Below are 144,179 nucleotides of genomic sequence, written 5' to 3'. Positions count from 1 at the left end.
CTAATATGTTCCTAGCAGCTACAGGTACAAGCTCTGTGATCAAGTTTTGATTTTGCTCTGTAACAGTTTTGATATTTTTACCTAATTCACTAATAGCATCAATTACAGGCTGTTCTGTTTGTTTGTGTTTTTCATAAATTCCTCGGTTCTCTGATTTCCATCCCTTAAATCTTTTTACAAGATAATCTCTTAATTTAAGATCATCAATGATTGGCCTTTTCATGTTTATTTATATATGTTTCAATGTCTAGAAAATTGTTGATTTTATTTCTGTATTTGCCACTATTGGGTGTTCTTGTCATATCAATTGTGACAAACCCATAACTGTCCTGGTTCCAGCACCTACTGCAAAACTTGGAAAAATCATTGTAGCTCAAGTCCCCACCTACATATTCATCATGTATGTGTTTGAGGTTGGTATGGTCTTGATGAAACACACATATAAAATTGCTGTTGTCTCGGATCAGCTGCTTTGGTATTTTTGAAAAAGTCTGTGCCAGGTAGAAGCAATCAATGTTTTTGTGTCGGCCCTGTGTAAAAAAATTTCTAATCTTGTTTTGATTATCCAGTATAATGTCAACAAACACAACAACAGAATTATCGAGACATTCATGAAGTGGCTTAACATCTGGTTCAAAAGTGGCAATATCCAATCCATCATATAGCTTCATCAGCTGCTGATATTTTAATTGTTCCAAGCTCTTAGAGAAGATATACAAGTGCCTGTTTTTCCAGTCTAACCAGTTGGGTGCCAATAAAAAATTATCAACCATTAGTGTAGTTTTACCACAAGCAGATGGCCCAACAATAAGACACCTAATATTATCAGGCAGCAATTTGCCATTTCTCTTATTCTGCTGTTCAGGTTCTGGCAGTCTCTTTATAACATCCCAGGTGTTTATATTATTATTTTGTTTGCATCGATCCAGCTGTTTTCCGGATGACCTAGCCATTTGACAAATAACTTGTTGCCTTTTCTGCGGATGATTTTTTCTATGAGATATGAGTCAGGCTATTTAGTTTTGCTGAGCTCTTCTTCATAGAACCTGCCTTTGAGAATTTCTCCTCGGTGGTCTTTTATTATATATGTGTTAAGGGTCCCAGGTTTAACTTGAACCACTGTAAATAATTCAGTGCTCCAGTTTCTTGTAAAGCCTCTTTTGAATAAGTGCTTATATTTGCTGATTCTTACTTGATCCCCCACCTTGTATTTGGCCTTTCTTGTTGTTGGCTGGTATTTAGGATAATAAACAGTGCTGATCAATTTTTGCTCATCAGATGAAGTTACTTCAGAGGGTTTCATGTTGATTGTGGAATGGACCGAGTTGTTATATTTATGTAGAAGTTCTGGAAGAATATTAATCCATTTATAATTACCTTGAAGTGTAAATTGTTTATACATAAGATTTTTTAGAGTTTTGTTGAATCTCTCTACAATTGAGGCCTTGAGATCACTGTAACTCGAATAATGTTTTATTGACTGGCTTTTAATAAATTGTTGGAACACAGAATTATAAAATTCTTTGCCATTATCTGTTTGCAAATAGCGCGGTTATCTTCCACTCTGATTGATGAATGTCCTGATGGCTTCTGTAACACATGCCCCAGTCTTGGATTTGAGTGGCACAGCCCAGGCAAATTTTGAAAATGTGTCTATTACAGTGAGTAGATACTTGTAGCCCTTGTTGATTTTGTCTAAGTTTTTCAGCTGTCCACTTGCCATTTCAATCAAGTCGCTCTGCCATAAATCATCTATGCCTTTTGTGACTACTGGCAGTCTCTTAAAATTATGTCTGGCTTGTCTGTGTAATTCATCAACAATAATTTGTCTAGACATAATATGTAAACAAGAATATTGCAACTATAGGGTGTTCAGCAGCTGATACTGCAGGATTTTCTAAATATAATTTGTCCCCTATTTGTATTTTAAATTCCAAAGAGCCATCATCTTCAACATAAGATGTTTCTAATGTATTGGGATCTGTAAAATCCTCTAATTCTACACTGGTGATTTTTACTTTGTTATCAGCATTTGTTATTGATAAGGTAGGGTAGTGGTGTGCCTGTGGTTGAAGCCAATATTTGATCTTGATTGGTCTCAATGTGCCCCCAACAAAAAATTGGTAATAAAATTGTGCAGGGGACAGCATATATATTTTGCCACCTGGTGTAAATGGAGAATCATATTCTTTGTTGGGGATGCTGTACAATTCAAGAATTACTGTATGTTTAGGATTTTCAATTATGCCTGTTATTTCTTTTTCTGCTGTGAGCAATCTGCTTGTTACAGATTCAAGATGCTCATTGATAGTCCTAACAACATCATCATGGCCTGGCTTGATTTTTATGTCCACAACAAGTTTCTTGTATTGTTGCACAATTTCTTGAAGCTGGGTGGCAAAAACAGACAGAGCATTTGTTTGATTGGATTCCATGGTCCCTAGCTGTTGCTTGATATTAGCTACAATTTGTTGCAAATTTTCAACAACTGCCAATTTTGAATTTTGAGCAGTAAGATCATGGACCTGTCTTCTGATATCCTCAAACAGGGCATGCAGTTCATTAATATGTTGATTGGTTGGAAGAGTGGCAACTGTCTGAGTGAGATGTTTGATCTCTGCCTGGATATTCTTGATATCTTCTGATTTCAATATGCGATTCACTGCCCTCTTTATATTTTTAAGTTCCTGTGATGTAGGCAGATTTGACACAGTATTTTGTAAAAATTCAAGTGCCAATTTCACATTGTTTAATTCAGAAGCATCAGCCACATTTTGCATAGCATTTTGGAGCAGGGCTATATCTGCCTGAGAGGGTGTTGATTGTTGTAAAATTTCAAGTTTTGTTTGGATATCATCGATCAAGTGATGAAAATGAGATAGCTCAGATTCAGTGTTGAGGTTTTCAAGCTTTGTGATTTGTTGCTGGACACTAACAAGGGTATCTACAATCCCAGGCAATCGGGATTCTAGTACATTTGCCAAATCACTTTGCACTGCTGCTATTGTACCTTCAAGATGGGTTATGGAACTTTGAATTTTTCCAAAATCTTCATATGTTTCAAGTTGCAGCTTAATATTTGCTACACTCCGAGTTATTGCACTCAAAGCATCAGAAGATGGCAAGTTGTTCATAAAATTTTCAAGTGTCTCAATTTTTTCTTTAACCTCGGCTATGGCATTGTTCAAGGGGTCCAGATTAGGTATCTGTAATGATTGAATCTGTTCCTTTAGAGTGGAAATCACTAGATCAAAATCTTCTTGTGATTTTATGCTTTTGACAATTGTTTGGAGCTGTGCCTGGACATTATTTATCTGCTCTTCCAATTGATGTTTAAATTGCTCAGAATTGGTGGCCTGGGTCTTAAATTTGGCTTGAAGAGCTGCTACAGCTTCTTCTAAACTTTGAAAATTATCTAATGTGGCCAAGTCAGTATATTTCTGAAGCAGCAATTTGAGTTCAGAATCAATTTTAAGAAGAGGGTCCATGCATTGTGATTGCAAATTTGTAATTTCTAATTGAAGACTGGCATTGAGTGTAGCTTGTAAATCACTTCTTAATTTCTTGACTCTGACATCAAGCATCAGAATCTCATCACTGTGATCTTCATGTCTTGTATGGCCAAAAATATCATTAGGCATTTTTGATTTAGTGGTTATTTATTATAGAGTATCTGATTCTTAATTCTATAAAAAAGGGTATAAGCTTGTCATAGGATCCAGGGACCTCAATATATAAGCAGTCACCAGCAGAAACAGTATAAACAGTGCCAGAAATCATGTTTGAGTGCTTAATTCTATAAATATTTCTCCCTACTGAAATTTTAACATCACCCTCAGGAGTTGTAATAAATTGTAATTTCCCACCTACAGGTAATTGGTAATAATTTAAATTATTGTTAAATATGTAGAATGTTTTGCCTGTTTCATCATCAACATCTGTAAGTATGCTGTTCAGATGAATAATTAACAAAGCACTTAGCTTAGATATTATATCAGAAGAGGGTTGTGGTGTTGGCAGCTCCATAACAGCCCGTTTTTTGAACCCAAATAAGTTCATAGGCATGTTTATTTATTTCAAATCATGCTCTGTGTTTGGGCATTGATTCCCACTTTTCAAATCACAATGACCCCATGGTAGAGTATGTATGCCACATGATAAAATACATCTCTTATCATCATGTGGGTCCAGAGCCACTTTTCTTACAATATTGATAGTCAATAAGTGATCCACACTCTGAATTCTGGATTCTGATGTTCTGATTGTGCTACATGATTTGAGGCAATTTTTGTAATCCTCAAATTCAAGCTCTTTGTCAACAGTCACTCTGCCAATGCCCTTGGCTTTTTTGGCAACAACACTACTACATGTTTCAAAACTGTACATCTTGGCTCTTAACCCAGCAAATGCCACAATAACATCACCAAGTGTCTCATCTTTTAACTTGCCAGGCACCTTTTTGTTGTGGGGTTGAATTCTTGTATGTTCACTGGTATCAAAATATTCAAGCAATTCAGGCTGTGACATATCTTTATAAACATCTTCTGTTTGAATATCAAGAACAAAACTATCTGTATCCATGTACATCAGTTTTACACTATCACCATAAAAAGGTTTCAGCACATCATAATACAATTTTAACATGTGTAATTTGGCCAATTCCAATATCACAGCCCCTACATAAATAGGTTTATCAAACTTAATCTTTGTTTTTTTCATGTTGAAAAGAGCCATATTTTCATCATAAATTCTTCTATAATTGAAATTAGGCTTTGCAACCAATTTTTTGCTCAGGCTGGGGTCAGTAATTATTTTAACATCGGTATGTTTTCTGACATTTTCAATAGTTTTGCCATACACAGAATTGACCATTAATTTAAACAAGGCCTTATCAAATTGGCTTTTTGCAGATGTTCGAAGCTTTGTATTTGTATCAATATATGGCTTCAACCATTTTAAGTGCCTGAACCTCAAAACTTTGCCAACTTTGCTCACTTGAACACCATGTTTCATCAGGAACTGGAGGTTTTTGTAATATATGACATAACCCTGTTTTGGCTCCAGAGTCATCATCAATTTCTTCTGTTTAGAGCCAGGTGAGCACTTAACCTCAGGAATTGGGGGCAGATCAGAAAATTTGTTGTGTAAATTATCTGGAATTGTCAGATCAACCTCTAAGAACAGGCCATAGTTACTGTCATCAAAATCCTTAAGATCTTCAATATTGAAATCTTCAACCCATTCAAGCCCTGCATGTGGCAATTTTTTCATCATGGCATAACCATACAGGCTGTTTGCATCCACATACAGTATATAATTTGATTTCAGTGCTGGATCATAATCAGGAATATATTTGTTATTTGCTCTGGCATATCTCTGAGAGCATTGCACCATGCCTCCTCTTATACATTGCTCCATAAACAGATACATGTCCTGATCCTGGATCAGATCCAAATGTATTTTAGTGTTCAAAAACATTGAAGACCATGCTAGGCCCGGGGCACTGTAAAAATATATTGGATCCAGTCTATAATTTTGCATAGAAGATTTTCTGAATGCCTGCAATATATCAGCTAAGAGGGTCACATCAAGTTTTAAATAAGCCATGTGATAATCACCAAATGTCTGGCATTTTAAATTGTTCCACATCAACTGGGCATGGTGATAATCATCATCAGTGATTCCAGATCCTCTGATTTTGCTGTAAAACTGTTGTTTTGGTGGCAGAGCACACTCATCAAATTTAGAAAAATCTGTAACATAATCATATGGATATACCCCCTTCCGCCTAATTAATTTCAGGTCCTGATTTGGAAACAAAGCACATGTGATTTTGAATTGATCATGAGATAATTGAGTGGCCAGTGTAGCCAGGCTAGCCGATAAAATTCTGTAAGAATCAAGAAATCTTATGTGAATAGGAACACCATTAACTTTAATTAATTTGCTAATAGCAATATATTTCTCATCATTTTCAGCTAAAATATTTAAATTCTGCTTGTCAAACCCCTCATATCTGATCAGATGATGAAAATCATAATTGGATGCTCCATGGCAAAATATAGGGACAAATTTTGGTCTCTGGATCTTAATATTACAGCTATTACACAGGGCCATTTTGAATTTACCATCTGTATGAGAATGGTGTTTCACCTTGATTTTTGTATCTGAAAATTCAGAATCACATACCGGGCATTTTTCTGCATTGTTGAAATCTTCAATCTGTTTCTCTGTTAAAAGCAACATGGGTTTTGATTTTAATAAGACATTAGATGCTATGTCACGGCACTCATTTTCTATTCTATGTGCAAATTTTTTGATGGCATCTGCTCCCATGTATGAATCTTTTTTACTAACTACACCATCCCGTACAATCACATAATAAAAGCTGGAAGGTTTATGTAGCTGGTATGGTGTAATTGAAGATTCTTCAGGATCTGGGCTACAGAATGCAAAAGGTTTGAGATTTGATTCAAAATCACAGACTATATATACTGGGTGTTCCAACAAGGCTTCAAACTTATTGAATTTTGCATTTTCACTTGGCATTGGCATCACCATATGAACAGGTTTATAGTTGCCACAGTATTTCAGATGCTCAATTAACTTGTTTTTGGCAATTTCTGCATTCTCTTCCCGAACCCCATTCACCATTTTTTGACCATAAAATACAGTTAAACATCTTCTGCACAACTTGAATATTGTATTGGATTTGTCTAGTTGTGTTCTAACTAAAGCTTCAAGATTATGTATCAGAGTGTAATGATATGTGCCATCCCCTTCAATTAAGAGCAGATCAATCGGAACAGCAGAATCATCATCAAATGTACTGATTCTGAGAGGTGCTATCAAGCAATTGCCACGGCCAGTAGAACAAGTAAATACATTAATAGATAATTGTTTATCATTGATATTCCTGGCCTTTTTTTCAAATTTATCAATATTCTGAACGGACATTGGATATTCTAAACCCTCCATTGCCTCATCAAAATCGTGCTCATGTTGTTTGTAATAAGTTATTCTCTGAGGATTCCTTGAAACTGGAAACAAAGCAGCTAAAATACACCACAAAAAGCATTTATCATCATTATTTTCAATATTAACCACGGCTCTTTTGTTTTTAATATTGGCAGGTAATGGCAAATATGTAGATCCTTGTAATGGGCTGAATTCAGAAATATTAACATATAACTTGTGTGGAGATCCGCATAGGCTCCATCCAGACTCTTTTGCTGCAAATTCAGAGTGTTTAATATTCAATTGATCTATCAAACTGCTTATTATTTTGTCTGAATTTGCATTTGAATATACAGGTATAGTTTCTGTTATGTGGGGCTGTGTAAATTTTGTGCCATTTGGTTTCTTATATTGTGTAAACAATTTGAGGGACAGCTTATAAGAGCCATTTTGTGCATTTAGAATTGCCTGCACATCAGGATTTACACTGTTCAAAAAATTCTTAATGTCACATCTTGGCTCTGATACAAACCGGTAATCTCTTAATTGGCTATTAAAACTGCTATGGATGGGTTCATAGCATGGCTGCTTTGCTGCTCTAGCATTAACAGGTGTTTCATGCTTCCTTTTCAGACCAGATGTAGATGGTTGTGAGGGCAATGTTGATGACTGTACAGTGCAAGTACCTTTATGTTTATATGTGAAATATTCCATGCTATATTTTCTATTGCATTTAGGACATATTTTAATGGGAGTTCTGCATTTGTCTGGGTTACAATTCCTTTGGTGTCTGGCCCAATTGGGGCTGGATATATTCTTATTACACTGATTGCAATATTTTTGATTCAGCATTTTTGTTGTTGTTTATTATATACAATTTCTTGGGGTTCAAATCAAAATTTTATACTTAATAAAAATATCAGTTGGGTTCAGCTGTGTGCTTTGTATATTTCTTGTGTATATTTAATATGTTAATATTATTAATTTTTATCCTCGGTTTATTATATAAAATTTTTTGGGTTTTAAATCAAAACTCTATGCTTATTTTATGACAGGTTGTAAAGCCAATAGCCTACAAGTGGAAAAAAAGAATAAATATTGATCTAAACTGACCTTCCACAAATACCTGCACGGACATGCATGTCTAGAATGGCAATAACCTAGCACTGTGTTATGTATTGATTTTTTGTATAACAGGCTGGGACAGATATAAGCCTGACTCTAAATAAGAGTGGATTACAACAAACAAGCTGGATGTAACAAATATCGGATTTTTTATTGTTCAATATATCTGAAATATATTTAATATGAATAATTATATATTAAACCAAACAGGCCTGTAAGTATGAGAAGCACTGTAACAACACATCTGTTCTCCTCAGCCACTCTCACAATACTGGCTGATGCAATTTTGTTTGCACGCAAAGCTTCAATACTCGGAAATTTCTGTAAGCACTGACGCAGAGGAGAATCACTTGAAACATGCAAAGCAAAAATTCAATACTACTGTGTCGGGAATTGTGCACATTAATCACTTTGATCTAAACAAACACTAACACAGAGGAGAATCACTTGAAACATGCAAAGCAAAAGTTCAATACTACCGTGTCGGGAATTGTGCATATTAATCACTTTGATCTAAACAAACACTAACACAGAGGAGAATCACTTGAAACATGCAAACATATGATGTAAGAAATAAGAGGGTCACAGAGCAATTCTAGAAGAATTGCATTGTTTTAATATTAGATAAACAAATTGAACCTGGTATCCAATTAAACTTAAACCGGAAGTAAATATGTGTGGGTGGGTATGGGTTTTTGGCTTAATTTTAAGTATGTCCAAAACAATATAAAAAATTAACAAGCTTATGGACAAAAATCTGGCTGATGCAACTTTTGTAAGTGTGGGCAAATCAATCTGAGGGGGCTCATCATTTCACAGGAAATTCCCGAGGGCATTTTTACAAAAATCTTGGATTAGACAGGGTTCCACACTTGAGCAAAAAGCTCATATGCTCATGTTGAGCTAGTTTTAAGTGTAGACAAATCTGCTTGAGGGGGGCTCATCATTTATCGAGTTTATAATACAGTCAATCATACTACTCGTAGCTTTACGAGTATAATTCTTCAGTGTCACTATACCTTTCTTTGCCCACTGATCTTCGCCACCAAATAAAATACACACGAAGCAGTACATTCGTTCATTGTACCCCTTTAGCTACTTGTACTTTGAGTACCACTGGGTGCAAAATTTTCTTACCTTCTGCCCGTCTTGCTCCTGTAAAGCTTCGGCTTTGGTCTCCTCTCTTTTATAAGACACTTGTTTTCAAAAGAACACTGCGAAAATGAATTTGAGAGCAGGAACTCAATTAAATCTTGTTGTTCAGTCCAATCAGGCATTTTCTTGCACAAATGTAAGCGCTGCACACAACACGAATCGCAAACAAAGATATACCACCTCGAACACCGCGAGCCACGCTGCCTTGTAGCGTCCCTGCAGGCCAAATTTTCACAGGCAGGGAGCAATCCAGGGAATCCCCGTTCACGTTAGAAATACATTCTTCCATTTTCATATACAGAAACCTCCTTGTTTCCCCTTCGAGCAGCCACTTCCTCCCAAATAGTTGAGAAACTGCGTTCCTTGTTCCTTTCTTTTGGAAGTTCATGTGAGTTGGTATCACATAACGCATCATATTTTCGTTCAGCTATTTTTATTACATTCCTTTTTTAAATCTGTCAGACATATTTACACTAGTGTACATTATCCTAATCCCTCTTTAGCTGAACGCTTTATGCGCAATTTAAAATCAGCTTTAATATTTTACCATTCAAATGACCACCGTAAATGGGATATTACTTTACAACAAATTGCCTTCGCCTTCAATAATGCATATCATGAGGCTACCAAATCGTCCCTCGCAAAGATTCTGTTTGGTAGACCTTCAGGGTCCCTTGTTTTTTTTTGGGGGGGGGAATTACAGGGTGAACAGGACCTGGGTGCCGTTCCTACTCAGGATCGTGCTGCTCTTTGGGGCGAGGTTTTTCAGAATGTTGTTAAAGCATGGAATAAACGTCAGACTCAATATGATCTGCATCGCCACGCAGTCAAATTAAAGGCTGGGAATCTAGTACTCTATAAGGTTTTTTCCAAAAAGTAACGCTTTAAACCATGTCGCTGCAAAACTAATGGAACGTTAGGCGGGACCTGCAAAAATATTGAAGTTAGTGGGCCCCGTTACCGCTCTTCTGGTTGACCCGGAAACTGATTGTCATCTTCGTAAGATGCATGTTATGCATCTTAAACCTTACCATGTTCGGGACATGACAGATATTAATATCTTAAATGATCTAGATGATACAGTTTCAGAAGATAACATTGATCTTGGGGCTTGCTTATTTAATCTTCTTGACTCCAGTCAAGAAATTTCCCCATTGGAGCGGAATATTTCACGCGCTCCTGTAAATGATGAAAGGATGGATTATGAAAATCATAGGTTGATGGCGACACCTTTAAATCAGGTCACAGGCAATATAACTACTTCTAGTGTTTCTAGACTTAATAAGCAGTGCCATAGATGTTTAAAATGGGGCCATGTTAAGGCTACCTGCCGTGTCAAATTACCGGCCACTTTAAGGTCCGGGGGCAGATTTAATCAGAGTATGAATAATGATCTCAGACAATCTAATTATAATGCAAACAACTAATGAGCGTATGTATTTGACGTATAGTATCACCTACTGGTAGCATCTTACATGTGTATATGTTAATCATATGGTATTCTTCTTCTTCTTTTCTATAATTCTTATTTTTCCTTCTTTTCTCTTCTTATTAGTAATTTTTGGTTTGTATTTACTTTCATATTATTAATTCGTGGAGAACTGTACCGTGATGACCTACTACACTTATTGAACATATCGACATCTTCATCGAAGTGCCCTGCTATCAGATTCTGCCTTTTTGCCTGCAGTCATACGTCACCTTCGTTTACCTGGAGATCTTCGCTCTTCCACTGCACGAGATCGAATTGGATTTAATTTTCTTCTACACGATGTTTACCTTTGCATCTTTTGGACGCCTGATGGATAAGGATTCTAATACGGATACTTGGGATTAGTACCGATTGATTCTGGTGTTCCTCAGGTATGTTTTGCAGATATTGTGTCTTCTGACGAAAAACTAAATATGCTGACCAAGGCAGTAATTTATTTTATTAAAAAACATAAACTAACGTAACGTTTCAACCTTCTAGCAAGGTCTTCTTCAGACTCTGTATCAAGTACAAAAGTAACCAGATACAACAAGAAGGGTAATATATATACACAAACATTACTCCCTCCCGACTATTTAGAAAGTTGTTTGGAACTTTCTAGCAGATGACTTTCACTTTCCAACTATACTTTCACCTAAAAGGCTAAACACAATTACTTCCATATAGAATGTGGTTGGACTTTTTAATCTCACGCTCTTTTCCCTTCATTTTTCTTCCTTCTCCTCTCCTCTATTTCTCTTGTCCTTTCCACTCTTTCCAACATCTTCTTCCATTCTTTGTTTAACTTCAGTCCCCCATTCCAGTTCATTGTGTCTTCTTCGCCTTTCTTCTCTATTTCCTTGGCTTCCTTCCATTTTCTCACTAGCATTCTCTTCTCCCTTCCTATCTGCTTAGCCTCATCCCACTCTATGTCATGTCCTGTTTCTCTTGTGTGTTTAAATATTGCATTTCTCTCTCTTTTAAGTCGTACATCATCCCTATGTTGTTTCAACCTGTCTTTCAGCCTTTGACAGTACATAGTCACTTGTTAGTACATATTAATCCTAGTCCTGGTATAATGCATGACGTTTAAAACTCAACGTTAGATAGACCTGAATTCTCTAATTTTATTGTTGTACGTAACAGCTGTGCATCGGCGCACCGCAGCGATTTTTCTATCTGCTCCATTAGCAACACTGCTTCTTTAGTTCTGTCGCGCATTGCACGGCAGAATTATCTGCGCTGGACTCTACAGTACCGACAGAGTAGAGACAAAGTACAGACCAGGAATAGACGCCAGCCGGAGCAGAGAGACTTCAGGTACATCAAATAGTTCGTGCAACAGGAGCCCAACCTTTTTACCTCCCCTTTGTTGCATAATTGGCATGGCATTTAGCTGACGTCATACGTTTGAGCTGCCATATCTTCCAAGTCGATCTGGATTGCGCCATGTTATGTAACGGGGAAGAAAAAGGGGCAATATGGGGCTTTTGTATAATTCAATTTTTTTTTGTAACTCGCCAACACGAGATGTTTGGTGTCAAGAGATTTAATATTTGTTCTAGATTCATGAGTAACTTTAAATGACTTTTTTTTTGTTACAAAAAAAATCAATCGGTGATAATTTTTTTTTCTTTTGTCTCTCTACTCCGAACCGGCTGGATATCACGTAACATTTTTACATTAAATCAATCAGTGACTTCTTTCGGCAATATCTTAGTAGTGTAAGAATAATTGTTGGCATGTATTTCAAATGAGTGTATATATATATTGGGTTTTAATCCTTATTATTTCCTTGAATGAAGAATGAGAGGGAGAGTGAGCGCGTGTGTGCATAGAAGCTAAATTTTGGGGGAATGGGTTTCTAATTATTATAGGCAGTATAGAAAAGAACAAAAATAAGAAAACAACAAAAATAATGGAATCGGAATGTGTAAATTGTAATTGAGGTCCACTAACGGGTAAATTGTGAACTTTCTTGACTCCGTTAAAATGTGTTCGTTGAATTCTTCTATTCAGGGTCTTTAAGAATTTGAACTTTATTTGTACTGGTCAAGTCACTGTTCTTGTTTTACATAACAAAACTATTCATGAATAAAAGCTTGTTAATTTTGAGTATAACTTTTAATGAATCAAAAAAATACTAAAGTCATTACTGTTCTATAAATAAACCATCGACGTAGAAAAATCTAGTGTGAATGAGATCGTTTAACTGGGTTCTATTGGGCGTACGCAATTCTGTTGGGAGGGGGAACTAGACGATTCCCCCATTTCTCAATAAGGTTGCGTTAACCCGGATTTGTGAACTTGGGCATTTGAGTTCTTTGTCTCCTGCGAGCAAGTCAAATCGATCCACAAAGTTCAGGGTGTAATATTGGGCTGGGCGAAATAGTACTAAGGTAGCAGCTTCGTAAAAATCATACGCTTCAAATATTTATTTAGAGAATTTTGTATATTGGGTAGCAGTTTGTTTAGACAAATTGAAGCGTAACAAAAAATATGATAGTATTCGCCACAAAAAGATGGTAGCAGGCATGGAGAACTTTAAACTGCCGAGTGTTTCTAATTTTTTTTTAGTTTATCATTTTCTTTATCTTTTTGAATTCCTTGTGGTATTTTTTCTTGCAACGCGATGGCTCACATGTTGGAAACTAGTACCTTCAGTTTTGATTTGCCGACTACTTTAATTTCTTCACGTATCCGTAGCAAATCATTGGAAACTATACCACAAAGTCCTGACCCACAGACACCATGTCCTGTGCATAATCCTCCGCAACGAAACGTTTCACCTTTGCAAGCGTCTCCACAATTATTCAGGGATAATGTAAGCCCTTTTTTGGGATATCTTAAGAAACCGTTTCCTTCGCCGGATTTATCAGAAGTTCAGTTACAACTCCGTTGCATATTTGTTAAAGGACTTGTTAGTTACGGATGGGTCAAATTTTCATATTTTGTATAAATTTCTATTGATTGTGCAACGGCCCAACGGGTAATTAAATTACAAATTTTGGACACTGAATCCATTCTTTTGGAATGTATACCAAAGACAAGTGGCCCTTTACGACTTTGTTGGCTTGATTTTTTACATAATAAGCTTCCCTGGCTAATGCTTAACTGTGCTCTTTTGCAACGTTTTGTGTCACGCCAAGCTCTTAGTGACTTGATTTCAGCATATGTAACACGTAATCAGGATTAGGCGGAGAGTTTGTATTTTTATTTACTGGAAATTATTGATGCTTCCAGGGTTTTGGAGCTAGCATGGGCTGATAATCGTTTGCTTCACGAAATATTAAACAATTTATCAATGGATACTCGTACCCGACTTATTGAACAGCATACACCTTCTACCTTGCAAGCATTTTTAGATATTTCTAGAAATATTTGGACTTTTGAATTACAAGACGGGATCCCATTTCATTCCAAAAAGAAGCATTCTGCTTCAAAACGTCACCTAACCCGTAATACAGGGCGTTCCCATTATACGTCCTTACCTCCACCTCTGTCTTAATATTCAGGAAACCTCAACAAACCTTATCTCATCTTACCCTGCAAGGTCAGACAAGCATAAAACAAAATTGTCATGTGATACTGTGGTATTATCTGCGGTTTCAGATTTAGATGTTCAGCCGCACAATAAACAGATTTCATATAATTCACCGCTTATCTCGGATCCCTTGATACCCTTTTGTCCCGTACTTTTTGCAAATGTGTGTGACCGTTCCGTTCGAACTCTTCTCGATACAGGAAGTTCTGTTTCGTTGTTGTCTCGCTCGTTATTTAATTCCCTTCATGCTGCATTACCGCCCCCTCAACCTAGTCACATAGTTTTAAATTATGTTCAGAATAAGACCCTGTCTATGACGGAAAAAGTCCTAATACCTATCAAACTGGAATTTTTGTCCTGGAAATGGAATGTTTGGGTGGTGGATGATTTACCATTCCCCTTGATCTTGGGAAGTGATTGTTTAGTGTCACATCGAGTTACAATATCTTTTCCTGGAAAATTTAATTTCCTTCCCTTACTGGCCTGAGGGCGTTGCATCGTGTACTTCGGATGTTTCTGCACAGGGAATTGAGGATGCAAGTGCCAAGGTGGACGGGTGCATCCTGGATTCTCATGTAGTACAATTAAAAAAAACTTTTTTCATTGTGACGATGTTGTAACTGAAAAGGTAGGAAAGTGTCGTCTTGGCCATTTTAATATCCCTCTTAAGACAGATATCCTGGTTCGTTCTCGTCCCTATCAATTGAATCCAATTCAATTACAGGAAATGCTCGACAATGTGGATATCCTTATTAAGGATGACATCGTTTAGAAATGCCATTCAGCCTATTCAAATCCTTGCTTCCTTCTTGATAAACCCGACGGTTCTAAGCGTCTGGTGTGCAATTATAAATCTATAAACACCTTGATTTCTTATGATGCATTTCCTCTCCCCCGAATTGATTTACTTTTGTAGCACTTACAGGGCGCCTCTGTTTCTTCGGTATTGGAACTCAATAAGTCGTTTCATCAGTTGCCCTTGGATGAACGTAGCAGAGACCTTACAGCCTCTTGCACCCCATGGGGTTTATATAGATATAAAAGGGTTCCATTAGGGATAAATTTGGTAACGCAGTTATTGGGCAGGGCCTTAGAGGAAATACTGGGTGAATTTAAGTATAAATTTCTAGTCAATTATGCTGACGATGTCCTTGCCTTCTCCCCGGATAAGGACACTCATTTAAAACACTTAAAGTTAGTACTGCAAACGTTCCGGGAAGCAGGTCTCACGGTTAATCCTTCCAAAAGTGTTTGGATGTCTCCCCGTATTAAGCACCTTGGATATATTATTCAAGAAGGACAATTACTTTTGGATCCGGACAAGATTGACAGTATTCAGAATATCCCAGCTCCAAAGTCACATCTTGGAGTAATGAAGGTTCTTGGCATGCTTGGGTATTATTCTAAATTTTTACCTAATTATTCGGCATTAACTGCCTTCCTCACTAATAAACGGAAGAAGGATATTCGCTTCGTTTGGACTGACGAAGATGAGAAAAAGTTTAAAACCTTAAAGGAGGCATTTATTAATCATACCGTTTTAGCATTACCAGACTTTACAAAACAATTTGTTTTACAATGTGATGCTTCTGGGTTAGCTGTAGGAGCTTCTTTGAATCAATTGGAACCAGATGGTTCTTTGCGTCCTATTGCATTCGCTTCTAGAAAACGAACGCCGTTGGAGCGTAAGCAATCTATTTATGAAGTCTTTGGATTTAAAAACTTCGAAACTTATCTAACTTGTAAATTTTTTTAACTTCAAACAGATAATCAGGCTTTATTTTGGTTGCTTCAGCATCCCGAACAATATGGAAAATTTGGTCGCTGGATTTTGTATTTATCTCGTTTTTCTTATCAGACACAGCATATTACTTCTAAACAAAATCCAGTGGCGGATTGTTTATCCCGGATGTATTCTCCAGTTGATTTTTAATTATCTTCTTCACAGATTCAGTCTACTCCCATTGTGTGTTTAGCACCCAAATTAGCGTAAATTCCTTTTTCAGCTTCGGATATTCGTTATATACAATTAGGGGATTCTCTCCCGTATGTATTCTTAAACGTTTCCTAAGATTTGACTTCTGTGTAAATACATTACCAGGCTGTCCCAGAAGTTCTGCACCATACAAAGGGGAACATGAAACATAGAATATCAGAAACAAAGGCAGATTTTATTCAGCAAAGTACAGGCCTCCATATTCAATTACCTTCACCCACCTCTGTGACAGCAGTTCAAGCTGATGGTGATACCAGGTGGCAGGTTTAGAATTGAAAAACTCGCGACAGGCAGAATTTACCTCATCATATGATTTGAACTACCGACCCCACAGAAAATGTGAGAGAGAGCAAAACAAACCGTAATCCGATGGTGCAATGTCCAGACTATATGCGGGATGAGGTAACAACTCAAACATCTCAAGCTCAGCCAGGGTGTTGGTCACTCTTCGAGACCAGTGACTCAGAGCATTGTCAATTTGCAGCAGTAACCTCTTCCTCCTCGTTAATGCTGGGCATTTCTCGTTCAGAATGGCATATACTCGGCGTAATTGTTCACAATACAGTTCACCTGTTAGAGCACTACCCTCTGGTACAAACTCATAATGGACAATCCTGTCAATACTTCACCACACACTCAGCATTAGCTTTTTTCCCAAATCTGCCCCGTTTCACATGGGTAACGATGGCCTCCTGTCCACCTTTCACCCACTGTTTACGTGTATAAGGGTTTTTCACAAACACCACTTCTCGTCTCCTGTCACAATTCTCCTCCAAAAATGAAGATCTCGCGGGTTTTCTAGCAGTGTCTGGCAAATTGCAACTCTGCGATGGGCCTGCACCTCTGTCAGCTCGTGTGGACTTTGTCGGGGCTGTTTATTGGTGTAATCCATGTCATGCAAGCAACCGTTTACTGTCGATTTGGATGGCCCAACCACTCTTGCTAACACATGTGTGCTGGATTGTGGTGTAGCATTCACAGCATCCTGCAGAGACTCGTTAATGACTATCAGAGGTCGTCCTGTGCAGTGTTTTACTGAGCTTACTGTTAGCAATCTCCTGGAGTAGTTGGTTAGATGACATCACTTTCGTTTTTTACTGTTTTCGTCAAGATCGAAACATCGTAGGTTCAAATCCCACCCTATCCTTGTTATTTTTTCCCTTTTATTTACCGAGTACGAAGTGTTCTAATAACGTAATATAATATTATATGATATTACTGTAAATATTTATGCGATGCATGCTCAGTGGCGGCGTTTGGGTTTCAAAACTGATGGGGCAAGGTGGGGGAGGGGGAGGGCAAGGACAGTTTATTTCCCTTGGTAGATAATGTTTAGCATAGTGCTGGGTCATCTTCCCCTCCACACTCCATAATCGACGCCTCTGTGCATGCCTCAAGTAATGCTTCTACTAATGTTTTTAATCTTTCAGTGATTGGCAGGATTTTAGGAAATACTTTTCCTTTCATTCAGCTGTTATAAGTTAACACATATTAAGAACTTACATGTCAACTTTCTGCATCCTGAAATGCAGGACATAAATCGCATAAATATCAACGAAAATATCCAAGAAACGTAGATAAGCATTCTCGTCCAAAGCCGTTTACTTCCCGAAAAAGATTTCGCAAAGAAGTAGGTTTGAACCCATGACCTTCCATTCCATAAGCAAACGATCCCCCTCCACCACATGGTTCACGTTATTTTATGCACTCGGTTCGGATTCCATTTTAAACTGTAGGTCCAGTCCCGATTAGCCGTACTATGCATAAAGTTGACTTAAAACACCAAATCAACCAATTCATCTCCTTTCAGAGTGGGCCTTCCATGATACTGTAGTCGTCCAGCATCCGAAAATACAGTTCTCCTTCGCGAATACCAGAGTGTAATTGCATTTAATATTGAGACTAATTTTACTTTAAAACTACAGATTAAAGCGATAATAGGGTCCAGAAAAAGAACCTCAAAGTAGATCTTCACACAAAGTATTTTAATCCATTGCCAAACATTTCAGTTAAGAATAATATTATGATTTTCCATTGACAGTATTTTCGATTCATAGTCATTTTGCTAAAAGGACCATGTCAAGACATCTAAATATGTAAGTTTTACTAGTAAATGCATTTAAAATGTACGAAACAACAGGGGAGGAGAAAAATAAACCTCAAAAATAAGTAAAAGTGCAACAAAAACTGTTAAAATACTGACAAACTAAAAGCCAAAAAAGGCCGAAAAATGCAAAAAAAACGTAAAATAGAAAGTGTTTTCCGGCTCTAACTGAAGGGAAACGGACATGATATCAGGTTTAGCATTGTTTTTAAGGGTCAGAAAAAAAGTTCATTTTTGATCAACTTCCGGACCCTAATTAGTAATTATGACCATTGAAAAAGTTGGAAGTAGCTTACTTAAAATTTTCTTGCTGAGGGATCGTATCGTCCCATATTTTCACTTCATAATACAGAAAAACATCAAGTTCATATTTCGAAAATGACTTGGAGTTTTCTACCACGAAAATGTTTTTCATAGTTTGAAGTTCGTTAGTATTATCTTTGAAGATTTCCATTGTTTTAATTTCACACATATTTTATATTTCGTACGTTCCTCTCTCTTTTCATACAGTCTTTGGAAAAAAGCTGAAGTTTCTTGTCAAACGGAGTCTGGTTTAAATGACTCCTTTTCGCTCTCCTGTTCCTACTTTAAACAAACAACAAAATACTTTGTAACTAAACGATTGCTTGTTCAAAACACGGAATTTTTACACAATTTACAAAATATGACAAAACGCCAATAGACATGTTCATCATTTTTCCGTTTCAGCGTTTCGCGATTTTATCTGAATTAGTTTCGTCATGAAAATTGCCATGCGGAAATTATAGATATGACATTATGTGTGAATTGGTTTCTTCAAACTGGTAGCGAATTTTAACATGAGCTACCTGGAGAAGAGGTAGCGTGCTTGATTCTTACGAGGGAGGTCGTAGGATCGATTCTCCACCTAGGCAGGATTTTTTTTCAGGATTATATCGTTGGGTGTAAAGTTCATCCACCGTGCTAAGAAGTTAACATTGGTCTCTGTATTTCACGAGAGGAAAGGAAATAGTAAGAGAAAGTTATTCGATGATAGGAGGAAGTCACATGCCACGTGGAATGCGCAGAATCAAGTTACGTAGAGCTAAGCCTGTGATGGTGGTATCGAATATTGCAACGTTAGTGGGAAAGTTTGTTATATCTGATACTCGTACTTTCTCTTCAAAGAAGATAAACATTTTAGATACAAAGCAGTGAGGAATTAACGATCATTATGAGGTTTTGAATTTTTTGTTTGTCACTCACTATATAAATACTTATTAGTAGTTTCTTATCGAATCGGCCTTCGTCGCAATAACAATTTATTTATGTTAATAAGCGATTTGCTATTAGTTTTAGACGCATGGTAAGATGGTGGTCAGAAGATTGACAACAGTCATTACGAAGGAACGGACATAAAATTACCAATCTTAGCAATTTGAACTCATTAAACGCTCTCCTTCGTTACAGTACTGCACTACATCACTACTTAACATAACTGTATATCTTTTTTTGGAATATAGAAATCAAATAATCAATATTTTAGGTGTCAGTGAAGAACAAAAATACATAACTTAAATAACATTACATTTTGCATCCTGAATACGTATATGTGATTTGTGAATTAATCATGATGTGTGTGTTAACACAACATATGGACAATAACTAAAAAGAAAAGTTTTAACTTTAAATCCTGGAAATCTCCAACTTTAAGTAGGAAATATGCGCAGAAGGGACGTCCCTCAAGTGTGCATCGGATTCATTTTTTAAATATCTAATATCAACGGTATCTGTTCAGCAAACAAAAAAAAGAAAGAGGAGAGGGTGGGATTTGAACCCGCTACCTTTCACGCTTCATGAAAATTAAGGATAGCAGCGCCTAACCAACTGCTCTATGTTAACTTAATGACGTTATACCCTTAAAAACATGTTGACGTTTATGAAGACTCCCACCTTCCTGTGTTTCAAGCACATTTTCTGGACAAGTCGTGTAAAATATATGTTTTTTAGAACTGTTCGATATTATGCAAGGTATTGTAAATAAAATGTCGCATAAACTTTTCACAAATTTGCTTCTTTCTGCACAAACTTGATGGAAATTTCCTCCAGGTGGAGAAAAACTCTATTCAGTGTTTCAAACCCACCAAATTTCAAGTCGAGCAAGCAGAATCGTAAATATCATACAAGGTTCTTTTTCCAATTTATAATATCTGTTTCATTGTGTATTATAATAGCGGTTTATAGTTTCTAAGTTCATGGAAAGTGTTAAATTGAAAACCTATCACCGCAGCGTTTATCGTCTAGTGGAAGGACCTACTCAAAGTTGGCTACTCTCACCTGGAGCTGAAGTGCAATGTTGCTAAGTTTACAATTTCGGGACTTAGAATTATTTCGGGGCGGTCAAATAAGATGTTGCGAAGTGTACAAGCTGAGATTAGAAATCTCCAAACTGAATTAATTAATCCCATAGTGAAAATTGATGGTGAACTTAAATCCCTACTCCAAAAATATACCAACCTAGCTTCAATAGACAATGTCCAAAACTTGGAAAAAAGTATAGCCAAGTTGAAAAATGAACTTAATATATTTCGTTAACTCCAAACAACCACTTCAGAACAATTAAAACAATAATTAAACAATCAAGCAAATACTATTCGTACCGAACTGCTTTCTATTATTCAAAATATTAAAACCCAAGAGCAGTACGAACAGCTTAATGCTAGTATTCTCGAATTAAGAGAGCAATTTCTATCTTTCGAAATTCCTACACTAGGAAATATTAAAAACGGATTGCAAACAGATCAGTTACACATGGCCATAACAGAAGTTCAAGCCAAACTCCAAACGTTGTAAGATTTTATCAATAATTTACCTTCATCTTCCGAATTAAATGCCATCGCACGCAGTGTTGCCAGTATCAAATTACAGTTAGAAACTTATGAAGATTTCGGGAAGATACAGGGTACCATAGCTCATATTGAAGACACTTTGACAACCATGAGAAATGAATTGACAAATGTACAGGAAACTCTGGAATTCAAGTTGACAAGCATAACCGAATCTTTAAACATAATCCAAGAACAAATTACCAAGCTGGAAGACCTTAATACCGAATCTGAACTATCCTATTTTCATCATCTGATTGATGACACACAGAACAAATTGCAAATATTACAGAAATCTACGCCTACACAAGATGACATACAACAACTTAAAGATGCTTTGAGCATTGTTGCAGATGCTACAGAGTTGGATGCTGTCAAACAAGCTTCGACCACACTTCAAAATACTGTAGCTAATTTACCGCCTCCCAGGAGTTAAGATCTGTAAAAAGAGCAGTAAATCGAATACTCAAGTCAAAGGACATCAAGAACATTCAAGCGGAAATTGCTGTAATACAAGACACCATCGCTTCTTTGTCTACAAACCAGATAGTCAACGAACTTCATGCATTGTTTGAAGAAATCAGAAGTCAGGTACACGATCTTGCAAGCCAGAGTACCAAATAGAAACCTGTAGAAAATTTACAGGAGATTATTTCCAACATTAACCTACAAATCAGTACCCTCGAAACAAGTCAAGAATCTGCTTTATCAGGTTTTATCTCGCAACTTCATGATCTCAAAGAACAATTTAAACAATTGTATGTCGATGTGAAAATCAAACCTAGCTACGATGAAGTGGTACGCACCATAAACGAATATCAAGACTCGGTAATAAGCAGATTAGACGATCTTGAATTACGTCAAGTTTTCACTGTTGAGATAGTTAAACTTGAGAGTGTAGCAAATGTACGAGGGCACTGGACTTATGTTAATGCAGGCAATGTTTACAAATTGTATCCCTACAGTCAGTCTCATGAATTTTTTCTTGATGGTAATATTAATTTTTTAAAATTTGGCTATGTAAAGAAGGGGAAACATATAGAAGTAGCAAATTTCACCATACAGAGAAATGATGGTGTGTATAGAGCACTTCAGATACATATCGCATATTGGGATGGATCTGCAAAGAAATATAAAATACATGAGGATGAACAATTATATGGTTTTCGTGTGGAAGCTGGTGACCAACTATTTTTTGAAGTGAAACAATTATACCCTGAAAATAATCCATTTTATGTCACATTTTCTTATAGAACCGATGTGAAGACAAGATATAGTTAGTGAATTACATAAACTAGCTCGTCGTAACTACAAACGATTGAGTGTGGTAACGAAAGGTGTAGACGATTTGTTTCAAGCTGATCTGATAGAAATGAGCAGAGGACTTTAAAAAATTATATAAGGTAAATTATGGTTACAAATATATGCTTACAGTTATTGATACATTCAGTAAATATGCGTTAATCTCAGTTGAAGCAACAATGTGCCGGAGTTTCGAACCTTTTTTCGCCAAGAACCAAGGAAAAGACACACTTTGCAGAAACGTTTGGTGTTGTGCAAGGTATCTTTACTAAACATTTCGCATAAAATCATCATAAATTTGCTTTCTTGCATTCAAATGTGACCGCAATTCTTTCCAGGTGGATGAGAACCTGTTCAGTGTTTCACAATGCACATACATTTTCCCATTTTCAAATTCAGAACGAAAAATCTTGAAATATTTTCAACATTCGTATTTCTACTTAACATTTCTCTTGTCTACTCATATATTTTATTACTGCTTTAGGGTATCTTTACTTTATGCAGTGTGAAAGAATGAAAAAATAAATCACGAGCGTTTTCATTCATGAAGAAGAAATGTTGCAAAGTTGGCTACTCTTAGTTGGCTCTGAATCGCTATGCTGCCAAATTTACGAATTCCGGAGTTTGAAATTTTTCAGGGCGGTCAAATAAGATGTTGCGAAGTGTACAGACGGGATCAAATGAAATGTACTTCTGTTCTCCTACCAACTCAGAAGCGAGTTGGAAACTCTTCATTGCTCCTGTATAGATAAGAAGTGGGGGAGGGCAGTAGGAGACAAGGCCATCACGCAAACTTGTTTCCGCCAAGCTTTCTGTTGGAGTCTTGGCAGTTTGTGGAAGGATTTTGTGTTCCTACCACCCCCCCTCCCCGTCTCTCTCTCTCTCTCTCTCTCTCTCTCTCTCTCTCTCTCTCCTTGTGTTTGTGTGTGCGTGCGCGTGCACACCTGTTTCATTTTAAGTTTGACTTATTTGTATTGCATTGACTAATTGCTGGCCCGACTAGGAATGAACCAGGTTAGCAATGGAGACATAATGAAGGATCAAAAATACAAATACTCCTGGCATAAGTAGTTAGTAGTAGTATAGGTAAAGTAAATTTGGTCGTGCCTATAGAACCGTGCCATGAAGGAACATTATGGGGATGTGGCAGTAGGGAGCCTTATATTCTCGAATCCGGCCATTTTGGAGGTCATATGATCAGCACCATGCTCCAGCCGTCTTTACTCCCCAGGGATGAAGTAGAAACGATTTTGATTTGATTCTTTACTTTATTTCGCTTTTTGTGCCACTCTTGGCTAATTAGCGAAGATGGGAATGAGGGATGATATGATGAAATAGATGAATGGACACTCAGAAACATCCATGCCCAGGCCAGGATTCGAACCCGGGACCCCTAGCGTCGTAGTGCGATATGCTAACCACTCCGCCACAGGGTCCGGCTAGTAGAAACGAGAAAATAATTTAAAAAATACATTCTGCGTATGTGACAGTATATTTTGGATATTGTCTTGGAAGTATCTGTTAACATCCTAACCAGCAATTTTGTTTAAGGATAAAACTAGTTGAAGGCCGCGAGTGTTCCTGAGAAGTAATGAGCATATCACATAGATTAATGCGAAATAGTATACCTCGGGTTTTTCGAAAAAAAGAAGGAAGGATATATAAATCAATTCTACGAATGCTTACGTCATTGTGACCATGGAGTGCATTTTGCACACTAACGAGGATCTGGCGTCTAAACATAAGGCCCGTATAATGGTCTGTGGGGTTTGGACTGTGTCCTATCCATCTAGGTTTGTACTTGTCCTTTCACAAATTTCATCTTAACACACCTTTTATTACCCAAAAGTGGAAGAAAATCTAAATAAAATAAATAAATAAATCTGTTATTGTGTCCCTGCGTTTTTCAATTTTTCTTCATGACCGAAAATTAATGTTTCACTGATGTTAAGCATCATTATAATCATGTGAATTATTTTTCATCATCATCGTGTGCTTAATCATTCCTTAAATCATAGACTCTAACGCTGTTGTCCTTAGTGTAATTGATCTTATTGTGTGGAAGTTTTGATGTAGGCAAAATGATGGTTAACAATAAATCTCAATTGTTTGTTCGAAATTTAAAATATTATAACTCCGACGTGACGAATATTAACTGTTCTTAGATCGATGTCAAAGAACGATTTCTCCTAATTAAAAGGATTCCGGCCTCCGTGGTAGAGTGGTTAGCACAGCTTGCTTAATCACCGGCCTTGGCATTGTGTTCATTCGGTGTTCATTGTGAATGTCCCTTCATTAATTTCATCATTTCATAGGCCATCCTCATCGTCGCGTTTAGCCAAAAGTAACACAAGAAGCGAATTAAAATAAAGCAAATCAATCAATCAATAGAACATAGGGTCTCCAGTTTCATAGAGCAGTATGCAAAGAACTCAGTCATGGAGGCCCTCAAAATTGAAATAATAATTGCAACAGAAAACCTGATATTAGAGTATTTTAATAGTTTAGGCATATTAACAATTCACGTCAACCAACAACAGTTTCACCTGTATTGTGTGATATATGGTTCTGCCCTAACACTTCATTGATTAATTTGCTTTTATTTTACTTAGCTTTTTGTGCTACTTTTGGCTTATTTGCGAAGATGGGGATGAGTGATGATATGATGAAATTGATAAATGGACACTCACAAACATCCATGCCCAGGTCGGGATTCGAACCCGGAACACCTGGTCCTGAGATTTCGGCCTGTGTATGGAACCGCTGGCCATCCACAGTTATGAGGAAATTAAGGAGCTAAAAATGAGTAGCGTGACTCGGTCACGGAAACCTACAACGACTGAAGGCTTGTCTTGCTGACCACAAGTCACCCCATAATTCCCACCTCAGCAGGTGGATGTGAGGCCGGCAGTCGGTAGGTAGGACCCAGGGTTGGCATGTTTAAAACAAAAGTGTTTAAAACACTTTGTTTTAAACGTTTAAAACACACGGCTTTGTTTTTTTTACAAATGTTTTAAACGTTTAAAACAATGTGTTTTAAACATGTTTTTTTACAAGTGTTTAAAACACATTTTGGTGGTAGATATTTTATAGTCTGTGATAATTTTTTTTGTTTGGCAACCCTGTTTTTCATTGAATCTGTGTCAATTAATCCGTGCTTTACAGGTCTCACTTATCGCACAACGGTTGGGCAACCTTATGTTCTGACGTCACGGGAGAAAGCTTTTTAATTTGGCCGAGTCTGCTGCCACGCACGTGTCAGCAGTAAGAATAAGCGTCAAATTTGCTGCTGCCACGTAATTCGTCTGCTAAGAGGATGTTACAAATCTTAAGAACTGATTAAGACGAGAGAAATGCAAATTTATGATTAGTGGGAATGAATGTACAGGCAATTTAGAATCTTTTTCTTTAGAAAGCATTTAGCGATATCATTTTAATGCTAACAGAACCTAACCTAACTACGAGAGCATTTAGGTTTATTATTAGAAGATTGCTGAGGGACCTAATCTTAAAACATTTCTGTGAAAGTAATCGCCACAACTTCACAGTATGTGTTACAGGCGTAATTGCATACATAGCATGATGAAATCACGATAAAACAAAGACCGAGTCTACTGCCACGCGCATCTTTTTTGAGATTCCAGCAGAAAAAGAACGTGGCAGCAGACACTGCCTTTTAATTTCATGCCAAATGCCTATGTTGTTAGGTTAGACAGGCTAGCTATGTATGCACAAGGTAGCAAAATTGTTGTGCGACAAAAAAAGACCCGTGCTTTACTGTAGAAATCGAAACCTCTCAGTTCCTTGTTTCGTATCGTCCTGTAAGTTTGAGACTGGTGGAAGCTTGAAATGGAAACTAATATCTAAATACACAATGCGTGATTTTGATCATGACGTGATTTTTTTTTCTTTTGCGATACGATTCATTGGTCTGTATAACAGAATGAAGCGCAGATGCTTACTTTTGGTAACATAATTTTGTACTTTGAAAAAATTCATCTGGAGAATCTATTATGACACTGCAGGTTATTTTCTGCTATATAAACTGTTCAGGCAGCAGGAAATATTTCACCGTGATTTTTTCAGGACGAGGATAGGAATTGTATAATATTTAGTTTCTTGAAATTTAGATGAATATAAATCCTAACCTACTTCAGTAGTGGCGGAAAAAGGGGGGCTATTACCCACAACTTTTGTCCCTGCAGTCACGGGCGCCGACTTGTCAAAATTATTGGGGGGGGCTCTGATCACTGAAATAAATTAATGAATGACTCACTCTCTCCCTTTTTTAAATTTTGGCCTCAGTGTTCGGAATCTCATAAAAGGTAAGGGTGTGCGGGGCCCCGAAAAGTCAGGCCCGGGATCGGGAAAAAAATTCCCGTTCCGATCCGGACTTCGGGAAATGATTTCCCGAATTTTCGGGATCCCGTGCTGTCGGGAAATACGGAATGCTCATTTGAAAATGTCGTTATTTCTCGACGTTTTCTGCATTGTCAATTTCTGGAACTAACTTACCGTAAATTGTTAGTTTTTAATCCAGAAATCACTTAAAGTGAAAATGACGTGTATAATTCGAGATTTTCAGAGCTTCGGGAAATTTTGAACATTTCCCGACTCAGTAGGGAAATTGAAAATTTTTCCCGTCCCGCACACCCCTAATAAAAGCCCATGAATTCCTCAAAAATATCATTTTTTTATTCACAGTTCGAATGCAGAATATTAATTGTCCACGGATGGATATGTCACAAGTTTCGTCAACCATAATAGCAAAATATTCCCGACTTTTATTATCTGTTACCACGGAGCGCAAAACAGATCTCCCTTTTATATCAATGATCTCGTTCTGAATGTCATGTGAGAGCCATTTGTAGCCCGAATGTCCCATCCACTACCCTAGTTCATGCACATCGTCTTTTGAAACTCCTTTTTAGTAAAAATTTTAACAATACTACTCATAATTACATACTTAGTATATACTAGTAATAAATCATGCGTTTTGCTGTCTCTGGTCATAGACTCACCAAAGTTGATGATTTAGCGGTTTCAGTCCCCCAAAGTTGATGGTCTAGAAACTTTTAAATGTGTATTAAAAGTTACGTTCATGTGGCACAATTCAGAGTAAACTTTACAATAGAAGCAAAATAATATATTAGATCCTCTTAAGAAAAATTATTTGGGGGCTCTGCCCCCACATTGTTAATATTGGGGGGCTCGAACCCCCCCCCCCCAAGCCCCATGGAGTCGGCGCCTATGCCTGCAGTAGAGGTGTGCGAGATCCCGAAAAGTCCGGATCCCGACTTTCGGACTTTTGGGATCTAAAGCAGTCTGGAAATTCCGAATGGTCATTTTAAAACGTCGTCAATTCTAGACGTTCTCTGCATTGTGGTTTTTGTACCAGAAGTGCAAAAACAAGCACTTAAGATGGAAATTACGGGTAGAATTCGAGATTTCAAGAGCTTTGGGAAATTTCGAACACATCCCGTCCCGAAAATTTTCCGACTTTTTCGGGAAATTGAGAATTTTCCCCGTCCCGAATGTCGGGTTTTAAAGAATTTCCCGTCCCGACCCAAAAAATTCTGTACCGCACACCCCTACCCTGCAGTATGGTAAACCATATCTCCAAAGGTAAATATACTGTCCTTGTCGCCATTGTACTCATAAAAATGAGTATTTTTTCTCTTTAACGACTTTAACTATAATTTACTGGGAAAAGGTTGAATTTGTTTTGTTTAAAACATGTTTAAAACATGTTTTTTTTAACTCATGTTTAAAACTATGTTTAAAACAAAAAAAACATGTTTTAAACAAAAAAAAACAGTTTGTTTTGTTCTTTTTAAAAAAAACACAAATTTTGCCAACCCTGGTAGGACCTGGCCTTAACGGAGAGAGAGAGAGAGAGAGAGAGAGGGGGGGGCAGAGGCAGGCGGGGAGGGGGGTGGGGTGATAGGAACACAAAATCCTTCCACAAACTGCCAAGACTCCAACAGAAAGCTTGGCGGAAACAAGTTTGCATGATGGCGTTGTCTGCTACTGCCCTCCCCCACTTTCTTATCTATACAGGAGCAATGAAGAGTTTCCAACTCGCTTCTGAGTTGGTAGGGAAAGAGAAGTACATTTCATTTGATTCCGTCTGTACATTTAAATTTAGTGAATTTTGTAAAATTAATAAATCTGATTTAAGTTTCTTAAGACGCTCGTCTAATCTGGCGATGTAGCTGGAATTATCTGGGATCTCTTGTCGTCTTCTGTTTCCAAATATATCCATTGTTTTATTTATTTGTTTTATTTTTAATTCGTTTTTATTTTTTGGTATTTTTATATATTCATGAGAGGATAGATTATTCTCATTTCGATAAAGAAAGGAATTAACTTATTATACTCCCCAATTATTTCAGCATAGAGGAAATCACCTTTTTCTACCTCGTATGTTGTGTTGGGAATGATATTATTGTGTTTAATCCTGTACAAATTTCGAGCTATGTGTACAACTGCTGCATTGGGTGGAGAGATACTTATTTGAATTTTCCCTGTGACGGGAATTTTATAAGATGTTTGGTTATTGTTGAATACATGTAATTGTTTACCCGTATCCTCATCCACTTGATACCAGATACTATTAAGATGGATAATAACCAGACCTCTCAATTTACGATGAAAATCCCTAAAATCATCCATGTTTACAGGAATTCTTTCTATTTGCTGCATGTGTGTCTTGAAACCAAACACATTCATGGGCATTATTTCTTTTGGGTTATTTTATTATCAGTAGTGGTAGTGGGCCGGTTCAACGGCAGAAAATAGGGCTCGCCTTAATGGTTTGCTCTCGTAAGGCATGAGCCCCATTTTCGCGCAGTGTTGCCAACACCTTACTCGAAAAAATCACCAAGGTTTTTTTTGGGTCTAACCTAACCTAAAGCAAGGAGCTGGCAACCTTGCTTGAGGCTTGCCTTGCAGCGTTGCCAACATCTTACTCGAAAAAATCACCAAGGTTTTTATCTTGGTCTAACCTAACCTAAAGCAAGGAGCTGGCAATACTGCTTGAGGCTTGTCTTGCAGTATTGCCAACATCTTACTCGAAAAGTCACCAAGGTTTTTATTTTGGTCTAACCTAACCTAAAGCAAGGAGCTGGCAACTTTGCTTGAGGCTTGCCTTACAGTGCATAAAGCAATTTGCCAACCTACTGGTACTTTTGCCATAGTCTTTTACAAAAAAGAGAGAGGAAAGAGAGGGAAGAGTTAAACAACCGACAGTGTTGCCAACACCTACCTACAGCCTTTTTTTTTACTTGGCAAGGGCTACCTTGCTTGAGGCTTAGCCAATTTATATACTGGCGTAACATACACACACTGGGCAAGGAGAGCCGGCAACAAATATATACTGCCGTAAAAAGAGAGAGGGATGGATGGATGGCAACACAGTATGTGTGTGCGTGTGTGTGTATAATATGTAGCATTATTAACTAGATTGTGTTGGCAACCCACCTACAACTAAAAAAATAGAGATGCCAATGTTGCTGTAAGATAAAGAGGGAGAGACCTATGGTGACTTTTGTAAACCTCTCTCGGGGGGAAACACGATGTGCTATACACACGTGCGCGCGCTGGCGCTTCTTATTATTTTTGTATTGTGAGGCAAACAAACAAATAAATAATTGTTGTTTTTTTTAGGATTCCTGGCCCCTATAACCTCGCCAGGGTGCGTGGTGCCCAACCAAAAAAGTAAAAGGTTCTAACGGCTGCGGTTCCGTACAGCCTTCGAACGTAGAATTGATTAACGTGGGGGGCGAATCTTTTCCGGAATGTTTTTCAATTTGTACATCTGACTATACATGCTGTTTATCATCAATTTAGCCGTATTCTGTTTGTCGTCTATTTCGAGCAGTTTGCCCGGCGGTAAAGTTGTTGTTTATCGCGGCGTTATGAATCCAACAGGATACACGTGGCGCGTTGAGCGTGTCCCCGTGAGAAATACACGTGGAGACCTGCTTCTGTGCAGCCGGTGAGATTCGTGCTCCCGCGATAAACATCAACTTTTGTTCTGCCCAGCACTGTATTTTTACGGGACACGCTCAACGCGCCACGTGTATCCTGTTGGATTCATAACGTCGCGATAAACATCAACTTTTGTGCCGGGCGGAACGGATGTTTTGGTGTGGAATTTGCACCACTCCCCAAGTTCATGTTGAAAGAGAGAGGAGGAGAGGGGGGAAGAGAGGAAAGGAGGGGGGAAAGGGGGGTGATTTTTGTTCTGTGGTGTCGATGTAGGTTAGATCAAACACAGTAATGTGAAAGCTTCTGCACAGAAGAGTAACGTTTTTACAACTGTACGCGATTATACTACCGTTTTGTGTGTGTTAAATTGCTAGCAGCTTTTTGTAGGTAAGTTTTGTTTCTTGTTATTTCTTTTGCATGTGTGTGTGTTAATAATAATAATTGCGAGTGGCGTTAGTGAACAGAAAGTGTTGTTTTGATTAAACAACGAAATTACGCTAAACAAAAAAAATATGAGCATATATAACGTGCGCTTGAAAAAACTATTCTTCATCGCGAATAACATAAAAGCGAGGTAACAATCGGAGGGAGGGGTGGGACGATGATTATGATCATGTTAGTTTACTCATGGTGGATAGTATTGACGCGTGTACTCTGGGTTGGATTTGTTGTTTTAAGTCTATTTTATGCACAGTAAGGCTAATCGAAACTGGACCTACAGTGGGATCCGAACCACCTCCGCCGGGTATCGAACTTGGAGTTTAAAATTATACAAGTGTACAGAAGGAAATTTTATTTTTTTGAATTTGTTGATACTTTGGGTTGGTTTTGTTGTTTTAAGTCTACTTTATGCACAGTAAGGCTAATCGAAACTGGACCTACAGTGGGATCCGAACCACCTCCGCCGGGTATCGAACTTGGAGTGTACAGAGGGAAATTTTATTTTATTGAATTTGTTGATACTCTGGGTTGGATTTGTTGTTTTAAGTCTATTTTATGCACAGTAAGGCTAATCGGGACTAGGCCTACAGTTTTTTTAAAGTAGGATCCGAACCACTATATATTTTTATCGGGGTCGAACCTAGGACCTCTTGATTACAAGGCAACAACACAACCACAGCACTATTGAACCCTAGTAAATATGTAGGAAAAACAACGGTATATACATAATCCAAAGTTGCGTGGTTCTAGGCCCCATAGGAACCAAGAAAATCAATGTCTTGGAAAAACATCTTAAGATATTTGTCTTAATCTTTAAGAAAGTCGACTTCCGGTCTGTCAAGACGTTACTTCCGGTTTGTCAAGAAAATTTTCTTAAGACATTTGTCTTAAGATGTTTTCCCAGACATTGATTTTCTTGGCTCCTAATTGACCTAGGATGATGATTTTAAGTTTGTCGGATAGAATTTGACGAAAACTATTCGACTAGCAAATAAAATCGATTCCACCCCCTCAAATTTCAAAAATATAGACAATTTTTTTATTTTTTGAGAAACTTGATTTGCTGGCTTAGTTTTTACTCTATTTCGAAAATTTTAATAACATTTGATAAAAAATTAAATGTACTCTACAACCTATTGGAAACATAATGATTAGTGCTTACTGTTTTCGAGTTATTTTAAATTTAAATTTCAAGATGTAATTTCTAAGTTGTTTTGTAACTCGAAAACTATGGGTCGTAGAAAACCCATTCTTGTTTTATCTGCTATTACCCGACAAATACTATAAACACAAATAATGTTTATTGTTTGATTTAAAAAATGAAGATCGAAAATAACTTTGTTTTCTGAAAATATAAAATGCGTGTATGGAAAAAAAATATGATTGTGTAATTTTTTATGATGTATGTTTGCATGTAAAAATAAGTATACCTGAAAGTTTTAGAATTTCAAAATAACTATATATATATATATTTGCTATTATTTCAGCCAAAACAATAGAATATATATAAACAAAAACATTTTCATAGTTTCACACCTCTACTAGAATGGTAGAAAAATATACTAATGGGCAATAAAATCTGAAGAATATTCGTGTCTAGCAAAAATAAGCTAAATAGAATTACACATGCATACAATATTTATTGTGTTTTTTCTATCTACAATCATATTTTTCTTATATATTTTTTTTTATTTTTTTTTATAGGGTTGATTAAAGCACATATTTGAGGAAGACAACACCACCCATATATAAATAAACTTCTCAAACTAACACTAATTAGAATTAGCTTACAAAATTTTTCTCATAAGGCATTTTTTGTTTTGTAAACACACTACCACCAACAGATCACATATAAATAAACATACCCCCCCAAAAAAAAATGCGCTCCATGAAAAGTTGCCCTGTGTGCAAAAGAACCATATCAAGCAAACATTTTGCAAGACATTGTCGTACCTGCGTGCCAGGCAAGCATTTGGCTGCCACTGAACTATGTTCCGGATGCAATAAATATATTACAATTGCGTATGCCAAAAAGCATAAGCTTACTTGTTTAAGCAAAAGTACATCTGGGGCTCAACCGTCGACCAGCTCAACCAAGAGGAAAGCGAAAGCCGACTCGCCACCATCCGCCAAGCGCATCAAGACTGTGGCGAAAGCAAACCAGTCTGCTTTCCAGCGTTTGTTAGAAAACTTACCCTTACTTCGGAGGGCTCATGCGACGTGCGTAGCTTTTTGGAGAACGTGCAAGCCCAAATTATTTCCATCCTCGGCGATGCGCTTGCAACGCACTCCACCAAATTCTACGCATCGCTACGTTGCCGGTACAAGAAGCCATCTGATGAAATTTACAGCTTCTGCCACAACACCAAGGCGAAGACGCTGCATCTGGCGGATGTCGACAACCTAGAGGTCATCTACAACAAGTTTGCCGAGGAGCTGGTGGCAAAGCAGGAGGAACATCAAGCCAAGGGCTCGGGGGGTTCGCTGTGTGGGGGGCCTCACGAACTGCGCGTCAAACTTTGCAAGTTTGTGCCTCTCTCCGCCTCCAGCTACGTCCCCTTACCAGATACGATTGTGGAAAAGAAGGCCGTCGTGAACATTCAGAACAGTGACGCCAAGTGCTTTCTCTGGTCGGTGCTTGCAGCGTTACACCCAGTTGAGCCAAAAAATAATCCAAATCGAGTTAACCACTACCTACCCTACGAGCCAGAGCTGGAAGATGCGATGGCTGGGATCGACTACCCGGTGGAGGTCCCGGACATTCGCAAGTTCGAGGCCCGTACACGCAACCCTCGGTTGGCCATCAACGTTTATGGCCTCACCGACAAAAATGTGGTGTACCCTATCCGGGTGAGCGACGTAGACGACGATGGTGTGCAGGAAATTCATCTTCTGCTCATCAAGGACGAGACCCATCACCATTACACCCTCATCCGTTCCCTCTCTCGGCTTGTTTCGAGCCAAACAAGCAAACACGAACACCACAAAGAAGTTTGTCGCAGGTGCTTGTCTATTTTTGATAATCGAGAACAGCAGGATTATCAACGCATCAGAGGTTCCAACATCGCTGCCGAGAAGCTTGCTAACCACAAACTTTATTGTAATGCCAACGAACCGGGGGTGGCAGTCTTGCCCAAACCTGGCACCGTGGAGTGTTTCCACATGCGCGGTGCCATGGTAGAACACCCCGCTATCATCATCGCGGATTTCGAGGCCTTCCTCAAACCCCTGTCCACTTGCGATCCCGATCCCGAAGTTTCCTCCACTACCCCTTACCAACTCCACGAGGCCTCGAGTTACGCCTACGTTGTGGTGCGACGAGACCAGCACATCGCCCCCGAGCCCTACGTGTACCGTGGTCCCGACGCAGCCAAACACTTCCTCGAGAGGATGGTTGTGGAAGCCAACGAGATAGGGAAGGTGCTGTTGGCCCCCAAGTCTATACTCCCACTGTCTCCCGACGATCAACGTAGACACGACGAGGCCATCGCTTGCCCTGTCTGCGTTGAGGAGTACACCGCCAAAAACCGTAAAGTCCGACACCACGATCACTTTAACGGTAGGTATGTTGGTCCTTGGTGCGACGACTGCAACCGCATGGCCCGGGACCCGCGCTTCATCCCTGTGTTTTTTCACAATGGCTCGGGGTACGACTTTCACCACCTGATCAAGCATCTTGGGTACGACAACGAGGGAATCAACGTTCTCGCCCAGAACGAGGAGCGTTACATCAGTGTGAGCAAACGAGTGTCGATCCCAGGATCACGCTCTACCGTCGAGCTTCGCTTCCTCGACTCCCTGAGGTTCCTCCCGGCCAGCCTCGATGCCCTGGCGAAAAAGCTCAGCGACGAGCAAATGCTCATCACCTCTGCAAACTTTCCGAATTTGGACGCCGGTCTCTTCAGGCGTAAGGGGGTCTACCCCTACGAATACGTCACCGACTCTACCAAGTTCGCGGAGACGTCGCTACCTCCCCAGGCGAAGTTCTACAGTCAGCTACGAGGCTCGAACATTACCGACGAAGAATATCACCATGCCCAGTCCATGTGGCGCGAGCTGGGTTGTCGAACTCTCGGGGACTACCACGACGCCTACCTCAGACTTGATGTGACGCTCCTCGCCGATGTGATCCAGGCGTTTCGTGCAACTGCGAAGACCATCTACAAGCTGGACCCTGCATACTTCTACAGTCTTCCCGGACTGGCATGGTCGGCCATGCTTCTTGTTACGAAAATCAGGCTTGAGCTTCTTTCGGACGTGGACATGATGCTGTTTGTAGAACGTGCCGTGCGGGGTGGAATGGTCCAGGTGTCGCAACGGCACGCGCGCGCCAACAACCATCACATGGCTACTGGCTACGACTCCACCCAACCGTCAAGCTACATCATGCACACGGACGTGAATAACTTGTACGGGCACTCCATGATGCAGCCACTCCCCTTTAGAGGGTTCGAGTGGGCTGATCCTTCCAAATTCGACATCGAAAGCTTCGACGATTCGGAACATGGGTTCTTCGCCGAGGTGGACCTTGAGTTCTCCGAGAAGCTGCAGGATTTGTTCTGCGATCTTCCCCCTGCACCCGAGTTCAAGTGTCCACCCGATTCCAACCAGAAGAAGCTCGTCATGGATTTCGAACCCAAGAAGAATTACGTCCTGCACTACCAGAATCTCCGGTGGTTGATGCAGCAAGGGGTCACGGTCCACGCAGTTCACCACATCTTTAAGTTCGAGCATTCTCCGTGGTTGCGTCCATATATCGAAGTCAACACCAAACACCGCACCGCAGCCACGTCCGAGCTTGATAAGGATTTTTTCAAGCTCATGAATAATGCGGTGTTTGGCAAAACCATGGAGAATATACGGAATCGCGTGGACATAAAATTGGTGACGAGGAAAGAACGATGTCGTCAGCTTGTCGCAAGTCCATTGTTCAAGTCTCGAACAATCTACAACGAGCAGCTGGCTCTGATTCACATGAAGCAAGGTGAGGTGAGGCTCAACAAACCCATCTACGTCGGAGCCACTGTTCTGGATCTGAGCAAGCTTCACATGTTCGAGACGTATTACAACATATTACGTCCACACTACGGTCACAACATCTCGCTTCTCTACACGGACACGGACAGCTTGGTGTACCACGTCCACTCACCCGATGCGTACGGGGATATAGCCACAGTTCCATCTTTGGCTAACCTCTTCGACACCTCGGGCTATCCCCAGCACAACAAGTACGGTATCCTGCCCCGATACAAAAAAGAGCCCGGCAAACTCAAAGATGAGAAGGACGGAGACGTGATTCTTGAGTTTGCAGGTCTTCGCGCCAAGGCCTATACCATCAAAGCCGAGGGCAGCGTTACCAAGAAGGCCAAGGGTGTCGGCAGACAGGTGGTTCGGGAGCATCTCACATTCGAGGACTTCGTGGATTGCCTCAAGACCAGGTCGTCGGTTCTAAGAGCAGAACAGCGCATCCAGAGCGTCGACCATGTGTTGACCACCAACAAAGTGAGGAAGATTGCCCTGGATCCCAACGACGACAAGAGGTGCGTTCTCCAATGTGGAATCCACACACTGCCGTGGGGGCACTATCGCTTAGCAGAAAGCAAAACCTGCAACATATGCCCATCTTCAACAGAAGATTCATAAAACAAAACAAAAAAAAAAGAAAACAAAAAAAATCATTTTGTTAGTCATTACAAAAAAACAAAAAAACACTGACTGTCATTACAAAAAACTTTGACCGTATTCTTAAATAACCAGCATACCTATGAATCTCTTTGGTTTCCGAAAACAAACCAACATGGAGACTGTACACCGCGCGACGACAGATCATGAATTTCTACCTTCCATGTTAACTAAACTCAGCGGTCTACTGATCGTTCATCTCAACAGTATTTGGACAAAATTGGATGACGATGTGGGCAAGATGTTTTACGTCTTCAACAACAATTTACATTTTTACAAAATTCCGATCGATGGAAAACTTCAAATCACCGTGAATCCGGAAAACGTAGGCGAAATCAAAATATCTACCGGCAAGAACATTTTTCGAATCAAGCACGACAAGATGCTTTCTAACATTACGTACGATGTTTCTGCAGGAGATTGTTTATACGTGGAACTCCTAGGAGATTACGACAAACTCATTCCTCTCTTCGTAGAATTACGAATCGTCTATCCTTTAATAAATAACCCGTAACCAAAATGCCTAACGACATTTTCGGCCACACCAAACGTGTAGACCACGCAGAAGAGATTCTCATGTTGGACGTCCGAATTAAAAAGTTGAGGAGCGATTTGATCGCTTTGCAGGAGACCTTAAACAAAAGTTTAGAGTCGGAGATCGCTACGCTCCAAACGCAATGTCTCGACCCCATTCTGAAAATCGATTCCGAACTGAAAACGCTCATAAAAAATTATGTCGACTTACCTTCTTACGACAACGTTCAAAATATACAGTTGAGCGTGGATAAGCTTCAAAATGATTTGCTCAAATTGCAGCAATTTCAATCGAAAAATGAAGATTTGGAAAAATTGAAACTCGAAATCGAAGAACGAACTTCGGCAATCGAAAAGAATTTCTCTGAATTTCAAACCGTCGTGAAAGATATTGATGTAGAACGCTTGCATGTTGTTGTTTCCAAATTACAAGAAGAATTCGCCAGCACGTTGGAAGAAATTAAATCCAAGTTACAGACTTTGGAAGATACCATGACGAACCTACCATCGTCAGACGAACTGCAGGTCATCGGCAAAAGCGTCGCGAACATAAAAATTCAATTGGAGGCTTATCAAGATTTCGAACACATTCAAACCACCATCGCTACGCTTCAGGCGTCTCTGGAGTTGATCAACGAAGAAATTAAAAATATTCACGCTGAAGCAAGTGCGTTGACGAGCAGACAAGACACGTTGAGCACGGTTCAGCAGAAGATCGAATATTTAGAAAATTTGAACGTCGAAACGAATCTTGCTCATTTTCATCACGTACTGGACAACATACAGGGTGACTTGGAATCGTTACGGACGAGCGTACCTTCGAGCGAAGATTTGGAAAAATTGAAAACGGCGGTGACGGCACTATCCGATTCGAGCGACATCAAAAGTTCATTGAGCGATCTCGAGAGTAGGGTGGCCAATCTCCCCACCTCAAAAGAATTACACGCTTTGAAAAGAAACATATCACGTATGCTGAAACGACTAGAAACGGAAACGGCGAACGTGGAACAGATTCGAGACGAACTTGCTTCGCTGGTGTCGACGCTGCCCACTTCGCAGAGCGTCGCCGACCTTCACACGCAGTTTACCGAGATGCGAAGCATCGTGAACGATCTTACCGAGAAAAGTTCGAAATTGAATCAAGTCGAGAACCTTCAGAGTATCGTCGTCAACATCAGAGATCAAGTTGGAGTGCTGGAATCCACGCAGGAATCGACGCTGGCCTCTTTCGGTGCCAAATTACAAGAACTCAACGAAAACTTCAAGCAGTTGAACGTGGAAGTGAAAATCAAACCGTCATTTTCTACAGTAACGGATACCATCGTCGAACATTTGTTGCCCGTACAAAATACACTGGGACAGCTTCACAGCAACCTCGTTAGCGTCGATACTAAATTCGCTAAACTGCATTCTCTGCAAGCCATCGAAATCAACAGCGTACCCAATCAACAGAGAATCTCCACGTTCGTCGAAGGTAACAAACTGTACATGTTACATCCTTATCATCCGTACTACAAGTTTCTCCTCGATGGCACGATTCAGATAAATGAATTTTCGTACTGGTCTCACGGCAGAAAAGCTAGCGTTCCCACCATGACCTTGATATCGAATCGTGGTGTCCAGAAAGCAGGAAACATTCCTCTGGCACGTTGGAACGAAACGCGCAACATATATGAAATACACGAAGACGAAGATCTTACCGTTTTTGACGTGAGTGCCGGCGATAAGCTGATCATTCAAAACACGAGCGAAGTGCCACCCTCTTTGAATCCCATCACGCTGGTGCTTCTCTTCAAACGTAATCTCTAAAAATGTCTAGGCAAGCCATCGTCGAAGAATTGCATAAACCTGCACGCCGCAACTACAAACGTTTAGCTGTGGTAACCAAGGGAATCGATGACCTCTGGCAAAGTGACCTCGTGGAGATGAGTAGCGGCAATCTAAAAAATGTGCATAAATTGAACAAGGGCAACAAGTACCTCCTCACCGTCATAGACACGTTTTCGAAATTCGCATGGGCTCTACCTTTGAAAGCCAAAACGGGAACGTGCGTCACGGAAGCATTCAAGACAATTTTTCGCGAAAGCGACAGACGACCTCGGTTTTTGCAAACGGACAAGGGGAAGGAATTTTACAATGCCGTATTATTCAAAAACATGACATTCGACATTATTCAACCTTCAGTCACATCAAAGCCAGCATCGTGGAAAGATTTAATCGAGCCTTGAAAACACACATGTGGAAACGATTCACGCTTCGAGGAAATTACAAATGGGTCGACATACTGCCGGAACTCGTCGACACCTATAATGATACGGTACACAGAACGATAGGCATGAAGCCAGCTGACGTTACGAAATCTGACGAGCAGCGTTTAATTTCTACAGTTTACTGTCCAAAGTACACTCCCACGACTACCAAGAAATCAAAATTCAAAATTGGAGACCAGGTGAGGATCAGCAAATTCAAACGCACCTTCGAGAAGGGGTTCACAAAAAATTGGAGCACGGAACTTTTTACGGTGGTTCGAGTTTTACCCGGAAACCGACACACGTATATAATAAAAGATAGTAGCGGCGAGATTTTGAAAGGAAGATTTTACGAAGAGGAACTCTCTAAAACAAAACATCCCGACACGTACCTCATCGAGAAAGTATTGCGTAGGAAAGGCGACAAACTGTTTGTCAAATGGCTGGGACTTCCGGAAAAGAGTTGGATCGACGCGAACGAAGTGATCTTGTGAGTACGTGGAACGTGGTGAAGCGTCTACCGGATTCGGAAAGTCAAACAAAAAAAAAAGAACGGCGAGTTGCTTCCCGACAGCATCCGCTGTCTGATCGTAGGTCCTTCGGGGTGTGGGAAAACAACACTGCTCGTGGACAATTTTCTCCTCGCACCGAATTGGTTAGATTGGAAGAACAGGCACCTGTACGTGTTCTCGAAAAGTTTGGAGCAATCCAAATACCAGCAACTGATGAAACTGTACGATGGTCTGGACATTGCAACGTTCTCTTCGGAAATAAAACCACTCGACGATTGTCGTGAAAATTCAGTCGTTGTGTTCGACGATGTCATCCTGGAATATCAAAATGAAATTCGCAATTTTTTCACGCAAGGTCGTCACAAAGGAATAGATTGCTTCTTCCTAGCTCAAACGTTTTCCAAAATTCCAAAACAGTTAGTACGCGACAACGCTAATTTCATATGTTTGTTTCGTCAAGATCACACCAACCTCAAGCACGCGTACGATGACTACGTAGGCGGAGACATGAACTACAATCAATTTTCGGAACGCTGCTGCTCCCACTGTTGGAACAGTGACGATTTCGGATTCGCGACGATCGACATGACGAGAAAACCCAACGACGGAAAATACAGAAACAAAATCAACGACTTTCTAAACGTTGCAACGTTGTGAGAAACGACGTGTATAAATAACGTTATGACGAAACGAAAAATCGAAGACGAAAATCTCAAGCTTCGCGATTACCTCGCGAAACGCTTCAAAGGTTGGAAATCCGAGAATCGCGGATTCTACGAAGAGAAGAAACGTCAAGATCAACCTGTGATCGACGCCATCAGCGATCTAGGTAAAGAAATTATAGGCGTCACGGAACAAAATAAAAATTTTATCAACGAACTCGTACCACTTGCAGCTAAAAGTTACACCGTACCCACGCCCATTTCGAGCATTCCTTCGACGCCGTTCGAACTGAAGGACGTACCGGCACGACGTCGAGCCATAGGTAGCACGTCGTCGTCTTTGGATAAGATCGAGTTGGGACCTTTGGCACGAGACTACCTGAGCACGGGGAAATTCGACAAGGATGAAGTGTTCGGATTGTATCCGAGCATGGAGAGCAACGAAGGCGGTGGTGTGGTTTGGAAGATTGGAAAATCGAAAGTCACCTTCGAAGGCAACGACATTAAAGTCAATTTAGGCGATAAGAATAGCTGGAACAGGTATCCGGGTACGGTGGGACTGTGGGAACTCGTTGCCAAAAAGCAGCCGAAAGATTACACCGACGAAGATTACCAGAGCTACAAGGAAATTTTGATCATGACGGATGCCTTATACCAAAACAACGACGCTATGCAGAATAGGGTCAAATCCAGCAGCGACGAGAAGTACAGGAATCTCATCAAGCCGATATGGAACCAGGTGAAAACAGGCAGCGGCGTCAAACTCTACAACACCCTGCCCAAAGAGTTTGTGTGGGTGGACGACGTGCGCAAGCTCATAGACAGGTTGTTGGTTATTGCAGGAGAGGAGAATGCAGGCAATCGTAATTTCTACAACGAGAAGGTAGGAATTGTGGACATGATCAGCACAAAACTTTCCAACTTCATCGTGAACGACGACAAGGGCATAGGTTACCTCATTAAAATTATCAACACGCTGCCTCCGAGATTCTGGAACGTGGCCGAAGGAAAGGGACTCGTGAACGACATCATCAACAAGTTACCTTTCGAGATGCATTTACCCGGCTACCAGTACTGCGGACCGGGTACCAAACTCGAGAAAAGATTGGAGAGAGGAGACAAGGGTGTGAATCCGTTGGACGCCGCATGCAAAGATCACGACATCGCCTACAACACCACTCGCACCGATCTGGATGCACGTCACGAAGCAGACAGAAAGTTAGAGCACGCAGCTTTCGAAAGATTCGTTAGCAGAGACGCTTCGCTGGGAGAAAGAGTTGCAGCACTGGGCACCACCATCGCCATGAACACGAAACAAAAATTTGGATGGGGTGTGTAGAAATAAAAAAAATTCTCGAACCGTGAAAAAAAATTTCTTCGGTATATAAATAACACTACGTAAAAAAAAAAACTCCAGTTGTGTTTGCCATCTTATAAAAAAATGAGTAAACAATCACTAGACGCCCAAGCATTAAAACAAATGCTAAATTCATCAGTCGAATATGTAAAAATTCAGGAATTGGAAGTGGACAAACCTTACACGATAACTTCCGGTTCAATTGTTTCTACCCAGTATGGTCCCAAGGCGCGTCTGTTGCTCAACGCACAATACAGTCTATTTTTACCAGATCGATACGCTAACATGTTATCCGACGAGAAGCTAGCTATTTTAATCGAGAACAAAACTCGAATCGTGTACAAGGGTACAAAGGAACTTCTTGGTAAGAAAACAAAGCACGTAATAGAATTTGTGTAACGGCTCTGCGCGGAGTATATCCTTGAAAAAAAAATTACACGGAACAAAAAAAATCTCAGAACATTTATATATAAATAACATACCGAAAAAAAATTACACAAAACAAAAAAAATCTCAGAACATATATATAAATAACATACCGTGAAGATAACATATAGAGCATCAACATGAAGCCCAAGGGTGTCGTGTACCAGATACCATACTCCAATCTGAAAAATCTAGGTGCCCTCGATGGGTTACTCACCAAAAAACAACGCGAGAAGAAACGTTCTTGCTTGACGAAAGGACACGGAATGAAATTACTTCTCAGCACACCTCAATTGAGACGCTTGCAGCGTTCGCGGAAACAGCAAAAGATCGGAGGTTTCATATTCAGCATCCCAGCCATCCTGGCAGCATTGGGGGCCGTTGGAAGTTTGGCCGGCGGAAGTGCCGCCATCGCGAAAACCGTCATCGACTCAAAGAAGAACAAGGCCGAGTTGGAAGAACAGAAACGTCACAACCTGGCCATGGAGAAGAAAGGGAAGGGCGTGATGAAAAAGTTTAAAAAGAAGAAACAGCAGCACTCACCAACCGAGACATTGAATCTCTGATCGAGCCATTACGAATCAAACACTTCAGAGGCGTTTTCATGTCCGACTCGTTACCTTCAACCGTTAAAAATAGAGAATGCGGCGTAGTCAACTTGGACAGTCAAGAAAATCCAGGCACGCATTGGATATGTTACCACAACGCAAATAATAAAGCATTCGTTTTCGATTCTTTCGGAGGCGTTCCACCTACAAATTTAGTCCATTATCTGAAAACGAACAAAACTTCTATATACTACAACGACGAACGTATTCAAAATTTCGGAGACGAGAACTGCGGTCATCTCTGTCTCTCCATGCTCGCGTTTCTCTCTAAAATAAATAAGCCTACAATTAAGATGGGATACGGAGCGGCGATCCTCCGCCTCCACTCGCCACTCTCACTTTTGGTACCCTCTCACTCAGATCTTCTTTCTTGATCTTATCTGAGTGTGGTATCCGTATCCCGGAATAGGATATAAGGATTAACTTGGTAAGTGGAGAGGTCAGAAGGTACGTAAGAGAGAAGAGGCAAGTGCTCTGAGTCTTGGTACCTAAGATTTAAACCAAGACGTTTTTGAAAAATTAATATTGTGAAATTGAGATATTCATAAGAGTTATATTGAAGAGACATCCCTGAAGAATAGGGAGTTCTCAAGCCTCCTCTTCTGTCTTCAATCTTCTACTCGCAGTCCTCAACTGGTAGACAGCATCTGGATACTGGAAATATATATATTGGTTTCAGTCATCCAATTCTGGTATATCAGGTTCTCTTCTGAGGGATGTAATGTAGTGTTTTCTTCTATTCAGGGAAGCCGGTCCTTCTTCATACTATCTTATTTCATTTAAGCAATTATTTTGTGCACAGCTGCTTTCTCCCATTAATTGGGCAGCAAGTCTCATGCTCGATCTAGTCTTAATTCCAGTGGGTTCCATGTTTTCAATAAATGATGATATTGGAACCACTTGTCGGGCTCGTGACTCTTGATGGTGTTTGAATTCAATTTCCTCAAGCGTAGATATCAGCTCAGCCAAAGCATTAATTGTAGGAAAGGTTCGTTGACAAGTAAGTTGTTGTCTTACAAGGTCTGGTTCTAGTTTAGCTCTAAGTTCCCTTATTTTGGGGTCTTGAAATTTATTGCAATAAAACACAGCGTGTTCTGGAGTATCAGTAGTCTTACATACTTGGCACTGGTCAACTGAGGCCAAAGCGTTTCAAATATGCCTTATAAGGGCCATGCCCTGTAATGAGGTGTATCAACCCTTTAGTTGGTTTAAAGAGTGAGTTCATTGTCCAGAATTTAACGTCAGGCATATATAGCTTCGTGTGTACTGATCCCGAGTATTGTCTCCACTCTTGTTGCCATTTGCTTTGTAGAACCTGGTCAATGTCCTGCATGGTATTCACATTAATTCCCAACAGCATGAATATCTTAGCTTGGTCTCCCTTCCGAAACCAATATCTAGAAGCGTGTCTTTGAACCTCAAAATCAAGAGGCAAGACACCAGCTAGCACTATAGTTGACATAGTTGACGTTGTGCGAAAGGCCCCAAGAATTCTCAACAAGACGTTGCGCTGTGCCGATCTCAGACGGTCCCGGACAACTTTCTTCCTAGAAAGGAAAGCCCAAGTAGACGCTGCATAACATATAGTTGTAACAAATATCGCTTTATAATACAGCATTGCGATCTTGAATGGTATCTTAAATGCAGTATTACCCATGTTTAAGATATTGTGTAAAGCTGACTTGGCCTTAGCTGTAACACTGTTCACATGAGCTCTTAGGCTCATTTGAGCTTCCATGTGAATTCCAAGGTATTTGATGACTTGAACATTTTTAATTGAAGAGTTCTGAAACTTGAATATAGGCGCTCGAGCCAGTTTTCCCTTAAGGAGGATTTGATATGTCTTCTCCTTAGCTATGGTCAACTTAGATTCCTCAGACCAAATGGCCACTTGATTCAAGATCTTGTTAGCATTGAACTCCAAACCTTTGCGATTATTCGATCCGGTTATGATTAATAGATCATCTGCATAAGCAACACTATCTATGATCTCATCCATCCTGCTGAGAGCCAGCAGTAGTGGTTCCAAGGTTATATTCCAAAGGACTGGCCCCAGGACAGAGCCCTGAGGACAGCCTTTGTTGACACTCCTGCAGATCGTCTCATGTCCCCAAACGAACTGTATTCTCCTGTCTTTCAGGTAATCACAGATTAATCTGTATAGAGGCTTAGGAATCTGCAACCTCCTTAGTTCTCGTAGTAAGTATGGCCACCATACATTATTGAACGCTCCGCTAATGTCAATTGTAATTCCAGTAACATACTTATAATGAGTTTGGTTTATAGATGTTATCACACGATTGACCGCATCCTCAGTAGAGCGTCCTTTAATAAACCCATACTGTTTGCTGGAATTCCTTATTAGTGTTAGTCTTTCGTTTAGTCTCTTTGTAATCAGCCTCTCAAAAACTTTGCCTAAGACATCCAAGAGGCAAATTGGCCTGTAGGATTTTACATTGGATGGATCTCTTTTGGTATCCTTTAAGAAAAGCACTAACGTTGCTAATTTCCAGTCTTCAGGAAAAATCCCTTCTGCTAGACATTGGTTATAGATTGTCTGTAAACCTCCGAGAAGTTGGTTTTTAGTAATTTTGATTAACTCGTATCGAAGATTTCCAGAAAGCATTGTGGAACCTGAAACACGATGGGCGTGTTCCATCTCACGAGCGAATCTTCGATCCTGAAACTCACGCTGCACGACGACATCGTCTATCCTAAATCCGTAGCTCTGCGTGCATTCTACAGCATGTACCTCATACCTAACGTCACGCAGCACAACAACAAAATTAGCGTCGGAAGCGAACACATCGTCGTCACGCCAGGCCAATACAATCTTTCCACTTTGCAAGCTCAGTTACCCAAAGGCACGTACCTTTCTCAAAATTCGGTCACGCACAGAGTGGAAATCGTGTCGGCGACGGAGACCGTGGACCTGGGCACCATGGGAGAACTTTTAGGTTTCGAGAACGACACCAAACTCGAAGCTGGCATCAAACACACGCAACCAACATTCCTAAATTTCTAGCCATAGAAACTCTAAACGTTCACTGCAACGTGGCGGAAGGCATGATCACGAAATCCTCAGACGGATTGTTAGGAAGTCACAAGCAGACAGGAATCATAGCCACGTTCAAACCCAGTTCCGAATTCATGGAACCGATCATCTACACACCCTCTTCGCCGATCTATTTTCCAGTATGCCGCAACCGCATAGACGACATAGAGTTGGTGGTGACAAACGAGAAAGGAGACGTGGTGGATTTCGCAGGTGCAACGACCACTGCCATCGTGGAGATCAACGTATAATAAATAACACGCATAGTGAAAATGGAGCAAATCGAAAGTTACGAATTGCAATCTTTCCCTCCCAACCGTCGCACGTTCGCCAATCTCAACGAAGCGAACAGGGAGATCGAATACGATGTGGACGTAGGCGACGGGTTCGTTCATCCTTACAGAGCGGACCTCTACCTTCAATTCGACGTGGTGAAGAAGGAAAGCGGAGACGCGTTTCCGCCCAATGCAAATTTGATACTCGTGGACAACTTCGTGCCTCACCTGTTCTCGCAGGTGGAGGTGAGGAAACACAACACCGTCATAGACAGAATAGACTATCCAGGCATCACGTCGACGGCAGTGGGAACATTGAAATTATCCAAAACGGACGCAGCATACTACCAGGCGGGAGGATTCGAAGCGGGGACCAAAATATCGACTAGAAGTCACACGGTGCTTTTTCCCATGCGTCTGCTGCCGGGATTCTTCTCGGACTACAAGGAGATCATGTGGAAGGGAGGATTGCGCGTCACTTTTCGAAGAGCAGCCAACGACAACGACGCACTGATGCGATACACCAACTTGAACGCCGACGGCACGCCGATAGCCAACACATTACCTGAAGCGGCCAAGTGCGTCATCCGGAGCATGGAATTGAGAATGCCGATCGTGGAATACGAAACAAACTACGCCCTCAAGTACAAAGCGGAGATCTTGAAGAGTCCGCAGGTACCGATTCACTTTCACGGTTACCAGTGCGTGCAGAAGATGGCGTCGGGAAGTCACATGGAATTCGACGTGACGACACAGTTCAACAACATACAGTTCGACATGCCAGATTTCGTCGTAGTGCTCTTTCAGACCGGGCGCGATAACAACCAGGAAAAAGATTCCAGCAAGTTCGACGACTGCAAGATCAAGAACGTTTATCTCAAGAACGGTAGAAACGAAGTGTTCCCGCGCGAGAATTACAACCTCGACATGACCAAAGACGATTACCTCAAACTTTACGAAGCTTACACCTCTTTCAAGCGCGTGACCGAGGGAAGCATGGACATGTACTACACGCCCAGCGAATTCAAAACCCGCAGACCCATGTTCGTCATCAACACATCTAAGAGAAAGCAGGTGGTGGTCAACGATCGAACCAACATCAAGGTCGTCTGCGAGTTCAACAGTCCGTTGCCCGAGGACACCGTATGCAGTGTGATGCTGGTCGCCGAGAAGTCCTTCGTCCACGACGTGAAGAACGAGAGGGTCACAGAGCAGTTTTAACAAGTTTTTAACATTTTTTCTTGCACAATAAGGAATTTTTGTACTAGCACAATCAGTTTCAATGGCACAATACGAAAATTTCACTAGTTCAAGATCAGTTACAATATCAATTTCATCAGTTATCAGTTACAATATCTTTTTTCTCATCAGTTTTTGCACTATAGCACGAGACAATCAGAAATTTTTGCACAAAAATTTTGTTGTTGTTGTTTTTACATGAGAAAATTAACAATAAAAATCTTTTTTTTATCGTTTCAGATGCTGTCGAACATCAAAAACACATACACATACAAACACACTAAAAAAATAAGCATGCAACTTTATTTGTAACACACACATACATTCTCCATCTTCATCAAAAAAATATTATAATAAACATAATTATTTTTATCTATCACACAATAAAACTCTATATCCAAAATATTACAACATCAAATAACACTAGAGTCGTTAGTACACGTTGCATGCATTACGGAGGTCCTCTGTAGGGTTTCATGGAAGTTTGGGGGAAAAAAAAACACGTGAAACCCTACAGAGGTGCGGTTATCTACAACCGCAGCCGTTAGAACCTTTTACTTTTTTGGTTGGGCACCACGCACCCTGGCGAGGTTATAGGGGCCAGGAATCCTAAAAAAACAACAATTATTTATTTGTTTGTTTGCCTCACAATACAAAAATAATAAGAAGCGCCAGCGCGCGCACGTGTGTATAGCACATCGTGTTTCCCCCCGAGAGAGGTTTACAAAAGTCACCATAGGTCTCTCCCTCTTTATCTTACAGCAACATTGGCATCTCTATTTTTTTAGTTGTAGGTGGGTTGCCAACACAATCTAGTTAATAATGCTACATATTATACACACACACGCACACACATACTGTGTTGCCATCCATCCATCCCTCTCTCTTTTTACGGCAGTATATATTTGTTGCCGGCTCTCCTTGCCCAGTGTGTGTATGTTACGCCAGTATATAAATTGGCTAAGCCTCAAGCAAGGTAGCCCTTGCCAAGTAAAAAAAAAGGCTGTAGGTAGGTGTTGGCAACACTGTCGGTTGTTTAACTCTTCCCTCTCTCTTTTTTGTAAAAGGCTATGGCAAAAGTACCAGTAGGTTGGCAAATTGCTTTATGCACTGTAAGGCAAGCCTCAAGCAAAGTTGCCAGCTCCTTGCTTTAGGTTAGGTTAGACCAAAATAAAAACCTTGGTGACTTTTCGAGTAAGATGTTGGCAATACTGCAAGACAAGCCTCAAGCAGTATTGCCAGCTCCTTGCTTTAGGTTAGGTTAGACCAAGATAAAAACCTTGGTGATTTTTTCGAGTAAGATGTTGGCAACGCTGCAAGGCAAGCCTCAAGCAAGGTTGCCAGCTCCTTGCTTTAGGTTAGGTTAGACCCAAAAAAAACCTTGGTGATTTTTTCGAGTAAGGTGTTGGCAACACTGCGCGAAAATGGGGCTCATGCCTTACGAGAGCAAACCATTAAGGCGAGCCCCATTTTCTGCCGTTGAACAGGCCCACTACCACTACTATTATCGAGTTTGGTTTCAAATTAAAGAGAACGTCAAAACAAAACGAATGCATAAAACAGTAGTGAACAGATACGCTTGCTATAACTAAAAGATAAGTGTTAAATATATATATATATTGATCCTGAAGTGGCCCCGGAAAAACAAGGTAAGTTGCAGTCTGATGAAAGGGCCTCTCGATTAGGTGAAAGAACAAACCAATTTTTTGCAGCATATTAAAAAAATATATTTTTCAAATTATTTATTGCACATTAAATACAAACCAGAACACAAAAGGCTAAACCTTGAATTTCTTGGATACTGTCAAAATAATATATTAAATGTTGAATAAAAAATAAATTTTAAGCTGTTTGAATTTCTCAATGTCGTCTAAGATTTTCTTTCTGTGTAAATGATTTGTTACATGTTGAGCACAGGTAAGGCTTCTCTCCAGTATGAATTGCTAAACATTTCCTAAGATTTGACTTCAGTGTAAATGCACTATTACACACTGAGCATGCAAAGGGTTTCTCTCCAGTATGAACTATTAAATGTTTTCTAAGATCTTCCTTTCGCGCAAATGATTTGTTACATGTTGAACAGACATGAGGCTTCTCGCCAGTATGAATTATTAAATGTTTTTTAAGATCTTCCTTTTGTGCAAATGATTTGTTACATGTTGAACACACATAGGGCCTCTCGCCAGTATGAGTTCTTAAATGCTTTTGAAGATTTTCCTTGCGTGTTAAAGATTTGTTACATGTTGAACACACATAGGGCCTTTCCCCAGAATGAATTATTAAATGATTTGCAAGACTTTTCTTATGTGTAAATGATTTGTTACATGTTGAACACACATAGCACCTATCTCCAAAATGAATTTTTAAATGATTTGCAAGACCTTCCTTCCCTGCAAATGATTTGTTACACGTTGAGAACAGATAAGGTTTCTCTCCAGTATGAATTGCTAAATGTTTCCTAAGATTTGACTTCAGTGTAAATGCACTGTTACACATTGAGCATGCAAAGGATTTCTCTCCAATATGAATTATTAAATGTTTTCTAAGATCTTCCTTTCGTGCAAATGATTTTTTAAATGTTGAACACAAATGGGGCTTCTCTCCAGTATGAATTATTAAATGTTTTCTAAGCCCTTCCTTCCGTGTAAATGATTTCTTACATTTTGAACACACATAGGGCCTCTCGCCAGTATGAATTATTAAATGTTCTTCAAGACTTTGCTTCCGAGTAAATGATTTGTTGCATGTTGAACACACATGGGGCTTCTCTCGAGTATGAATTATTATATGTTTTTCAAGACTTTGCTTCCGTGCAAATGATTTCTTACATGCTGAACACACAAAGCGTTTTTCCACACTGTGAGTTTTTGAATTTACCTTAAGATAGTTAAACAGTCCAAATGACTTATTGCATTTTGAACATCTAAAGGGTTTCTCTGCACTATGACGCTGTAAATGATTTGGAAAAATTTCCTTTCGTGAAAATGATTTATTGCACGTTGAGCACAGGTAGGGTTTCTCTCCGGTATGAATTCTAAAATGTTCCCTGATATTTGACTGCTGTGTAAATTCATTATTACACACTGAACATACAAATGGCTTGTCTCCAGTATGAGTTCTGGAATGTTTTCCAAGATCATCCATGCTCGCAATACTATGAGTCTTCAAATGCTTTCTAAAAGATTGTTTCAATACTAAAGGATTGAGACAGGTTGAACACAAAAAAGACTTTTCACCACCATCAAGTCCTGCATATTGCATGAGACATTCTATCTCCTTAAATGATTCATTGCACATTGTGTTCTCAAAAGATTTTGTTCTAGTATGAACCGCAAGTTCACATTGATCATTCGACAAATTACTTCCATCATTCCAAATGGTAAAACCTTCAGAGTTTGAAGGTTTTGTAGATTCTCCTTCCCTTGTAGGTTCTAGATTAGTTCCATTAGTCCTCGTCGCAGAGCAAAATGCTGTCTCTAGTGTCGACCTGCAAAAAGAAATCATATTGGAAGTGATTTGGGTCTGAAGTTTTGACTTGAAACATAAGTATATCTAAAATATTAATTTATATCAGTGTACAAATGCTTTTATTGAAAATCACATCTAATGAATGTATATACCAGTAATAAAATGGGAAATATACAAAGGCGGCCACTCTATGATCTTGATAAAATTCAAGCCAAATTCCCGGTTTTCAAGGCAAACTTTCCAAAAATTCATGGGCACAAGCAGATGCTTTCTCTATCTCAGCCATATGTATTACCCCCTCTCACCACCCACCCACCCAAATAATTTAACAATATAACGGGTCTGTGCAATTCAAATTTATCAAAAATTTTATTTCAATTCAATTAAACTGTGTGTGTGTGCACTCTCTTGGCATCATAGTGCGATGCCTTAACCACTTCATCAAGCATGGAAGATGGCATAAATTAATAACAGGCAGAAGTCAGCATTAATATTATCCACAAAAACACTTTACTTTTCAGTGAGATGACTGTACAATAAATATTCAAAGGGTGTTAGGATATCCACAATGTATAGATCATTCCAAATGATGTGCAATATTTTTAAGTATTGCGAATGCGATGTGAATTCCAGGAACCATAACGAAGCTGTGCTGAGAACGAAGCATTTATTTATGATACATAAAAATTACATGGAAATCGCGGTTCTTCAAAGCTGTGCTGTTTCATCTGCATAGGTTGTTGCAGGGGCTCTTGGAAATTATTTAAAAATTAAAAGCAATTCACCTGTATTTGCAAAGCTTGAGCAGCAGAAAAATGTAAACATACCATTGCAGTTCTTCCCCCCGAGGCAGGCTGGTTTAATAACGACACAGGTTAATAATAATAGAATTCACAATTTCGTAGAGACTACCTTTACTGAAGAAAGAGCTACTGAATGAAACAGCAAAATTAGCAAGACGATTTTCTTTTTCTCGCTATCTTTATAATTACAGACATTAATTAATTGTCATAACTATTTTCATCTTTGCACTTAATCGACTTGCACTTGTTCCAAATTTCATACATAATTCCACAGACAAGATCAGTGATAATACATTATTTTCGGAACAAAAACGTAAAGAATAATATAAAACTTTATGCCTTCATGGTAATAAAATCATCTTTCAGAAAATAAAGTGAAAATACTCGTGCATTCTTCGTAATTTCCTGAAATGTCATTTTGTTGATTCCACGGGGTGGGAAGACGTGAACATTTCACCTGTCCTGACCCACAAAACGAATTAGAGCAAAAAATAGAACACTAGACGTTACTCTTTCGAATATATCCTATGCTTTGAATGACTTTAACACAACATAGTATCGTACATAGAGTTGTTCTGGAAAGTCACACCAGATGGAATATCAGACACTTTTAATCGCGAATTGTCATCTAGTATGAATTTATAACTTGCACACATGGCACGGAGCAATTGCACTCTACATAGCCTATTGTTTGGCCAGGCGAGTTTCACATGTGCACAAGGCCTGGAGAAAGTTCCTGGATTTACGAGACTATGTTTCGCACACCACGCAAGGCTGTACTGAGGGGATAGTTGCAGTGTGCTTGCTCCTGGTAGTGAAGAATATAATGTGTATGCATCCAAGCCTGCATGTGTGTGTGAGAGAGAGAGAGAGAGACGTCATGCTTGTTATTATTGTATGTGTAGACGAGGCTTTCGATATGCATCAATCTAGTTAAGGAATATTTTTACATATCCAAAATGTGTGTGAAAATATCAGGATAATGTCCAGATTAGGTCCAATTTTAGTCCTGAATATATCCCTGCACACAATGAAAAAAAATATCCAGATAATGCACCAATCACGGGAACCAACTCACATTAATATACAAAACATATTCTTCATGGATATCCACTGGTTGGACATTTGGATATTCAAAGGATATTCAATGGATGTCTACTGGACATTCTTGGACATCCAGAATTTATCATGAATATCCAGAAGATGTATATTAGATGTCTTCTGGATATTTGTGTGCTGCATGGGGAGCAGGATTTGATGGGTTTCGGGTTTGGCGATTATGCATGTTAAGTGAAGATGTGCAATTTTAAGGCATTAAGTCCTTAGCTGGCAACACTAGCAAGACAACATTTTGTCTACAGACGCAGGAAACATGTATGTAATTAATTGGACATACATTTATGTGTGAAATCATTAATCTTAAATTTGTATCAAATTTACTCTTCTGAGGCAATGCTACGCTACTGGCTAGACTGAATTTGTAATTCGTGTGTTAATACACACACACACAAATATATATGATATTATTATGTACTCGAATGAGAATACAGTTACTTCAGTGTTTATAAAAATGTATACATTTATTTTCAAGGGAAGGCCTTAAATTTTATTTAAATTAGACTGAGTCGTGGTACTTAAGGATGCAATTTGCGACGTAATCAAGACAAAATACTAGTATCCGCCGACATGTCACTTATGTCCCCACATTTTCGAAATCATTTCAAAACACTTTGGAAATTGGGTACATGCCAGTGTGCTAATTGACACAAAAAAATAATGATCCTGTCTCATAGTAGGAACATGTAAATACTACAATTCACCAAAATTTACCCAAAACGTACATATTAAGCGGGAACAATGAAAGAAAAAAGACTTTGTGGTTGGAATAAATTTTCCGAAAATTCTGCAATCTTCTCCAAAATATGCTTTCCTTACATGACTAGTTTAATGACTTAATTGAGACATTTAATGCCAAATCTGTATAAAAAAATAATAAAACAGAAAAAGACATCCATTGGGATGGCATCATTAGCAGTGGCAGTATTCACCTACAAACTACCATCTCTTCTTCATGTTTACTGTTGAGATTCAGCACTTTGGGGCTCCCTTCAGTTGTGATTTTCCATCATTTATCTCCACAGTTCGCGAAGTGTTTTATTCAAAAGATTTACAAAATGCTCTAGTTTCATACATTCCTTAACAAGAAATGCAACTAGAGTTGTTTTATTCATTACGTGACTTACGAATTTCCTTCACTTTCTGAGAATCTTGGAAGATGAGATGCTAAGTGACTGATGCCCAAGTTCTTCCCATGTGATTATTCTTTCGGTGTTCTTTATAAACGTCTTTGTACATATCAAACCGACATAGATTCTTGGGCTAGTATTTCCCTTTGGAAAGCAATGGACGAGGCAGATAGACCTCACCAAAGTTTGACTCCTCTTACTTTACTCTCTGAATAAGAGCCATACCATCAATTGCCATGGCAGAAATCAAAGAATAACATTTTTCTGCAAGTATGTCTCTAATGCCCAGGATAATGGTTCTAAGAAAAAGCCCATTTGAAGATTCCGATCCTGTGCTGTCACGATAATTCGACCAAATAGTGTCTTATCTGATAATTGACCTGCCATAACTATCCACGCCTTCTTCTTGGATCAAGAGAGGAACAGAAAGAACTAGACGAAAACCATGTACAGCCGATGTTTATACAACTAAAAGAACATTCAGAGAACAGATACAGTAGAGTATGGATTAGTACAGGTTAGAGACAGACCCTACAGTCGCTTGTACAAATGCTCACATGATGTGTGTCACTATAGAGCAACGTGTTTACCAATAGAACAACTCAGAAACGGACATGGTCACAGCAGTAACTCACCCCTAGTATGGTGTGTGATCTCGAACGGCCAACACCACTGCACATCTGTGTGCCATGGACTCGATGAGAGCTTGCAGGATTCCTCGCCACTCTTCACTTTGGACAATTTCAACTCCATTAATTGTGGCCCCAATTGCGATGTTCGTCAGCCAAGTTTCTACGGACTGAAAGCTGTACGGTGATGGAACACACACCATGAGTCTATATGCATAGAGGTCATCTTTAAGAAGGTGATTGCAGACAGTTTGAGATGACATCTGCGCTCTATTGCTGTGAGAATGGCATGTTATAGTTTCGTTGCATTCTGTCGACTGTTCCAATCGGTTGTTAACAAGAGGTACCTGTTGTCTCTTGCTGTTGTTGCTCGCGGACGGCCTTGACCATACCTTCGTCGCAAATTTCCTGTTGTTTGGAATCGAACATACAGGCAAGAAATGGCATTTTGAGACACTCCAAAGGCTAGAGATACCTCTCGCTGTCCATCTAGATTCCATCCTTCCTATGGCTCTCTACGCCATTGATTCAGGTAAATCCCACTTTACTGGCATCGTACTACTTGCTCAAATTCCTCAATGAACTCTTACACTGTCCTTTGACTGCTACTGTCAAACTCACAGCTGCACACTTCAGTTGTTAATTCAGATATATAGGCATTAATGATGGGCAAATAGCCATTTGACCCCAGTAATGGTGTTAAATACCATCCAACTTGTTATTTATTTTATTATAATACTCATATATTTTAATTAGTATTATTATTATAATCTTTATTATTATTATCATTGTTAAAGTTATTTGAAGAAATAGTCAAAGTATCAATTTCAAGCACTAGCATATATTGTGTTTAGCATACAAGAATATTACAGACAGAAAAAGAACGAACGAGGAAAAATCAACGTTCATGCAGTCGAGACTGCTAACACAGAATACTCCGTGATTTACCACACATATTACTCACCAACATTGATAAGTTCCACACTCAGCCACCAGTTGGCAGCACCAAACAAATACACATCATAGAATGCAATGTTTCTATTATTCTTAACACTTCCTTCAAACACTGCATTGACAAAATGAACACAAAAAAAATAATCAGTTACATGCACCAATTGCCTTTCTCAACATATTAAAGCGAAGACGTTCTAATGGTTTCGTTATCAGGTCAGCTAACTGTTCATTTCTACTGCTATGGTCTAGCTTAATGTCACAATTTAGCACCCTTTCCCGTACATAAAAATGTCTGACTTCTATGTGTTTTGACCTTTTATGATATTCTGGATTTTCAGCCAACTTCACTGCACTGGCATTATCAACATAGAGGGTTGGTGGAGGATCCAACCAAAAGCTGCGACAGTTCTAACAAAAGCTGCTTCAACCACACCAATTCTTTTGCTCCTTCACTTGCAGCAACTATTTCAGCTTCAGTTGTAGAAAGTGCAACCACCTTCTGCAATTGACTTGTCCAAGAAACTGCTCCACCAGCAAACGCAGCAACAATACCTGTTGTTGAGTGTACTGTCCTCTTGTCACCGACAAAATCAGCATCACTGAAGACCTTCAGTTGTGAATTTCCTTTTTTGTATGTTATGCTAAAATCCACTGTTCCTTTAAAATATCTGAAAATACTCTTCACATTGCTCCAATCCCAAGAATAAGGTTTTTCCAGAAATCTTGCTTCCTTATTAACTGCGAATGCAATATCAGGACGAGTTGCAGCAGCTAAATAAGTCAGGCATCCTACTGCTTCATGATACGGAACCTTCCTGGTAACATCTTCAGTATTTTCTACTTCTTCACAGCCTACTGGAGTTGACACAGGATAAGACTCAGCCATTTGTAAGTCTCCTGGTCTAAGGTAATCGAGCCATCTTCATTGAATTCTATTCTCATTCCCAAGAAATTTTCCAGTGATACTACGGATATCTTAAATTCTCTTTGCAAATCATTTATGAAAGTTTCAACTTCATTTTCATTGCTTCCAACAAGTCCATCATCAACATAAATTGCTACATACAGTACATTCTCACTGTGTTTTCGATAAAAAGACACATGGATCAGCTGAACTGTTTTTGAGACCAGTTTTCTTCATAAATTGCATGAATCTCTTATTCCAACAACGTGGAGCTTGTTTTAAGCCATACAAACTTTGTTTTAAACAACAAACACGCCCACTTCTATCATCAAATCCTTCTGGTTGTTCCAAATACAAATTTTCCTCAAGTATACCATTTAAAAATACAGTCTTTACATCAAACTGTCTTAATTTCATTTGGTTTGAAGCAGCCAAGGCTAACATCATTTGAATGGTATCATAGCGAGCTACAGGACTGAAAGTTTCACTGGAGTCAATTCCTTGCTTCTGTACAAAACCTTTTGCCACTAATCTAGCTTTGAAACGGGGAGAACCTTCATTTGAAGTCTTAACACGAAAAACTCAACGATTTTTCAGTACTTGAACATTAGAAGGATGATCAACAAGATAGCAACTTTCATTTTCTTTCAATGAATCTGGGCCTCCCCCATGGCGCAGTGGTAGCGTCATTGCCTTGTAATCAAGGGGTCCCGGGTTCGATACCCGGTGGAGGCACAAGTGGTTCGGATTCCACTTTAAACTGTAGGTCCAGTCCCGATTAGCCTTACTGTGCATAAAGTGGACTTAAAACAGCAACTCAACAACTCTTTCAATGAATCTAATTCTTCATGCATAGCTTCCATCCATTTCTTGTGATTGTTTGATTCAACAGCTTCGGAATATGAATTTGGGTCTGTACCATTGACATTTTTTGCATCAGTCATACATACAAATTCACCACCTTCCATCCAAGCTGGTTTCATTTTACTGCGTTCACTTCTTCTTTCATCAGCGTGTACTGGTTGAACTTCACTTCCTTCGGATGTCAATATGGTATATTCTTCTTCTGAAGATCTGTTGTCAAATGGTACTTCCTTCTTTCTTTCCATATATTCAGTCACAGTAACATTAATGTTCTTGTTAGAATTTTGAAGTTCCTTATCTTCTGATATGGTAGTTTCATGGTGCAATTTACAGGTAATTTCAGCCTTGAATTTTACATAATGACTAAGTACTACTTTTCTTTGCGAAGGAATCCAAACCCGATAACCATCCTTGTCATTAACATAACCAACAAGAAACCCAAAAATAGCCTTATTATCAAATTTGGAACGGAAATTCTTGTTCAAATGAACATAACACTGTGTTCCAAAAATACGTAAATGCTCAAGCTTACCAACTTCTCATCTATACTAGAGTTCGTAAGGTGCCTTACCATAAACTGGCGATTTTCCTGTACAATTCAAAATATACACTGCAGTATTACAAGCTTCAGCCCATAAAGCCTTTGGTAGTTTTGTAGGATTTAGCGTTGAACAAGCTGCCTCAACAACAGTGCGGTTTTCTTGTTCAGCAGCACCATTTGGCTCAGGAGTATATGGAGGAGTAATACAGTACGCAATACCACACCACGACTGGCTATTTTCTTGTTATCAAATTCTTTTCCACCATCACACCTGAAAGTTTTTATAACATGACCATTAATGTTTGCTTCATTCAAAAAAGTTTCAAGAACTGCTGAAACTTCATCCTTATGTTTCAAGAAAAACACTCTGCAAAATTTACTGTAGTCATCCTTAAAGAAAACAAAATAACGAGCACCTCCTAGAGATGTAACACTCATGGGTCCATTTACATCAACATGAATTACTTCACCAATTTCTTTAGGTCGATTCAAACGTTTCCTAAATGGTAACCTATGCATTTTCCCTAAAGCACACCCATCACAAAACTGTTCATCTCCATCTTTTACATCAATGTTCATTTGTTTCAACACTTGATTCAGATGTTGTTTATTTTGAAGAGCAAAACGTTCATGATATAACTGCAACGCATCACTAGTAGTAATCAAATGTACTTGTACAGCATGCTTAGGCTTCACAACATACATGTTTAAAGCATACAGTCCATTACTAACAAACCCATTCATAACTACATTACAAGTTTTTGAATTACGAATGGTAATACCCCTATTGTTCATTGTAATGCTATACCCATTCTGTGTAGCTGCTTTTACTGAAAATAAATGTACATAGAGCACATTTCTCATTTCAGCATCATGCCAAGCACCGTCATGACGAACCTGAATCTTAATTGTACCTTGTCCATGTCACTGCATCATTATATTTTGCTTTCCTAATAAAATTATTTCAGGAGATGCAAATTTGGTAAATGAAGTAAAGTACTGTTTGTTTGGAGTAATGTGTTTTGATGCACCACTATCACAATACCATCTATCTGTACTAATGTTTTTACCAACTGATGCCCCCATTACACATGAAAAAAATGCATCACCACTAACTGCTAGTTTTCCTTTGCTGGCTGTTCTTTTCTGTGAACATTCTGGTGCCCAATGACCTACCTGCTTACATTTATTACAGGGATACTTTTTCTTAGCACGATCAACACTACTTTTTCCAAATTTTCTGGAACTGTCCTTCTTATATTCACACGCTTTGGTTTTACTTTTACTTTCACCATGTGCATAAAGTGTTGTAGCTTCATACGTAGTCTTTTCACTTTGGATGTCACGCAGTTCAATGGCACATAACGTCTGAATAAGTAAATTCAAAGTTCGGTTTTCTGCTGGAATTGTGTCCCACAGATCCTTGAAATGATCATGTTCCTTACCTAAAGTTGACAAAATTCGACCATTCAACATACGTTCAGATAATGTATTTTCATCGTGTTTCTTTAGTTCATCATTTAAGTCCACAAATAGTTTTTGCAACTTGACCACATGTGCACTAATGTCTTCTTTTTCATCACGCTGGATTCGGAAAAATTCTCTATCAGCATATTCAGGCATTCTGAACTGCTGCGCTCAAACCTGGCACACAATTTATCCCACAGTTCTCTTGCATGATTACATGTGAACAAGAGTTCTGCAGTCGGTTTGCTTAATGCACCGGCTATTACACTTGCTGCTTTTCCATCGTCTTTTTGCCATTCCACGAATGCTGCCTTCTGTTCGCTGGTTGGTTCTACCGGTAGTTCAACAAATTGTCGCGAACCGTCCACAATTGCTTCAAGTCCATATGCACTTATATATATTGTTGATGTCATGGTTACTTGTTGTTAATGTTTATATATGTGTTATGAAGTTAAATATAGAAATGTTCGAACCCATGTGTATAATTGAATATTATACAAATTGTATTAGTAATACAGAATTTATTATTAAGAAGTAAAGAACATGATACTGCGTTGTAACAATCACATCAACTTTCAATGTGATCATTAGAACCTCTGAAGTGTCCATGACACAACTAATCTAAACAAGGTCATACCACTCCCTATTGACAGGGTTGCCAACTCATCAAGATGAATGCTTCAGTTCCTTTTGTCAAATGTGTGAGTGCGGGGACTTTTAGAGCGCTCTGTAGTATGATATTGTTCCAAGTTTTTTTTACTATAAATATTCTGATCTAAGTTATCCTATCCATGTGTTGAATTTGTATCTCTCAGTTACATTTTATCTGTTTCACAAACTCATGTATCAAAGGCTTTCATGTTATAAATGTAAACGGTGATTGAAATTAACGGCTAAACGTTCCCTTAAAATGACATTTATACATTTACAAAAACAGAAGTTCCATCGAACCGTTCGAGAATTAAAATTCGCTTAGCATCATGCATTTCCTAAGTGTACCTTATTCTCTAATCAGTGTCTCCATCCTAATTTACACAAAGAGGTGCAAGCAAGACTTTAGTATTGTCCCATTGGTTTGAAATTCTTGAGTACCTGTTATGTGTTAAAACTTTCTATTTTTCTCTTCATATATTTATTTCATTTCAGCTACGTGTACCCTCTGTACAAGCTATCGTACCTGTGGCTTTGCTCTCTGGGCATGGTGACGACTATAGTTGTTGGTCTTGGTGTAAGCTTTTGGACAAAGTTTGAAGACCCAAACAATATCAACCCAGACTTACTATCTCCTGGAGTACTTTCACTGTTCACAAAATTACCAAAAGGACTCGGAACAAAACTGCATTTACTTGAATATAAATGCCAAAATAAGGTAACTGTAAAACTACACTTGATTTGTGTAATGTAGTGGAATTATCTCCATGACTTCCTGTGATTCTCAGTAAAGTGAAGATCTACCATTATGAATTTCCCGGAGAATGCTGAACCCAATCCTGTTCAACTGCTATACTATATCCAAGCTATCTCTGGAAAAGCGAACGAAAACAAGTCTCTGCGCAAGATGTGACGTGAGACGGCTCCACCAAAGGAGGGGGAAGGCGACTGCAGTTACCAGCCTTTGTAATGCTTCGATCTGTCTACTCAATTTCCCCCTTCTTTGCTGCTATGCGGGGCCATGCTCCAGAGAGAGTTAATTGACATAAATTATATATATATATATATATATATATATATATAAATGATGGAGTGGTAGCATCCTCGCCTTGTAATCTAGGTTCTAGGGTCCCGGGTTCGATACCCGGTGGAGGCACATAGTGGTTCAGATCCCACTTTAAACTGTAAGCCCAGTCGCGATTAGCCATACTGTGCATAATATTTTGATTCCTAGTTCAAAACTTAAAATAGTAGAAAATATATATTCGATTCATAACTCGCATATCTTATAGTGACAAATTAGTCCAGTGGTATAGTTTTTCCTTCACAATCTGAAGGTTGTTGGATCGAATCTGGTAGCGAATTTTTTTCTTATTTGTATTATGCTGATTCTGATTATCTTCGCCACTTTATTTGTATCGCATAACATGATATTTTCATGAAACATCATACGGTTCACTTAATTCGAAAAATTTAAATGTGTTTATTTTAGTGAAAACTGGTAGAAATAATTACGTGATAATTTATGAATAATTTGTATCATGATTAGTAAGTACAATCCATTTTAAAAATATAAATATTTATTGAATCGTGAAAAATATAACATTACGTAATTGTGAAATTAAAACATCATTTCTCAAAACACAATGATGTCTTAGAACTCAATCTTTCAACTGAGGAAAAATACATTACTAATGTTTTTACTTATTTTCTGTTGTGTCATAAAGGAGCGTTTAATTTATTTCTTTTGACATAGAAGACTATGAAAATTGTGATTCATCTGAATTAGGAAAGTTTGTGAGTTTTTACAGTATTCAAGCAGCATATTCCATATCAACGATTCATAGGCAGGTTTTACACATGAGAAAAGTTGTATTGTGCTTATAATACACTAAGCTGTTTTGTTAATATGGCTACGTTATAATATTACTAGTTTCTGCCATTGAGGTCCAAAGATACAAACAAATATTCCATACAGTAATATTCCAAAAGATTTATCTCCTTTGTGATCAGTGAATTCTTGCTTGCAAGCGTAAAGATGCTAGCAATATAAATAATAATATTCAATATCACATGGCGCGACAACCCTCGAAGGGCCTTGGCCTATCTGCCGGCTACCAGTCTCCCTCCCACAATACTACCTAGATGTGTGGAGATCTTCAACCGGTAATGGGGTGACGTGGGGCCAGCACTTCGAACCCCCACCCGTTATAGCAGATATCCAAGACCGAGTTACGCTACTCACTCGTAGCTCCCCAATTACCTCACGATTGTGGGTTGTCACCAGTCCTATAGACAGTGTTAAAGGCGGAGCTACTGCAGAGCATGCGCACTCGTCTGGTCCCCCTCGAACATCCGGTTACGCTTAAGGTGCTATGGACGTTAATATGAAAGAGCAAGGTGGAAATTCTTTTACAAGGAAATAGGGTGTAAGCTGTGTAGCATATGGTTGCACAGTTCGATCGGGAACAAAGTTATTGAGTCAAGTATCACTTTGTAGGTTTCCCAAGGACGTAGAGAGACGAAACCTGTTGATACAAGCAGAACGAAAAAAGAATTGGTACCTGGAAAGTATTTGTACGACTTGCATTTTGTTAAGCATGTTGATCGTTTATCTACGTATTGTGTTGTGGTGAAAAGCATGCCTCTTAGTGAGGTTTCAAACAGACACGCAACAGCAGTGGTTCGTACCGAAGTGACAAGCGACACAGGCACATTCAGTCTATAAATAAGCATTTACCGCTCATGGGAAATCAAGTCTCAGGCGGCACAATACACGCCATAGGGAATCTGAGTGACAGGTGCAGCTTGTTGTGTCGCTTCGGTTCGAGAAATTTCATTGATCACTGAGGATTCACTTTTAAGTGGTACGGAGATTACACCCCGAAGTGACAAGCAACAGCCCCTTTACTCTAAACGAAACAATTCACCTTGCATACGAGTACAACAGACCGAGGCGACACGATGCATGGTGCTGACAAAACAACAGTCCAGTCCAAGAGACACGTGATTTTCTCGTGATGAATTGGTTCAAAAGGAAGCTTTCAGACTGCAGCGATACGTGTTTCTTGGAAACCAACATTCAAAAATAAAAAAAACACATCCGAATTAAAGTGACGCGACAAATTGGAGGTGTCGCTTGTCACTCGGACTGGGCCGTTTTATCAGTACTGTGCATTGTATTGCCCCGGCCTGTTATTTGCGCAAGCGTGGCTGGTGAATGGTTTGCTTTAGATCCAATGCTTCTGTGCGAAATCCCGATATCGGTTGTCGCTTCAGTCTGAAAACTCCCTTGTTGTTTGAAGTATATTCGTGCAAGTGAAAGTGGCATGCCATATCATAGGTTTTCCCTAAATCCCTCGAGCGGAAAGGTGACTTTGAAAGCAGATATATTTACTTTAGCATTTGTTATGTGTCATCACATCTGCAGATTTGTTGGCAAAGATTCACTTAAGCTTTACTTTACTTTACTTTATAATATAATAATATCACTAGTTTTATACAATCCCTCACTTTTCCATTTACAAAATAATTGAATATATCTAAACTTATGTACGTTTTGAGTTCGTCGTGCGTGTACATGAGAAACTGCTAGACATCTGGCGGTCACAAAGACACGTCATATTTTAATAATCTGCTCTGCAGTTGATCATCCGACGGATTCTAGACGTCCACTCCTTCATAGTAGAACTTTAGCAAATACCTTTCTTGACTATCGTCGCACAACTGATGAAAACAAGCGCCCATTTCTTACTTCGTATGCCGGTGAATCTGCACTGGCAACAACGGGGACTGGCTTAAACCGGAAGTTTCGGGGGGGGGGGGGGGACCGGGCAAGAGCTCAACAATGTTTATGTTTACATTTTTAACACGGTCTATACAAAGGCCAAAAAACACAGACTGAACCCAGGTGGGCTCGAACCCATGCCGTCCTGCAGTCTGAGTCCAAAGCACAGCACCTTAGACAGCACGGCTATGGAGGAGGACCTAGCAATATAAAACATGAAATAATGCATCTAGTTTATACATATTTCAATGCAGAAGTCTAAATGCTGAAACTAATGGCATAAGTAGGATCTTTTCGGAAGGGCTGGAATTGTGAAGTGTTGATTCTAGGGGACAGGATACACAATTTGAAAATTGTTCAAAGACAAAAAGGTTGTCTTGTGTAATTTTAAGGGGAGTTTGCATATATCACTTTGGTCTTCCCTCGAGTTCTTACAACTACTACACTACTACTACTACTACTACTACTAATAATAATAATAATAACCTGTGGCGCAACAGCCCGTGAGAGCCAGAGTCTACCAACCGACTGCTGGCCAGACTTCCACCTGTTGAGGTAGTGGATCATCCAACCAGTTACGTGGTGACGTGTGGTCAGCACGAGAAAGCCTTGTTGTTGTAGGTTTCCGTGACCGGGTTAAGTTACTCACTCGTAGCTCCAGAATTTCCTCACGATGGTGTGTGGCCACCGGTTCCATACACAGGCTGAAATCTCAGGAGAAAAGTTGTTAGTGTTCCCTCAGGAGACTCGAACCTGAGCGCGTCCCGTAGCCAGAGCCCAAAACATGACGCCTTACACTGCACGACAATGTTGCGGACCGAGTTCTTTACTGGCTTGTTTTCGGAGCAGACTGTATTCTCATCAAACGACCTCTGAGTACACCAGTAGCGGAATCTAAAGGTCTAGCGCCTTAGCTTGTTTTAAAATCGAATGCAGGGTCAAGAAACGCCTTCATTAAATAAGACTTGTTTACCTAACACTTCCACTTTCCTTATGTCCATACTCCACGCAGCTACGAATTAGTGATATTACTTATTTGAATTATTAGTCCTACGATTTTCTTTGATAGTGAGAAAAAGAGAGGGTCTCTCATCGATATCGTCTCAAAAAGTCTCGAAAGATTTGGTCTCATTCTTGTCTGAAATTTTAAAAGACCACCACAACTGGTCTCAAAATTGGAGACGGGACTGAGATAAAACCGAGATTTCATCAACTCCTTACCATCTCCATTTTCAACAAAATCTTCATAGTTTTCGGAACACTTTTTGGCAAAGTTAGTAACTGTAAGTTATGAAAAAAATGTGTGATAATTTAGAGAAGCACTTAAGGCTAAGCTGGGCCATTGGCCGACGCCAACAAAGTCGTTTTAGAAATATATTCTCCTTTTAAAAATCGCTATGATATCCAAAAGTCTGAAAAATTATATCTACTTGGAATTCCTTCCAGACCATTCATGCGAGTCTTCGTGTGGTTTATTTTTGTTGTTGTTTAGATATCTGCAATAGTTTCCTGGCTATGGAAGCCTTTAAACTATTGCCAATATCTATGCAACAGCGAAATCAAGCCGCACGAAGATTCATCTGAATGTTCCAGAAGGAATTCTAAGCAGATCTAAGTTTTCGGATTTTTTCTTTTTTTATATAAAGTAGATGAAATTTCGAAGACTGCTTTACTGGCGTCTGGCCAAAACCCAACCAAACCTTGATGATACACGTTCATGTCGACTTTTCAAAAGTAAAAATTAGAGTAGGCTGTGTAAGATGAAAGAAATCTCTGGAAAAATTGATCAGTGCATGATGAGTCTATTTGCAAATTATTAACAAGATCATTGTGTTTCAAATAAATTTTGAATAAAGCAAATAAATGAACTTAGTCACTTCCCAATTGATTCTGTATTTTTTTAATAACAACTTCTTCCCCTTTTAAGTTGGCATTTTTCTGCGATAGTTTAATCGGTACTTGACCTACAGATCAAATTAGGATATGAACCTTTAAATCGAATTCAGGACGCCTTGATTCAAAGATAATAACTAGGGAGACAAATTTATGGCAAATAAAAACTGAGGAGAGCGGTAAATAAAATGTTAGATCAGCGGTATACAGGGTGCTCGGAAATTCCCCTTACAAACTCCTAGGGCTAGTAGAGGGGACTGAGTAGACAATATTTGGAATAAGAACCCATGTCTGGAAACGTACCGTTGCTGTGCTACAACCATGACAATGTGTCGGATGTGCCTGTGTTGATATGTAACCGGGTATTCAGTACATGACGTCAGAAGATCACCTGATGGCACGTGACGTCTACCCTGCCGCGGTATCCTGCCTGGAGCCCCATTCACGTGCCTGTTTGTGAATAGGCCGAGGTGGTCCAACCGCGTGGCCCACACGATCGCCGGATTTAACGCCATTGAACTATTTTTTGCGGGGTCGTATGAAGAGTGTGGTGTACACGACTCCTGTAGAGACAGAGGAGTTGATGCACAAGAGATCGATTGGGCACCAGGTGTCATGGAGCGAGTGCACCGGAACATGATTTGTCGGTACAATGTGTGCAACGACATTGGTGGTCTTCACATCGAGCCACTGTTGTAGTTGAGCAGTGCCGTATGCGACACATCCAATGCAGAAGACAGAAACAAATTGTTGCGTTCCACTGTTGACACAAGTGTTATTGTGATCAATGAATAGTACGTTTCTTTTTTTGTTCCCTTGACATTGTTACCAAATAAATTTGTTTGTATTATGTACTGAGTCACACGTCATTGAATTATGTACCTTACGTAACACCTCATTTGACATGGTTGTAATAAATGATTACACTTTATGTTATCAGGTTATCTTCTGACGTCATTTACTGAATACCCGGTTGCATACCAACACAGGCACATCCGACACATTGTCATGGTTGTAGCACAGAAACGGTACGTTTCCGGACATGGGTTCTTATTCCAAATATTGTCAACTCAGTCCCCTCTACTAGCCCTAGGAGTTTGTAAGGGGAATTTCCGAGCACCCTGTATACCAGCAGTGGAAAAAAAATTGGCACACACTTTTTCATTATGAGAGGAAACAACATACAAAGGAGCTATAAATTGATAAACTACTTCATTTTTATATACTGTACACATACAGAAGTACTTAGCTGTCCAACCAAAAAGAAAACATCGACACAAAATCACTCCATTTCTAAATTGCATATCTAAAGTGATTTATTCATTGTACGTATTTAAACAAATAACTGTCCAACAAATAAAATAATCACTACTGCACATACACAAACACATGTTGAAAATCACATGATGATAAACAAAATTCATTCATGATCTTATCGCTGCTACAGCTAGCAGGTTAAGTGAAACTGGAAGTTGAGTAGACATTCAGGGAAAGAAAGGATTGCAGCTTGACAGGGAGCGAAGTTTTCGAACTGAGATTATGTGCATGGGAAATCCCAATTTGCAGCGTCTTCCTGATGTGATTGAAGATAAAACGTTCTTCAGCTGCAAGTGGTAGGAAACTTTAAGCAAACGTTTCGTTACAAATCGACAGTTTGCACGCACAACCTCGATTGCGGGTTCTTGCGTGTTTTCTACTTAATTTGATGATATTTCACGGTTATTTCACGAAAAAGCGTTCATTTAGTGGAAAAGCACACATTTCTCATTACTTCGCGAATATAACTCATGCATATTTCATCATTGGGGGTGTAGTTACGTGCAGAATGTTCAAAATTGCAACTTTCTTTCACACTTCGCGATTTCGTGCATTGCGAAAATTCAATGTCCCTAGTAATAACACATCTAAGCTATCGAAACTTTTCATTCTAATACAAGACATCTATTTGTATTAACGTCATAAAAGCAACTACTGTATATTAGCTTCCTAGGAAGTCATGAACAAGAATAAAATAAATAAATAAATAAATAATGCAGTTATTGTGAATGATTATTTTGAATGCATCTTGAATGCACAACTGTTTCAATGTAACAGATTATCAAATAATATTACAGTAGACCATCCATTATCCGAAACAACTCGGGACTGGGGGTGTTCGGATAACCGATCCTTTATGAAAAAATTGTACCAGTGTCATAAGAGCAATATAAAACAAAGGAATAGTGATCTTAGACACAAAACTGTATATATTTTGTATCACACATCTTACAAATACATACCTTACATAAAGTAGTACAGTAAAGTAGGCCTACAGTTTAGGAAAAGACGTTCAAAATTGTATTTTGCTTCAGAACTGAGACTCGTTTTATGACGAGACTAGGTATTGGACCATCCCGTCCAGCAACGCACGGTGACGCAGCATTGTGATTGCTCTCGAGAGATTATACCTTTATATTTCCAAGTTACAACAAAAAAAAAAATCAACGTCCAAAAATAAAACAAAGGTTGACCAACCGGCAAAAAGGATCAGTCCGGCTAATGAATTTAGCTCACCCCTAGCCCTTACCTTTAACTTAAATTCCCGCTGGTTTTTAGAAGGAAAAACAAAACATCTAATCTATGCTGATAAATTAAATTCGTAAACTCAACTACGTTCAACTGTTTCACTTAACCGGGGGGGGGGGGAGAATATGCTAGTTTTCAGTACACCCCAACCCAGAACTGCAGACTCGATCATAAAAAAAAAAAAACTTTTACTGAAATGGAAGTTCGGCTTATTGCCTTGGGAGACCAGAGCTTGATAAACCTTCCCATCCTGAAAGAAATATTATGATTAACATGATATTAATTAAATTACACTAAAGCATGCATGGATACAAATCTTTGATTCGGAGTCAGAAATATTGGTTCGACGATAACTATTTATTTTCACAAGAACGTAAACAAACTTGTATTTGACAATACGTATTCTTCTCATTTACCATGTGCCAAGTACACAATACTACACTTCCTACCAGAATATTACAAAGGTTTCATGTACTGGCATTGTATTCTCAAATAGATATCAAAACTGAATCATACATCAAAAGTTTTTCCGTAAAGACAAACGTCCGAGACCAATAACAATCTTTACGACTGATAATATATACTACAACGGTTATTATTACCTTTTGTTCAACATGGCTGCCTAGGACGCCAATTTACCCGCCGAAACTAAACACCACGATAACACACGAATTATGGCCATAATTTTGACACTCGGATGCTAGCATTAATTTATGTGCGAAAGAACTCTTGTGTAGTTTACGATCCTTCCGGTTCATATAACTGCGATGCAAGAAAAGACGGCAGATTATTACTTACAGGACAGCTGACATCGGGGGAAATTTCCATGACCTTTAACTTCAAATATCCATTCATAGACACCATGGACAGTAACTGCTCAACGGAGTTTTTGAAGAACAGTCCTTCACAAACAATTTAAGGCAAATGGATTCACCTATCAGCTCCAATTAGGTTAGATTTCCATTGAAACTTATCACAATTTCTTTTACATTCACCAAAGCTTCTTCTTTCTCCCGGACCGAGTCCACGAACTGTTCCCTCGAGTCGATTCCTCCTATCTCCATCCCATCGCTTATGCACCAGGAACGGGTTCGATGACCCGTTCCTCAGACCAGTTCACTTTTATTGCGCCGTTTTGCGGCGTTGACGAAAGTTTCCTTTGTTGCAATGCCAAAACGCAAGTTACTAATTGCGATAACTTTGTAAATGTATATAGGCTAATCTAATTTTGAAAATATTATTTTTTGTTGTATACACAATCCAATCTTATATTTTTATCGCTTATACAAACATTCGTGTTAATTTTGAATTAGAGTACATTGATGCCATCTATTGACAACTCTTTGTATTAATCTTCAGTTCAAGTTAAATTTAACACTCAAATGCCATCTATCGGCAATTTCGGCACAATCTGCCTAATTTACTTTACAATTGTCACAGTTATGACAGATATTGTCATAGTTGGCGCCCAACTAAAGGCCGAACCCATCTAAACAATTCTTACAATAGATTAATATTCAACTGAACATAGAACATTTACTCTCATAATCACAAAAAATCAACAACACCATTTACAACATCATACTATTTACAACAAGAACACTGTATGAATTTCACAGGATGGGAATACTCATGTTGCCCTGGTCACCACATGATTACAAATTTCATCAGGTATTGAGTGAGTCTATGACCCATCAGTCGCGTGCTGTCCCGCCGCAAAACCTTGCTCACTTGGCCCCACAGCCCGCCGCAGGCAAGATTCCACTTGGACTACAAGGCAATTATCACCTGATATTTCGAATCCGGACAAAACTGGGCATCAACATTCTAAGTAATCCATTATTTTTTATTTTTTTTCAATAACACATGCCAAACCCGCAAATGAATAGCTTACTCTGCAATTTGTCTAACTCTCCTATCTTCACAACTCTAATTATCGTTAGTAATTGTGGTTCCCAACTAGCATACTCCGGTCCACCGCTGAATCCCTCCTACTTGGCCATATTAGCCCGCCGCAGGTGATCATCTACTTGACCTATATGCGTCATTTCTGAACCGTACACCTCACTCTTGATTTGTATTAGCAGGCTCACTCACACATCGAACGTGTGAGTCAAGTTCCTGCAACCTTTCATCAATCACACCTGAGTAAAGCAGATTGACCCCCTTAACCTTTGTCAACCATTGCTTCATTTTCTCCTGAGAGCACAACCATAGTTTCACATTTTCGATGGATTGATTTTCTAATAAATCCTCCGTGATACAGTCTACTAATTTCAACGTGGAATCCTTAAAGTTCTCTACACAGAGATAAGGTCCATAGTACAAATTACAATATTTTTTTAAAGATTTGGTCCCCCAAATTTCCAGGAGCATAATTTTTTACAAATACCAAATCTCCCAGCTTGATACTGCATCTTTTAGCTGTCTAAAAATTTATTTTCTCTAATCGGCCTTTTCGTGATATACCTCTACTACAAAGGTGTCATGAATGTAAAGGCTCTATGCATTTCACAATAATGTTTCATTATGCATGTCGAATCAAATTCGATTATTTTAGAAAAATCTTTCGAAGTTAGATGGAAATACCGTCATTAAAAGTTATGTGCTGACATGTGTTTCTAATAGCACGCGTGCCCAAGTTATCGCACCTTTATCGCTATTAACATGTTCCATCAGGATTACCAAGCTGCTGACAACGAAACAGAAACAAATTAACAATATGCGAAAACCCCTTTCTAAAAATTTCACTACTTCACATAGAATGCAGGTTACCATCGGGTGTGAGTGTAAGAACTACTCCCCCTACCATCACCATACAATCTGAGAAAAATAATATAATTTTCAATTATTCCTATTAAACCTCTTTAAGGTTAGTTAGTCCGAGACTTTTCTGTGTCGGGATGAAACCTGTCCTCGGTTTGCTTACTATCCCCTTTTGACACTTTCTCGAGTCACCATGTTACTATCATGTATCGGAACTACCACCCTAAAGAAAGAGCATGTGAACCTGTCCTTAGGTCACAATACTGGACTTTATGTTCCCGCAGAACAAAACAAAAGCATATTTATTTCTTTAAACAAAGATTTCTTTTTAAAATTTATTTATTAATATTATATGTAAATACTTTTAATATAGGGTTTGCATACACGTTTCTTAAATTTCAGCATCGGAGCCGGAAACTAAATTAATGGATCAACATGTCTAGCAATAAAACTACTGACTTTGTACCATCTATACCGTCCAAAAATAAGCCACATTGTTACCCTATGGCCTTAAATGATATTACATCACGATTTGCAAGAGACAATACATGCACGCAAAAACTACTATGCAATCTGTATGTCCCAGTTTTACATACAAATAACATTAATGACTACAAATATACCTATCTCTTTCTTATATATTTATTTACTCGTATTTATTTAAATTTATGCAACTGCATAAGAATTTTAGCTCACATATAGTTCATTGCACTAGCAGACTGAACTAAATTGCCATGGCCAAATCTGAAAGTGGATGACAGCGTTACTCATCATGAAAGTATGTCACATTCCCAATAAATTTTCACAAGACATGTTCGATTAGATATTTACTCCCTGTACTTCCGAGAAGTTTCACCGAAAGTTAACTAACAGATAATCATCAGGTAAGTCAGCGACATTACAAAGATGAAGTTAAAATTAACTTCAGGTCATCCCCATGACATTTTCGGCGTACATGAGTACGATGCATGATCAAGCTCGTTTTAATGAGCAACGTACACGAAAAAGAGGATATAGCATGAAATGCTTCCAGACTAAATTCCCTCTTCTTGAGCTTCGAACCCCGTTGTCTGAATTTTCTTTTACGCACATGCTTCGGATGAGTCATTAACGTTCTCTTTACACCCGAGCAATTATTCAAGCTTGACTTGCTAGTTCGTTTCAATTTGAACCTGGCGCCATTTCTGATTCTATACCTAAATTTCATTTTCGAAATGTTTCTGAGAAATACCCCTTTGTTCATATGTTTGCGCCATCTGTCAACATTGCACTGTGGTTGACAAATAAAGTCAGTTCCGAAGTATTTTTGTGCATGCCCATAGCCTGATCCCTCTGGAACATTTCCTTTGTCTGCATGACATGACAACTTCAAAGACAACCTTGGTGAATGCTTTCGATCATCCCATGAGGAAAGACCCCCAACTAAGACCATTAAGCTATGATTAGTTATGCAACTTTGTTCTTGAGTGGACACATTACTTTTAATGTACCCGTTAACGTGACGAGTTTCCACACCAACAGCTCTTTCAAATGAATCCACAATTACATGATTATTCTCTATCTTAGCTTCACAAGGGACAAACATATAACTAGAAGAGAGATGTGCGTTTGCACAGTTTACAACAGAATGTTCCATTCTGTCAGACGGTCCTAATTCATACGTGAGTGTTTCATTTTTGAGGGTGGAACCTAAATGTGCAAAGTTCTGAGCACCCCCGCAAGCGTCTGAATTCCCACCAAAAACCTGCATGTTTTTGACACATTCTGTATCCAGTGACACATCAACTTTATGGTCACCCTGTATTTTTATGACTTTGTCATCATGTACATTTTCAATTGTCTTTTTCTCCCCCTCCCTGCCTACGTGAGACTCATTTTCAGAAGGTGAGAGACAAACTGAAATTTCCGTTTTCCCCTGCTTTAACGGATAAGAACTTGCATGAGATTCCCCTTGAAATTCAAGTAGACCCGCCTTAAGTTCTTCTATAATTTCTTTTTGACTCTGTACTACTTCCTGAAAGTCATTATTGCAATCTTTCCTAATCACATCCCAATCCTCACACAATTCACTTAATTTCTGATTAACACCTTTAAAGCTGTCACCAAAATCTCTTTTCAGTTCACTGGTGGAACTGGAGAATATTTCTTTAAGTTCTCCTTTGAGTTCCCTTGTGGTACTAGTGAGATTATCACTAATTTCCCTCTTGAGAGCTTGATTTCTCTCACTAAGTTCCCTTTTGGTACTAGTGAGATTATCACTAATTTCCCTCTTGAGAGCTTGATTTCTCTCACTGAGTTCACCTTTGAGAGCTTGATTTCTTTCACTGAGTTCCCTTTTGAGAGCTTCATTACTCTCCTTAATGAACGCAAACAAGGTATCGAGCGTCACTGGCTCATGTTCTGTACCCATAATGAAAGGTTTACCCAATCTACTAAAAAAAATCTACTTTTTTTTTTTTTTTTTTTTTTTTTTTTTTTTTTTTAGATAATCTGCACGAACAATTCAACAATGCCTGAGTCTCATAATCTTTCTATGACGAGACTAGGTATTGGACCATCCCGTCCAGCAACGCACGGTGACGCAGCATTGTGATTGCTCTCGAGAGATTATACCTTTATATTTCCAAGTTACAACAAAAAAAAAAATCGACGTCCAAAAATAAAACAAAGGTTGACCAACCGGCAAAAAGGATCAGTCCGGCTAATGAATTTAGCTCACCCCTAGCCCTTACCTTTAACTTAAATTCCCGCTGGTTTTTAGAAGGAAAAACAAAACATCTAATCTATGCTGATAAATTAAATTCGTAAACTCAACTACGTTCAACTGTTTCACTTAACCGGGGGGGGGGGGGGGAAGAATATGCTAGTTTTCAGTACACCCCAACCCAGAACTGCAGACTCGATCATAAAAAAAAAAAACTTTTACTGAAATGGAAGTTCGGCTTATTGCCTTGGGAGACCAGAGCTTGATAAACCTTCCCATCCTGAAAGAAATATTATGATTAACATGATATTAATTAAATTACACTAAAGCATGCATGGATACAAATCTTTGATTCGGAGTCAGAAATATTGGTTCGACGATAACTATTTATTTTCACAAGAACGTAAACAAACTTGTATTTGACAATACGTATTCTTCTCATTTACCATGTGCCAAGTACACAATACTACACTTCCTACCAGAATATTACAAAGGTTTCATGTACTGGCATTGTATTCTCAAATAGATATCAAAACTGAATCATACATCAAAAGTTTTTCCGTAAAGACAAACGTCCGAGACCAATAACAATCTTTACGACTGATAATATATACTACAACGGTTATTATTACCTTTTGTTCAACATGGCTGCCTAGGACGCCAATTTACCCGCCGAAACTAAACACCACGATAACACACGAATTATGGCCATAATTTTGACACTCGGATGCTAGCATTAATTTATGTGCGAAAGAACTCTTGTGTAGTTTACGATCCTTCCGGTTCATATAACTGCGATGCAAGAAAAGACGGCAGATTATTACTTACAGGACAGCTGACATCGGGGGAAATTTCCATGACCTTTAACTTCAAATATCCATTCATAGACACCATGGACAGTAACTGCTCAACGGAGTTTTTGAAGAACAGTCCTTCACAAACAATTTAAGGCAAATGGATTCACCTATCAGCTCCAATTAGGTTAGATTTCCATTGAAACTTATCACAATTTCTTTTACATTCACCAAAGCTTCTTCTTTCTCCCGGACCGAGTCCACGAACTGTTCCCTCGAGTCGATTCCTCCTATCTCCATCCCATCGCTTATGCACCAGGAACGGGTTCGATGACCCGTTCCTCAGACCAGTTCACTTTTATTGCGCCGTTTTGCGGCGTTGACGAAAGTTTCCTTTGTTGCAATGCCAAAACGCAAGTTACTAATTGCGATAACTTTGTAAATGTATATAGGCTAATCTAATTTTGAAAATATTATTTTTTGTTGTATACACAATCCAATCTTATATTTTTATCGCTTATACAAACATTCGTGTTAATTTTGAATTAGAGTACATTGATGCCATCTATTGACAACTCTTTGTATTAATCTTCAGTTCAAGTTAAATTTAACACTCAAATGCCATCTATCGGCAATTTCGGCACAATCTGCCTAATTTACTTTACAATTGTCACAGTTATGACAGATATTGTCATAGTTTCTTTGGCGCTAACGCTTTCGGTTAACCGATGTTTCGGTTGATCGGTATTAGAATAATCGATGCTCTACTGTACATAGAAATAAGAACTTTTATTTTGTATAAGCCTTAAATTATTTAATTTACTAATATTTCAAATATTACACGTAGTACAGTAATCGTCTTCAAGAGATAAGAATACAATGAAATCTAATATTTTACAAAATAAACATCTGCAAAGATTTGAGTAACAGATCGGACAGGTGAGGAACACAATATTTTTTTTAAAGTGTGCATATTCTCACCCAACCCAAAATAGGAACAGTCTTTTTCAAACGATTTTCAACGTCTGCAATTCTCCCTAAATCCATAATCCAGCAACATTAATTCCATGCTAAATCTGTAAAAATGTATAAGGTCTGGTGAAAATATCACTTCTTTCTATTAACATTAAGTGAGTGCATGAACTCTTTGCTACTTGTATGTTTCTCACAGTTGTTTTGGGTGTACATATCTTCGTTGTCCTTTGTACATGCATATTGCAACACTCATCTTTCACATCTTGTAGGTAAGTTCACAGACATTTTGAAATGCATGCTTCAAATGCAAAAGCATGATCGTATATTTCGAATCAGATAATTGCCTGTTGTTAGAAACAACATATGTGTGGATTTTTTAGGAAGTAGAGAGCACGATGGGTCAGGCATTGTGCATTTCACTTCCATCTGTGGCCAATTCATCCAAGCATGCTGTGAAATACGAAGCGTTCCCACAAAATGCATCACTACAAATATTCACAGATTTCAGTGTGAAATACCAAGCAAATTAATCATACAAAGGAAAATTTGTTAAATTTCAACTTCAAGTTCAATGTTCGTTACGAGCAAATAACACAGAATGAACTTTTTCATTCATGAACCTTCATTTACGCAGAGCATTACATACTTCTCGTATATGAGATTTAAAGATTTGTTCGCACGATATGTCACGACCAAGGAAAAAACATTTGAAGTACTCCTTAGCTACCAACCAGAGTTGTGTTTAACATAATTTTATGTATTCACGAACATAGCAAAGGTTGACCTATTGACTAGTGAAGTCATCGTTTTAATCAGTCTACAAAACGTGTACAAACGAACTGAATAGGAAGGTATAGTAGGTACAGAGGAAATAGGAAGATTGCAGTCATGATATTTTTCTAAAGATATAAGACCTTAGCCATGTGAACAAAACAAACGAGTGGTAAACCAATGTTTATTCATTTACTGATTGGAAGTATTGAAGTATAATGTAAACATAAAAAGAGCAGATTAATAGAAGCCTGCATGTTACTAAAATTATGTATCATTCACAAAATGTATTATCAATATAAACTACATAAGAGTTGTAAACTTATAAGTTTATTTTTCTTTTTGTTTCCTGATGTCAAGATATACAATTCTTAAGACATCATCTAGTAGGTATAATTAGGTTCTATCCCTTATGCTAGATGGTAGATGCCACATACCTTCTTCAAAAGTAGCTTTACTAGGACATTAGTATCTACATGCTGAAATATCAATGAGAACAGCCAGAGAACTAGTGGCTCCATGCTTAAGGTGGCATAGTGGTTGTTGATAATGAAGTGTCCCCAGCAAAACAAGGTAAGTTGCAGTCTGATGAAAAAACCTCTCGATTAGGTGAAAGAACAAACGATTGTGACACAAAATTCATAACACCACTTCAAACAAAATCCAATTTTTCTAATTATTTATTGCACATTAAATACATTCCAGAACACAAAAGATTACACAAATATTAAACCCTGAATATCTTGAAATAATTGGATTCTGCCAAAATAATTTATGAAATGTTGAATAGAAAATAGGCTTTAACCTGTATGAATTTCTGAATGTTGTCTAAGATCCTGCATCCGTGCAAATTACTCCTCACATGTTGAACACACATAGGGCATCTCTCTAGTATAAATTCTGAAATGTTTTCTAAGATGTTCCTTCCGTGTAAAATATCTTTTGCATGTTGAACACACATAGGGTTTATCACCAATATGATTTAATGAATGTCGTCTGAGAACTTCTTTCTGCGTAAATTATTTGTTACATCTTGAACACAGGTAGGGTTTCTCTCCAGTATGAATTGTTAAATGTATCCTAAGATTTGACTTCAGTTTAAATGCATCATTACACACTGAGCATGCAAAGAGTTTCTTTCCAGTATGAATTATTATAATTATTTATGTTTTAAAGAATGAAGAAAACGGTAATGAAGTCAGGAAAATACTGAAAGAAGTTAAAAAAAAAATCTTTTGCATGTTGACCAAACATGGGGCTTCTCTCCAGTATGAATTCTGAAATGATTTTCAAATCCTCCCTTCCATTTAAATGATTTTTTACACATTGAGCACAGGTAGGGTTTCTCTCCAGTATGAATCGTTAAATTATTCCAAAGATTTGACTTCAGCTTAAATGCATCATTACACACTGAGCTTGCAAAGAGTTTCTCTCCAGTATGAATTATTATCAATATTATTTTTTTAAAGTATAAAGAAAAAAGAAATGTAGTGAAGAAAATACTGAAGGAAGCTAAAATAACATCCTGGAAAAAAAATTCGAAATATGGTTGAAGAGAAAGCTAGAGAAAAGAACACAAGGCAATTTTGGAAAGTTATAAAGAACTTGAGAGGAAAATATGAAAAAAAACAAAAAAAAAACAATAACAACTATTAAAGATGGACATAAATTGATCACATAAAAAAAGGATGTGTTGGAGGTATGGCGAAAACACTATGGAGAAAAATTCCAGAAAGAAAATTATAATAATAAAGATGAATTACAAATAGCAATAGAACTGATGAAGACAGGAAATGCAGCAGGATCAGATGGAATAAATCCAGAATTAATAAAATATGGAGATGTGGAAGAAGTTAAGAATTTAACCAAGATGTTTCAAAGAATATGGAAGGGAAAAAAATACCAAATGAATGGAGAAAAAATATCATTATAATACTACATAAAAAGGGCAGTAGCTATGACTGTAATAACAATATGACTCTCATCAGTCGCTTATCAATTATACACAAGGGTACTAGAAATACATCTCAGGGAAGTGGTGGAGGAAGATATAGAGGAGGAACAGGCAGCTTTCCGGCCTAAAAGGCAAACACAGGATCATGTATATACTATAAGAACGATTATGAAAAAATGAATTGCCAAGAACAAGGACACATATCTAGCTTCTATATACCTAAAAGCTGTGTCTCATTCAGTCCCCAGGCAATATGTATGGGAAACATTGGAGGCAAAGAAAGTACCAGTAAGACTACTGAATGCAATAAAAACTGTATAAAATAATCCTGTAGGAACAATTAGAGTAGACTATCAGGTGAATTTGACATTGAGAAAGACATCTCACGAGGTGATACTATACAATTTGGGACCACCACCAATCATGACCTATTAGCACAAATCCCCATGGGATATCCACAATGTATAGATCATTCCAAATGAGTCGTGGCATCTTGGACAAAAAGGGTTTCTGTCGAATTCGATATCCAGGATGGGTAAAAACTTTTCGTAAATGCTTTGATACCAGCAGATTCTTTGGTGGCTGAGTCTGCTGCCACGTGCGTGTCAGCAGTAAGAAGAAGTGTCAAATTTGCTCCTGCCACGTAATTCGTCTGCTAAAAGGATGTTACAAATCTTAAGAACATATGAAGACAAGAAAAATGCAAGTTTATGATTAGTTGGAATGAATGTACAGGTAATTTAGAACCTTTTTCTTTAGAAAGCATTTAGCGATATTATTTTAATGCTAACAGAACCTAACCTAACTACGAGAGCATTTAGGTTTATTATTAGAAGAATGCTAAGTGACCTAATCTTAAAACATTTATGTGAAAGTAATCACCACTTCTTCACAGTATGTGTTTAAGACGTAATTGCATACATAGCATGATGAAATCACGATAAAACGAAGACTGAGTTTGCTGCCACGCGTATCTCTTTTGAGGTTCCAGCAGAAAAAGAACGTGGCAGCAGACACTACCTTCTTTGATAGTGTCTAGTCTCAAATTGTTATGTTAGGACTCAAATATTCGCGATTAAAATTATCACCTGAGCGCTAGTGTCACTTACAATATGGCCACTCTATGTAGGATAAATCCTTGATTACATTTAGTAAAAATACATAACAGCAGCATGTTGTCTTAGCTGGTATGGAAGAAACGTTAAAATTATGCAATATTTTTAAGTATTGCGAATGCGATGTGAATTCCAGGAACCATAATGAAGGTGAAGCTGTGCTGAGAATGAAGCATTGTTTTATGATAGACAAAAATTACATGGAAAACGCGGTTCTTCAAAGCAGTGATGTTTCATCTGCGTAGGTTGTCACTGGGCCTCTCAGAATAAAGCATTTTACATGTATTTCCAAACATTGGGCAGCAGAAAAATGTAAACATACTGATGCAGTTCTTCCCTCAAAAAGGGCAGGATGGCTTAGTAATAACACAGGATAATAATAATAGAATTTGCAATTTCGTAGAGGCTACCTTCACTTAAAATTGACTTGCTGGTTGAAACAGCAACATTAGCATGTCGATTTTCTTTTTCTGGTTATCTTTATAATTACAGACATTAATTAATTCTCAAAACAATTTTCATCTTTGCACTTAATAGACTTGCACTTGTTCCAAATTTCATACGTAATACCACAGACAACGTGTGTGATAATGCATTGTTTTCGAAAAAAGTTTTATTCCTAAAGAATAATGTAAAACTTTATACTTTACATTCATGGTAATAGAATCATCTTTCGCAAAATAAAGTAAAGAGACTCGTGCATACATCGTAATTTCCTTGGCGCATTTCAACGATATCCCTAGTGCCAATCTTCTATCAGTCAATTCTGTTTTCCTTGATTTATTTAGAAACTTTATTTTGATGATTCCACGGGGTGGAAAGACTTGAACTTTCCAATTGTCCTGACCCACAAAATGATTTAGAGGAAAAAAATGAACAGTAGCCATTACTCTTTCGAACATATCCTATGCTTTGAATGACTTCAACACAACATAGAGTACTTCCGGAAAGTCCCACCAGATGGAATATCGGATAATTTTAATCGCGAATTGTGATCTAGTATGAATTTATAACTTGCAAACATTGCACAAAGAAATTGCATTGTAAATAAGCTATTGATTGATCAAGTGAGTTTCACATTTACAAGACTTTGTCTCACATATCACTCAAGGCTGCACTGAAAGGATAGTTGCAGTGTGCTTGCTCCTGGTAGTGAAGAACATAATATGTGTGCATCCAAGCCTGCATATATACAGAGTGTCATTTTAATGGCGCCCACGGACAACGGAAACGTATAGAGGACATCGAAACAAACAACTTTTCTCAGTAACATTTTTCTCGTTGGTGCATCGTTTCGGCGGTACAGCCGTTCAAAAAGCCCGTTTTGCCGCCTGAATGCTGGCAACCACACACAACATTTGATTGCATTTGTGACGTCATATCCCGTCGTGAAGCGATGCGTTACAGGGTTGCCAGGAACACACATATTCGGTGAAAAATGACATAGCTACAATCAGCCACATTATGTACCGTAAAACAAAACGAGAAAACACGTTCTGTAACCTAACAGGAAGTAAACAAACGTAACGAAAAATGGTAGAAAGAAAATAGAATTAAAGTGGAAGTAGTCATATCGAATTTTGTCTTAGCTTACATGTCAAATATTTGCAAATCTAGTTACCAAGTTGATATCTACAATTTACTCTATCCCCTTCGTCCTTCTGATACTAGTTGTCTGTGACACACTGAACAGATGACAAAATAGAATTGAAAGAACTCAAAATTCCTAAGGTAAGCAACACATCATATAATGTATATTCAGGGCATTATGAGGCAAGTGACAAAAATGGTTTAATACAGGGATATAAATAGTAGTAAAACAAACTCTCCAACGACTGTGTTTATCTATGCACCGGATACACATGTAATAGTTTGCAACTGTGAACAGGGCAGTACATTCGCTACTGATTTATTATTACATTGTTACTGTGGTTGTACGTGTTTTAGCCGTAATGTAACAACGTGACCCTCAGATACTTCCGTTATCAGCACAAAAGTACCACAAGGCATCTGGACACAAACCTGTAGATATCAACCTTGCAACGAGATTTGCAAATATAATTGACATGTAGCTGGGCGTAAATTGTAAGTTGTAAGTACAATACAATTTATTGTTGTTGATATTTGACATGTAGCTGAGACAAAATCCGATAATGACACTTCATTTTCAATGTGTGTTTTTACCATTTCTCATATCGTTGGTTCACTTCCCTCTTCCCCTGAGATGACTGCTGATCTTCTGGCTGGTAGGCTATGATGTTCGGTTTACTGGACGCGTTTCTCGCTTTGTTTTACAGCTAACAATGTAGTTGGTAGTTTATCATTTTTCACAAAATTTGTGTGTTCCTTGCAACACTGCCGCACGCTGTTTCGCAGCAGGAAATGACGTCACAAATACGATCAAATGTTGTGTTGGTTTGCCAGCATTCAGGCGGCAAAACGGTCTTTTTTGAACGGCTGTAGCGTCGAATCGACGCACCAACGAGAAAAATGTTACTGAGAAAAGTTGTTTGTTTTGATGTCCTCTACACTAATCTGTGGTCCGTGGGCGCCATTAAAATGACACCCTGTGTATATATATATATATATATATATATATATATATATATATATGTGTGTGTGTGTGTGTGTGTGTGTGAGAGAGAGAGAGAGAGAGAGAGAGAGAGAGAGAGAGAGAGAGAGAGAGAGAGGGGGGGGGGGTTGCCTGTTATAGTATGTGTAGACGAGGCTTTCGATGTGCATAATTCTAGTACAGGGATGTTCTATACATATCCAAAGTACGTGTGAAAAATATCAGGATAATGTCCAGATTAGGTCCAATTTTTGTCCTGAATATATCCTTGCGCACAATGAAATAAAAATATCCAGATAATGCCCCAACCAAGTGACACTGATATCTGAAACATGTCCTTCCTGGATGTCTGCTGGGTGGACATTTGGATATTTAATGGATGTCTACAGGACATTCCTGGATATCCAAAATTTATAACAAATATCCAGAAGATATACATTAGATGTCTTCTGGATATTGTGTGTTGCATGGGGAGCAGCATTTGATGAGTTTCAGTTTTGGCGATTATGCATGTTAAGTGAAGATGTGCAATTTGAAAGCAGTAAGTCCTTAGCTGGCAACACTAGCAAGACAAAATTTTGTCTACAGATGCAGGCAACATATGCATAAATATTGGACAATACACGTATGTGTGAAATCATAAATCTTAAATTTGTATGTTATTTGGTCTTCTGAAAGAATACTAAGCTATCCCTGGCTATATTGAATTTTAATTTGTGTTAATACACACACACACACACACACACACATATATATAATACAGGGTGTCCCAGAAGTCTTTCCCTGATTACAAACTTTATTCATATCTGCTATATGCAAGGTAGAGATGTGAAAGTGCTGCCAAAATGTTGTAAAACTAACCAAGTTTTTTTGTTGCAGGTTTGAGTAATGTGGCTGTAGTGTAGCAGTGTCAATGCCCAGAAAACAGGAAATGTTCACAAATCAGGAAAAAGCTCAGCATATCCTCTCGTATCAAGAGACCCAGTCACCAATAACAGTGCAGAGGAACTTTCAAATGTACAGAATTCTTTCGTCTAGAATATCTGCCATCAATAAGTTGGTATTTAAAAAATGGAATTTATTTACATTCCCAAATCCTGTCAAGTCCAAGAAACATTGTATGGAAAGATGCCACCCGATGCCAAGAGCATTAATTCCGGATTCCTTGGCACTGACACTGCTACACTACAGCCACATTACTTATTTCTAACAGGTCTACCATTTTCTTGTGCTATATTTTGAGATAAATTAGTATCTACATTTGAACATTCAGCAGCTTCTGAATTTGTTACCTCTGGAGTTAATTGATAAATCACTGACATTATTATCAACACATAAAGTGTCACTTGATTTTTCTTCTGAATTCTGTGTACCATCTACAACATTTTGATTGTCAGTCAGTCAGAGGTAAAATTATATCGGAAGACATGTCAGTGTTGACATCTGTCCCATCGACACATGATCCTGCAACATTTTCAAGGAATATAACACTTCTTGCTTTAAAAACATTACCAGGATTTGAAGCATCAACTAATCTATAACCTTTTGTAAAGTCACAGTATCCCACAATAACGTATGATTTTGACTTGCTATCCACCTTCTTTCGTTGATGGTTTCATGTCAAAACATATCCTGTACAATTAAATACACAAAGATGACTTAAGGGTTCTCGGAAGGCGCAGTGGTAGCATTGCCGCATTCCGGTCCCGGGTACGATATGCGGTGGAGGCACATAGTGATTCAGATTCCACTGTAAACTGTAGGTCCAGTCCCGATTAGTCAGATGCATTACCGACTGAGCCACCATGGCCTTCATTAACTTTATGTCCTGTCCACGTTTCCTCTGTAGTAGTATCTTTAATTGCAACTGTAGGACAAACATTTTTCATTTTTTGAAATTGCTTCAGCCCCAATATCTCTGACTGAGATTAGCATCATGAAGCATTGTTCTAGCTTTTCCTACAATTGCTCTGTTTATGCTCTCAGCAACTCAATTTTGTTGAGGAGTACATGGAGCACTTGTCTCATGGATTATACCATGTTCACTGAGATATGTAGAACATTTCTTGTTACACTATTCTGTACCATTATCTGATATAAGTTCCTCATTTTTAAATTACACTGATTTTCTACAAAAGCTTTGAACTCTACAAATTTTTCAAATACTTTATCTTTAAATTCAAGAAAATATACAAAACTCTTCAGAGTATAATCATCAGTAAAAGTAAAAAAAAATATTTTGCACCACCCCAACTTGATTCAAACATTGGTCCACAAACATCAGAATGTATTAACTCTAGTTTTTGTTTAGCTCTTTTTGCCATTCCCTTGGGAAAGGATGCAGTTTTCTACTTCCCCTCAATGCAAGAAATGCATGGTTTTAGGGTGTCATCCTGAAAACATACTCCATGAGCTAAATTATCTCTCAAAGGTAACATTCCTCTTAGTCTGGAATGACCTAAACGTTTATGCCACATATCTTGTGATGCATTAACTGACAACACAGCTATTGTCTCTTTACAATTTTCAAGAGAATTTACAGTAGTATTGTTTAAATTCATCACAGACAAATTTCCAGCCTGGTCTAACTTATAAATACCAGCTTTGTTGCTGTATATTTGGAGTAGCCTTAATCTCAATATCAGATATATTGTAACCACTACACCTCTTGTTATGAAAAAGCATAATCAACTTTTTTCAGTTACAATGTTAACAGACAACAAATTAGCAGTAATATCTGGAACATACATCACTTCAGATATTAACTTCTGCACATTATTTTTGAGATTTACTTTCACATCACCAATTCCATTACTTATCACCTTTTGATTATTTGCAATGGTAATTTCAGATCATTTAGAATTTGAATATTTAACAAACAAATCTTTACTTTTTACTCATATGGGTCATTCCATGTGACTCGCGTTACAGTTAGACGCATGATATTCTTAAAATTAAAATTCGTCTAACACTCACATAAAAGTTATGAAACTCTTTCTTCCTTATAGGTTGTTAATCCCCTAAGGCTACATAACCTAAGTACTTACGAATGCAGAAAATGTGGCTTTTAAATTTAGTATGATTTTTTAAATTGTTGTGACATGTGTTACATTAATGGGCATCCGAATTGTCAACATCTACATTTTACTGGAATTCTGCTCTTCTATAATAACTAGGAATTTAATTTTTTTATATAACATACAACAAACATCAATGTCTGTTACCAAACACAAATAATAGATACAAAAATAGGCCTTTCATGATAATAAATGTGATGTGACACGCATTACAAAAAATGTGACTTGTGTTACATTTAGATCAGCAATTAGAAACGTTAAGTATAACTACAATAAGTACAATAGTACTAAGTATTGTACTATAACCTTAGTACAATAGAACTCACAAGAATGTAGATTTTATATTTATTGTGATTTTTTTATATGGTGTGACACACATTAGATTAAAATAGACAGTCGTTTTGTCAATATCTACATTAAAGAGAACACCCGATTTGTCAACATGTACATTTCACTGGAACTATGATCTTCTACTAGAGTATGCAATAAACATCAATCACACAAATAAACATAATACATACATGTATGCAAAAAGAACCCTTTTATAAAAAATATATTAGTGACTCACGTTACAAAGAATTGTGACTCATGTTACATTTAGTGTGTAGGCAAGTTTCAGTTTTTCTAGTCCAATCAACAATATAATTAGAGGGTAGAGTTACTCTCACACAAGTTACAAGAGTAACAAGTCACAGAGTAACAATAAAGAAATAATACTTATTTCAACAAGTGTGCAAAATGGAGAATTACAATTTATATAATTAAAAAAGAAAAAATGTTGCAAGATACTTCACAAAATGCAAGAATGAAAATAAAGAATTACAATTTATGCAATGAAAATAAACATTTTGAATTACAGTAACAATACTGAGATAAGAAAATTAATTTCAAAGTACAGGAATCAAAACAAGTGCAACACAAATTATACAGTATAAGCAGTGAATGTTTGGTAAAACTAGCCTACACAAATTTATAATGGCCATGTGCATTGACACGGGTGGATATGTGTAAAATATTTTGTTTGGTGAGCAGACAGGCTGAACTTCGCCCATGAATAAAGAAATTCTAATTCTAAGACGGCCAACAGAGTGTAATTTACACATATTACACAATTGTAATATAATTAAGCCTTGTTTCCATATTAAAAACACTAAGTTGCTGACCAAGGCAGTTGATACAGGGTTGAAACATTACCTGTTAAGTGTTTTTTATCTTAATAAACTGCCTTGGTCAGCAACTTAGTGTTTTTACATATTACTGAGTATTAGCTAAGAAAGTTCACAAAAAGAGTTGTTCTGTGAGTCATAAATTATGGATGTAACAGTAATATTCGTTTTTGAAGCACAAAGGGATGTCACACGCACCATATTTCAGCCAACCTCATATACAGTGGCGAAGCATGACATTTTTACGTAGTCATTGCAAGATTTGCCAAACGTCAGGGTCGATCTTTCAATAGAAAGGCAGGGGGGCACAATATTTCTCTGCGATAAATGCCAAGGTCACTGCCAATTCAATGTAAAAGCTCATATCACAGACCTTACAACTACAAAAGACACATAATTCTATCCCATACGAGAATTATTAAATATGATGGGAACTAAAAAGCAAACATCTCAATTGTCGTGTTAAAAGGTAAGAAGAACCTTTATGGTTCGCCGCCAATTGTTGCTTTAATAATGAAAAGGAGGTTCATATCGTTCAATGTGTGCTTTTCCTCATAACAAGTGGAAATAGCAGACATTCGAGTGGTGTGCCCAGGATTTTCAAAGAGGGGGAGGGAGTTACGTGTACTTTTTAGTAGTCATTCCTGAAGTCCTCATTTTACCATCTGTTTCTGCCTTATATTTCTTCTTCTTTTTTCAAAGAATATTGAGCCTAAGCAGAATTATGATCCTTACCATTCCTCCTTTAGCACGCCACTGGACACTCGGAAGAATCTTGATGACTCCAGACAAACCCTGCCGTAGCTGTAAACATGGGGATGGGGGCTGAAAATAGGGCCTGTTATGACCCAGACCTTCAAGAGTGGGGGAAAGTACAGGTCGTTGGACCTGTCTGCCTGTTCGGAATCATTCAGCTGTTCTCAGCACTGGCAGAGACCAGAGAGATTCGCACCATTCTGCGATGAGCTGGGCCGAAGAACACCATTGCCTTCAATATAGGAAACTTGATGGGAGGGTTCGGCACGAGGGGTAGTACTGGGGCCTCATTTCGATGCGCTAAGATTAGCAAATCTCTTGCGTATTTCGAGCTGTTTCATGTTGTTGCCTGGCTTATTTCACACAAATATGCGAGTATTCTGACTTATTATTTTTACTCCTTCTCTAAAATACATAAAATGCAATATTTTTATTATTTTCTCACCTCTGCTCATACACATCGTGGCTTTCGTTACACCTGCTTTTGCTGTATATCAGGCATTTGCAACAAAAGAAGAAACACATATTGCTCTTTTTTCATTGTGGTATTGTTATAGAAACATGCAAACTGTATATTTTGCAACAGAAGTAATTTGTTTTATAAATACTAGAAAAAATGTGTGTTTGTGTGACTCACGTTACTACTATGTATGTGTTTTAAAATATTGTTTTCAAAGCTATAAAACTTAATGCATTTAAATTGGTGTTCCTGAGAAATGAGTACCTGATTTAGTTCTTTCCAATGTTGCAAAAGTAGATAGTGTAGCAACTGTAAATCTACTTGTCATCAACTGCAATAATCAAACATTTCCTCCCTTGTTTTTCACCTACATTTTATCGAACTTCACAAGGAAGTAGAATCAAAACTTGCAATTTGTATCGATTTCTAAAACTGAAATGTGATATTCTTGTCCTTTACCAACATGCCTGCAAAAAATCATGCCAAAATGAACAGTTTTAATTTTTCAGTGCTATGTCCCGCTTTTCATGGAATGACCCATATGTGAAGTACACCCTGAATCTGGTAATAAGTTTCTTTCTTTATTTTTTTTTTGTCCTCTTTTACATGGCGAAGTTAAGGCTGTGGAGCCTTTTCTTCCACTTGACGATGCTTACAAAAAAAAAATTGAATGTGGAATATTTTAAATATTGAAAAAAAAGAAAAAAATATATAACAATTACAGAGAAATAAGAAAAAAATACAAAGAGAAAATACGTATAAGAATGGTAATCTAACCTATAGATACAGGCATACACACACACACACACATTTTTGCCCTTACATATACTCACGTACAAACAAATACGTAACATTACATTTACTTAAGCAGAGTCCAACATTACACTTACTTAAACACAGTCCAAAACGGTGTACTTTGATGATAATTCGTCAAATTCAAAATCAGTTATCATCATTAAACATTTTACTGGTATAAGCACTGTGGGCAGTCAACAACAATGAACTATTGTGTTGAGAAGAACTTGGCCCTTGCTTCGTAACTGTAAACATATTATGGGCCTCAAAACTGACTGGAAACTTACGAATTTAAAGTGAAATGAAATTCGACTCACTGTATGACTGTCCACCTCTATTACGTAATCACGATTGGAGTCATCATTGTTCTTACAGTGTATGTAGCATTGAATTTGTTTGAATTTTCTTGTTACCATGATTTCAGTACAAGAAATATCACACAGCACAAATTTCGATTCAAAGCTTCACAAGCACTACATGCATTATCATGTCATCAGTCATGAGTACATCACAAAAATGTGAAGAAAATTTCCACTCTCCAAAGTACATTGCAGCGGGCTCATAAGTCACCTGGCCTGGACCCATAACCTGTTAAATTTTAAGCCATTATTCAAAACTGATACTGCATAATTATTAATACGCTGAACTGAACAAGATGGATTTCAAAAATATTGAGTCCCTTCACAGAATATATCACATATATGAAAAATTTACGTGAACATATTTGAGTATGAGAATTTTTTAAAGAAAACATTTTAACAATATGACTACAGAAAAGAAAGATTTCCACAATAAACTCATTCCCACTTGAACAGTGAGTCGAACTTCATTTCTTTTTAAATTCGTAAGTTTCCAGTCAGTTTTGAGGCCTATTAATATGTTCTCAATATGTTTACTCAGTGTTGACCTCAGTTTTGCAATCCGAGTTTCAGAAGTCAGGCCTGGGTTTTCATTGATTGATTGATTTGGTGTTTTAAGTCCATTTTATGCACAGTAAGGGTAATCGGGACTGGATCTATAGCTTAAAGTGGGATCCGAACCACTATGTGCCTCCACGAGATATCGAACCCATGACCCCTTGATTACAAGGCAACGACGCTACCACTGCGCCATTCCGGAGGCCTGAGGTCTGGGATAAGTTGCCTCCAGTTATGCATATTTTAACACAATTTTATGCATTCACGAACATAGCAAAGGCTGACTTATTGTCTTGTGAAGTCACTGTTTTTATAAGTCTACTAAACATGTATTGTTTAGTACAAAGGAACTGCATAGGAAGGTATATTAGGTACATAGGTATTATAAAGGTATATTAGGTACTTTTACTTACAGATCATGATAATGTTATATAGATATAAGCTCTTAGGCATGTGAACAAAACAAACGAGTGGTAAACTAATGTTTAATTATTTACTGATTGGAAGTATTCAAGTATAATGTAAACATAAAAAGAGCAGATTAATGGAAGCCTGCATGTTACTCAACTTATGAATCATTCACAAAATATATTAATAATCTAAACTATATAAGCATTGTAAACTTAAGAGTTCATTTTTATATGTTTCCTGATCTGAAGATATACAATTCTTAAAACATTATCTTGTAGGTGTAATTAGGTTATATCCCTTATGCTAGATGTTGGATGCTCCGAAAAGTCATTGAAAAGTCCTTTCACTAGGAAATTATTATCTACATGCTGAAGTATCAATGAGCAAAGCCAATGAACTAGGGGTTTCATGCTGAAGGTGGTATAGTAGCTGTTGATCCTAAAGTGGCTCTGGTAAAACAAAGTAAGTTGCAGTCTGACGAAAGGTTCTCTCGATTAGGGGAAAGAAAATACTGATTCTTTACACCACATTAAAAAAATCTAATTTTTCAAATTATTTAATGCACCTTAAATATACGCAGGAACACAAAAGGCTAAACAAGTATAAAACCTTCAATATAATATAATAAATGTTGAATAGGAAATAGGCTTTTAAGCTGTATGAATTTCTGAAGATCTTGCTTCCATGCAAATGACTTCTTACACTTCTTCCGAAGGGCATCTCTCCAGTATGAATCATTAAATGTTCCCTAAGATTTGACTTCAGTTTAAATGCATTATCACACACTGAGAATGCATATATGAATAACTAAACGAGTTTCAAGACGTTCCTTCCATGTAAATGACTTTTTACATGTTGATCACACATGGGGCTTTTCTCTCCTGTATGAATTGTTAAATGTTTTCTAAGACTTTCCATCTGTGTAAATGATTTGTTACATGTTGAGCACAGGTAGGGTTTCTCTCCAGTATGAATTGCTAAATGTTTCCTAAGACCTTCCTTTCGTGCAAATGATTTGTTACATGTTGAACACATATGGGGCTTCTCTCCAGTATGAACTGTTAAATGTTTCCTAAGATCTGACTTCAGTGAAAATGCATAATTACACACTGAACATGCAAAGGGTTTCTCTCCAGTATGAATTATTATATGTTTTCTAAGATCTTCCTTTCGAGCAAATAATTTGTTACATGTTGAACACACATAGGGCTTCTCTCCAGTATGAATTATTAAATGATTTCTAAGAACGTCCTTTCGAGCAAATGATTTGTTACATGTTGAACACACATGGCGTTTCACTCCAGTATGAACTGTTAAATGATTTCTCAGACCTCCGATCCGTGAAAATGATCTGTTACATGTTGAACACACATGGGGCTTCTCTCCAGTATGAATTATTAAATGTTTTCTAAGATCTTCCTTTCGAGCAAATGATTTGTTACATGTTGAACACACATGGGGCTTCACTTCAGTATGAATTATTAAATGTTTTCTAAGACCTTCCTTTCGAGCAAATGATTTGTTACATGTTGAACACACATGGGGCTTCACTCCAGTATGAACTGTTAAATGATTTCTCAGACATCCGATCCGTGAAAATGATCTGTTACATGTTGAGCACAGGTAGGGTTTCTCTCCAGTATGAATTATTAAATGTTTTCTTAGATCTTCCTTTCGTGCAAATGATTTGTTACATGTTAAACACACATGGGGCTTCTCTCCGGTATGAATTGTTAAATGATTTCTAAGACCTTCCATCCGCATAAATGATTTGTTACATGTTGAACACACATGGGACTTCTCTCCAGTATGAATTATTAAATGTTTTCTAAGATCTTCCTTGCGTGCAAATGATTTGTTACATGTTGAACACACATAGGGCTTCTCTCCAGTATGAATTATTAAATGATTTCTAAGAACGTCCTTACGTGCAAATGATTTTTTACATGTTAAACACATATTGGGTTTATCTTCAGTATGAATTCTTAAATGTTTTCTAAGATTTGACTTCTGTGTAAATGCATCATTATACACTGAACATATGAAGGGCTTGTCTCTAGTATGAGTTCTGGAATGTTTTCTAAACTCTTCCTTGCTGGCAACATTGTGAGTTTTCCAATGCTTTCCAAAACTTTGTTTCAATGCTGAAGAATTGATACAGGATGAACACAAAAAACCCTTTTCACCACTACGAACTTCTGAATATTCCATGAGACATTTTATCTCCTTACATGATTCCTTGCACATTGAGCACTCAAAAGATTTGGATCTGGTATAATTTTGTACGTGAACCTCAGGTTCACATTTATCATTATACAAATTACTTCCATCATTCAAAGTGGCAAAACCTTGAGAGATTGAAGATTTTGTAGATTCTCCTTTCCTTGTAGATTCTGGAGTAGTTCCACTATTCTTAGTTGCAGAGCTGAATGCTGTCTTCAGAGTCGAGCTGCAAGAAAGAAATTCTTTTTGAAGTGATTTGGGTTTGAAGTTTTGGGTTGAAACATAAGTGTCTCTAAGATATGAATGTATATAATTGTTTGAATATTTTCATTGAAGAGCACATTTAATCAATGTATTCATGAGGTATAATGAAGGAAGTTAGACAAGAGGCTTGTGTGATGATCTCTTTAATCTGTTCATTAACCTGTCACCTTCATCGATTGCCACCAAGTTATCCCAGGAATGTGCTGCATTTCATATTGCTTCAATACTGAAGCTATAAGGAACGTTACGAAAGTAGCCTCGCTGATAAAAGGACTGGAGGAGCAATAATCTCTAGTCAGGCATGAGTATAAATGCGAAGTCCGGAAGGACATCGCTCTCATTTCGCTCACAGTTTTACTCAGATACTACTTCGATACACTTGGTGCAGGATAACGGAGGACAAGTTGGTAAGAGTCGAAGTACGGATTCTGACATGATATGGACACAGCATACGTCGTCATCTAGAACAGGACTCTACAGGAACTTTGGGCAGTTATGATAAGTGTGGAGAGAGCATTCTCACTCAGATATAACTTATCTTTTCCTTCATGACCGGGCCACACCCCGTTTTGAAATTGTTATGAACCGTGAACCTCTCGCTTTATAATTTGATGTATCCCGATGACCCTGCATCCCCGATCTTCATTTGAGTCACACTTCATGGTGGAGATGCTTTGAGCTCTCTTGTAATTTTGTACACTCCAGTACAAATTACCTATAAATTTTACCCCCCCTCCCAACTAACACTTTTCCTATACAACTTTGTACTGTTTTAATCAAGAATAACCACTCAACTATCACTTCATAATGGAGATGCTTTGTCTTTTTCAAACCAATTTGTACACTCCCGTGCAAAACAGTCATAAATTTTAAAGAGTTCTTCCCAGTCCCCAGATTTTTTTTTGTTAATTAACCTCACCCGTCGAGCATTTTCATTGCGTTCCAAACGTAAAGTTCAATTACATAATGCTACAAATAACTATTTTAATTTGTTTAGTGAATTTTTTTTTTTTTTTTTTATCCTGATGTAAATGTATACTTGCTGCGAACTTACTTACACCTTCCCCCATTTGTTCTTCTCTCGCGTAAGAATAGCGTATGAAAAGCTCACAAATAAACTTGCTTTACGACCTTGACCATTCCCTAAATCAAATCCTCGAATTACCTACTGCATTCACAGAACCCCCACCCCCCAGTACAACCCATAAATACCACAACTTCACCACCACTAACTATATCTAAGACTGCTAACACAGCCTACCCACAATTCCTTCCTAGAAACACCCAAAATAATATGTAAAGCACCCGTAAACAGTACTTGCAGTAACAGACCTTCAGAGTTACCACCTACAATGACCAGTATATCCCAAGCATTGTATCATCATCCCTTTAGTGGGCAAAATCCTCAAGAGATCAAGCAATTCTTCTTTAAATTGGAGGCGATTGCAATCACGACGCTTATGTACGTAACAGAAAAGAAATCTCTAGTATTGCAGTACTTTCCTGAGGCATCTGAAGAACAGATTATATCGTATATAATAAGTGGATTGCATTCAGAATTTATTGGATGCTAAAGTAACAACACATTTTTTAAACAGAAGATCTGATTTCCCATTTACAGAATTTTGAACATCAAGAAGCATTAATTCAGTCTCGTTTAGTTGAAGAACAGAGGGATATAGAGTGCACATTAGCACAAACAAGGTATAATCAGATAATGACCTCTACCGCCTCTCCCCCACTTCCCAGGTGTTCATTCCCGATCCAAAGCAATACCTATTCCCACACCGCTCATGCATGTCCAGCACATTCCTCAAGTCACTCAAAGTTCAAACCCACCTGTCATGCAATGTAACCAACCAATGCTCGCATACTTTACCCCAGCAAAACAACATGTATTGTCACCCAGTTAGTTCACTAAGTCCACACTATGTGGAGCCTCAATCAATGCCAAAACAGAAAATAAGTGACAAATGGACTCCTAATGTCAAAGTAAATCAAGTAGATGAGATTACAGCTCAGGTACAGGGTTTATGTCTCTCCGTGAAAGAAACACAAATTCCCAGCTCTGTATTTGACTTTTGCGCAAATATCCTCGAATTTGTGTGTAACTCTAATAACACAGCAAATAACAAGGATGAAAGATATAATAGTGAGGGGAACAACAATAACTTTCCCACTCACAGAAACAACTACAGGGCTAATCAAAAGGATAATACCGTTCAAGCACAAGAGGTCAATCTAAGGGTTCTCAAAGATTTAAATCAAGGGGACAATATAGAAATATGGCTAATCGGTAAACACTAATGTACCGCACTGTTTGTTCTGTTGTAGAAACAACCACGAGAGCTCAAGATGTTTTATAAACCAGATGAGGCTAATCCGTTAAACTGAATTCATCTTCTATGTGCTGGAACAATCCCGAAGATAAAATCAGGTCAGATACAGTTCCAATAAATTAGATAAACAGGTTGCATTATATTCACGCCAACATTCAAGAGCAACAAATTGATTTACTTGTACAGATTTGTATATTTCCCAGGCACTTACTCCAGTCCAAAGTAAAAACATATAATGTTCACTCCTTCATTCAAGGTGTTACAGGAGCAAAACTAACTGTCACTGAGATTGTAGCTTTTCCTATCACAATTGGCAAATACAGATATATACACACCCTTTTAGAATAGTAGAATCTAAAACACTCGTTCCAATCTTAAGAAATGATTTTCTAAAGGCACAAAGGTGTGATATTTCACTAAACAACAATACCATTACCGTTAATCATTTAGGACATATATCGAAGTGGAATATCTCCAAAATTAAAGAAACTACTCATACAGTGTCACACGACATTTTTAATCAAATTGAGAATGTAAATGTATTTAAAAGTACAGCTACAGTCAAACAAACAATTCAGATGAATCCACACACCCGAACAAACATCAACTGTATTTCCCCCCTTTCCCAACTTGAACAAAAACCCAACCCTACCACTTACAAATACAGATAAGAATCGCAACAATGATGATGAAAATGAGCTTTTCCACAATTTTTTTTCTAGTCAGAAAATTTTGATATCAAGACAGCACAACGTAATGACCTCATTTGCAAGAAATCGTCCACATCTTGGAAGGAAATCTCCAAAGTAACTTTACATTTGAGAAACTTTCCTACTCTTTTGTTTTGAAAAATGACATTTTGTACAGGAAAACGAAAATAAAAGCAGGATTTAAAGACAAGTTATGTATCCCACAAGCATTGAGAAAAGATGTATTTCAATTAGTTTATTGCAATTCCATGATGTCAGCACATCAAGGTTGTCACAAAACTTATAACCTTATGTTGTCACTTTAATATTTTCCAAACATGAAGAGGTACGTTTATGATCAAGTTTGTTTTTGTATCCCATGTCAAATTGCAAAGAGACCACAAGGATCAACCCCCCACACTCTCCAGATCTCACCCCCACCTCCCTTTCTTCTCGCCAAATACACATAGTTCTTTGTGGACCATTAGTATCCTCTAAAAAAACAAGCATAAATACCTTTTGTCAATGATAGATAGCTGTACTAGGTACGCTATCACTACTACTTTGCCTAATCATGATGTACAATCTATTGCTTCCGCATTAGTAGATAAAGTTTTTCTTGTATTTGGAATACCAGATATTATTTATCTTGATCGTTCTTCATCGAACTCGAGCATATTGATGAGGGAGCTTGGAAACATCAATGATGTTCAGTTGAAGTATATTGACACTGCTGGTCATTTAAGAAATGGAATAGCTGAAGCATCATTCAATTACTTGAAGAATATAATGAGGATATACTAGAGAAAAAGGATGAATGGGGTAACTATTTAGTTACCTTCAGTCATAATATTAATCTTCATTCAGGACTGAGCCACAGCCATTACTATGCATTATTTGCTCACCATCCCAGAGTTTTGGCAGATGCTGTACTTCCTACCAACCCTGACAATATATCCCTTTCAAACGCACAGACACTCGAACAGCTGACATCAATACGAAAGACCAGTGATCAGAACGCTACATTTTATAAGTAGCTTCGCTACAACTACAGCTACTCTTCCAAAATGTAGCTTCGCTACAGCTACAACTACATTTACCAAAAAGTAGCTCGCTACGCTACTCCTGTTCGCTACTCGCTACTTCGCTACTTTTGCGCTACTTCTGTATTAAAAACTTAAACAACTATATGGCTATTCAAAAGAAGCCCTAGTATGATAGTTGTACGTACTGAAAAATAGATTCTGTTATTTATTACCATGATTCCCTTCATTCTATAATTTTTATAGCAGTGTTACTTCAGTTACATAATTTTAATAAAGTGTTTGAAAATAAAGTACCTTTGTAAGTGGCATATCAATTCAAAAAACTAGGTCTTACACGTATCCGTGATGTTCTGATTGTCATCTAAAAAATATTTATGCGACAGACTTCTTTTTAAAATTAATTGGAAGAATATCACATGTATCGAAATTAACTAGAACGTGTTGCACAAAATGGGAATAAGATAAAAATGTGATATGTAGCAATATAATCTTCTTAACTTAAACAGAATGTTATTTGGGGGATGGCGGATATTTGCTCGAACCTTGAGGATAGCTGGGGGATGCTTCTAATGGTATAAATGAGAAACAGGTGGAACAATGCTTTACGTAAGTCTTTCTGTTGAAAATGCTTCCCCGAAGACACAGTGGAAATTGTAATTGTCACCTTGTATTCAAATTGCCCCAGGTTCGATACCTGGCGGAGGGCACATGGTGGTTCGTATCAGACTCGATCAGCTGATTTGTGCATAAAGTGGACTCAAAACAAACACTAGGAAAGACTCCTAGTTGGGGAAGATGGGATCCTCCTGCTCCTCCATTCCCCACTCATCATTCTTCCCCATTCTCACAATTAGCCAAAAGTGGTAGAAAACGGTCATAGATAAGAAAATAACTAAATAAGCAATGCATCCTCATTGCCATGATTAGAAAAAGTTACAGGAAAGGGACGCAAAAGTAGGAAAAATACATAAATTTGAAAACTGTGTATTTTAACAAAAAAATGTCATTTCTGTAGGAAAGTCAATAACTTGTACGTTTTTTTTACAATATGATAAAATATATTGAGGAAACTGATGTGTAAACCCGAGTGTTCTAAACATATTGTAATTTTCAAATTTGCGAACAAATATCATGACCAAAATAATTGTAATTCCAGAAACAATCGTTTTTGTAACAATAATTTCTTGCCTGTGTGATCCTATACACTGACAATGATCAATGCTGTTAACGTACTGAACCATTGATTGCTGGCACTATTGCTTTGTCAGATTAGTAGAAAATGGATCGCCCGTTTTTGCACTGTAAGTTGTGTTTTACACAGTAATTATCGATATTTTGCTGTCTGTTACGCCATCGATATCCACAGGATTTGTTCCAGGGGAGGCACAAACGGGGCATTTTTTCCTGGCGGTGTAGCAAATGCAGCATGATTCTCCCCAAAATAGCGATGCAGCTAAAATAAATGGCTATTAGCCTGAATATATTCATATAAGCCAGTTAGATATCTGGATATTAGAATTATTCAGATGCTAATGAAATAAATTACGCAGCTATTTATAATCTGCGATATAAAGATATTTATAATCAAGATTATCTGTATTTGCATGTAATGGACTTTGTCTTTTTGAGTCTCTTGCAAAAGTAAGCAATATTGTCATTTATTTTTGACGCCGTTGCCACATTAAAAAATTAACTCAAAATGCTGAGAAAAAATTTAGCTGTAGCGAAATTTTCGCTACAACTACAGGAATTTTCTAGCTTCGCTACCGCCACAACTACAATTTAAAAAATGTAGTGCCGCTACAGCTACCGCTACAAATTTTGTAGCTAGCTACAGTAGCGACGCTACAAGTAGCACGCTACTTCCGACCACTGCGAAAGACAACACATGAAAACCTTCACAAACGATTTGAACAGGAAAAACATTATCCAGACAGACGCCCCAGGTTGAATACTCACCAGGACAACTTGTTTGGATAATGGATTTGACCCCAACACCTGGTGTCACAAAGGCGTTTGATTCCTCGTATAAGCACAAGGGCACTATCAAACTCAAAACAGATGGGAACTCATATGAGGCCACTTTCATTGCTGGTCGTGGGAAACCTAAAACAGACAGGATCACTGTATCCCATCTAAAAACCTAGGTATGATGCCGATAATTGAGCATATTTCCATTCTGCATCACTTTGTCATGCACAACTTCAACTTGTTACCACAGCACGCTTGAAAGAGAGCTTTACTCCCCACAGAATCTCCCCTCTCCCTCCCCCTCCTTCTCACCTAACAAACTCATGCATCAAAAAGTTAAAACAAAATAATAATAATGTACGACTAATGAAAATTCCCCCCTTACCCCCATGAATATTTGTAGTTTACTTGCTTATTTTTAATTATTCATTTTATTGTTTATCATATTGCTCAAGTTAATCAAAATGGATGAATACCCCACATAAGTCAGAATTAATCAATAAGTTTTGATTTGACTCACTGCGTATCCAGCGAGATTGGTATTCACGGCTTTGTTTTCTTTTCCATTCGCCCGTACATTTTACGCTTCGAAAGAAAGAAAAAGTCAGGAAGTAAATAAACTGAATTGGCAATCGTTGCCATGCTAAGTCCATAAGTCACTGTTGCCAGGTGAACTGTTTACATTTGTAACTGCCAGCACTGAAAATGGATCACTCCTGTCATGATAAATAAGTTCAAGCAACTTGTTCTTACCAGCATTGTATAAGTGAACTCTTACCTCCACTTTATGTTATGTAATGGAACGTTCACCCTTTAAAATTATCCCCGTTTTTTTTTTTTTCATTTCATCAGTCGTCCTTGTTTTTAACTCTTATAATTCTATTGCTATTATTTACATTTCATTAGCTTACATATCGTTAGGGCGAGTCAGGAGCACGTTAATACAATTCCTGTACAATTATACTTGACCCATTTTACATACCTGTTATCTTACATAAAATACTAGGAGGAAATGCCTAGTATATACACACACTAGATTTTTCTTAACCTAATTTCCCCTTTTTCTTCATTTACAGACAAGGCACTGAGATGTCTCTAACATACACAAATCTCACCCTAATTGTGATAGCTGCAATAATGATCTTATTCCTCATCTCTTCTTCATATTTAAGTCATGTTGCTGTAGTTCCACAGCCAAGCCTACGACCACCAAAATTTCAATCAAACTGACAATTAATTCCCCCATTGAACTACAGTCTATTTCTTGTGCCCCCACGCCATCTTCTCATAGGTCATTGGAGGAACAATCTTCCCTCATAAAAACTGTCACAAAGTAACTTGGGTTTCACCAGATACCATTACAGAAAACCAAATAGACCATATAACAATAAGCAGGAAGTTTAGGAAATCACTAATGGATGTAAGAAATAAAAGAGGAGCAGATGTAGCCAGTGACCATCATCTTGTGGTAGTCAAATTTAAGCTAAAAATAATGTCAACATCCAAGAAGTTTGAAGGAAGAAAAAAGAAAATTAATGTTCAAAGATTGACAGAGAAAGAAAAACAAAAGGGATTAAAATTAGAAAAAAATAATAGATTCCAAACTCTCTCAGAAAGTACACAGCATGAACCAGATATTGAAACAAATTGGGAAAATGTGGAGAGAATCTACTTAGAAACTGGAGAAGGTACTTGGAATTAGAAATCAACTACAAAAAGACTCGATGTCTCAAGACACTTGGGAAGTAATAAGAAATAGGAAACAAGCAAAACAAAAAATAAACCAAAGCAGAACAAGATTACAGAAAGCAGCAGCCCAAACAGAGTACTCGGAAATAGATAAAAAGGTGAAGAAATGTGTGAGGAGAGGTAAGAGGAAATGGGTAGAGGACTTAGCACAAAATGCAGAAGAAGCAGAAAAGAGAGGTGACTTAAAACAGTTATATGACATAACTAAGAAATTATCCAGAAAAACATTCAGGAAGAGTAAACTGGTGAGAGATAGAAATGGTAATCTATTGCTAACCCAAGAACAACAAATGGAAAGATGGAGAGAATATTTTTCAGACATATTGAATAGAGATGGGAAAAGAGAAGAAACTTGTAATCGAACAAGAACAGAAGGAAGTAGAATAATTACCAAAATTAAATTAGGGCCCCCAACTAGAGCAGAAGTTAGACTAGGAATAAAGCAAATTAAGAATGGCAAGGCTCCTGGAATGGATAACCTCAATCCGGAACTAATTAAAGCTAATGAGGAAACTTCCATTGACCTATTACAAGCGATGTTAGAGAAAATATGGAATGAAGAAAAAGTTTCATTAGAATAGACAGAAGGTTTAAACTTTTGGGTCCCAAGCGTCTCGGTTGAGATACCCAAATGTAACCCTCGTGGTCCCAAGCATCTCGATCGAGATGATGCGTCAAGGTCATAGTTTTTACGTTATAACTATTCTATTTTTGACTAGAATTTCGATTTTTTATATATATATTGTTCCTAACACACGTATTTAACAGAAATGTTTCTTGCACTTTTCTTTTCTTCATGAAAATTTAGGGGAAAAGGTGGGAAAAGGGACTTCTCTTTTAGTTTCTGAGCTATAGTCATTTCGTTGGTTTGACAATACTGATGGGACATGACCGCAGATTACGTTGTCGAGACTACTGGTCCAGAAAACCCCACCTTCACACACAGTTTTATGGAAAACAGATTTCATGTAACCGCTTTTGTCACTTGCTCAGATTCCTACACTTTGAGGACAACACGAAGAACTCCTCCCCCCAAGATTTCGATTATGACAGGCTGTGGAAGATGAGGTTTGTCTTGGACAATATCAATGAGCTTAGCTCTAATTGCTACTATCCTACAGAGCATTTCGCAGTTGATGAAGCTATGGTCTTGTACAAAGAGAAAGTCATCTTCAAACAGTATATTCCAAAGAAACACAAGAGGTTTTGAATCAAGATCTACAAACTCTGTGACCTATGACATGACTGTATATCTGGGCAAGGACAAGAACAGAGTGACTGCCATGACATCAGCGATGCATGGTTTAGTTGTAGCGTTGATGGAGAAGGTGAAGGGAGTTGGTCATAAATTATTTATTGACAACTACTTCTCTTCTCCAGAGTTATTTGATGATCTCGCAACAAGAAGTATCTATTGCTGCGGGACCGTCAATCCCCGACGAAAAGGCCTCCCACCCAACTTTTCAAAGACTGACTTGAAGCTGAAGAGAGGTGACCTACGTGTTCGGGTGAAGAATGACTTGACTGTGATATGTTGGTAAGACAAGAAAGAGAGAGGTGTACCTGTTGACGAACATCCATCAGTCACCAGCTGAGGGAAATTTCTTGAATGACCATGAAGTGGACTGTCAAGCTCTTCTTCCACCTACTCGACCAATGTATCCTCAACACCTATCTGCTCTTCAAGATATTTCATCAGAACGTGAGGCACTGTGAGTTCCGTGAGAAGTTGGCTATAAGTCTTTTGGGGACAAGAGGCAGGCGAGGCACTCGAACCCCAGCTCCATAAGGTGTGGCACAATTTGGTCCATCATCAAGTTCGTCTCCATCCACCAACACGCGTTATGAGGTTAGTGGCTTCCTGTCACTTCCCCACCATGACACGGGAACAACGGAGATGTGTGCTGTGCGGGCCACGAACTTCACAGCGAAGTAGATGCCAATGCGTTACCTGCAAGGTGCCCCTGTGTCTGGAGCCATGTTTTATGGAGTACCACCAGAAGTAAGGCATCATGCCTCCAGACCAAGCCTGGGAGCTGGAGCAGCAAAGGTAAATACAAAGAAACCTTCTTATTTGTACTCTTTGCAATAAATTTTGCTTTTTGATATCCTTTTGGGAGGGGAAACCCGATTTTTTTTTTAAATATATTTTTCAGGGCCCTTTCCCTCTCCATATGTACGCTGAGTATGCATAAATTATATATCGTCTGAATCTGTGATTCATTCTGCGTACAACGGTATATATTTCATATCTCTAGGGCATTTAGTTTCTGAGCTATAGTCATTTCAATGTAACTCAGCATTTCGGTCAATTCCGAAGCTTGAGACAGTGGCATACAAGCCTTTCATTTCAGGGGTAATGCAGTATTATGTCCACATGCTATTAAAAAAATTACGTAAATGCTTTGATTCCAGTGGATTCTTTGAGAGTGTCTAGTCTTAATTTAGTTATGTTAGGACTCAAATATTTGCAATTAAAGTTACTACCTGAGCGCTAGTGTCGCTTACAATATGACCGCTCCATTTGGATAAATCTCTGATTACATTCAGTAGTAATACATAACAGCAGCGTGTCGTCATGGCTGGTATGGAAGAAACGTTTAAATTATGCAATATTTAATAAGGTGAAGCTGTGCTGAGAACGAAGCATTTAATTATGATAGACAAAAATAACATGGAAAACGTGGTCTTCAAAGCAGTGCTGTTTCATCTGCATAGGTTGTAACTGGGGCTCTCAGAAATGTTTAAAAATAAAGCAATTCACCTCTGTTTGTAAAGCTTGGGCAGGAAAAAAATGTAAACATACCGTTGCGGTTCTTTCATCAAAGAGGCAGGCTGGTTTAATAATAACACAGGATAATAATAATAGAATTCACAATTTTGTAGAGGCTACCTTCACTAAAAAAGGACTTACTGAATGAAACAGCCACATTAGCATGTCAAATTTCTTATTCTGGTTATATTTATGATTACGGATATTAATTAATTCTAGAAACTATTTTCATCTTTCATCCAGCATAAAAACTTGCTGTAAAAGTAATGGTCTAAAAATAAACCAACAAAATCAACATTCTCTGTTATTGGTTGACGAAATAGTCTGTCTGATAAATCCTAACGAGATATGCATCAAACTAGACACATCCATTATCCCTTATTCAACAGAGGTGAAAATCTAGGCGTCATTTTCATTGAACATGTTAACTGGGATATTCATGTCCAAGAATAATTTTTTTAAATCTTACGCTGTGCAAAGATCGCTATACAACTCTAAAGAATGCCTAAACACAGAGATTAAAATGAGACTAATACAATAACTGATATTTCCAATACTGGACTACTGTGACGTAATTTACGGACCAAATCTATCTGCTCGAAAGAAAACCAAAACTCATGTTTTCGTTTTGTGTACCATATAAAAAAATATGATCATATCCTCCCAAGCTTAAACGCAAACAAAATGTTGAAGATGGCCAGATGCCGTAAAATTACATCTGTGTTGTTTTATTCATAATCTTTAACAGACCAAAACACCTAAAAACCTATGCAAGAAATTAAAATTCAGAAGGAAAATACATGATTACAAAACAAGGAGAAAATCAAAACTTGAGCTTCCAAAGCAAGACACAAGTGCTTTTCGAATCATCATTTACATATTCAGCTGCAAGCGTGGAATGAACTTCCTTTTTTTCATGACGTCCCTCACTAATCATAACAACTTCAAAGACAAACAAAAAACTATATTGTTAAATGAACAATATCTGTGTTCCAGCACTCACGAATAATAGCTCTCATTTCTGAACCAACTTCCGAGAAACAAGTATTTCCATTTTCATTTTGCTTGTTTACTTTCCCCCTTACATGTTGCCAACTCTTGACAATATATTGTCTTTTCTCATATATTAAGAACATTTATATATTTTTACATAATATTAATTTCTATTAGTCTTAACTATATCACACCAAGCACAATTATTTCAATTAATTTGTGTATCATTTGTGTATTTGTTTTCAATCTTTTTCTTTTGAGTGTGTAGACTCAATTTTGTATTTGTTCTTTTTGTGTCTTCCTTGTTTGCTTCTCACTCCTTTGTTTTAGTTTTTTGTTTATTATTGCACAAACATTTAGTATGCAGAATCTATTTAATATGTGTATGTATCCATTGGTATTCTTTTTAGGTGGTAGAACAACCGCAGGCTGAACCTCGCCCTTTAATAAAGGAAAATTGAAACTGAAAATGATTAGCCAAAAGTGGAAGAAATATGATGTAAAAAAAAAAATAAAAACAACAGTAAGTGTTCAATCGATACCTATGCCCATACACAAGAAGCAATTCTGATAATGACTAAATATTCAAGTAGAGGAAATTTTGAAGAAGTATGATCAAAATAATATGGAACTCAGTTTTATAAATGTGAAAACACTTCATGCACCCACCTTTCTGTCCCTGGCGATGGAAATTCATCTTCAATTGTGAGTTCACTCTTCACATTTTCAGGCTCTACATTAACATTGTCACTCTCATCACTTTTGCATGCAACAGCACCAAAATGTGCAACATCATCACTCGTATCCAAATATTTACTATCCTCCTGTAAAAGTTCATTCATCCCAGCACCAGGGTTCAAGTATATGTGAAAGGAAACATCCTCTGGCTCTTCAACTTTCATTTGTTCCAACTTTGGTTCAGATTTAATAACTGACGATGATGATGCTGGCTGCCAAGTGTTTTCAGTTGACTCTTCATTTGGTTCATGCTTGATTGAACAACTCATGAGGTCAGGTTCTACCTTCAGGAGGTTGGACAAAGAGTGATCGTGAAACTCCATCTTGTGTTGATGAGGGTGAGGCACTTGCAATCTGAAAATACATTTTACACACAAACATCAGATGGAGCTCAAATAGAAGACAAATACAAATACAAGATGCACATATATACACGTGTGTGTGTGTGTGTAACAATTATAAAGGGAAAAGGAAATGCTCCTCCGACAATGGAAAAAATTAAATTTTCGCAGCCGTGAGCCCCATCTCCAGTCGTAGAAAAATATGGTGGAAACGGAAGCTGTGTAAAGTCATGGTTAGGGAGGGATGGGGTGGAGATGGGTTGGTTGGCAAAGTGAATACTGGGTGGCATTTTTCACGCCAGGGGTTGTGGTTGCACTCATGGCTGATATGTAGGCCTTCTCTCATCTTTTTCATATCGAGGTGTTGTTGACACTGAGGTTGAGGCCTTAGGTGCCTCCCCCAGCTATAGCTTTCTCCTGATCCTGAATTTTTCAAGCATATTTCTCTTATTGTCGGAAGTTCTGAAATATATTTATTATTGGTAGATTACTCCAGGACACAAGAGTCAAAGGACCCATGCTGGGTTACGTTAAAATCAGGAATTACTTTTCTCAAACAGATTCAGTTACTGAAATTTTACTCAATTCTATTTTTGCACCATACCTGCTTGCGCAAATAACTTCAGACTGTGTTAAAGATAGATAATTTAAACTCTAGTGAACAGCTAGTAAGTACATTGACGTTCTTCTTGAAGGTTCACATAACCACTTCTTGTACATGCAAAATAATCTCACACAGTTATTTTTAGTGGTTTTTATTGATTTTATCTGCGACGCTTCATTCTGGTTTCCCAGAACTTTTTCAAGCTACACTAAGATAGATATACATACAAAAACACAAACTCACATGGCTAGAAGAAGTGTAGAGTGACCAGCCACGTGAGGTTGTGTTTTTGTAAGTATATCTTAGTGAGAAAGTTGTGGGAAACCAGAACGAAATGTCGCAGATAAAATCAATGAAAACCACTAAAAATAACTCTGTTAGATTATCTTGCAAGTAAATTGACACCGTGTATATTGCATTATGGACAGCTGGGCAGAATATTGCCAATCAGTGTGTAGCAGCAACTAATACACCATTTCTTCAAAACTATACATGATATTTCAGTTCTGTCTTCTTTCATCGAATTTGATATGGGCGATACAAAATAGGCCTAGGGGAACACCTTTTGGAGTATGTCACAGGGACAACCACCATCTAGAATTCAACTTTATTATTTAAAATGAAAGGTGGATCATGTATTACATGACCATAGGCTAGAATTTCATCAGGATGTCAAATCTGGAATCAGATTTTAAGTAACTCCATTTGGTGAAAGTTATTGGTAACTGAAAGTGATGTTTACCTGTTACAGAATGTGCTTCACATGTTGTCCGTTATGACCAATCAGCATTGGACATACATGCCCACACACAAATAACCACAGGCCAACCTAAGTACAAGGGCCATTAGGTTGGCATCAGGGAAAGCTTGTGAGAGCTATTTTCCCATTAACTTATACCCCCCACCCCCAATTAGAATCATGGGTCATGTTTACCAACCAGTTGTCACTCATGGGAGGGGTAGAAATGCTTTATTTATAAAGAACCAACCATTGTTAGGCTAACAGTAGCCATTTTGGAGAACAAAAACCATGTGCTCCAAATCACATGTTTACTAAATCTTTTATTCTTTACTGAAAATCAGAGATAACACTCACCCATATGTAAAATAATGCCTAATTTATTAAAAGTAAACTCATTTGCAATTATCTGGCATAACTAAGCCAGAAAAGCTGGAAAAAACACTTTTGTTTATGCTTTTTAAGCAATTGATAACTCTGCCATCTGGTGGGAGAAAGTGGCAATTCTCCCAAAGACAAGGAAAGATCTCAAAGGACTCCAGCTGGCCAATGAGAAGCCGTCAAGGCTGTGACGTCACAGAGGAGACTTTCAGATGGCCTATTGTGTTCTGAGCTTGCTAGTCAAGCTCACTTGTATTACAGACCCACCTGAGAGCAGGTCAGCTTGGAAGTTGCTGGTAAAATCCAGTGTGAGAATGGCCACCTGTGCCAGCAACAAAGGATACATAAAGGGAAAAGGGATCTAAGGTCCTGTTACAGTAAACACAGGCCTAAGTGTGTGTGACCGAGTGGGATATTGTGTCCACAAGTGCATTTAACGATCCCAGTGAAAATTCAGCAAAATAGCGAGTTTTGTGTCCCTCATCCCATGTGGAAATCCAGACCACATGGTCGGCAGAACTGACGCCATAGAAGCATCCATAGGATATCAAAGAATATCCAAGTTGTTCTTAGCCATCCATCCAAGAAAAGCCAGGAAAATTCATTTATCACCCCCCAAAGCCTTTGTTACACCAAGGAAGCACATAATAGTAATTTTTTCGTGTGGTGTACCACAAATTTGTCCATGTGTCGGGATGTGGCGATAAAGAGTGAAATAGCGTGTGTAAGGCCCCAGGTATGAGTGATATAGTGTGAAAACGGCTGATATGTAAGTACAAAATCTTTTGTATATCTTTTTGTGTCTTGTACAGTGAAGTGCTCATGTTTGGTGGCAGCTATGCCACAAGCGATGTTCTTTTCAATGAATAAATATGTCGTTTAAAGGTGCCTGACCTTCTATCATTTTAGTGAATCATAAGCCTATTAAGCCCTCCTCTAGTTACCGATTATTAAAGTTAGGCTAAAGTTCGTCTGTTGCTTAACAGATATCTCAGGGGATATCTGTTACTATACGGAACACCACACGTGGAATAGGGTCTGCATGTGGCCGCATAAAACGTGGTTCTCTTTTGTTTTTGCTGTTTTTGATATATTATATATTTAAAGTTAACCTTTTGTAAGACCAACTTTAAAGCAACGTAATATAAACAAAGCAACCCCCAATAAAAAAAAACCATTCCCCTTATACCGTGCTGGGCAATGCACATGTGCAGACGCTTCTCCCAATGTCTGTGGACACTGAGCAAGGTATCTGGTGAAATTTGCTCTAAGACAGCCATCATGATACGTTGTTCCATATGACGAAGATCACGAAATTTCACAACATACACCATAGCCTTTACATGTCCCCAAAGGTAGAAGTCCATTGGAGTTAGGTCAGGTGATCAGACAGGCCATTCAACTGGCCCACGTCGATCAATCCATGCCCCAGGAAATTCTTCATCCATGTACTGAAGCACCTGGATACCTTAATGGGGAGGCATCTTGTTGGAAAAACCTGGAAATGTACCATCTTCCAACATCAGAGCTGTCAGTGTCTGTCCCTGTAGCATCCCCAGGTATCGTTCCACATTTAAATTTCCTTGAATGAAAAAGTGACCAATTATCCGTGTTCCCCATATGCCTGCCCACACCATAATTTTGCCTGACTGGAAATTTTGGAGGGATCTGTCCATGCAACCAATAGTGCATGTTTTGCCTATTCACCTCCCCATTTACGTAGAAGTTCGCTTTGTTGGAATGGAGTATCTGCATAGCAACGTTTGGATTTAGCCATAAGTGTCCGATAGCCCACTCGCAAAACTGCACCCAGCGATCTGGATCATCTTCCTTATATGGACGCCACTTGTGCCTCTGTAGCGCACTCTACACTGAACTGTGACTCATACACATTGCTATATGACGTGTGCTTTGCTGCGGTGACATCGAGAAGGAGGCCATCACTGCCATAGCTGTTGCTTCATCTCTGACTGACCTTGAATTTGGTTAGTAACTGTGCCACTGCATCATGTGACACAGTGTGATATTCTGGATGATGCAGGTTGAAATTGGCAGCCACTGCACGGGCACTTCTCCCACCCACAGTTGGATGCATTCCTCAGTTGTTAATGGCATGGTTCAGCACCTGCAACAAACAGGTAAACATCACTTTCAGTTGGTAATAACTTTTCACCAAATGAAGTTGCATAAAATCTGATTTCAGATTTGACATCCTGACGAAATTCTAGCCTATGGTAATGTATCACATAACCCACCTACCATTTTAAATAAAAAGGTTGAATTCAAGATGGCGGCTTTCCCTGTGACATACCATTACCTTCTCAATCTGAAAGCCTCATGGCTTGCTCCGGTCACGTGACTAAGCGTCATCAACTGGAGGCGAAATAGCCGTCATGGTTGATTTGCTTTTTCAGAATCAATGTTGGACCTTTTTAGTGAATATGGAATTGTAATGAAAATTTAGGAACTGTAATCGAGTTTACATGACGTGTAAATATGCTTAAATGTGCAAGAGGTATGGTGTATAAGTGTTGTGTGCTCAATTGCAGAGGCAATTATGATGAAAAAGGTAAGAGTAACGTTCACATTTCTTCAACATGTTGCTGAAAATGAAAAATGTTTAGGGCAATTCCATGTGATTCGGTCCCTATGAAAAGATACAAGTGAAGTAACAAAGGTTTTATACTCATAAATAAATAAGAGTAATAGTTCATGATGTAAACATTTCATGTGTACAGAATAAGCATCTAATATAATCTTAAATGTGGTCATGTTTTATCTGTCGTCAACATTTTTTTTTTAGAAATATCAAATAATTTACCCTGAATTATTAAAAACATTGGTTAACGTTAAGATTATTGTTTATGATTGCAAATTAATTTGTTTCAAGATTTAGCCAACGTTTAAAATATTACGTTCGTGTCTACTAAAGCAATTTGTTAGTGTAAATTTTATGCAAGCATTCGATAAAATTTTCATGTCATTTACACAAATTTTCAGTTTCAAAATGTTCTTAATGATAGAAAGCTATACAGCGGGGCAAAGTTGATACATGTGTACATTTACATTCTTATTTTATCCCGCTTTATGCTTCTTTATGCTAATCGGAAGATATGTTGTACATTCAAATACAAGGGTGCGATGTGTAACAAGAACTTCGATTAAATATTAGTGTGTAAAACTATCCAAGAATATATTACTTATGTTTCAAATACAAATGTTTTCACACAGAAAGAATTTTGTTACCTAGCTATGTTAATATGAACTACAAATGTGTTAATTTTATAAAACTGTTTCATATGAACTGCTTTTTATTTTTGTCTTTGTGAAGCTTCAATGTCTGTAACTTTGATTATTAAATCAGTCATAATGTTTATTGTTTCATAATTTATTAACATTCTTCACGATGTTATTAACAGAATGTAAAAACAATGTAAAAACAGTGTAAGGAAATATTCCAAATGTTTATATGAACGCTAAGATGGAAATATTAGTCTGCTTTTTTCAATGAAACTCTTAAGTTATTGTCACAGATCTTACTAACAACAATGAAAAGATTCAATTTGTTTATTATCTTTTTTTCAGTAAAGTCGATAGGATCGAAATTACAATATGACAAATGATATAGGTTTAATCTTTATTTACAGAAATGTAATATTGCCCTTGTACCAATTTGTTTCGCTTTTGCTACAAGGATATAGAAATTAAGCTTTTGTTTTGAGATTGTACATAACTAAGCAGAATATCTGCATTATCTGGTTGATTAATTTTGGGTAAAGTTAAAGACCATTTAATTGATTAGGTAACTTCGAAAGTTTACGGTCAACCTAACATGGTTTATTTTATTTAATTAATTGATTTTACATACAAACGTTCATACAAAAGCAATTACGAGTTTTACTGTAGTTGACAAATATTCCCGATAATATTTTTTAAAGATATACAATGTTTAAATTTTTCCACAAGGAAGTTTCTAATGGTTTCCAACTCTTTCTATGTGCTATGGTAGGAATTTTTGTGGTGGCCTGAATGAAAATGTTGGTGTAAATATTCAATATTATAAATTTTTCTTCTATATTCGTCGGGAGGGTAAATGTCAAAATTTAACTTTATAAATATACCTTAATTATCTACGGTAAAATTACGACAAGGGGTTTACAGCATTAAGACGATCGACTCCAGATGATGACATCTTGACTGAGCGCTGTGGCCTGAACCTCAAGATGGTCTTGGACATACTCCAAAAGGTGTCCTCCTAGGCCTATTTTGTATCGCCCATATCAAATTCCATGAAAATATGTCACTGCGGATTTTACAGGGGTGGTGAGGGACTTCTGATACACCCTGTACATTAAACTTTGCACATTTAGTCCTTCCATGGTGGTGACACGGAACAATATTCTTTTGTCTCTAACTTGTCTAGCTTCATTTTTGTAGCCAATGAAACTTTCAGTGATTCCTCATTCTTCCATTCCCAGAGCCTCCCAAGTTTGAGCTGCATTGTCTTAGAAAAATAATTCTATCTCCCTTATAAATTACTCAATCTTTTTGAAGCTTTACAACAATGTTAACCAAGCAATAGGGATTTCACAAAAATATATGACAGCATATCACATTCATATTTTAATTAACCAATAAATTGATGAAAATATAATCTCATTATTTGCACTGAAAATGAGGTTTACTACAATATGAATTATCATTGAAAGGGAAAGGTGCAACATCATCATCAGTAATTTTAAAATGAACTTGGATACATGATCAACTTACCCAGAAATAAAATAATGTCTCTTTAATTCCTTCTGAAAATATGAATCTTATAATCTAGCTTCAAAATATAAAAAAGAAAATTTAAATAATGTTTTCATGGATGTGTGAAAGGTGGGGAAAAGGGGGGGGGGTATGTTCCCATCACTGGAAAATGAATGTTAACCTAAAAGCATTTCTTTCACACATTTAATTTTACTTCAGTTATGGTCATTTGTTATATTGCTATACGGATATTGCAGGAAAGTCATAACTTCACATTGAGGGAGAGTTCCTTATATAGGATGACACCATTATGGAGGAACATGCCTTGTCTACTCCTCCTCCCTTCCCTACAAAAAATCCTGCAGACATCTTTGAATATTTTGTTCTCAGTAATAATTTGATTGAAAGTATACTCATATTATTACTTGTATTAGATTGTAGTCAACAGATATACATTTTCTTCTTTGTTGAAAAGTTTTGAATTTCTTCTTCTTCCCTTAAGTTTCATTATTGGGAGGAATAATATACAAATTTCACCTTCCACTAAAAATCAAGGTCTGTTGACCACTCTTCCCCCCTTCTCTTGAAGATCTGATCATAAGAGGGCTTTTAATATCTTCCACATTTACAACCTTAGCAGGATTTCTGTGTACCTGCTATTTCCAACATTGCAAAGAATGCAATTGCTCTTGATCTTAAGAGCAAAATGCATATTGAAGAGGATGGCTACACAACTTACAAAAAATACATGAATGTAATTGTGCACAGAAAACAATATAAGTAGGGGAGACTGGGAGGAGTTGCCCATAAGGGTTAAGTTGACAAAATGTTTTTTTTTTTTATTCCTACTAGATGAGAGTTGGCAACATTGCAGGTTACTGTGAATATGTGTCATCTCTAGAACCAACTCACAAGTAAGAAGTTGAGCGTCTTGTTCACGAAGTTTCTAGTGCATGACAAATAACATCAATTCTTATTTGCGAAGTATATTTTCTCATGTCCATATTCTTTCTCATATGTTTTCAAAGTAAGTAAGCACATAGATTATGGTAAGGCTATCAAGAAGACTATGGTAAATTGTACCGATATTCAGATACTTTGTAAAACAGCAATGTTTAACAGCGACGTGACCAGAAAGTCCAATATGGCGATCGGGGCGAGTAGACAATAGGAAGGAAGGGGCTAGTTGACAATAATGTAGGCCTATTGAGAAAATTGATCTTCAATTAATTGTTTCATCAAAAGCATCTAGCATAGGCACATTATTTGTAATAATATATATTAGATTAGAGTTATAGGACAGTGTATTGCATTTGCCCGACCCTGTGGCCGAGTGGTTAGCACATCGCGCTGCGATGCCAAGGGTCCCGGGTTCGAATCCCGGCCAGGCTTGGTTGCTTGTGAATGTCCGTTCATCAATTTCATCATTTCATCACTCATCCCCATCTTCGCAAATTAGCCAAAACGCGAAGTAAAATAAACTAAATCAATCAATCAATCAAGTATATTGCATTTGTATTTGTGATATAACAATAACAATAAACACTGGATAAAAAATTCAGTCAAAACTTTTTTTTTAAGTTTGGAACATTTATGTTTCATGTTATACTGTTCATTTGAAAACATTTTTGTAATCCGTAATTTTTAAGGCAGTACATTGTTTCAAATAAAATATTCCAAACCATGTATGGGGTAGAATTATACATATTGTCAACTGACCCCACACATATAAGGGGTGAATTGACAATACTGACACGCTTCGAAAAAAGAAGCAATAACTTTACAACTTTTAGCACCATGGTGTAATAAAAATTCACAGTGGTCAAGGAAACTACAGGTATTGCTTGTAGCATTTCATCAATAGCAGATAGTAATTTTTTAAGAATTGCAGAAATTTAAACATAAAAATATGCTTAACTCAAACTGGTCTCTCCTAAGCAACACATCAATTTATCCATGGTTAATGCCAGAAAAACTGGAAAAAGAGCAGCTATAGAGCCATTGTATATGCTTCATGGTATTTCTCCATTTACTTTCTTGGATCCTGCAGTTCAAATATCGAATACGGAATATAAAACGGTTAGGTGTGTGTAATGAGTTTCCCCAATTTTTGATCCTGCACTATGGCCTCTTAATGCTAAGCATTACCTATCAACTGCCCTTGCAGGGTTTCTTAGAGATAATTCAAACTCAAAATGTAACTCTGCATGGAGAATAGGAAGAAACCCTTAGACAAGGATTGAAAGCTGAAGTCTGATGTTCAAAATTGAGATTGTTAAATTATTTTCCTGATAAATTATTAAGAATAAAATCAACTGATTAAGATGTACACCATTTATAATACTAAAGAACAGTTATGAAGGTTGGGTGTAAAAATGAGGACAGGTCATGTAATGGATGTATTCAAGTTATACCGTCATGGTAAAAGGGAAAAAAATGTGTTTCTTAATAAAAATTGAAAATGTACTCATCAAATGTCATCTTCATGATTCATTCCATCTAGGAACACAAGAAAAACATAATTATTGGTACTAGAAAATAAAACCAAGTAGCCTTCTACTTCCAAAAATGCATTGGTGAGTACATTACACAGGTTTGTGGCACCTAATTCCAATTGCTTAAATCCAAATTTATCATAGTGCACAGGTATTTTTTACATGGTTTGATTTTTAATTATGTCCATTAACACATACTTTAGTGTGTTAGGTTTAGAGCTCTTAGCATTTAAATAACACCCTGTATGGTTTAAACAACTGGTCATGTATCTAGCATAAAAATATCTATATCGCATAAAAGATCCACGAAAACCAGTCTCCTAGTCAACTAGAAACCAAGAACATCTTCTGAAGCTATATTTTAAATCTTTAAATTTAAAATTTCTCCGGTAACTAATAATTAGTAAAGCTTTTAAGAGTGCTAATTAGTTAATTTGATAAATTTTCTCAGTATGATATGAAAATTCTGTTAGGTGACTGTAATGCACAGATTGGCAAAGGAGAGACATTTAAACCCACGATTGGTAAAGAAAGTCTTCATGAATTAAGTAATGATAATGGTATAAGATTGATTACTTTTGCAACCTCAAAGAATTTAATTGTGAAAAGTACCACTTTTCAACATAAAGATATCCATAAATATACCTGGTCTTCTCCAGATGGTAAAACTCATAATCAGATAGATCATATTCTCATTGATAAGAGAAGGCATACTAGTATAATTGACGTTCGTACACATAGAGGTGCTGACTGTGCCAGTGACCATTATTTAGTAATTGCTAACTTAAGAGAAAGACTCTCAGTGAAAAATCATAAGCAACAAAATCTAAAAGTTCTAAAATTTGATACAGGAAAGTTTACTGATGAAAGAATTAAGAAAGATTACCAAATTAAACTGTCAAATAAATTTGATGTTTTGCAGGATTTAAATGATGATGAAAATATAAATGAAACAGACGTAAATAAGAATTGGGAGCACATACGTAATGCAATTCTCTCTAAAACCATTATTGGTAAAATTTTTAAAGCCGGGAAATGTCTGTAACCCGTTTATTCTATAATTGTTGACATTCCCACGTACCTATTCTGCATTGCGAAATATTGTTTAACAAGGGATTTAGCTTTTTTTAATGAAAATAATTTGCATTTTCGAGATATCGAGTAATTAAACTTCCTTGTTTTTCCCCTTCCGTAGGTATTTTTTGGTGAAAATGAATGCTAATGGAACCTAACCTAACCTAACCTCGTAGGCACACCACATCCCCATGATGGGTCGTGGGGCTATCGTGAATTTTTGAGGCTAATGTCAATGTTTTTTTGGGGCAACCCGTGGATTGTTTTTGGGGCTAACGTCAATGGTTTGTGAGGCTACCTGTGGATGGTTGATGTTAGCCCCAAAAACCATGCACGGGTAGCCCCACTAACCATTGACGTTAGCCCCAAAAACCATCCACGGGCAGCCCCAAAAACAATTGACGTTAGCCCCACGAACCATCACGGGGATGAGGTATGCCTACGAGGTTAGGCTAGGCCTGTTAGGTTCCATTAGCACTCACATACAAACATGAATTAACGGTGAAATAACTTGACCGATGAGAGAGAGCACTTCTACGACCTATCACAAGTCTACAGAAAGTCAATTACGAAAGTACTTTCTCCTGTAAAATATTACTCTATTCTGGAATACATGCTAATATTACTTACAATTAGTGACACAGTTAATATTTTTCTTCGAATATCTCTTTAGTCCTTCCTCTTCAACAGTTTGAATTTCTAAACCTGCCTTCTTTAGTGTCTCCATTATGTACAGTAATTTTTCCCACTATGTTGGCATTGCATTGTTAATAATGGAGTTCTTTTTGCACGCCAAGATTAGACAAAAAAAACAGTGACAAAAACACTTTTTCGGCTTTGTGAGTAAATATGCGATAACGCCCGGACACCTTTCACTCATTTATTTCCTTAATTTTACCACTGGTACTTACCTATTTTGCCTTGCGGAACATTCTTTAAGGTGAAGTTACGCCTGTTTCCATAAAATACTGTCAACTTCTCATATTATGATTGATTATTTGTCTTACTTGTTCCGCTTCTGTAATAGACAATATGGCGTGCACTCGTAATGGATCATCGCGCGTCATGATGTGCCAGCTTGTGTTTTGTCGATTTTCAGTGCGGAAGCAGTGTTTCAAACCTTGCTAATGGAACCTAACCTAACAGGCCTAACCTGTTTTTTCCTGGAGGAGAAAATCGAGAAAAACCGACTTGTCCGGATATGCGTGATTTTATGTACTGAGGACATTTTTCGATGATGAAGCACATATTTAGGGGTGAAATGAGTGCTAATGGAACCTAACCTAACCTCGTAGGCATACCTCGTTCCCGTGAATGGTTAGTGACAGAAAGTGTAAAAAAAACACAAAAAAAACTGACTTGCCCTATGGACGCCGGAGTGGCGGCTGTCTGCTAGAACGGTTATGCATGATTGAACGTACTGAGGACATTTTTCGATGATGAAGCACATATTTAGGGGTGAAATGAGTGCTAACGGAACCTAACCTAACCTCATAGGCATACTTCGTTCCCGTGAATGATTAGTGACAGAAAGTATAAAAAAAAAACTTACTTACCCTACGGATGCTGGAGAGAAGGCTGCGGGCAAGAAGGATGTGTCATGGAATAAATACGTGAAAGATGCTGTGAGGGTAAGTTAATCTCTTATTTTTTACTAACGTAACCTAAACAAACCAAACCTAACCTGGCTAACTTTGCATGTTTCGTGACTTGAAAGAAAGGGTAACACTTTACTATACCTGAGACAGATTTCTTCAAATTTACAGGAGAAAGTACTTACGCAAATCATTTTCTGCAGCGTTGTTGATGTTCGGGAATGTAATTTTGATTCATTTTAATGCAAATGCATGTGGTTTTGTACGAAAATCTATTTCCGATGCGCTATTGCTGCTGCCGCCATTTGCTTCCTGCATGAGAGCACAATACGCTCTCGTATTGTCCGTATATGCTAAATTGAACGAAAGGAGTGCTAATGGAACCAAACCTAACAGGCCTAACCTAACCTAGTAGGCATACCTCGTCCCCGTGATGGTTTGTGGGGCTATCGTGAATTTTTGGGCTAACGTCAATGTTTTTTCTGGCTCAAGGAACGATCAACGGTAAGCTATCGCCATGTTGTGTGAGGAAATAAACAAGAACAGTAAGTACTCGTAAATGTAAGAAATATACATTACTTTCCTAACAAATTCAATTATTTCACCTAAATAAGTGTTCCGGAATGCAGAATAGTACATTAGCAATGTAAAAAAGTGCGAAAGAAATTATTCCCAGGTGTCTTAGGTATAGTAAAGTAGTACCGAAAGTATAATTTAAAAAACGCAATAATTCGCGGAACATAGGAATTTTCATGCACAATAGAGTTGGAAACAACTGATATTCGAAAACAAAAGAAGCGTTATTATTCGCAAAGCAAGCGATATCGCACCGTAAGGTGCTTTCCGTAGCATTCAGGAAAATGGTTTATTTTAGCAGAAAATGTGTTTGTTTTCGTGCAAAAGGCATAATGACACCTTCGACTATGTTCCGCAATATATAATTGGTAAGTACTAACCACGAGAAACACAAAATATCCGATTTAAATGTGTCTCCGATCCATGAAACTGTTAATTAAATAATACGTTTCCTTGATGTTTATTCTTTGTATTAAAATCATTAAATTGAACTTTGATTGGTCTTAGGCGCCGAAAATGCAATTCGTGGCTGGACCGGTAACGGTCGCATATCGCGAGAAATAAGTCATTTTTGGGATGGTTATATCTTCGTTATTTGTTGACAGTCTCGGGTGGTTATATCTTCGTTATTTGTAGAAAATTATCGTGAAACTTCATTTCCTTGTGTTCTTTGATGTTTATTCTTTGTATTTCAATCATGAAATTAAACTTTCATGATTTACTACTATCCGAAATGTTCTTTTACATATTGCCTGGGAAGGTCTGGTTTCTGGGATTGCAACCCTGCCGTAAGGGGCGCGGCGTGGGCGTGGCTTGTATTTGTGGCTGAGGAAAATGTGGAGAACTTCACAGACGTCATTTCCAGTGTATTTATCCTAATAGATTTTTCGCACATTTCAAATATTCTCGTTACAAAAATTAGTTCTTCATAATAAACGATGTTTCAAAATAGCGCGGAAAGTAATTTTTTAGATCTACGTGCTACGAAACTTACGTTTTTTATGAAATTAAAATTCCTTGCGTAACGTCAAAAAGGTTTTTCAGAGCTTTATGATGGCGAATGGTACATTCATGTCACAGGCGCAAGTCGGAAGATTTCGGATTATCGATTTATCTCACAGGCACACGTCTGATTTTTTTCTTTTTCTTCTTATGATTGACTTGTGCAATAGGAACATTTGCGATTGCGATATGTTACTTGTGTGATATATTCGCGGATTGGACATTTCAGACATACCATTTCATTTATGCGACTTCAGAAATTGGAAATAATGTTTCTTTTTTTGGCAACTGCATGCCGTAAAGGGGAGGGCTGTATTTTCTAAATGACTTGTGGGATGGGATAATTTGCGACTTCTAATTTTTATGATGGGAAGGGAGTGGAGGTTGGTATTCTGTGGAAAACGACAACAAGGACTTTCAACGTAGGAGTTACTTCATTTTTGGACTTACAAATTGAACTTCGACCCACAATTTAATACCTGGCCTTGATAAAAAGAGGTAAGTTACCTTCTTTGGTTTAATTTTAGCCTTCATTTTTTGTATCTTCATGTGTCAATGCGGAAAACAGTGAGAAACAGTGTTGTGGGCAGGTGACTTCGGCCAATTTCTAACATGCCTTTAAAAGGGACTCTATAGATAAAGGCGGGTAGCCGGAGCGTAGCGTACCCTAGCGGAGGCGGTGCCGCGGTAGCGGTAGGGGGCGGTAAGTCAATTACCCCAGGGGCGGAGCCCGGAACCGGTGGGAAATTTTGACTCAACAATTGCAAGCGACAAAATCGCAACTTTAAACGGCTGTACAGCCGTAAATACTTCTTTCCGCGCTCCAATTTTTTTTATTCACAAATAGGATCACATAACCTTCATAATGAAAGAACAAAAAATTCAAAATTTGAGGGTGTAGAATAGGGTACCCGACCCAAAAAGGGGTCGCAATTAAATTATTATGAAGGCAACTTTACAAAATTGGAGAAAATTACGGAAGATTGTGGAGATGCGATCATGCGAAAGAAGAAAACGCGTACATATCTGAATTGGAAAGATTAAAAAGAGATGTTCCACTAAAATATTTGGTACTTGTTTACTATCCTTTGGACAGATTTCGTACATAGCCCCACGAACTATTTCCGGTAAGGTTAGGTTAGGTAGGGCCACGCATAGGTTACAATAGTTAAAAATTGGTTTCGAAAAAAATATTCGTATCCCCACACACTATTCTCGCATAGCTCCATGAACCATTGACGCATAGCCCCACAGGTGTCCGAAGGATAGTAAACATTTACCAAATATTTAATGGTCGGTCACCTATTGCAAGTAATGTTAACATTTATTACGAAATAGAGTAATAATCGTTTCTACACTCTGATGGAAAAACATTGGCGGTAAATATGCGATATCGCCCGGACGGATTTCTTCAAATTTACAGGAGAAAGTACTTACTGAAATGAGTTTCTTTATCATTCTGGACGTTCTTGGAGGTATTTTCTTTTACGGAAAGTAAAAGCTTCGTAGTTTAATGCTGCCGAACAAGAATTAATCACTTTTTACGTAAGAAATTGGTATTGCCTGCCACATTATGCCTTTGTTTCCATTGTGTGCATGCAGATGGCGAGAGCGTTGAAAGTCCAAACGTGCCTTCTTTTTACGAAAATTTCTATTTTTAACTACGTATGTTCGCTGCACTTTCTTTTTTCGATGAATTTAGGGGTGAAATGAGTGCTAATGGAACCTAACCTAACAGGCCTAACCTAACCTTGTGTGAATGGTTTGTGGGGCTATCCGTGGATGGTTTTTGGGGCTAACGTCACTGGTTTGTGGGGCTACCCATGGATGGATTTTGGGGCTAACGTCAATGTTTTGTGGGGCTACCCGTGGATGGTTTTTGGGGCTAACGTACATGGTTTGTGGAGGTAAACATGAAAAAAAAAAATCGAAATAGTACGTAATTTTCCGTCATGAAGGTTTGAAACACTGCTTGCACACTGAAAATCGACAAAACACAAGCTGGCGCGTCATGACGCACGATGATCAATTACGAGTGCACGCCATATTGTCTATTACAGAAGCGGAACAAGTAAGACAAATAATCAATCATAATATGAGAAGTTGACAGTATTTTATGGAAAAAGGCATAACTTCACCTTAAAGAATGTTCCGCAAGGCAAAATAGGTAAGTACCAGTGGTAAAATTAAGGAAATAAATGAGTGAAAGGTGTCCGGGCGTTATCGCATATTTAGTACATTGGCATTACTTCTGTATGTTGGATGTAGGCTTTTCCAAATTTAATGGGGAGACCAGAGAAGGGTAACACATTACTATACCTGAGACAGATTTCTTCAAATTTACAGGAGAAAGTACTTATGCAAATCATTTTCTGTAGCGTTGTTGATGTTCGGGAATGTAGTTTTGATCCATTTTAATGCAAATGCATGTGGTTTTCTACGTAAATCTATTTCCGACGCGCTATTGCTGCTGTCGCCATTTGCTTTCTGCATGAGAGCACAATGTTCCATGTGTTTGATGACGTAAACACCGTAGTCAGTGTTTCAACCCTCGCCGTCTTTTCGCTATAATATGATGTGCCGTTGTCCGTATATGCTAAATTGAATGAAGGGAGTGCTAATGGAACCTAACCCAACAGGCCTAACCTAACCTAGTAGGCATACCTCGTCCCCGTGATGGTTCGTGGGGCTATCGTGAATTTTTGTGCTAACGTCAATTGTTTTTGGGGCTAAATGTGGATGGTTTTTGGGGCTAACGTCAATGGTTTAATAATTACTCTTTATGTCGAAAATTGAACTTTTTTCGTGAAAAAATATTGTGAAGTGTTTTTAATTTTTTTTTAAAATTTAGGTATTTTTCGGTGAACAAGGATACAACACTGCATGCACACTCCAAATCGACAAAACACTGGCACAACGCGCGATGAACAGGTAAGCTATCGCAATATTGTGTGGAAATAAGGAAGAACAATAAGTACTCGTAAATGTAAGAAATATGCATTATTTTCGTTAGAAATTCATTATTTCACCTAAATAAATGTTCCCGAATGCAGAATAGTACGTTAGCAATGTAAGAAAGTGTGAAATAAATCATTGACAGGTGTCTCAGGTATAGTAAAGTAGTACCCTTACGGAAATGGGTTTCCAATGTTTACAACGTTCGTCGAGGTATTTTCTTTCATCGTGGAATATATTTGACCAGGAAGTCATGTATTTTTTCAAGAGAAATATCTCACTGATGCACAATTGTAATTGCTTTCATTTGCTTGCACTACGACAACCAGATGCTGCGTTCGTTTGATGACAGCCACTTTCAGGGTTTTAAACTCCTTTTTTTTTTTACTATGCTTGCCTAACGTAACCTAACTTTATTGGAAATGGTTTGTGGGGCTTTCCGTGAATGGTTCTTGGGGCTATCCATGAATGGTTCTTGGGGCTATCCGTGAATGGTTTGTGGGGCTATCCGTCAGATACCCGTGCATAATGTATAATTTCCACCGGTGACAAACACGATAATAGGTATTTTTCAGTGAAGAAGGTTGAAACACTGCATACCCACAACTTGAGTCAAGATGTGCCCGCCATATTGTGTGTTCCGGAAGCGAAGAAAGGAATAATAAAAAAAGCACTCAGAATGTGAAAATTGTGTTTGTTTTCATGTAAAAAGCATAATGGCACCTCGAACTATGTTCCGCAATACAGAGTTGGTAAGTACGAACCATGCAAAACACAAAATATGTGATTTTAATGTTTCTCCGATCTATGAAACTGTTACCGGGTAAGACTGCAGAATATGGGCTACTTAGGAGGAAAAAAGCTGTTCATAATTTTATGGTAATGGTTTGAAGTTAGTAATCAGAAAAACGGCCCAAGTTCCTTTTGTTTTATTGCGATTTCATCATGCTACGAATGCAATTTTTACATGGTTCGATTTTGATGTATGTCTGTTAACACATACTGCGGAGTTTTAGCGATTGGTACTAGTTTACTATTCTTCAGACAGATTTCTTCATTTCTACAGAAGAAACTACTTACCGTAATAAGTTCCTGTAGTATTGTCTAACATCTGGAAGGTGTTTTGTGTGATGTGGGAATGTTTCATAGTGGAAATTGAACCATTGACGCATAGCCCCACGAACCATCATACATAGCCCCACAAACCATTTCCGGTAAGGTTAGGTTAGGCAGAGTCACAATAGGTTACAATAGTTAAAAATTGGTTTCGAAAAAAATATGCATAACCCCACACACCATTCTCGCATAGCCCAACACACCATTCTCGCATAGCCCCACGAACCATTGACACATAGCCCCACAAACCATTTGCGGAAACGTACGTTCTTCAGTTACAAAAACACTTTTTTAAAAAAACAATTGATCAAAAAAACGTGAATACACATTAAAAATGATCCGCAAAGCAGATAGGTAAGTAGAAATGTCAATAATTGACGAAACTCAGAAGTTATAAGTGTCCGAAGGATAGTAAACATTTACGATTGGTAAAAATCTGTTATTCCCAGGACACCTATAACTTCTTCGTTTTGTCAATTTTTGACATTTGTACTTACCTATCTCCTAGGCGGAACATTGTTTTAGGTGTATTCACGTTTTTCGTCCCGGAGTCGGTGGGAAATTTAAACTAAAAAAATATTTTTGTTTGAAATTTTTGAGTCCAAATTTCCCACCGATTCCGGGATCCGCCCCTGAGGTAATTAACCTACTGCCCCCAACCGCTAACGCGGCCCCGCCTCCACTCCACTCCGGCTCCCCGGCTTTATCTATAGAGTTCCTGTTAATGACATGTTAGAAATTGGCCGGAGTCACCCTGCCCCCAAATGAGCCCCAAACTTTTAAATTTGAAGAAATCCGTTACATCACACAAAACACCTTCCAGATGTTAGACAATACTACAGGAACATATTACCGTAAGTAAAAATGAAGAAATCTGTCCGGGGAATATCAGATTAGTACCATTTTTTTTTTCAACATAAATAACTTTTTTTCGAGTCGAAACAGTGCTCATTACTTTAAGAAAGGTTCAAATTTCGTGTGACAATGATTTCCAACTTTCTACGATAATTAGTCTTTGTGCTAGGAGAAATTATAAAACAATCGGAACCATTACCGGAAAAACATTTTTCATTGTATTTATGCTATAGGAACCTAACCTAACAGGCCTAACCAAACCTTGTTGGGTGACCAGGGGTAAATATTGGACAAAAATCAAACTTTTACCATAGCTCCCACATTTATGTACTTTTCTAGCCAGTACTTTTTTTTGGTGGTCGTATTTTAGGCTCAGAATATCAAGCCACGCATACCTATTATCCTCGTATGACTCTTCTCTGACGTGGCTTGATGTTCCGAGCCTAAAATACGACCACCTGAATAAGGAAGCAGTAAAGCTTTCTAAACGTAGTTTACAACGAATATATACTCACTTACGTACGTAGACAAAATTAAATACTTTTAACGTATTTTTGTTAATAATTTGTGCTTTGTTCAAGTACAAACATTGCACAAATGGTGTTTTTTAATCACACAAACTATAACAAGTAAATTTAAGCATATTGAGGTGCTGTCTGTCACCAAACTACAACTAACTAACTAAACTGATTAGAACTAAATACAGTTATACCTAAAAACTAAATACATAACTTTTCAAAACTTTAAACTTTTTAGACAGCTTCTTTGTTCAAGTAGGCCTACAAACATTGCACAAATGTCTTTTAATCAAACACACTGCAACAAAGCATATTGAGATGCTATAGGCTTACACTAGGTTGTCACTTTCCACATCATCTTCAATCATTACATGATCAGACTGCGGAGTAGGGAATATTTGAAGACTAAAATTGGTAAACGCTGTAAGTGCCACAATAATTCAAACACCGTTTTCCACGTTAAACTGTGAAATGTGCCATGCTTTATAATGTGGTAAATGTGAAATGTGGCTGGTAGCCCTCTAAGTAGTTCAAAGGGCATGTAAAGAGGTCACTAGTGTGCACGTTCTTAAGGGCTGATGTGCGAATGATGCGATTTCCCAACACTTTCACTTTTGACACGTACAATGTTTACCACTTTTAGTCCTCATTTCGTTCCTGAGTCTAGAGATACTTTGATTTTCATTTGGTGTTTTAAGTCCACTTTATGCACAGTAAGACTAATCATGACTGGGGCTACAGTTTAAAGTGGGATCCGAACCACTATGTGCCTCCACCGGCTATCGAACCTGGGACCCCTTGATTAGAAGGCAACTACGCTACGACTGCACCATCGGGGAGGCACTAGAGATACTTTGAAACATTGGCCTTCATCATTACAAGTTATTTGAAATGGATTAACTGATTCACAGGACCATAAAACACATACAGTGTTTTCACAATTTCACTCTGTGGTTGCGCTGACCACCAGTACCTGTTGCAGTCCAATAATCAAGCTGTCCAATAATTACCCATAGCATCTCCACTAATTACTCGCTGTGTCTAATAATTACCCCATAACTAAACATGCATGTCATACTGTTACTGTTCATCCTACAATGATTTTTTTCAGCACAAACCACCTTCATACACATACCTAGGACTGGGCATTACAAAATTCAAGATCAAGTAAAAGAAAACAAACTTATACACAATTTTGTTTCATTTGAAAAGAAAAAGAAGTTAAAACTATTTTTTAAAGTGCTTTGGGTTATTAATATATTTTTTGAGAAAATGTACAAATATCATCCCAATAATTAATCAGAGCATTGCTGGATATGCAAGTAACAAATGTTGGTTAGTTAGATGTAATAAATTATGATACAACATGGTTTTTGGTACCTGTCCAATATTTACTCCGATTTTCTGTGTCCAATAATTACCCCAGGTCACCCTAGGCATTCCTCGTCTGAAATAATAAAAGAAACTGTGCAGAAACCATATGGACGTGAAGGAATGGAGAAATTGGTCGAGAAATGCATTGCTTTTAGAAGCAGGAAAAACATTTTTTTTATGCGCAAAAATATAATAGTAATCGGAAAATGGAAGCAGAATGTACATACTTTCAGGGTATATAAATTTTGTTCATGTATGTAGAGGAAAAAAGCAGCCCATGTTCTGCAGTGAAACCAAACATTTTCCAGTTACGATAGTTTTCTCTCAAATAAATTCTTCAAAATGGTGTATCCTCTGTTACAATGTATGTATCCCTTTCTACATCAAATCAGGAATGAGCCATACAGATCAGCAAGTTTTGCTATATGTTACTTGGTTAAATTGAGGTTATGCTGATGTTTTGATTCAAAATATATTTTTAAAAAAGTGTTGAAGAGGAGTAGCAATTTAACACTTTTACTACAAGAACATAATAGATTTAATGTTTAGCATAATCACAAGAAGCTAATGATAGATTTTGAATGAGATTACACCTACTACTGTTCAACTTTTTACAACTACTAGATAACATCCAAAGGGCTTTTTCCTATCCTGACATAAGTCCTATGTAAGGTTACCAGACGTCCGGTTTTTCCCGCATATATCCCACGTATTTAGCCTTATGTCCGGCGTCCGGCAGGCATTTGAAAAATATCATAAATGTTCTATATTTTGAACGTCACATAATATTAATTAGGAAAATGCGTACATGTTTCTTTGAACAATGGGAAATCATGCAAGTTACAAGTCCATTGCCCAAAATGAAAATAAAAGTTTGTCCTGCTAGAGAACACACAAGAAAACGGGAAGCAACTAATGAACAAAGTTTTGAGTCTACATTCTGATGTTACTGTTCAGTGCCTGAGCAGAATTTTTTGCCTTCGGGTATATACTGATGGAACAAAGTGTTTCTCATTCTTATTCAATATTTTTGATTGTAAAGCAAGGGTATAGAGAACAGAGTTATTCAGGGTGTCTACCAGTCAAGAAAGCCATGAAAGTCAAGAAGAAGTAAAGAAATCAACAAGTAGGTCAAGAAGTCAATAAAAATCAGGAAATTATACTTGCAGTCAAGAGATTTTGCTATCACAATTACTGACTGGTTGATTTAATTTATTTTACTTCACATTTCTGCCCCTTTGGCTAATCGTGAAGATGAGTATGAATGGTGGTGAGGTAAGATGGATGAAGAAACAATCACATACACATAAGGATGACAACACACGCCCCACATAAGATTATTCTGGCTGTGAATCCAGGCGCCAGAACCTCGCTAGTCTGCCAAATGCAGTCCAGGATGCATTAATAGATAAAGCAAGTCTAATTCTTTTGTAAAATACAGCTTCAGTTTTAATCTTAACTGCCCATTTGGTAGGGGTTTTTCATTAAATATCATAGATATGTATTTTCTTATTTGCTAATTTCCAACTTTACCTAAGTAGGGATTAAATAAATAAATGTTAACTAAAACGAAAAAAAGGTCAAAAAACGTCCTGGTAAAGACGTTGGTTGATATCCTGTAATTAAACTAAAAATACCATTTCAAACTATGGTAATTGCTGAATATTTGTTAGCCATTACAGGTCATAATGCAAATGTTGAGAGCACTACCATCAGCACAGTGGACTCATGAGAGAATTTTTTTTTCACATCTGTAAAAATTTGGTCTCATCAATATATTTTGACTAAACCTGCAATTTTGAGAAAATTTTCTCTTCTGAGAAGTACCAGTTAAAACATGTAGTAGAAGTGCATTGTTTAGTAGGTAAGACTCTACTTTACGTCCTTTCCCTAAGGAATATGTGTCATATATAGTTGGAAAGCTTATTGTATAAGGAATTCAACAACGTAAATCCCAAAGCGAGGAAAAATTACCTGGACGAGGAAATCGATAAAAACCGATGTTGTCCAGATATGCATAATTGAACGTACTGAGGAAATTTTTCGATGATGAAGCACATATTTAGGGATGAAATGAGTGCTAATGGAACCTAACCTAACAGGCTTAACCTAACCTTGTAGGCATACCTCGTCCACGTGAATGGTTCGTGGGGCTATCGTGAATAGTTTGTGGGGCTACCCATGCATGGTTTTTGGAGCTAATGTAAATGGTTTGTGGGCCTACCTGTGCATGGTTTTTGGGGCTAACGTGAATGGTTTGTGGGGCTATCGTGAACAGAAAGTGTAAAAAGAAAAATGTACTTACTCGAAGAGATGCCGGCTGTCTGCAAGCACGGTTTTGAATGATGCACTAAATTTTTACTGGGGATAAACTTATTTTACACTATCTACAAGTTTTTGGAACCTGTTCTTTTTCATGCACCATACACACGCACAATGCACCAAGAATGCAAAGAAGCAATCACCACGCAGAACACAAATGAGCAAAGCACACGCATTCACAATGCGTACACAAAGATGAGTCTGCAGTATTGTTAACTCCCATCGGTTACCACCATATGGCAATAAGTATGTAAAGTAGAGTCTAGCCGTTTAGTATATTACAGTACATTAAGAATTCGTTAAGAATTCATATTTTAAAACTCAAAAAGTGTCATTTTTAAATTACTTTTTAACGTGTTCTGTAGAAATATATATTATTTATTGCGAATGTTTTGTGTCCTACATTTTGACATAAAGTCCTACTTTTTGGGACAACATGTTCTACATTTCGGCCACGGTGGCTCAGTCAGTAACGTGTCTGACTACCATGCTAAAGGTCCCGGGTTCGATCCCCGGCCGCCGGTTCAAATCCGGGAACTTTTGTAACGATGGAAGCGGCCCCGGCACCCACCCAGCATCGAATAACATGGGTACCTGGGGGAAACCCTAGGGGGTAAAGGCGGTCAGGGGCGTGATGCTGATCACATCACCCCCGCTCATGACCGGATCAAGAAAGTGTAGTGCGTTACCCCCACACCCTCTATACGCCTTCATGGTGTGGTGCTATGCACAGGGGAGCACTTTACCTTTTTATGTTCTACATTTCCCTTATAGCTATCTGGTAACCCTAGTCCTACGTGTACAGTTGTGTATCCTAGAACATAGGAACAAGCCCTGGGATAAAGATTGAAAGCTGATTTATTATGTTCAAACAGAGATTCTTGAATTGGGCTATATTTATATTGCACATGAGTGCTTATGTGTAGCTGATTGTCCTTTCTTTGTCTTTGATGTTAGCAGAGTTGTACAGATGAGGAATTTTAATATTACAAAAATGTAAGTTTCGTAGCACGTAGATCTCTAAAAATTTCCTTCCGCACTACTTAAAATCTTCCTTTCTTAGTAGAAACTTTATTTGGGGCATTTTAAAAGTTGAAAGTAGCCCAATATTGGGGATTTGCATGTTTGATGCATAGATGAGATGATTACTGGAGCTGCGCAAGAGAAATATGTTCTCAGTATTCATTAATATTTTAATATTATTTCACAATGCTTGATGTTTTATGGTAAGAAAGTAAGAAAAAACAGTAAGATTGAAACAGATAGGAAGGTTAATCTGTAAAATAAAAAAAGATGAACAGAAAAAAGAGAAATGACAGGAAATATATGAGAAGGGAAGACCTCCGTGGTGGAGTGGTTGAATGTCGGGTGTCCTCGGGTTGAGTCCCAGCCAATGTGTGTCCATTCATGAATTCAATCATATCATCACTCATCCTCATTGTCAAAATTAACCAAAAGTGATAGAGAAAAGACCTTAAACAACTATCAAATCAAATTAGGAAGAAAACAAGTCGAATTGTGTAATATGTCAGGACACATGTTAGCAGCATGACTTTTCCTTTAGCAAGGGAATGGGGTGCACTTGATGTGCTATTGTAATTATAGCTGTAATGCCCCCCTCCTCTCCCCATATACATCCTTGGATGTCTCGATTTTCTTTTCAGAAAATCTGGTGACCTTTAGCTATGTATTAGTGGCGAATGTGAATATGAAAGTGCCGTGTGATCAAAAGTGAACATTCCTTGCTTTGGTTCTTATGTATTTAGGTATGTCCAGGACAACTGTACACCAAGCATGTGACTGGCATCAACTTTATTATGTTCTGTCATTTTTAAATAGTGGCAGAAAATTGCAGCTGATCATACAAAAAGACAAAGAGAGAACATTTTGCACTCATGATCAGTATAATTTACTTTTCATTTCATACCTTAAAGATAGTTAAAGGTTTGGAAGACACGTGCCATGTGCCTATGCCTGTTACAGAAAACGGAGTGCCTAATGGATGGTCAAAAAAAAATTGGTACTTATATTCCTTTTCCGGAATGTCTGGAGTAAGAGAACGCGAACGTGTTCTTGACGCATGCTGAAGGGTGTGTGTCTTGCCCAATGAGCGTGCGGAGGGGAGGAGCATGCACGGGAGGGAGTGACTCGACTGCTCATTCGCAGTCAAGTAGTTCTGTAGTAAACATGTCAGCTCGCATCAGAAGAGCCCGGCATAGTGTTGACTGTGTTCGAGAACCTATTTGCACGAGGTAAAACAGTAAATTAATGTGTTTTAGAGACAGCTGCTCTAATGGGATTTGGGAAATCCACCGTTTATAATATCCGGAAGGAAGCAAAACAATGGCAAGAAAAGGATGGAACATCCCTGTTGGAAACGCCGGGCAAGAAGCATCCGAAACGAGCTCAATGATTTACAGGCTTTAATGAGTTTGCGCTAGAGGCATTATAAAGGCTCATTCACAGGAAATTTGGGGTTTTTAGGGTGGCAGTTGTGCAAAGAAATAAGTTATGTACCATTTACAGGCCAATTACTGGCGTTCTTGCATTGCATTGTTTTCTTAAAAGACAATAAACGTGCAATATTATTTATTTGTGTAAAACAATAAATTGGCCCAGGGGTGCCTATTCTCCCAAGGCCCATGATGCACTCCCCCCTGTTTATGCCAAATTAATTACTCAATTTTTATTTTTTGTGAGAGAAAATTTGTGGAAAAATGGAATACTAGAGGTGTAACCATGAATTTTGTCTGGTGGGGGCAAGTACCAGGATAGACATACCAATAATAATAATAATAATAATAATAATAATAACATTAATAATGGCTTTATTATTATTACTGCTACTACCAGTAGTAGTAGTAGTAACAAAGATGTTATTATCCTCATAAATTGTGCAAAGGGGGGTAGAAGTCTGTGCAAAAGCATTTGTTTGGAACAAACGATATGAAACATTTTTCAAAGCCGTCAATTTCACATTAGCTAATAATGGAAAACAAAGCATGCAAACTGTATTTTTGAATGGCAGAAAATGAATGATAAATGCATTCCGAAGATACACATATTCAACAAGCTAACACTAAATTGTGTACGTATTGAAAGTTTATTCAATACAAATATACTATACATATTATTTAAATACATTATATTGCAAAAATGAAGCAGAATGCGAGCGAAGTGAGTAAGAAAACTTTTAGATCCAATTTTTTGCAATTGAAAACAATATTGATTTAATTGGGTGCAAATAATTTCACTGGACGCAATGGCATTCTCTCTTTTACAACTATTTTTAGATCACTCAGCGCCCATGGCCGAGTCCCTCCGCTCCTAGCTAAAGCTCTGAACTTTACGAAAACTAGAAAAGCAGATAATGCAAGCGAAGCAAGCAAGAAAATTTTACAGAATGTATTTTTATTTGCATAGAACTTGAAATCGAAGGGTAATTGCTCCCCTGCAGATGCCCTTGGCCATCCAAGTTTGTCCCCTTGCTACCCTAGAATTGAATTCCGTCAAAGGTTGGGGGGGCAATGACCCCTTGTCCCCCTTGTATTAATGCTAATACCATGACCCTCTCCATCCAAACCGATTCTAAAGGCATAAGAGGTGGTGTTTCATTTCAACCCTATCACAGGTAGGTAGAAAAACTATACATAATAACCAAAACTAAAAATCAATAACAAGTCAATCAAACAATACGATCCCCCCATTTTTGTGTGAAGATATATAAAATTTTGTTCCCCCCAAAAAAATTCCATGATGCAAATTCCATTTCATGGCGCGTCATGAAACCCCCCTGTGGGCACCCCTGCACTGGCCATTGTTGAGAATAAAAAGAAATTGGCAGCAGAAGGCGTTTTGTTTACGGCCGTTATACAGCACAGCTTTTGTTGCTTTCATCCCGCACCCTTCCCCACCTAGTCTGGCCCCGCCCACAAGCTTTTTCCTCTGTGGCCACCACAATACCAAAGTGACCAAAAGACCAAAGTGAATGAGAAAATGTAGTATTTACAAGTATTACATTCCTTACAACAATGCAAAGTTTGATTGAAAATTGGCTGATACTTTGTGTTGGAAATAATGATAATGATGTGTAAGAGCAGCAGTGTTGCTAGCTTATGGAAAAAATCCAAAATTTCACTTCTGATATCATCCGTATGAACAAATTTGCAGGCAAGTATGACAAAAAACACTCCTTGAGAATATGTAATCCTCAGGCCCATTTTTGAAAGGAAAAAAGGAAATGATGCAACATTTTTTAAAGTCTTAATTTTTGGGAAATTTTGAAAATTGGACATATCCTCCTCCCTGGACCCTACATTGTTAAAGTGTTGTTTTGTTCTCAATATTGCATGTAAAACTGAAATATGTCAGTACAAAGTATTGGCTGAAGAGTTATAGCCAATTTTATAATCTATTCCATAATTCTGAAAGGGAAAACAAATACATTTTCAATTCTCGCTTGTTAATAATAGTGAAAATGGAAGTAGGCAGTGGCGTAAATAACAACCCTCCACCCCCATGGTGCAAAGGGGGTGGGGGTGCAGTAAGAATGATAAATTAAGAAAGTTTTCCTTTCAGAGTTAAGATATATTTTAAAACAAACATATTATATTTTTTTGTCCCTACAAACAGAAACAAAAAATGTTATTTACTAGAAAAGTATAAAGTGAACTATCAGAGTCGACAAAATACTTCATTTGCAAGTACGAGGGATGATCGAAAAAAAAAAGGTTAGAAAGCCTATTATGACGTATGTGTTAGACATACCTGGAAGATCAACACACCTGATGATGGAGGGCACTCAACACTAGTCCTCGATGTAATCACCTTTTTTGTTCAAGCACTTGTCACAACGGTAGATGAGGTTTTCCATACCGGTTGCACAGAAATCTGCATCAAGTTCTCGTAGCCACCGTGAGGCAGCTCTTTTGACATCATCACATGTCAGATAATGGTGGCCAGCCAACCAAATGGTAGTCCCAGCTCAGCTGATATTGAGCGTAATGTTCTTCTGTCCTCACGAATACACTCATCCACAAGAGAACAGTTCATGTCAGTGTTTGAGGTACTGGGCCTACCGCCGTGTCCAGGGTTGTCATTAACAATACTGGTCCGTCCTTCTTTGAAGGCACAACACCCCTTCGCTACATGTTGCCTTGAAATTGTCCCCTCCCCATACACCTCCACAATCTGCCTATGAATGTCAGCAGGTGTAGTGTTTTTGGCCCACAGGAACCGCACCACTGCCCTCACTTCTACTCTTGACCAATTTCCTCGGGTATACATGGTCAGAATCCGAAGTCCTCAAACTTGTAACAAGACAAACATGTTATTGATTTACACATATATTTTCGTTATGTTACAGTGAATAAAACAAAAGTTATATGCTTTGTAACCTTTTTTTCCGATCATCCCTCGTAGTTTAAATCATGTGGTCATTACAAGAGGTGCAACAAGTGAAATTTTGACTTTGTGAATCCCAATATTGGTTTGTATTTACAGCTTCAATTTTTATCATCCAAACCAAGTAAAACACAACTACCTTTCTGGAAAGACGGGTGATATTTCACCTCCGATTATTATTACACTGGTACTAAGCCAGACAGAGAATAGAGAGATTTTGTTTATGTTATTCATCTTTATTAGATGCTATTTATTGTGAACCGTGCAGGTTGTTTCCTGATAGGTTTGAATGGTGTAACGACAAAATTAATGATTTGTAAAAATAAACAAAACAAAAAATACATTCTTATAAAAGTTACTATAAAAAAATAATCAAACAATCAAAGAACAGGAAATATGCCGAACTCACACCTTGAATGCATTTTGTATGACATAGAGCCTGCAAAAATCATAAATATGTTCTAATAATGTTGCAACAAAGTATGGATAGGAAGTGCGAAACCATTAAAAGAATTTTAGATGTATTAATAACATTATCTACTTGTAATTTGGCTCTGCTGGGACATTGAGAAGTTGTGACAAGTGTACAAAGTATTTCTGCAATATTTTCTCAACATCATAGACTTCTTAGCGAGGTATGACTTACTTCTTAAAACTCTTGTAAAGTTTGTCTGTTGTCTTAACCTTTTGTGCCAGTTTTTGCGTGGTATACATTCACATTCGAATGTACCTAATACAGATAAACGTAGTTGTGTATTAATATTTTTAAAAAAGAGCTTTAGCTTTTTTAAATGAATGGAACTGAAGGTAGAGGAGGGGGTGCAGAATTTGTTAGTTATGCTCCTGCAAGTAGGTAATGTCTAATGAATAGAATATGTAAAATGTTAAAAATGTGTATGATTGTCAGAGAAGTATTTCCTGAGTTTAATGTAACAGCATAGATTCCATATGACCCCTGTGTCCTTCTACCAATAATTTCACAACTTTAACCAACATGAGAAATATGCTTGAAAAACTTCAAATTAGGAAAAGGCCATTATCATGCCACTTGGGCCAGAAAGATAATATACCAAGATACACTGTACTCTGCCTGTGTAAGTTGTGTTCATCTCGGTTCCAAGTCAGCAAGGTTCTGCCCCTGTGCAACTGAGTTACCTAGCAAATGACGAGGCTCATTTTAGTTACCTGACATTACCCAAACACAACTCAATGCCATTAACAGAATCAAGCATCCATATTATTTCTAATTACAATACATAAACCTTTACAATGATCCAGGCCAAGGTTAACACATACAGAGTGCCTGAAAATCTTCACCTGTACTTGAATTTCCAAGTACAGTTCATTAAAAATAAATAGCAAGTACAGTATGTGCTTCGTTGTGTTTTCTGCATCATCTGAATTTTAATAGCCGGCCTCCAGAGTGTAGTAGTTAGCACATTGTGCTACAATGCCAGGGGTCCTCGGTTTGAATCCTGGCCTGGGCATGAATGCGAGTGTCCATTCATCATATCATAACTTATCCCCATCTTCACAAATTAACCAAAAGTAGAATAAAAGCAAAGTGTAATGAAGGAAATCAATCAATCAATTAAATCAAATTCAAAAACATACCATTATAAAATATTGCACTGCTGGTAGTCAAATTTTGAAATCTGCAGTGATAGCATAAAACTATGAGCCCAAAAGATATTAAATTTGGCAGTTTTCGTCCTTTTGATAGGTACTATGAATAAACGAAGAATCTTAAAAAGTCATAATCCTGAAGGTTCAAAAATATTTTTTTATTGGTTGATTTGACATGGAATGACCCTTATGTAGTAAACAGATATGCATCATGCTCTTTGATATGAAGTAGGTTGAAGCTACACTTTATTGAACTACCCACGTACAAACCCAATTTTTTTTTTTAATAGCTATTTACATGGTACACATTCAGAAGATAGTACTGAATTTCAACCCAAATCTAGAAGATTGGAAGCATTACTTCCTTCTAGAAATTTTTATATTCTTTAAGTTTGGTTGGAAGATTAAGAATGGTGTCTCAGATCAGAGTTTAATTTCAGATAGTTTTATTTTCCATTTTTCTGTGAAATCAGAAGGTACAAATATTATTGAAGTAGACAAGGTGAATTTATTTAAATGAGGTTGATTTATATAACGATTTAAATCAGATGATTTTGAAAAAAAAATCACTTCAAATAATTTTTAGTAATGTACATAAGGATTTTGTAGATATCAGAATCACTTTTCGCCGTTTCCTACCTCTGGCTGGGTCGGCATTGAAGTCAAGCCTCTCCATTTTTTCCTGGTCTTCCACAACTCATCTCTTTCCACGGTGTTCCAATCTTGTCCTATTCTTCTAACTCTTGTCTGCTATCTGCTCTTTCCACCGACATCTTGGTCTCGTCCTTGGCCTTATTCCCACTCCTTGTACATGGTAAGCTCTTATTGGTAGTCTTTCTGCATCCATCTTCTTCATGTGTCCGAACCATCTCATCTGTGCCTGATCTATCTTGTCCTGAAGCTTCACCACACCCACTGTCTGTGGGATCTCCTCATTCCATCCCTTCTAGTCTTCCCCAAACTCTTTAAAAATTTCCTCTCCACTGCCTGGATCTTTCTTTTGTCTCTTTGTTACTTCTCTTATTATTTTCTCTAATATTTTCTCATACACCTTTGCTAAGTGGCACTAAGTGTTATTCCTCTGTAGTTTATACATTCCTTTCTGTCACCCTTCTTAAATATGAGAACTATTAGTCCCTTTGTCCAATCTCTTGGCATTTCTCTCTCTTGCCACACTGCTTTCAATGCTCTATCCATCCACTGCACACAAATCATTCCTGGTCCTAGTATCATTTCCACTGGCGCTTCATCTACTCTAGGTGCTCTACCTCTCTTCAGAGCTTCCTCCACTCCTCCATGTGAGATTCACTTTTTCCTTCCGGTTTTCTTTTTCCTTCACTTCATTTTCATTTCCTTTTTTCACATTCTTCAATTTCTCAAAATGATATTTCGACATTCTCCTTATTTCTTCATCCTCTTCTACAATGTTTCCCTTTTATCCCTTACATCCCCTTTCTCTTTTCCTTTCTCTCGCTAATCCATACAATCCTTTCTTGTTCCCATCTGCATCTTCTTCTAGCACTTTGGCACATTCTTCCATCCACTTCTTCTTTCCTCCTTTACTACTGTTCTTGCCTCTTTCTTCTTTTCCACGTTCTCTTTTCCTTCATTTTGTGATTTAACTTTAAACCATTTTCTAAATGCATCATTTTTGTTTTCCACTAAGTCTCTAGTTCTTTCATTCCACCATGGTGTTTTTTTCTTCTTTCATTTCTTCTTTAATTTCTTGCTTGTCCTACCTCATACCTTTTCAGCTGCATCTACTAATTCTGTTTTAAATCTTATACATTCTGTTTCTACCCCTTTGGGTTCATCTCTTGGCACTTTTGTTCGCAATATTTCTTGATATTTCTCTTTTATCATGTTATCCTTCAATTTCCACACTCTTATCCGTGTCTCTTGTTCCTCCCTTCTATTTTCTTTTTTTTCATCTTCTGACATCTACTAGTAGTAATCATTTAATGGTGTTTATTAGGCTCTAAGAAAGGAAAAGAATGGAAACAAAATATATGTACTGATGGTGGGAAGCTCATAGAAAAGGAAATGTAAATGCACTTACATTTCTCTTGATTTAAATTTCAATAATGTTTTTGAGCAAAAATAGCAAACATTTTGTGTAGAAAAATATACAATATACTAATTATGTTAAACTGGATATGGTGTCATTATCATTAAATTGTAAATAAACATGGCAGGTGATATTTTGCAAACTATCATTAAAAAAAATGCCAAATTCAGCTACAAAGACTATAAAAATATCTTAAGTTACAATTATAGAGTACATCCAGGATGTTTTACTTTCATTGGAAGAATATTTACTGAAATTATTATAGTATCATTAACAAACTTAACAAACATTTCCATAGTAGGTTCATATATACAGTATCAGAAACAGAAAAATGTGTATTTACATATAATTTTTTATTGCCTTAATCAAACTGTTCAAACAGGGCCATGTACTAGATAAAGCCTTGCTATATAAAAAACATATTTTAATGTATGGTGCCACAAGCCACGCAATTAATTTCAAATGGGGTTTTAAAAAAAATTGATTAAAAAAACAACATATTTTTATATAAAAATAATTATTTTTATTCACCCTGGAAGTAGATGATAAACAGTCAAAGCAATCCATGAATGTTATGCATAATTCTAAAATCCTCAGCTTGATTGCCAGTTGACATCTTCTCTTTCAAAAGTGTGTGTGTTATTGAAATTTGTCTTCACTTTCAACACCATCTGAAGTTCGTGTGTAAAATGTCTTTTCAGATTTCAAGTGCCTCACCCTCATCATCACAGATGGAGTCTGTTGCTTTGCCCTCACTGCTGAAGCTAGATCCTGACCTCATGACGTTTTCAATAAAGAGTGAGTCCCAAGATATTCCTCCTTGTGAAGAGTCAAATGAAAACACTTGGCAGCCATCTTTATCATCAGTTAATAAATCTGAACCAAAAGAGGAACAAATGAAAGTCGATGAACCAGGGAATGTTGCTGGTAGCTACTTTCACGTATATTTGCACTCTTATGCTGGAATGAGTGAATTTTTGCCAGAGGATAGTAAGGATTTGGATACGAGTGACGATATTGCACATTATGGTGCTGTTGCATTCAAAAATAATGAGAGTGACAAAGTTAAAGTAGAATCTGAAGATGTGAAGAGTGAATTCCTAGTTGAAGATGACTGTCTAACTGCAGAGACAGAAAGGTGAGTGCATGGAGTATTTTCAAATGAATACCATAATACTTTCAACAGGGGTAGAAAAATACAGGGCACCCAGTTGCCATAGTGTCTGAAAATTTTCACCAGGCACTTGAATTTTCAAATTCAGTTCTAAAAGAAATATATATTTTTACAATATCTTGAGTTCTTATGGAAATTTCCATGACCTTCTTTTTTTAAAAAAAATAATGAGTACAGTGTTTTTTTTTTTTTTAATGTTTATATGTTATCTGTATCACATGTAAAATTAAATCAGAATAATAAACATGTCATTATAAATTTTGCACTCTTGATTGGGCCATATATCTGAATATTTTGCATTGATATTCATGCTGTTACTCGTAGAATCTTCTTTAGGAAGACCACTCCGGCAAGGGAATTAATTACTTTCAATCCAATATAGTAATAATTAATAAATTAAATGTTTTAAGATCATACCAGGTGGTCCAAAAGTCCCAGAATGGTCATATATCGTGAGAAATACACATCGAATCGGAAAACGAAAGAATATGTGTTTAATAAGTGAACGAAAGCTATTCAATGATATCACACTTGATTCCCCACCCCTGCCCCTTGGAGGTTAGGTGGGGGCAACTGTAAAGTTTGAAATCGAAACCCCCATTTTGTATTGTAGAATCGGATTCTACGTAAGAAAATAACTGGGTTTCTGTACTACATTTCGCGTAACCCAGGAACAACGACGTGGATGTAGTAGTATTTTGTTCCCATCGGGGTGCTTGTTTTAGGTGAGTCCCCTCACCTCTGTGGTGACTGGAACTTAATTACCCACTCACCACCGCCTTTTCTCCATTCCCAACGTCGAAAAGCATAAACGTTTGAATTGTTCATTGTTTTCGTCATGACCTGATTTGTTTTTCTTCCATGCTCCCATATGGCTTCTCAAAGGTGACTGGTCTACCATCTGGTGACTCTATGCGGGCATGCAATTACCTTGACGTGTGTTGGCAGTTCGCTGCATGAGCAGTTCCCAACCAACAATGATACACACACAGTGGGCTTACTCATCGTGCCACCAGGTCGGTTCGGCATGAGGAGCTGCCTGTAATCTACCACGGTGAAGGTCGCGTCCTTAAGGCGATCATTGTGTAAGAGGTGAGATCTTACAGAATGTGAAAGTGGGCGGTCAAATTTAGTTTCAGTAACCCTGTGTGCATTCTTTGCAACTCACGAAGGGGGAAATCGTACTGGAGTATTAATAGGTCTACGAAAAAATAGAAAATCCATTACTGTTCGTATTCTGTCAACGATGCAATTGTCAGAGAAGGAAAGGATAACAGTTCTCATGATGCGGGGGTTTGGTGATAGGGAACGATCATACAGACACATTGCACATTTATTCAACGATATGTTCCCGAATCGTGCATCTATTTCAAAATCTACTGTTTATCGAACCGTTGATCACTTCGAAAGAACTGGAGTAGTCAGGGATGAACCACGATGTGGAAGATCTAAAACCGCTACAAACGACGAGAAATCTTTGGAAGTTCTAATGCATTTCCAAGAAAACGCCCATACTTCGAGTCAAAAAGTAGCTCATGAAACCGAAGTAAGTAAAACATCTATCCTTAGAATTGTGAAGGCGCATCGGTATCATCCGTGCAAAATAAAACTAGTGCAAGAACTCATCGGAGACTACTATGATCGTAGACTTGAATACTGCGAGGAAATGATGCTACGATTCGACAGAAATAATCAATTTCTGTGGTGGACTTGTTTCTCCGATGAAGCTACCTTTGAGTTAAGCGGATCTGTCAACCGGCATAACATGAGGTATCGGGCCACAGAGAATCCCCACTGGATGCGAGAGCATCGTACACAATATCCGCAAAAAGTTAAAATTTGGGCTGGAATATTGTGTAATCGTATTATCAAGCCATACTTCATTGATACTTATTATATGTTGTATTTTAGATTGTTGTTCTCACATCAGTGACCTTACTGTGGTACGAATTGTGGTGAAGGTGAATAACATGTGTTAAGGTGCTTGATTGCTGATACTTATTCTATGTTTGTTAAAAGTGTTAGATTTAATTCTGTTAGCATTAGTCTTACTGTGCACAAAGTGGACTTAAAACACCAAATCAATCAATCAATATTGAAATTTCCATGTATTTTTTGGTTTCATGTGTGGACATAAAAGGATATTTTGTTTAAAAGCAATGCGAGAATTCTCTGGAATTCAATGAATGGGCAAATGCTTGTCACATACTATATATTTGCAAGAAATTCACCCAACTCTTTCAGTTACACAAGGACATGTAGTTATTGCACGAATATGGAGTATATGTTGAGAAACTGAACTTTTCAAGTGTTCATGGCGATCGCTATTTTGGGGAGAAAAATGCCTCATTTGCACCACCCCAGGAACAAATCCTGTGGATATCCATGCTGTAAGAGACAGGTAAACGTGATAAATTACTGTGTAAAACACACCTTGCAGTGCAAAAACAAGGGATCAATGGATGGACAATGACAAAGCATTGCTCAGTAGCTACGGTAACAGCATTGATCATTGTTAATACATAGGATCTCACTAGCAAGAAATTATTATTGTTACAAGAATGATAGACATATAGTTTATGGAATTACAATTATTTTCGTCATAATATTTGTTCATAAATTTAAAAATTGCAATAAGTTTAGAACACTCAGGTTTACACATGAGTTTCCTCAATATGATTTATGATATTGTAAAAAGTATGTACAAGTTTTTGACTTTTCTGCAGAAACGATAATTTTCTTTAGTTAATATACAGTTTCAAAATGTATGTATTTCTTCTATATTTTCGTTGCTTTTCTGCAATTTTGCCAATCATGACAATGGAGATGAATGGTTTATTTTGTTATTCTGTTACCTAGAGTCGCTTTTGCCACTTTTGGCTAATTGTGAGAATGAGGAAGAATGGTGAATAATGATGATGATGAGCAGTGTGGGGAATGGAGGAGCAGGAGGATCCATCCTCCCAACTAGGCTTCTTTCCTAGTTTTTGTTTTGAGTCCACTTTATGCACAGATAGCTAATCGAAACTGAATCCGAATCACTAGTGCCTCTGCCAGGTATCGAACCTTTCATTACAAGGTGATAAAATTTCCATTGTGTCTTCAGGGAAGCATTCCCAACAAGAAACTTACATAAAGCGTTGCTCCACCTGTTTCTCATTTAGCTGTACCAAAGAATCACCCCCCCCCTCACTATCTGCAATGTTAGAGCAAACATCTAACGAATTACAGGAATTATGATAAATAACTATCTATTTTCCAGTAAGTACCGCTACCATACTAGGAGAGGCTTTTGAATACCCATTTGGTTGTTTCAAGTTTTTTTTCTTATGCAGAAGTAGCATAAAAGTAGGGAGTAGTGCACATGAATAGTGTAGCGAGCTGCTTTTTGGGAAATGTACCTCTAGCTGTAGCGAAGCTACATTTTTGGATGAGTAGCCAGAGCTGCAGCAAAACTACTTTTAAAATGTAGCGTTCTAATCACTGGTACACAGTACTTGAAGTTACTTTTATTGTTTCACAAGGAGTACTATTACTTGTAATTAATGTTTTATTCTTCACTAGTAGCATATCAAACATTAGAGTAAATGCAGTGTAGTTGGTAATTGGTAATATGCTTAGAGAAAACTGTAGTAAATTGTTTAAAGCTGAGTATGTCAAATGTAACTCATTTTTCTGAAATATTTGTGTAAATTTTCTTACACACGTCCATCTTCTTTCAGGTTATCACTGGAATGTCCATCGATTAAAAGTGAATTTCAACAGATAAAAATGGATAATGATAAGGATCCATATCTTAGAGAGACTAACTTTGGTGCAAGTAAGAACTCTGGATCCCAATCACTACCAATTAAATCTCCTATATGCAGCTCAATACTGCCTACAACACTCTGCTCTGGGACAAAGAGTAGTGAAACTAATTTAGAATCTACAAGGGAAACAGAATATATTAAATCTTCAAACTCTACTGTTTGCAAAGATGGCAGCAATTTGTTTGTTCACAAATGTGAACTTGCGGTTCGCATGCGAAAGCACAGTAGTGAAAAATCTTTTGTGTGTTCAACCTGTAAGAAATCATTTACACCTGAGGAAAATCTTAGACGACATTTAGTATCACATACGGCAGATAAGCCCTATGTGTGTTCAACTTGCAACAAATCATTTTCACTGAAATACCACCTTAGACGACACTCAATTATTCATACTGGAAATAAACTTCATGTGTGTTCAACGTGTAACAAATCATTTACACGGAGAGGAAACCTTAGACAGCATTCAATTATTCATACTGGAAATAAACTTCATGTGTGTTCCACGTGTAACAAATCATTTACACGGAGAGAATACCTTAGACAGCATTCAATTATGCATACTGGAAATAAACCCCATGTGTGTTCAATGTGTAAGAAATCATTTGCTCATAAGGAATATCTTAGACGACATTTAGTAACTCATACTGCAGATAAATCCTATGTGTGTTCAACTTGTAACAAATCATTTTCACTGAAACACCACCTTAAACGACACTCAATTGTTCATACTGGAAATAAACTTCATGTGTGTTCAACGTGTAACAAATCATTTACACGGAGATGTAACCTTAGACAGCATTCAATTATTCATACTGGAACTAAACTTCATGTGTGTTCAACTTGTAACAAATCATTTTCACGGAAACAAGATCTTAGAGAACATTTAATTATTCATACTGAAGAAGGACCCTATGTGTGTTCAACGTGTAACAAATCATTTGTGAGGAAAAAAATTCTTAGACAACATTCAATAATTCATTCTGGAGATAGACCCTATGGACTTTCAACATGTAATAAATAATTTGCACGGAAAGGTGTTCTTTGACAACATTTCAAAATTCATTCTGGAGAGAATTGCTTTGTGTGTTCAACATGCAACATTGAAGAACATTCAAAAATTCATAGTGTTGAAATACCGTTCGTATGTTCAACTTGTAACAAATCATTTACACAAAAGAGATATCTGAGACAACATTCTGCAATTTATGCAGGAGAGAGGCCATGTTTGTACTGAGCATGTAACAAATCATTCACAACAAATGCCAATGCTTCCAAGACATTCAAGGAATCATACTACAGATACATTGTGTGTTATAGCATTTACCTGACTTGCAACAAATAAATGTTAATAGAAGATTTCGTAGTGGAGAGAAGTTGCAGACTTCTTAATAGCTCCTTTACTTTACTTGATTGCCGTGACACACATGACCAATAGGAATAAACTCATTCTAAGCTGCATTCCGATTCTACTCATGCCAGCCCCCGTGGCAGAGTGGTTATCAAATCATGCTATGCTGCCAAAGGTCCCAGGTTTGAATCCTGGACAGGGCATGAATGTTTGTAAGTGTCCATTCATCCATATCATCACTCATTACTATTTTTGCAAATTATCCAAAAGTCGCACAGAATTGAAGTAAAATAAAACAAATCAATCAATCAGATCTGCTCATATCCACTTCTCAAAAACAATCTTACTATTCTAAATTCCAGAAATCGTTAATGTGGCAACCTAACTCTTTAGCATTAGCTGAGAATTGCAGCTTTACAACATGCCTTGTAGTACAACTACAAACACTGTGCTGAGATATTTTTTTTTCTCGAATATATCATGATGTTTAATAACTATAAACCACCATTATAATGCAGAATAAAGAAATCTCTATTTGGAGTAATTACGTCATATGTCTTTTCTGCACATTCCTCTGCACATTCCATGTTTCATCAATGGAATTCGTCATGGAACCATCACGGTTCACCATTTTCCTCACACACAGATGATGCATTTTGGTAATTTAGGAGAAATTTACTTACTATACAAGTTTTGGATCTAATGAGCACGAATCTTCCTCATATAAGTTAGAAGTACTTGTGATTAAGTTATATTGTTTTAGAACACCGTGAGTCAGAGGTCTGGCTTTGTATACCATCTGCCACTTTAATAACCATAAGATAATTATTGAGAAAAATCCCTGAATGAAAAATGTGTGTGAAAGGTTTGTAAATTGGAGAAGAGATTGGGCGAAATCCAGGACTTCATCCACACCTGAGCCCCCCTCCCCCCTGAGGCCTCACAGCCTCCACCATAGTCATTCTCATTCCAGAAAACCCAACACCCACATTTTACGTACTGCCCAAAATTCACAAAGTAGCCTCCCTGGCAGACCCATCAGCTACAACTACAACACACCTACAAAAAGAATCTCAGCCTTTGTCATCTCCCACTTCCAAATCTTGTAAAAGCTCTACCCCTACCTCGTGATACCAACCACTTCCTTAAGAAAATAAACATCCTCCCATTGCCTCCAGGCACCTTGCCACCATTGATGTAACTTCCCTCTCAGGGCCACCTTTAGGCCCTTGAATTATGTAATGTTCAAATATCGATAACATCTGTTTCTCATAAAGTTATTCTCTAACACCAACCTGCTTGATAGAATTGTGTAATTATTACCTATTGTAGTGTACCTTCGCAGTATCACCGTTTAGCACCAATAAAATTTAAAATTTGTATTTTTTCTGCCAGAAAAGGCACTAAATACGGAAAAGGGATCAAGACAGCCACCCTAGGGGGTGGCAATTCACGCATTCACCACTCAGGCGACACCGCGCTAGAGAAAAATATAGTTTGTGTGCATTTTTTATGAGTTTATAGGATGCTGGTGCTTCCAATTAAGTAACTAATCTGACATAGCTTGCATTCGTATCTTATTTTGACATACTTAAACATATCCAAAATTACTGAAATCATAATTAATGTAGCTACTACATATAGTGTTCCAAATATTTGTATCAAAAATAATTAACATATATTGTTTTTTTTAACACTGGAAATGTTTAAGAAATTTACCAAGGAAAAGA

General features: G+C 37.8%; 2 protein-coding genes and 1 pseudogene across 4 annotated transcripts; 1 reads left to right on the top strand and 2 right to left on the bottom strand.

Annotated features, from left to right (window-relative positions):
* Nucleotides 1-55,990: 55,990 nt before the first annotated feature.
* On the bottom strand, nucleotides 55,991-56,515 carry LOC145981394 (uncharacterized; annotated as a pseudogene).
* Nucleotides 56,516-89,679: 33,164 nt separating this feature from the next.
* Nucleotides 89,680-117,900, bottom strand: LOC145981208 (uncharacterized). 2 transcript variants are annotated; one of them, XM_083114338.1, is made up of 3 exons: nucleotides 117,871-117,900; nucleotides 104,251-104,673; nucleotides 89,680-91,983 (listed from the first exon to the last, which is right to left on the bottom strand). In XM_083114338.1, exons 2-3 carry the CDS (start codon nucleotides 104,640-104,642, stop codon nucleotides 90,342-90,344), a joined length of 2,034 nt encoding a protein of 677 aa, XP_082970464.1. In that variant the 5' UTR covers nucleotides 104,643-104,673; nucleotides 117,871-117,900; the 3' UTR covers nucleotides 89,680-90,341. The 2 variants fall into 2 exon arrangements, with proteins under 2 accessions (XP_082970464.1, XP_082970465.1); XM_083114339.1 differs by lacking the exon at nucleotides 89,680-91,983 and adding an exon at nucleotides 103,897-104,022.
* A 383-nt stretch (nucleotides 117,901-118,283) lies between these two features.
* Nucleotides 118,284-143,656, top strand: LOC145981199 (uncharacterized). Of its 2 annotated transcripts, XM_083114322.1 has the most exons (4): nucleotides 118,284-118,376; nucleotides 120,730-120,809; nucleotides 136,817-137,253; nucleotides 141,012-143,656. In XM_083114322.1, exons 2-4 carry the CDS (start codon nucleotides 120,762-120,764, stop codon nucleotides 142,120-142,122), a joined length of 1,596 nt encoding a protein of 531 aa, XP_082970448.1. In that variant the 5' UTR covers nucleotides 118,284-118,376; nucleotides 120,730-120,761; the 3' UTR covers nucleotides 142,123-143,656. The 2 variants fall into 2 exon arrangements, with proteins under 2 accessions (XP_082970448.1, XP_082970449.1); XM_083114323.1 differs by lacking the exon at nucleotides 141,012-143,656 and having other exon boundaries at nucleotides 136,817-137,374.
* The last annotated feature ends 523 nt before the right edge of the window (nucleotides 143,657-144,179 follow it).

Source organism: Lepisma saccharinum, chromosome 29 (assembly GCF_977018435.1).
Source record: "Lepisma saccharinum chromosome 29, izLepSacc3.1, whole genome shotgun sequence".
NCBI lineage: Eukaryota > Metazoa > Arthropoda > Insecta > Zygentoma > Lepismatidae > Lepisma > Lepisma saccharinum.
Note: the sequence above shows the minus strand (reverse complement) of the source record. Positions and strands in the feature narration are given on the sequence as shown.

What these genes read in the sequence shown, in the direction of transcription:
- LOC145981208 (XM_083114338.1), bottom strand. Translation starts at nt 104,642, where the DNA reads ATGGAGTTTCACGATCACTCTTTGTCCAACCTCCTGAAGGTAGAACCT. An exon ending in CCATCGCCAGGGACAGAAAG is followed by an intron (nt 91,984 to 104,250) that starts GTGGGTGCATGA and finishes TCTTTCTTGCAG; the next exon opens with CTCGACTCTGAAGACAGCAT.
- LOC145981199 (XM_083114322.1), top strand. Translation starts at nt 120,762, where the DNA reads ATGCACACTCCAAATCGACAAAACACTGGCACAACGCGCGATGAACAG. An exon ending in GCACAACGCGCGATGAACAG is followed by an intron (nt 120,810 to 136,816) that starts GTAAGCTATCGC and finishes ATGTCTTTTCAG; the next exon opens with ATTTCAAGTGCCTCACCCTC. An exon ending in CTAACTGCAGAGACAGAAAG is followed by an intron (nt 137,254 to 141,011) that starts GTGAGTGCATGG and finishes ATCTTCTTTCAG; the next exon opens with GTTATCACTGGAATGTCCAT.